Raw genomic sequence first — 138,353 nt, forward strand, 5'->3', positions numbered from 1 at the left:
GGGATTTTATAGTACCTTTAAGACTAACTGAGAAAAAGTTGGTAGCATAAGCTTTAGTAGACTTAAGTCTACTTCATCAGATACATCAGTTTCAAAGGCACTACAGTATTCTTTATAACCTCCCTTTGTAAATGGAGACGGCTATATTTTGGGCATATCATGAAAAGATTTGGCACACTAGAAAAGATAATGATGCTTGGTAAGGTAGATGACCTTGGTAAGGTAGAAAACCACATTATTGGTGGATAGATTCAATTAAAGAAGCCATAGTTTCCACGAATGTGCAATACTTGGAACAGAGCTGTTGACAACAGAGGGACTTGGAGACCTCTTATTAATAGCATGGCCATAAGTCAGCTTGACAGCCGTTGAAAACAATGTATAAATAATAAAAAATATCAGTGAAGTGCTTCACAACTTCAGGGATTTCTGGATGAAACGGATTATCTAGATCAATCTTTCTAATTCTGTGACCCCTAAATATAGTTCCTCATATTGTGGTGACCCCCAACCATAAAATTATTTTTGTTGCTACTTTATAACTGTAATTTTGCCACTGTTGTGAATTGTAATGTAAATATCTGATATGTAGGATGTGTTTTCATTGTTACAAATTGAACATAATTAAAGCCTAGTGATTAATCACAAAAATAATATGGGGGAGTATGGACAACGGATGATGGGATCTACAGTACCATCAACTGATTTAGCTCTGACTTTCACAGACTGCTGAGACCCCCAAAAATTATAAATTTGGACCAAACTTGACATACAGAACGCCCATGACCAACAGAAAACACTGGAGAGATTTGGGGAAAGTAGACCCAGACATTTGGGAGTTGCACTTGCATTTGCAATCAAAGAGCACTCTGAACTGAACCAACCATAAAATTGAACCACAGTTGGCATACAGAATTCCCATGACCGACAGAAAATATTGGAGAGGTTTAGGGAAAACTTGGCACCTACCTGGCCCAGTCCCGGATCCGGCAGGGAGCCCAGCTGGTGGCGAGTGCCGGGCGACCTAGGCCCTGCAGCAGCGTCCAAGCCTGGTATGGAGTCCCTCCCGGCCCACACCTCTGCCAGGCCTGGCAGGCGGTGTGAGCTGGAGCAACCTAGGCCCTGCGGAGAGCCTCTCTCCTGGCTAACACCTCCGCCGGGCCACGTGGGCAGCATGATCTGGGCGTGAGGTTTCACACTGGGGCAACTTAGTCCCCATAGCAAAGTCTAGGTCCAGTGTAAAATGTGGCACTTATTGTAGAATATGGGAGGTAAAACATATCTTCACGGGTTTTTGTTTGACCTGTAAGTTTTGATGACTACGGTGGCAAATTAAACTGGGCCAATTGGGTAGAAAGCAACCTTATAGGAAAGTGCTGATTTGGTTTAGTACCAAATGTTTGTTTTTTTTTCCTGAAAGGTGATAGCCACGGATAGGAACCTCTATTAGGGTCCGTCCAGACAGGACCTTTATTGCGGTAACTCCTGCAGTAAAGGAGGACTATCCAGAATTAATTCGTTACAAATCAGGAAAACCCTGGTTTGTAGCAAATTAACTTGATAGTTAATTTCTGAGGTGGGTGTAGACAGGCCAATGGAAAATCCATGTTTTTTAAACGCAGATTCTCCTGGGATAAAAGCCTGTCTGGATTCGGCATTGATTTATCTTCTCATCAATAATTTGATTAAAAAGAACTTACTATCTACCTGTCTAGTCACCTATCTATAGTGACTTCAAGCATTTCATAGTTTTTAAAGCAAGAAATACTGAAGGTTTGTTTGCCATTATTTTCCTCTAAAATGTTGCCTACAGTCCCGTGTATTCTGTTACAGTTTCCCTTCCAACTCCTCACCAAGCTCAATCTTGTATAGCTTCTAAGGTCAAGTGAGATCTGTTCCCTTCAGAGGGCCCTTCCACACAGCCCTATATCCCAGATTATCAAGGCTGAAAATATCACATTATCTGATTGTGGACTCAGATAACCCAATTCAAAACAGATATTGTGGGATTTTCTGCCTTGATATTCTGGGATATAGGGCTGTGTGGAAGGGCCCAGAACATTTTAAGTGAGCAATGCAGATTTATAAATATAGAGAAATGTGCCACTGTTTATCTCACTAAAATTAGCAATGAAATGAAATTGCATTTTATTTTGCAATGAGAGTAACTTGGAAAGAATTGCATCTTAGGCAATATATGGCAATGTAGACTCAGATAATCCAGTTCAAAGCAGATAATGTGGATTATCTGTTTTGATAAACTAGATTATATGGCAGTGTAGAAGGGGCCTTAGAGGTCTCTTATCACATCAACATAATTTACCCACTTTTAACCAGTAGGTGGCATCACTTTTTAAAACAAGTTAATGTATTTGCTAATATTAAGATTGTAACAAGCAAGATACAGAAAAGTTGTTTTTAAATGGTGTAAAAAACCACACCAATCTGTTCTGTAATATAAACATTATAAACATGCAGTACCTCCACTTACTTCCAAAGACCACGGTGACACTCACCAATGACTCATCAAGACCAAACTTAGCACACAGAGCCCCCATGGCCCACTCTCCACCCTGGTGGGGTTTGGAGGAAAATGGACCATGGACAATGAGACTTATGTATGGGAGTTGTAGTTCACCCGCACACACTGATGAAACTTGAAGTACAGACAAACAATACTCTTCTCAAATAACCCAGGCACCGATGGGTCCCTAAGCTAGTAAGTTTCTATTTGTCAAAAATGTTCTTCATTTTAATTATTGTATTGTTTTTAAGTTTGTTTTGCACTACAAATAAGACCTGTGTGTGCAGTGTGCACAGGAATTCATGCATGTTTTTTTCAAATTATAATCTGGCCCTCCAACAGTTTGAGGGACTGTGACCTGGCCCTCTGTTTAAAACGTTTGAGGACCCCTGGGCTACAACTATTGAAATCCTTTACAATTATTCATGGTGGCTAGAGGTAATATTCAAAACTGCATTATATGGTCAATGTAGAGTCATATAATGCAATTCAATGCCATCAAACTTCATTATTTGACAGTGTAGATGGGGCTTAAACTGGAGAATTAGTGCAGATGGACACCACTTTAATTGCTACAGCTCAATACTATAGAATTGTGGGAACTGTAGTTTCCTGAGTCTTTAGCCTTCTCTGGCAAAGATACTGGTGTCTGATCAAAATACAAATCCCAGGATTCTATAGCATTGAGCCATGGCAATCAGTGGTGTCAAACTGCATTAATTCCACGGTGTAGATCCAGCCTCCAACAGGCCACAATTTGGAAGACTATAGCCATCCAGTGCTGCATTGTGTCCTAGCCTCTGGAGCACACAAGACTCGGCGCTCCTTCTCTCCTTGTTTCTGGCATCAAAACCAATAGTTCCCCAGTGGACTCCTTTACTAAAGGGAATGAGTTGTTGTTCTCCCTCAACAGAAACTATAAACACAGCCAGTGATGCCAGACATTCATGCATTAAATGAAAAAAATAAAGGATTTTTTTAAAAGTTCCCGGTGAAGAAAATACCCTAGCACTGAGCAAAGGGTACTAGAAAGTGTACTCTTACCCACAAGAGTAAACACCTGCTGACACTTCTTTAGGGAAGTGGTTGTTTCGTGTAATTACAGTTTGGAAATTATCACACCAACAGGCGACCTTTCATCACCCAGTTGGTTTCATGCTAATTCCTGCAAGGGGAAAGAGGAACCATGTCAGTAGTGCCATAACCCTAATTTTCAATTCTTGGTTTTCTAATTGGTTTGGTGACTTTTGTTATGCTTTCTGCTAGGCAGGTTTTTATCATCATTTTAACAAGCACGCAATTCAATCCAATGTGTCTGGCCTTAACTCTTTTATTGATTGCACCCTGCTTCCTAGATGTGTTACATATAGAGTGGTTGTATATATATGTAAGCTTGATAAGCACATGGAATTACCTATATGTTCTGCAGATTGCAGCTATTGTTGGAATTCTGCTGGTGACACATACTGGCATATGTTAAACCTGCTTATGAGCTGTTTTGACCATTCAGTACATATTTGTGCAATGACTCACTGTAAATCCCAGCTAGTTAATAGTGGGGCAAACTCTGAGAAACAAACAGTACCTGGAGGATGGAGATGCTCCTAAACACCATCCAGCTGCAGTTTTGCAGCCAATAAAAAGAGCTTGAAGTCGAAATTTTTCCTTTCTCCAAGGAGCAAAACTGCCCACTCATAAAATCGTAGAGTTGGAAGAGACTACAAAGGCATTCAGGATCCTTCTACGCTGCCATATGATCCAGAATATCAAGGCAAATAATCCACATTATTGGCTTTGAACTGGATTATCTGAGTCTACACTGCCATATAATCCAGTTCAAAGCAGATAATATGGATTTCATACAGCTATGTAGAAGGGGCCTCAGTCCAACCCCCAAGAAATGCATCCCCATAACATCTAATGTATTCCTAAACTGGTATATCCATCACCATTATCAAACCATGAAAAAGTGGATTCTTTGGACAATTGCTTTTGGGGTTACTGGGAGGTGTTGTTCCCTAAATGAACTTCTCTAAGCTCTGCTTTTCATTCTTATTTTTTTTTTTTTTGCAACAATGGATGTCATGAGTTAATCATGCATTACATGAAGAAGGAAGTTGCAGGAAGGACCACATTGTATTGCACATTCTTATTGCAATCCTTCCCAGGTTGCAAAGAACTAGAAATGTGAACGGCTCCTGGCATAAGACTCAACCATGTTCTTAAGGACTATCTCCATTAACATGAGACAAATGGCTTCATTTTGCTTCTTTGCTGAAACAATGCTTTGCTTGTTGAAATTTTATTTTGCTTGTTATTAAAATGATGCTTTTTATAGGGAGAGGGCGAACTTGATTTTCTTTGAAAGTTGAGTGTGAATTTATTATTTTTAAATGCACAAAGAGCTTTTTTCTTGAGGATGTTAACTATAATACATATCTTGAGAGTCCTCCTGGGAGAGTCCTCCTGAGAGTCCTACCCCATCTCCCTCAGGGCCAGACTCTTTTCCTCTCTACCCTTTTCGCCCCCTGCTTACTTTTTTGACTTCCAAAACCCTATTTCTCTCCCACCACTCAGGGGATGCTTCGATTGTGCTTTTCCTGCATGGCAGAAGGGAGTTGAACTGGATGGTCCCTGGGATCTTCCACTGAAATACTGTTAAATTTATGTTGGTTAAAATTGTTTTTAATTTTAAATATTGTATTGTTCTTTCTTTCTACACTACAAATGAGATATTTTTTCACTTTTTTCAATTAGTTCACCCAAACTCTTCATTCATCTGTCACTGATCTTGCCTGTCTGTCATTTTAAAACACAATGCAACCTCTGTGACTGAAAATTTTCCCATGCCTGATATATACACATAATATATAATATAATATGTAAACATTTGTTGGGGATCCACAAGAAACTTTTGCTTCAAAAAGGGCTCTGCAGCTCAAAAAATTTGAGAACTCCTGTTCTAGAAAGAGCCCACTAGAGAAGGCTTTGCTCTGCTGAGGAGTCCCATCAGTCCTGCTAAGATGAATGGTATCATTAAAATGAGAAATAAAAAACGATAAAGGCCGTACAACAAGACAGTTATATAACCACAAGTGTAAACACACACTCAAAATATTAACATTCTAATTTAATGCACATACAATTAAAGCATCGCATATCAATCATTCATCCTGTCTTATGAACAAACAAAGAACTGGAAAATTAATTTGGAAGGTAAGCTGTGTCATCTCTGTTTAGCACTTGGATGGGAGATTGAAAACAAATAACAGGTGCTGTAGGCCGTTTCCGAGGAAGGAAATGATAAACCACTTCTGAGCATTCCTTGGCTAAGAAAACCTTATGTAATCCCATGGGACTGACATAAATCCACAGATGACTTGAAGGCACACATGTATGAAATTGAGATGTCAGGTGGAGAGGGTGAAATTGCCTGTGCACAAATGCAGTTTGACACTACGATACCTACCATGGCTCAGTCTTATGGAAATCTGGTGAGGCACCAATTTGCTAGAAGAGGCTACAGTTGTAAAATTACAACTCCCATGATGACATGGCAGCATCAAACATGCATTAATTCTAGTGTAAAGGCACCCTAAGTGTTGCTATTCTAGTGTTCATGTAAAATGATTTTTAAAAAGAAAAATATATCCTAGTTATTAATAGGTTTCCCTCTGCTCTTTGAGTTTTTCTATCTCCAGTGAAGTTCTTGCATAGCAAAGAATAAAGGTGACCTGGCAACCCTGTTTGGACCACTGTCTGTGGCAAGCTCAATGAACCAACAGTTTCTACTATTGCAGCTGGAAACTAAAGTGGCAGGGGAGATTCCAAGCTAATCATTAAAGCGTTTGAAAACGTGTATCAGATTTTTAGGGGAATTTTGTAATTACAGATAAGAGGTGTGTCAAATCAACCATACAACTTGTGTGACTGATCTGTAGTAAGTCCAATTGAGTTCGGGATGTATACAAATGCAATCCAAAACAGGTTAAATTGAAGAAAGCATATTTGGCAGAGCTGTACCAAATACAGAAGCAATGCAAGCAAATCTAGAACTTTTTAAAAAATTCTAGTAAGAAGGATGTTTACGATAACAATGTAAACTTTGTTGTCCTCAAACTCCACATATACACAAACATGTGAATAAAATGCAGCTATTCTTTCTTTTTCCTTTTTTGTGGAGCAAATATGATCAGAAATTTTCTTTGTTGAATATGAAGTGTACTCCTCGTGGGTCAGCATCTGAATTGCTAATGCACATTTTATTTAAGGTGTCAGCCAAGGCTTCGGGTCCGCACAGGAAAACGCCAATCCTGGAACTGATAACAAAAGAAATTGGATAATGGAAGATTTTAAATGCAGTAGAAAAAACACGTATTAATTTGCTTATCAAAGATTCTCTTGACATCAAAAAGTAGAATTGGCCATGGGTCAGCTGAGTCAATACCATGCCATGATGAAGTACCCAGTCTAAAAGAAACTAGCCATGATTACGTTGATCCTGGCCTCATCTTGTGCTAACCCTGTTCTTGACAAGATATAACTCATTCCTTCCCTCACTCTACCACTTCTCAACTCCCTGTTCGTTTTCCTGCCAGAAGATTTCTGATACAAACTGTAAGAAGGTTTGGCTGGTAACAATTGATTTCTCTTGGTAGAAGAGTCTTGTGCCAAATCTTTGTGTCAGTTTGCATTAAATATTGTCAACATAGAGGAAAAGATAAAAGGATCAGTAACATGTGGACTTCATTGAGAGAAGGATTTGATTGAGTAAAACAAGAAATCTAACAAGTTGCCTACAACACCACACACACCATTATTCAACAATTCTTTCATGAGTCACAGTAACTTTAATTGGTAAATCTGAGGCAATTTTGCAATAAGGAAACATACTGATTCACAGGTCATCCTATGTGATGAATGTGTATGTGTGAATTCACCCTAATGCCTAAAATGTTAGCATTTTTTAAATGCCAGACTTTAGAATTTAAATAATTAAGCTTAGAAACAAATTAAGATTTGTTTCTAGCATCATTTTTTCATCTATAGTTTTTGAAATTATTTGGAAGTAACTCCCACTAAAATTAATGGGGCATGTAAATATACTTAAGATTGGAGTTTGTCATATAAAATACCCCAGAGAATCACAATTCAATCCAGTGGCATGATTCTGCTTAAACGTGCATTTAGATCAGGTGAGGCCAAAGAGCTAAATCAGTTTTTGTATCATCCAGTCTGAGGTAAACACTTTGCTTTCCTATTAAAGTCACTGGGGAAATCAAGTGCATCTGTAACTGTTTCTCACAAAAATCAATGGTATTGAATTGCTTTCAAAACATATCTTTTGGCTTTACAAGAGAATGGATCATATTGTGAAGTTGAGAATTTAGAAGATTCAGTTTATCCATATTCATTCACAATTGACCATTCCCTCCCCTCCTATGTTTTCATAAGACAGCATGGATTTAGATGAGCTTATATATGCTATTGTGAAGAGGTAGTTTTTTTCTTCACATAATGATGAGCTTGAATTTTCAGCCTTCAAAGCAATATAATGCCCAAAGAATCAAATGTTCATTACCAGAAATAGTCAGAGACACAATGCAAACATCCACATATTGCATGCATGCCTACACACACAGCAAAGTAAAATATAAGTAACACAAGAGAGTGCATCTTCTGTAGAGTCAATTTACCTTGCATGCTGACTTCCAATTGTTTTGAACTCATTTTCCCAGTTTGGTCTTCCATACAAGGTTTTCTGCTTCAAGCCTGTAATCACATCTTTCTCTGCATCATGGTGTACTGTAAAATGAGTAGCCTGGGAGAAAGAAGGAACATAATGTCCTTATGAAAAAGGCATAAGGCCTCCTATAGCTGAACTATAGAAAGCAGTTAGGGGAGATGGTGATGTAATGAGGGTAAGTGGAAATGAGATTTGATGGAGGCCCTGAGAGGTACTCCCAAAGTACAAGACAAGTATCACAGTTGAACACCACAGCTCCAGCCAATGAATCATAGTGGAAGCACTGGTGAAGTGAACACAGTTAAAAAGGGATGGATTCATTGTCAGCAAGAGTAAATACGGTAGACTGTAAAGGATCCATGGGATGCTTTCTAGTATACCCTATTTACTCTGTAATTTGCCTGCAAACCAGGATGTCCCAGGTATGGTCTAAAGAGATCTCTTAATAAAGGAAATTGTTCACCAACTATTTGTGAACTGTACATCTTTTTCATTGTTATCTCAAAGCAAGGATATATGGCTCTGTACTCCGTAATTTTTCTTATGGAAAGAAAAGAAGCTGTACAACAGTGATCAGAACAGAAAGACCCATGTCACATATTGACTACCAGAAAACTGAATATTACTAATCTTAAATGTGCAAAATTGAAACACTGAAGTGTCAAGGAATATAACATTAATAATCACCCCCTTTAAAATATACTATTTATGTTTTTTCTTCCAAAGGAGAAAGGTATCACAGACAATACATCAAGAGTAGATTACGTTTCTTCGGAGATCTATTTATTTATTGAGTCAGGAGTGAATCAAAACAGTTGTATTGCATTAAAAAACAAACAAACAAAACACAAAGTTTGCAGACTTGGTATTCTATTAAATGTCCTTTGACCAGTAGCTGGTCACTTGAAGTGCCTCTGGTGTTGCTGCAAGAAGGTCCTCCATTGTGCATGTGGCAAGGCTCAGGTTGCATTGCAGTAGGTGGTCTGTGGTTTGCACTTCCAAGACTCACATGTCATGGATTCTACTTCGTAGCCCCGTTTCTTAAGGTTGGCTCTGCACTTCGTGGTGCCAGAGCGCAGTCTGTTCAGCGCCTTCCAAGTCGCCCAGTTTTCTGTGTGCCCAGGAGGGAGTCTCTCATTTGGTATCAGCCATTAATTGAGGTTCTGGGTTTGATCCTGCCACTTTTGGACTCTTGCTTGCTGAGGTGTTCCAGCGAGTGTCTCTGTAGATCTTAGAAAACTATTTCTAAGTTTTGTCATTGGCGTGCTGGCTGATACCAAAACAGAGGATGGCCGGAGATGTCACTGCCTTGGTCCTTTCACTATTGGTTGCTACTTCCCGGCAGATGTCAGGTGGTGCAATACCAGCTAAACAGTGTAATTTCTCCAGTGGTGTAGGGTGCAGACACCCCTTGATAATGCAGCTTGCCTCATTAAGAGCCACATCCACTGTTTCAGCGTGGTGAGATGTGTTCCACACTGGGCATGCATACTCAGCAGCAGAGTAGCATAGCACAAGGTCAGATGTCTTCACTGTATCTGGTTGTGATCCCCAGGTTGTGCCAGTCAGCTTTCATATGATATTATTTCTAGTGCCCACTTTTTGCTTGATATTCAGGCAGTACTTCTTGTAGGTCAGAGCACAGTCCAGGGTAACTCCCAAGTATTTGGGTGCGCTGCAATGCTGCAGTGGGATTCCTTCCCAGGTAATCCTCAGAGCTCGGGATGCTTGTCTGTTCTTAAGATGAAAAGCACAGGTCTGTGTTTTAGATGGCTATTAGGGATCAGCTGGTTTTCCCTGTAATAGGCAGCAAGAGCACTTGAAGATCTGAAAACACCTCTTTCATTTCCTTTTCTGACAATGTAAACAAGCAAAATGGATTGTTCCTTCTAAAGCTAACCACTGGTATGCCAGTCTACTTTCACTGATAGCAGTAATGTCTATTGATACCACCTGCCTTTTACAGTCAGTCTTCCACATTTATTGGAGTTCATGGTGCAAGATCTCAGTGAAAATACAGACCTTTTAAAACTTGAAAGAACACTTCTCTAGGAATCTCTAAATCCTCCAGCATGACTCTATGGTTCAGCTTCTGCTGGAAGTTGACCACAGACTCACATAGGAGTCCTAGAGATCCTAGAAAGAACATTTCAAATCAAATATGCAAAAATCAAATCTGCAAATATGGAGGGCCAATTGGATTCTCAACCATAAGGCTTGAGTGATATACAAATGCAAATGGCTGTGGGACAAAACCAGTCTACTGAGATTCTAGCTTTCCTATAAGCTGGTCTTATAACATGCTTCCATATTCATTCTTTTAGATACTTTGTAAAACATCTGTGTCAGCATTTCAAAACTAGAACTATATGGTACCCAATGAGACTATCCTGTTCACCATAAACCAGAGGAAAGTAGGAATAAATATTGTCTCAGAATAAACAACATGTTCACACAAGTAGAAAAAATACAATGATGACTTTTTTAAACGAAAGACTCAGCTGTTTTGAGAGGGCTCCGGTAATTTGGTTACCTGAGATTCATCCCAGCCAGTTAGATAGATGTTGTAGCTGAGAAAGTTTGCATTATCCTTTTCCTGCATTTGAATCTCCAGTGATTGCAGAAGATCAGCAAACCATTCAAAAGCATGGGTGTCTCTGCAGAGCCAATAAAAATAGATCTAGAAGGCAAAAGATGAAATATGATCACATATTATATTTAGGTGGGTGATTTCATTTGCCTCTTATTTCTTCCTAATACTTCAAAGCATTTATACAAAATTCTGGATTATTTGTGATTTTCACTAGGTTGTAGTTAATGGCCTAGAAAATTTCAGTTTCTTAGGAGTGACAGATATGGAAATGCACATTGGATATGCACATTGGAAGTGTGGTGAGGAAGCATACTGTCTTCTGTAGCATGAAAAATTACAGGATAAGAGGAGGACAAAGCTAGTTTCAACGTATTAAAAAAATCCCCAGATATTTTACACTACTCTTACTTATTCTTCCGGTCTTCAATTAGGGTATACCAAGGCCCTCTATCGGATGAAATAAAATTTTACTTTACTTTGGTGATCTTCACTCACCTAAATGATCTCCCTCCCCCCTCACCCCTTTCCCGGAAGTCATCTCTAGCAAAGTACAAGCTATGCAATTTGATTTATGGAATCAGACTTTAGTTAATGCAATTACACATTACAGGAAGAAGTTTAACTTTTGGATGTTATTCTCTGAACTGAAATATCATTCTTGACAAATACATTGACAAAGATGAAAATATACTGGCTTTCATCTCAATCTAACACTCTGATGCATACACTGATAGATCTTGTTGTTTCAGAGAACATCCATCTGTGCATCCAAGGATACAAGACGATATGGTATGTGAACAATTGGGACAAATACACTTTACAAGGTTGCTAAATCTCAGTTCCTGGAAGCAGTTACATCCACATGAAACAAGAACATAAAATATTAATTATCCAAGGGCTTTTTTTGCATTGAGAAATCTAAATCCAGTCCAGAGTTTATCTTATAGTTCCTCTTTTGACATACTGTTAAGTGCTAAGGAACAATAGCTGTAACTGGTAAGATGCTGCGGACTTACTTTTTTGAGTTTGAGGTTAATGGCATCATTGCAGTATTTGTACCACACCGACTTGAGGACTGATGCAAAAGGAGTAACTCCAATGCCAGCTCCAACCAACATCACAGTTTCATAACTAAATACATCTTCACTGGCGGTACCAAAGGGACCATCAACAGCTATTCTGGAACAGTAAAGGTAAAGTGATAACAATGACTGTGACTGGTCCAGACATACTATGATGGTCCAACAGCCAAAAAGATATGCATTCAGAGACATTACTGGGATATAATGTCTCTGAATAACTGGGACATCTTTGATCATGCTGATCTTCAAAATATAACTATATTTAATCTGCTACTAAGAGTAATTGGACTGGTTTTTGAATGGTTACAAGCTTAACTTTATGTGGGACATAACACAACAGCTTTCAGACAGCAAATTCTAGACTGCCAGACTGAACCAACTTTGAACAGTGTCCTTTCATTAATAAAGAGGGACCAAAATTGACTGCAAGGCTCAGTTCAAAGGTGAATTAATGTACTATTAAGATTAGACAACCTTCTAGTTATCTCAGAAGACCTTCCCCCTCTTTTTGGTAGTACTGTGAATAAAATGTGCACTGTGATTGTAATGTTGTTGTTTTTTTATTTTGTTTCATTTTATTTTATTGTGTGTGCTTTAATCTGTATTTTTGGGCTTGTCCCCTTATAAGCCGTCTCGAGTCCCTTCGGGGAGATTGTGGTGGGGTATAAAAATAAAGTTATTATTATTATTATAACATAATACACTACAAATATTTTAGCACACCTTTTTTGGTCAATGCTAGAACTCCATCTATGAGGACAAGCTAAGCATTGTAGCATGATTTCACCTGAATCACGCTACAACTGTACCATTCTGGTAGTGATAGGTAAGAATTATGCAAGGCTCACATCTTCTCCATTGCATGGAACCCTGTTCAAAGACGTTGCTAGACTGGACCAAGAATGGCATTTTCTCTAGGGTGCCATGAACTGGGGGCTAACTGCTGTCACCTACCTCATCCCCAGTCTCTGAAACCAGCTTATGAGAGATGGCAAAGAGGGAGAAAGTACATCTCATCTGCTGTGTGATCTCTATCTTCTCCTCCTAACTCCAATTCATCTATGCTGGCTTTACAATGTTCCGAGAAAGACACAGCATGCTTAGGTTAGGGCAGCCTCTCAATTCTTGCTGTTGTACCTGCTGCTTCTTGCCCCTCCCTCCCTCTCTCTGTACTGGGCTCCCACCACAAAGTCCCCCTTCCTTTGTGCTGCAGCCCCCAGTACATTCTTGTACACTTTGGATTGCTTTCCTGTTGTGCTGCCACAGATTTAGTTTTGACCTTCATGATGAAATGGGCTCCATGAAGAGTTGGAGAATCTGCAGCAGATATTGCTAACCTCAATTTACCTTTAGTTCAGAAAACCTCTTGTGTTTGATCCTGCTCTTGTTTACCCTTTTCACACCTAGTAACTCATGCCTGTAGGCACAGCAAGTCATCATATGCTTGTTTGCAAGGTTAAGAGAAAAATATTTGATTCTTCCCCTTCTAGTATAGACATAGGTTTTCCATTCTGTACATACTTGGGCAATTTCCAGGCATCTTGGAATTCTTCCTTGTCACATCCACAAGCTTTAAACAAGCCATCTGTCCAGTCCCCTACAACACGTATGTGAATGCTGAAGTAATCCTCTTCAGGAGCAGAAGTCAATGTGAAAGGGTGCCATTCCAGCATGGATACTGCAGGGCATTTCACAAAAATGTATTGCCCCACTTCCATCTTAAAGCCCTTTTTCTTCATCTGGAGTTCATAGGTTTGGAAAGGATGAGTGACAACCTATGACACGAAGTAGAGAACTCTCAGAATACCACACATAAACATTTAGGATGGACAAAATTTGTACTGCTCCAACCTACATTAGATGAAAGTGAAACACTAAATTTGAAATCTATTCAACTGGATGTAGATTTTCTTTCTTAAAAAAATCATTCCAAGAAAATGTTTAGAGGAACATGTTTTAAGCAAAATGCTACACAGATGTCTATTTTCCCTGAGATACATTGGTATTTTATAATCTCTCCATAGCATTGGGCTCAATTCTTCTAGGATAGAGCTTGGGAAACAACAACTCAATAAATTCTACAGCCACTATGTTGGGAAAGCATTTATTTATTTGTTTATTTGTTTGCTTGGTGCAGTTACCTCCCCTAATTCTTCTAATATTTGGTAGCTTTAGTATTTTCAGGAATTGAAGTTTTGTCTCTTTTGAAGTAAGCCTATACTTTTTTGTGCATTCACTTACTTCTCCTGGCATGGGACCCAATGTAATGCACAAAAATGTTCAGCTAAAAAAAACCCTGACAGTAACATTTAAAATATAGTTTTAAAATAATTGTGATAAAACCATAGCTATAAACAGTGAAACATCAACCAAGGCATGCAAAAGTTATAATAATCACCAAACCATCATCTCATCCCATAAGGGGCCTCCCTGCAAGCAATTACACATTCAAAGCCTGCTTGAAAAGGTGTTCACTTGCAGATGAGAGGAAAGCAGTAACTGGAAATAATATTTGGAAGGTACTGTATATACTTGAGAATAAGCCTAGCATTTCAGCCCTCTTTTTAGGCTCAAAAAGTTCCCTTCGGCTTATACTCAAGTCAAGGTTATTTATAATTTTATGCTGTTATTATTATTATTATTATTATTATTATTACATTTATTATTTTACATTATTATGACATTTATTATTTTACTTAATTATTATTGTTATTATGACATTTATTATTTTACTCTATTATTACTGTTATTGTTACATTTCCATTATTTTACTTTATTTTTATTATTGCATTTATTATTTACTCTATTATTATTGGAATGATATGTAAGCACATTTACATTGAAGAAGTTTAGAATAATGGTTTAAGCAGAGTTGATCAGTCTTATCTTAAATTATAGTTTCATGTAAATATTCAAAAACATTTCACCTACTGATGCCTCAATTAATTACTGGTATCTATTTTATGTTGAAATTTACCAGTAGCTGCTGCATTACCCATTCTCGGCCTATACTCAGCTAAATACTTTTTCCCAGTTTATTGTGTTAAAATTAGGTGCTTCGGCTTATATTCGGGTCAGCTTATATTCGAGTATATATGGTAACTGGAAAATAATGTTGAAATAACTACCCACAATGACAGGCTACGGGATATTTGTATGATGAGAAACATCCTACAAACATTGCATGAGAGACATATATACTGCTTTTTTTTCTTACCTTTGTGATAACAACCTTTTGTTGTGATCGCCAGAAACGCACTAGCCTTTCAAAGACATACAGAATCATAGGGCCCACCACCCATTTCCATGTCTGTCAATAGAAGAAAGTTAAGCAGGAGAAGATTAAAAAGCCACATTAATGATAAAAAGCCCTGATGAAATGTCTGCCTGAATATGTTTGACAGTGGAATACGTTACCTTGGAGTGTGATGGACTCTTCTTTAGGGGGTTTTAAAACAGAGACTGGATAATTATTTGTCAAGAATGCTTTGACTATGTATTTCTACATGGTAGGACTTGATCTGGATTAGTCTTATCATCTTTTCCAACTCTATGATTCTATATGTAGGTATAAAACTGAAGACAAGGGTGTAAGTGACCACATAATGCCCCCCCCCCCCCCCCCCACAGCCCATGTTCCTTGAACAGTATGTTAACCTTATATGTTAAGTATGTTAAGCTTATATGTGTGCAAAGGTATAACAAAGACTGTACTGTTAATTGTTCCAAAGCTCCCTTGAGTAAAAACCTTGATAAGGTTGGGTTTAGGCTCACAGGCACCTCGGACATACAGTCAAATGAATGTGTGTATTCAGTTCTCTTAAGAACTTCATGCTCAATGCACAAAAGTCTATCTTAGACCCAGGTGTTTGGGGTTGGGGAGCTGGACTTATATGTCAGTCATGTCCCTAGCTTTACCCTGAAACATGTTCAGACAAATGATTCTGCTCAATGATTATACAATTGCATTATGTACCCTCAATATGATTACAACAGCACAGCAGGGTCATTACACCACACCAACTGTTCAAAGCAAAATTTCTTCTTTTGCAAGGATGGGTTTTTTCCCCAGTTGAAATAGGAAGTTACTACATTCACAATGAACAACTTTCTAAAGTCTATTCCTGAGAAGAGTGATCTTGCCTTTAGCCCTGAGTCCAACTTTAAAAACCTTTGAAAACACACGTATGGCATTAATTGATTTTATTTTGCCCAGTGGTCATTAATTTCTATATGCACAGGCTTAACTGAGACTTTGTTTGGTTCTGTAGAGTCTAGGCAAATGTCCTGTCATCTGAGTCCTGTTAATTAAACATCAAAATCTTATGTAGACTTAATTTATAAATATATATATTTAAAAAACCAAACCATAAATCTTACCATAGGAGGATTTCCAGCAAATTGTGGTATAGGACAAGAAGGCAAATTCCCCCAGTTGGTGTAATTTCTGGCACAGATTTCTGGTTTATGCACATCTAAACTACTCCGTGTCTGTCCACGCACAATTTTTCTGAGAATAACAACCAACATCATTCATAATGTACAGTTAAATTAATAGTAATTAAATTGACACCAGATTACAGTTGGCCCTCCATATTCACTATTTTGACTATTTGCAAATTGTCCAGGAGATTAGAGGTGGAAGGGCAAGGATCAACCCCTAGCACCAACGGGATTTAAAGTGGATTCATTCTCTAGTGTTTATGAGGTTATAAGTTTTGCAATGTTTGCAACAACAGCAAAGAGGCAAGGGAAAGTTGAGTTCCTGCACTTAAACATTTCTTTTTCAGAATGAAAATTTTTCTCTGATGGTTATATTGGGAGAGCGTGTGCACTGTCATTTAGCAGCACATGAACATTTCCTAATCTTTCTTCTTTTTCTTAATATGTAGTTTTCAGAATTTATAAAAAGGGCAGTGATTAATCTCACATACAGAAGTACTTTAGATCCTTTTTTTTAAAGGCCTCATGCTCAAACATCAAAACAACAGTTGTACAGCTGAGAAAGTTGTACAGCTGAGAAAGATCATGGAAAAAGCCCCACCTGAAATAATGTGTTACAGATGTAGGTATAAATCCAATTTTTAGTCCCAATTAGAACAAGACAGCTACATTTTAAGACTCTAATAAGGAAGATTTATGTAAATTCCATTGATTCAGTAAGCCCACTCTATTAAAGAGACAAATAATTGGATTTAGGCCATCTACGGCTAATTAGAGAACAGTGCAAAAGATCACGGATTAGAGACAAAAGCATAATGGTACAAAAGAGCAAAGGGAACACTTTTGTCCTAAATGCATTTGCATAATGAGTGAGGATTCTTATTGTTACCAATTTCTGCATATGTATACTCAGTAATTTCTAGTTTTTGTATCTGCAGAATTCCTGTTTTCTTTTCCACATATATTTTATTCCTGTGTTATATTAATCTGTAGCCTTCTTTTCTCTGTTCTCTTTCCCTCCTCCATTAGATACTATGCTTGATTATGCTAAAGTAATTAGGGAGTAAAGGCCCACCCAAGAAAGTGAAAAAACACAAATAAAGAAATTGCTATCTTTTTTACACAAGGTAAGGCCTGTCTAGGAATTTCTATGCTTTCTGGAATGATTCTCTGGTTAATGTCTGATGGGAGATGACTACAGATTTACGTTGGAGGACTGGAAATTCCCGGATGACTCGAGGAAATTGATTCTAGAGTCACAATGGAGGATCTGAAGATTTTGAAGAATAATATTTTAAATCAAATCTGTCAAACAGTAAATGTAGACAAATAACTGTAAGCTATTTCTTTTCTCTGCCAGACCTTTGAGCAGGGGATGGACATGAACGGCTGTGAGAGCCATTCAGCAGTGGAACTCTCTGCCCCGGAGTGTGGTGGAGGCTCCTTCTTTGGAAGCTTTTAAGCAGAGGCTGGATGGCCATTTGTCAGGGGTGATTTGAATGCAATATTCCTGCTTCTTGGCAGGGGGTTGGACTGGATGGCCCATGAGGTCTCTTCCAACTCTTTGATTCTATGATTCTATGATTCTATATGATTGATTTTACTTCGCCAATCTGATTACTCTACTTAAGAGACCCAGTACCTCCACATTTCCCAAAAAATAATTATTCTTGTTAAAATGCAATGAAAATAATATAATGATATTTGAAAATGAATTCATACTTCTAGATTTTTTTCTTGTTCTTGTTCTTGTTTCTTGTTCATAATAAAGGTATTATGATACTGTTTCCATGAAGTCACTTAATGGTAGTACTGAATAAACACATATACTTACCCTGCTCCGTGGATGACAAGACCAGCAAAAAAGATAACAAACAAATGATGGGTGAACCAAAATACTTCAAAATATGATCTTCGAATTGTTTTTGTAGATGATGTGATAATTAGTATGAGACACAATGTAATGATGACACCAGTGAGTCCTGCCAAGGTTGTAAATGCTACGTAGAGACCACCCTCAGGATTCTGTGACAGAAAAAGAAGGCCAACATAAGCAATGCTAACACAGCTGGATAATAGCTAAAGAAGGAGAAGGGGATCCGTGAATCTTCACATGTAGTTGACTATTACTTTAAAAATTCTTGATCACACTGACTATGGTTGTTGTGTTTACAGTCCAACAATATCTGGGAAGCCATCACATCTAAGTTGAGGCAATAACATCCCATAAAGGATGAGAAAGCATGTTAGTGGAACAGTAGATTGGAACAATCACTAACCAACAACTTGTCCAAGAAAAATGGTCCCTTACCATAAGTTTCTTTCTGGCAAAATTCAAGTAGGATTCATCTTTCCGATCACCCAAACCAGACAGCACAGCCTGAATAGTTTTCGTCTCTTCGTTTCGCGCATCAACCAACCTTTCAACATTAAATAAGTGGGCTATCGTATGGATTGCTAAAGAGAAAAAGTTTTTAAAATAATAGAAAATGCATTAATGCTGTGTAGGAAATCATACTTAAAATACCTTCAAAATGTGTGTGTGCGTATATATATTATTTGTTAGAGTTGGTGTTTTCATTTGATTAACATACTTTGCACAGCTGTGGCCAAATGTGTATTTTATCAACTGAAGCATCCAAACTAAAATTCTTCAGAAGTAATCTGAATTTTCTTATCACAGTCCAGGGTATAATAGACATCTGACACTTGAAACAACTATGCTGGGTGGCTCTTTGCAAACACAGAGTTGGTATTTGGCCTGTTTGTTGGGACTTGTATCTTCCATTAACCTTGTCACCATTTCACTTGTTCCATTGCCATCAGCTCCCTAGAAAACCAGGAGGCTGCTTTGGCTCCATTCTGTGAGAAAGTGTGTTTTACCAGTGACATTTACCCTGGTCATTTTCCCATGTAAGAAATCAACCAGAATTTTGACAGAATCACCAGTTGAGGCAACAAGAAACCATTCACATCCCTTGGCCTCCTTAATTGGCTCCCACTCCTGCAAATGCTCTGAGTCTCAGCAAATCTAAATCTCACCACGGATAAGTCCATGACAACAGAATTATCTAAGGTTCTTCACCTCCAGAATCACTATCTTCCCATTCAGCACAGAAAACAATGTTTTTTTAAAAAGGGCTTTGTGACACAGGTGTAGGCAGATATACTTTTGGGTCAGACACATGGTAGTTGTGGACATAATGTCCATAACTACTTTCAACATGGGCATCTTAGCACAACAAGCTAAGGGGACACCACCATCACCCCTAAGATAACTTCAACTTCAATAAGACAGCTAATTAGCAAGTTGAGCATATCACACACACAATTTTTAAAAAAATCCCAGCAACCCAATACTATCATAACTACTATGATACTTTGGAATTCACTACAAATACAGATGGTTTGCCACTTCTTTCACTGATAATTGTGCTCTGATGAAGCAATAAGACTGAATAATAATGTAAACATTCAAAACACATACTAGTATGGAGTGCAATCATCCAGGCAACCAGTTTGTGAAAAGTGAGGTTTCTGTCCAGTTGTCTTCTGACACGCACTGAGCAGCACTATTGATACAAAAGAGAAAGTCTGGATAAATACATTTGTCTGTGGTGATATAGGTGGGAAAGGAACAAAACTGATTATGTGCTGAAGAATGATTTTGGCATGAAGCATGGTTTTGAACTTCATACCCAGCCTATACCAGTTAAGTCCATAACATACTGCAGATTGTGCTAAGAAATTCCATCAAAAAGACTGCAAGCAAACTTTGCTAAAGCTATATAGTAAGGTGGAAAATCTATCACTGTTACACAGAGGGTCTTATTTGGGGGGAAGATGCACAGGCATAACAAATTTCACACACCCTGATGTTTGTTCATTTAACACTAATGAAAATTGTGTTTGATAGTTATGCCAACCTCTTCCTCATTTTCTCATCTCTTCTTGTCCATTCTTCTCACATCTATCTATAGTTGTGGTGTTGTGAAACTGTGGTTTGCTATTCTGATTGATAATGGTTTGCCATAAAATGAAATGAAAGGATTCACAGATAGAGAAGAGCATGCTTGAGTCGGAGCTTTTCATATTAACTGTAATGCAGCAAAGTTAGTTCAATCATTAGTCATAGCACCCAATATCTTGGGTGCTATGAGAGCCTTGAGGACGTAAGTTGAATTATCATTGAAAAGTAACTTTTCTCCATTTTGGCTGGAAAGATGTTCTTCAAAGGAACATATGAAGTTGAAATTTTGTAAGGATTCAGAAACTTTGTGTTATACATTTCTACTTGTCATTTCATAGAAATACAATTCCCATGTTTCCTTCAGAGTTCCAAGGTTAACCATGATATGTAAACCAATTCTATGATACTTTAAGAAACTTTGTTACACATGAGAAAATGGTTTCATAGCTGTTGTTCAAAAATCACAGGGAGCTAAAGAGCATATTATCATATGTAACTATCAGCACAGGTCAGACGTTTCCAAATCACAAACCAAATTCTAATTACACTCACTTCAAACCAGTCTGCAATTCATTTCAAAAAACAAACAACCATTTTTAGATAGATGAAAGTGCTTTGAATTAAGTTTTCAGGTGTGTGATAAATCCAAAAACTCTTCAGCAGTGAGTATGGAGACTGTGACGTGCCATTCTGGGCATGCTGTGGGCATCACTTTGTATTGTTTCACTTCTCCATGGCCATAGTCATTTTACTTTCAGAGACCAGAAGAAGAAGAGAGCTGGCTGCAAAGCTTTAACTGTCCTCTTTTCCCCAATTGCTTCCTTTCTTTAAAAAAAGAAATAAATTACAAAATTGCAATTCAGTCACTTATTGGAATTTCCACCATTGGTTAGGCATTTCTATACTATTTTCTTACTTTCCTTTGTTCATTTGTAAACATTCAAGCAATGTGATAGAAGTGAACTGCTGCAAACGACACCCTTGCTTCCTCTCTCTTTCAGAATACACAGAACATGAAAATGCATTTGTAAAATACTTATTTCCTTTTTAATTAATATCTAAGGTGTCTTGAGAGATAGTGCTTGTGAACTTGTGCAACTGCTTAACTGCAGTCTTTCAGGCTTGTCCCTATGTAAGCCGCCCCGAGTCCCTTTGGGGAGAAGGAGGCAGGGTATAAAAATAAAGAAGTTGTTGTTGTTGTTGTTGTTGTTGTTGTTGTTGTGAGATTCTGAACTTATTGAGGCATGCAAATCTTCTGGGGGGGGGGAGTGGCATGGACAAACAGGGGCAGCACATGGATTGGGAGGAGACAAGTCCTAGCAGTTGTTGCAAGTTAAAAGTGCCTGCTAGGTTCTTCAAGCATTTAGGGGATGTGTTGGTGCAAGAGTGGCTATCTGCTATCCTGAGGTGCTCCAGCTTAAACCCTAGATGAGTTTACAATGCCAGCCCTCTTTTTAGAGTCTTGTGTGATAATTTCAAACAGTCCTTAACAGCAAGTGTTCCTACTATTTTATTACCTTTGGCATGGAAGTGGAGTCTGAAATATAGGTATGTTCAGCTCTGAACATTTTCTGCATATGCAATGCCCTAATTACCTTGCCATATCCCATGGGTAAATGGTAAGACTGTATCATTGCTAAATAAGGAAAGGTCCAAAATATTTTGTCACCTGAGGTGAGCAAAACAATGTCAGCCTATCACCTGACAGCAGCATGCTAATTGGGGCAGGCATCATAACACAGAGAAGCAGGCATGTAGCCGGGGGGGGGGGGGCTTGAAGGGCTTCAGCCCCCCCCCCCCTGAAATTCTCAGGGTGGTCTATGAGATTGCCTTACTGGAACATTATTTACTGGAACATTATTTATTCATATCATGATCTGATCACCATGTTCAATATATCCCATAGGCATGGGGGTATTGGGATAACGATGCAAAAGGTTTGCTAGGGTAGATCTCAGCCCCCCCAATCAAACTCAGCCCCCCCCCAAATCAAAATCCTGGCTAAGGGCCTGCATAGGTCTTTTTCAACATTTTTCTGCTGCTGCTGCTTCTCATCTCAGATGGGAAGAAGAGGGATATCTTTGTGTTTCCTAAACTTCTTCATAATCAAGAAACCACACCAACTATAAACAACACTTAATAGTATCTGTAATCTGTAAACAAATGACAAAGAACTTGAGCTTTTTCACTTTTTGATATTAATTTAACAGTATATGTGGTCCATGTGGTGTCTGACATGGAATAAAGCTGCTAAACCAAATAAAAGAGAATGGGGCTACTGGGTGTAAACATCATGTGTCAGATTCCTCTAGAAGAGTGGTTTCAGACTTTGATGCTCCAGGTACTAAAATTCCCAATAGTTGGGCAAGCTGAAGAAGACATCTGGAGGACCAAAGTTTGGGAACTACTGCTTTAGGAGATGCTGTCAACTGGAGTTCTCTTCCATGTGAGGTGATCTGGACCTTCTCCTATAATCAAGTTGGATTGTTTTATTTATTTATTTTCAGTATCTCAATCATTCCTCATAAGATCTCTGAGTGGCTTAAAATAAAGTCAGCTGAACACTTTAAACTGTAGAACTATACATTTTTTCAAGTTATTTAATATGACAACACACTTTATCTAGGAATTGTACCTATGTTATATAGCATAAAAATACACTGAAATAGTAAAAGTATTTTCCAGTTTAGGTGTCTGACAGAAGTTTACTAAATTATCTTCTGCAATACATGCCCAGTGATATTTAAACTAAAGAGACTGACATCAAAGATTACTCTTCCACTTCTTGTGAGTTTTACAAGCTAATGGAGTAGAAATGCACTCAAAGATAAAGCACACCCTTCTGGCCTCTGTCTGTATAAATAAAATTTATAACATTCTCAAAGCTTCCTGTTTTGAAAGGTCAGGCAGATCAATGATCTGCTGCAAATATCACATTTCCTGTTTTAATGCTGGGATATCTCCACTGGTCAAAGAAAGTAAGGTGAAATAATGCAAAACGAGGCTTTGCACAAGCAAGAAGTGACAGCTGTACCAAACAGGATTTCAGTCAAGAAAGACAACTCATTCTGTTGTAGTTTTGCATTTGCATGCACACCCAAGGAAGGCAATGTTGGAGCTTAAAATCCTACAGTTGGCCACATGTATTTTGACACGAGAGAGGATAAATGAATAATTCTAACTACGTACTTAATTTTTGTAGTTGTAAACAGAAGTGCCATTTGCTAAACATCTCTCATGTTTCTACAAGTATGGAAAGGGCAGAACATGGAAAGCTCACTTTTTTGGATTGTAATCCCTCAAATCCTGCAGTATTACAAATACTGGCCATAATAGTTCTAGAAGTCATACTAAAAAGGTAGCATTGTGGCTGGAGGAGTTAGGGAACATTTTTTTTCAATATCTGAAAGAGGGTCAAAATTCTATCAAACATCAACAATAAATGTACTCCTATTCAAGTAGGACTGTGAAAAATAGTATGGAAGGAGGGAGAAGACAGGATCATTCTTTTATAGCACACTAATATGGCTGCGTGATTCCATATTAAGTGTTCCATCTGATGGAACTCTGGAGAATGTAGTTTGGTGAAGCACTAGAGGAGCTCCCTGGCTGAGAATTCTGAATTCCCTTCCCTAAACTCCAAACCCAAGGATTTGATGGTATAGAAACACAACAATTAAACGTAGTATCATCAAAGTGATAGAAATTATAGAATGAAATGGTCTCAGGGGGTTGGTTGCTGATGGGAAGGGACCTAGGAGACAGGAATGGAGAACTAACCAGGAGTCAAGAATGACAACAATAAGAATTGGGAAATAAAACAGGCCAGGAAGCTCATGATTAGAAACTGAAGATGTGACAGGCTTCAAATAGAATGTGTTGATCAATAGCGGCTGCTAATTTCAATATATATTCATGGTTTTAGTCTAAGCTTTAATAGAACTGCCCAAGGTACAAAACCTATTTTAGTTCAAACTGAACCTCACAACAGATTAGTGCTCCATTGCAAGTTCGACTGGTGGAAATGAAAGAGAAGGCCTTCTTTCTTGGCGGCTGCCCCTCAACTCTGGAACTTCCTGCCCAGGGAAGACAGAATGGCCCCCCTCCCTGCTATCCTTCTGGCGGTAGACTAAAACCTTTTTATTCAGGCAGGCTTTTAAAGAAGGGGGTTTTCAGATCAAGTCTGTGCGGTGGTTTTAGCTCTGAATACATTTTAATCAGTTTTAAGGATATTTTTAATACCATTAATATTTAATTCTATTTTAATGTTTGTATATTTTAAGTTTTCAATTGTATTGCATTGGTTTTATTGTAAGCCACTTTGAGTCTCTATTATAGGGAAAAAGTGGGCCATAAATAAACACAGCAACAATGATAAAAGCAATTGAGAGCACCACTGACATGGGTTCCAGTAGCAACCACTGAGTGAGATCCAGATTGAGTGGGAAGACTTTATTGTCCTGAAGCTTCCACTGTGAAGAGTAGAGGTAGTCCAGAAGATCTTTCACTCAAGCCCTGTAAACATATTTGCCTCAATTTAGAGCGAGCCTAATGATCCACAGAGTTGTGGGCATGTCACCGGTCTTGGAGACTTGGGTGTGAAGGTGTGCTGAAAACTTTGTGAACATAGACTCCAGAGTCCTTCAAGCCATGTAAGACCCTTTTAGAATACTTAATATTTGTGTCTGTGGGTCCCTTCATGTCACCTGTCAATTTATTATGACTCCATGAACTTCATAGGGTTTTCTTAGGATAGGAATAACAAAAGGTGGTTTTGCCAGTTCTTTCATCTGAAATATATTATACAGTACCTGGTACCTGTATTTATTGGTGGCCCTATCCAAGCACTAACCAGTAGCAGATATTATTATTTTTTTTCAAAAAGAAATCTGAATATAATTTTTTCATGTATATTGTATGGTAATGGTTGTAGTTTATTTATGAATGAAAATAAATATGTATTTTACAGTTGACTGAAGTGACTATCCCCGCTTTTTCTTTTTTCAGAAATGTATCAGAAGTAATATATGTTATTTGCAAAAGCAGAAATGAAATTACAGAGTTAACATAAAATAACAGAAGGATGGTTTATTTGCCACTATTCATTAAAGCTCTTCACAGTAGGAAAGTTTCATGTTCAGCTTGGATGAATCTGGTGTAAATTAGTTTACACATATTACAGTCAAGTATTAAAATATTATTTTCAGAAGGCAAAAAAGGTTGTCGTCCTGCAGCTCAACAAATGTAACAGCATAAGTTGTTCCTTTGAACTCAGAATTACTTGCAAATGTGGAAGCTTAGAAATGAAGAAACTCTGACATGGTATCACTTCCTCGCCATTTGCTATAATATCCTTCCAAAAATGCATACAAAGAGCTAAGGAACACTTGCTTCAGCCCAGTGGTTTCCAGACCCTTGTCTCACTTCACAAAATGCCCCAACGAAAAGATAGCAATATCTTGGGTAATTCCCAGCCACTTCCCCTCCAAGAGGAGTCCCACTCTGGCAACATGCCTAGTTAGAGGTGTCTAGAAAAGGGCCCTTCTCCTTTCATCAATTTGAAAGTAATTTAAAAACAGTATCAGTCTAGATTTAGCGAGGAAAATAAAACTGCTATCATTTATTAAACTGATCAGAAACTAAAACCATCCTTTTAGTTTACCATAGTGAAAGGCCCTTTGTGTTCTATTCTGATTGACAATGTTGAGAGGTCTTTCTTTCTGTTTAGTATGTTGAAGGGTCTTTCTATGTTCACTCAAGTTACACCATGTCGTACATTGCGGGTTGTTTTTTTTTTGAGTCACACCTTAAAAGACATGTTATTTAGGCCACTGAATGGTATGATATTCTCTGCTGTGGGTAGCTCCAATTTCACTATTAACTTTGAGCTAGATAGTTTTGGCTGGTGAAACTATATGCCAGATTTATCTCTTCAGATGTATGCAACTGAAGCAGCTACAGTATGTAACTGAAGCTACCATTACATATTTATTTATTTACTGTATTTCTCAGCCTTTAATGGGCGACTCAAGGTGATTTCCAACAAATCAGTACACATAAAATCGTAATACAAACTAAGACATTAAAACAGTATAAAACACAACAAGAGCAATAAAAACAACAACATTGGCGTCTCCTTATTATCAGCATTATCCTGTTCCATCATCAAGTCATTCGATTTCCTATATTAGCTACTCTGCATTTGTAAATGCTTGCTCAAACAACCATGTTTTAACTAGCCTCCAAAACGTTAAGAGGGAGGGAGCCAATCTGATCTCCCTAGGGAGGGTATTCCATAGCCAAGAGGCCACCACTGAAAAGGCCCTGTCTCTCATCCCCGCCAGATGTACTTGTGACGAAGGCACAAGGCGGGACCAAGAGCAGGGCCTCCCCAAATGATCTTAAAGTCCTTAACCAATATTCGACAGGAAGCTTATCAAATTACACAATTATTACAAGTGTAAAATGTTTTAAGTTTACATTTAGAAATGTGAATTGTAAAAACAACATACTAATTAATCAAAAGTAATGTGGGAGGCATGCTTGAGTGCAGCTCTATGACTATATTATGGAAGTGCACAGGAAAACATGGTGATGTGGACTGGATTCTGCTATCCATAATCACCATGGGTTAGATGATATTTGGGTGAGTCTTTCCCTTCTGTGTTCAATGCAGGCTTCACTCTCCTGCCATCCTGCCCCACAAGAGATTTTTTGGTGCTTATTTGTCTTCTCTCTTCCCTTCTTGGCAGAAAGCAAAACATTCAGGTTCAGAGCCCCCTGACAAGAGTCCTTCCTATATCTGATAAGTGATTGGAGGCAGTTTGAATTCATTTTCCTGGCTGGGAGAGGATAAAACTTTAGGAAAGGCAGGATTTATAGTTAAGCAAAAGTGATATTACTCTTCTTGATATTTTGAAAGCTTGTCTACATTTTTTTGGAAACAGTAAGGGCCAAGGGGAAAAAATATTGAATCTATCATGACTGTTGACATATATGTTTGACACAGAAAAGTTTTCACACAATATCTTCTGAGAAGCTTTGTTAGAATAGAACATGAACCAAACAAAAACAAGGTATATTAGGATAATTCAGACCAAACACTATCTGCACAGAATGGTGGTTACTTTTCACTAAACAGGAAGAGAGATGTAAATCTTACCGCACTTGAGCCTCTGAGGAAGGAGAGCAGATTTCGACACACAGGAAGCAGAACCAACATGCAGTTGAAATTCAGACATGCTGCAGGTGCCCGGGCCAGTGCCAGGTATGGCTAAATGTAAGCAAATGGCATCGTGATTCACCAAAAAGACATCATCTCAAGAATGCATTGGGACAAAATTGGAAGATTCATGGATTTGAATTTTATGAACCAAGTGAATCAACATTAGACTGCATATAGTAGTCTAACATAACATGGGCTCCATTCTAGATAGATTGGACAGAAACTTTCATGTTGGGTGGTGGATGATGGAAACCAAAGTCCAATGCACTTTGGGAGCCCTGGGTTGGTAAACATTAATATACAGCAGTGGTTCCCAATTTTTTTTTGACCAGGGACCACTTTGACCAGGGAGTACTTGAGCAGGGACCACTTGACCAGAACCACACTTTGACTAGGGACCAAATAATTTTGGTTAAAAAACACCTCACTTGATTGGTTTAATCAACTTTAAGTGAGCTCTTCCACAAAACATTCTCCTTCATTGGCCAGCCCCACATATGCCTCCCCTGTGATTACCATTAATAAATATGAGAAAGCGAAGGCTCCAAAAGAATTGCATTCTTGGGATGGATCTGATCAGGGAGCTCACATAGCATTTTTCTTTCTTTTTAATGTTTTTATTGTAATGGTATCCATCTAGTCCATTGAAATAAACTTACTTTATATACATTCATAAACCATTACATTTTTACTCCCGTTTTTCCCTCCCCATTCCCTCCAACTTTACAACAAAGCATTTTTAAGTGTAGCCATTCCAGGATTCTGTCCATTTTCTCCTTTATCTGAACATTAGGTTTCCCTTCTTCAATCCATTTCACATATCTTAACCAGTTCTCTTTGATTCTTTGTATTTTTTTATAGGCCATGGTATATCATGTTGTATTATTCCCATAATATCCTATTGTACTTTTTCATAAGTTTATTCGTTCCATCTGTCCATTGTCAATTTTTTAATTCTTCCATCCCAATGCTATTACAAGATGGGCAGCTTTAACCATCGCCATCAAAGATTGTTGGTCTTCTTTCTTCAGTGTTTGTAGGCCCAATGTTCCAATTTCCAACAGTCCTGACCCAATATACAAATTTACCTTGAATAACCCATTTATTTGTTCTAATACCTCTTCTAGAATCTCTGCACTTCCTCACATTCCCATCACATATGTGTAAACCATCCCTTCCATTTTTTACAATGCCAACAGTTTGAGCTGAACCCTTTTATCATATATTCTAGCTGAGCTGGGGTTCTATACCACTTTAGATAAATATTTTTTTACTAATTCTTAAAATGTTTCCATTTTAATGGTACTTACCCCCTTTATCTTTTCCACCCTTTCCTCTGAAAGTATGCTTTCCTTACTCCATTTTTGTATTATCATTCTAAGCATTGTTTCTTTTACTCCTGCTCCCCCCCCCCCTTTTTTTTACCTTCTTCCCTTTGTCTGATCAGGGAATCTAACTTATTTTCCTCTCTTTTTACTCCATTCTTAACCATTTCCCATAGTGCTCTCAATTTCAACCAATTTTCTCTTCCACGTTTTCCCACCAACTCTATGTTGTTGTTGTTCATTCGTTCAGTCGTCTCCGACTCTTCGTGACCTCATGGACCAGCCTACGCCAGAGCTCCCTGTCGGCCGTTACCACCCCCAGCTCCCTCAAGGTCAGTCCAGTCACTTCAAGGATGCCATCCATCCATCTTGCCCTTGGTCGGCCCCTCTTCCTTTTGCCTTCCACTTTCCCCAGCATAATTGTCTTCTCTAGGCTTTCCTGTCTCCTCATGATGTGGCCAAAGTACTTCAGCTTTGTCTCTAGTATCTTTCCCTCCAGTGAGCAGTCGGGCTTTATTTCCTGGAGGATGGACTGGTTGGATCTTCTCGCAGTCCAAGGCACTCTCAGAACTTTCCTCCAACACCACAGCTCAAAAGCATTGATCTTCCTTCGCTCAGCCTTCCCTAAGGTCCAGCTCTCACATCCGTAGGTGACTACAGGGAATACCATGGCTTTGACTAGGCGGATCTTTGTTGCAAGTCTGATGTCTCTACTCTTCACTATTTTATCGAGACTGGACATTGCTCTCCTCCCAAGAAGTAAGCGTCTTCTGATTTCCTGGCTACAGTCTGCATCTGCAGTAATCTTTGCACCTAGAAATACAAAGTCTGTCACGGCCTCCACGGTTTCTCCCTCTATTTTCCAGTTGTCAATCATTCTTGTTGCCATAATCTTGGTTTTTTTGACGTTTAGCTGCAACCCGGCTTTTGCGCTTTCTTCTTTCACCTTGATTAGAAGGCTCCTCAGCTCCTCCTCGCTTTCGGCCATCAGAGTGGTGTCATCTGCATATCTGAGGTTGTTAATGTTTCTTCCAGCAATTTTCACCCCAGCTTTGCATTCATCCAGCCCCGCACATCGCATGATGTGTTCTGCATACAAGTTAAAAAGGTTGGGTGAGAGTATGCAGCCTTGCCGTACGCCTTTCCCAATCTTGAACCAGTCTGTTGTTCCGTGGTCAGTTCTGACTGTTGCTACTTGGTCCTTGTACAGATTCCTCAGGAGAGAGACAAGGTGGCTTGGTATGCCCATCCCACCAAGAACTTGCCACAATTTATTATGATCCACACAGTCAAAGGCTTTAGAATAGTCAATGAAGCAGAAGTAGATGTTTTTCTGAAACTCCCTGCCTTTCTCCATTATCCAGCGGATATTGGCAATCTGGTCTCTCGTTCCTCTGCCTTTTTTAAACCCAGCTTGAACATCTGGCAACTCTCGCTCCATGTATTGCTGGAGTCTTCCTTGCAGGATCTTGAGCATTACCTTACTGGCATGAGAAATAAGGGCAACTGTACGGAAGTTTGAGCAGTCTTTCGCATTTCCCTTTTTTGGTATGGGGATATAAGTTGATTTTTTCCAGTCTGATGGCCATTCTTGTGTTTTCCATATTTGCTGGCAAATGGCATGCATCACCTTGACAGCATCATCTTTTAAGATTTTAAACCAACTCTATAAAATCCATCAATTCTCCTCCATTATTATATAAATCCTTCACTCTTAAAATCTTGCTCTATTCAACTTCTTCAGCCAGCACTCCTCTTCATCCTCAAACAAGCTATATAATGGTGACCATTTAGATAATGTGAGGATCCATTGCTTTTTGCCGTTCCCCCCATATTATAAAAGTTCACATAGCATTTATCTAACCACTGCTCATTCACCTTTTCTTTGATTTTAAGGCTGCTGCCCTGCCAGACTCCGCTGCAAGGAGTGCCAACTGGTGGTTTCCAGGTAAGTCAGGCAGCATTCTGTGGTTGAATCCAAATTTGAAAGCAACCAACCAGTGTACTGTACTCTAATCCCCAAATTCTCATTGGTAACTTGGACCCATAATGTGTAGGATTTAAAAGTAATATCCAACACTTTGTACTTTTCCAGAAACTAATTGGCAATTAGTAGAGTCATTATGTCATCACCATTTTCCAAATAACAACTCACTTTTGAAGTGGTAAAGTGAACATTGGAATCTAATACGAAGTGGGAGAAAAAAAGGGGAAATGTGAATGTGAGGAAGTCCACCCAACAGATATTTTAGGATTGCTTAAAAGTGAACAGAAAGAAACATAACAGGAAAGCTGAATTTAATAATAGTCTGACACAAAGTTGCAACATTTCAGAAAATCCGTTGTTTGCTAAAGGGGGGTCCTCCTCTTTTGACTAATGAAGTTAATCTTATTTTTCTACTGTATATGAAAAATAGGGATCTAGCACTTACCCCAAGAAGTTCTCTTGTGTAGAAGAACTGTTCCCCAAGATCATATACTTGGTAGAACCACCAGAAGAGGAAGACATTTAAACCCAGCCATAAAAACTGAAGGAAGAAACATATGATCTGAAATTATTTCCAGGTTTTTACAACATAGGGGAGGTTCTGGTTTGTGGTTTAAAACAGCATCATGGTCCACTAAACAGAAGGTGGTGCAAAATAGCAGACAAGAAAAATTATTCACTATACTTCATGAACCCCAGACTGTACAAATCAAGAGTTGACCAGCTATAAGAGAGCCCAATGCAGAACTTTCATTTTGGCTGGCAGAATTGTCCACTGGTGGTCTGAGGCCCACAGGTTAAGAACCACTGCTCTAATCTAATGCGCAACAAGGAACCCAGAGAATTCAGCAGTTTTTCTATGCTATGATGTTTGTATCCATCTCATTTCCTACCTATTCCAGAATGCAACCATTTTGTTAGTTATGCATTTGGGACCAAACTGACTAAACTCAAGGAATACACATTTCCTTACGGGAGTAACTCATTTTTAATGAGTAGTACTCTCAGCTTCAGAGAAAGACAAAGGTAAACTAGCTGTGAACAAATCTTGCCAAGAAAAAACCCATGATAGGTTCACCCTAAAATTCCCATATATCGGAAATGACTTGAAGGCACAAAACCATAACGACACCTTCTGATGCGTGACTTTCAAGAACATTTCTGTTGTTAATACAATGTTTTAAAAGCTAGGAAGATATCACAAAATTAGAAGTTAAGGGATAGAGTTTTTCATAAAACTAATCAAATACAAAATTTGAATTTCACTTAAAAATGCATGGTTGTTGTACTTACAATGACAAATATGGAGAGCCCCTCATTTTCCACCCAGTTGCCCATGATGGTGACTGCACAAATGAAACTGAACTAGCTTCGCTTATTGTGAGGGTTGTGACTTCAAAAAAAAATCCAGTGAAAGGAAGTGAAAGCTACTATAACATTGCAAGAGCTTATTTCCCCTTTTGATTGTGCATGCTAATTATCCATACACTTAACATGCTTTTAACTTCCACTCCACTTTCTCATTCTGTGTCTGCAAGCCACTACACTAATCAAACTTTAAACACAGGGATTATGGAAATGAACAGGTTTGCTTCTTCTATAGTCAGTGGTCTGGATCTTGTTGTTTGTGTTGAAAGCTAAGAGACATCTACACTTATATAAGGAAAAGGGTGCAGCTGGTTCACCAGCCAAAGCTGGGCAAAGGTGCTCCTAGCCACTGCCATGACCTGGACCTGCAAGGACAGCATTGGGTCCAAGAGTATCTACACGCTAAGATCTTTGAGAGGGGGTACCCTCATCCAGGTTGTGATCCCAATCCCAGGCTAATCTTCTTACTGGGGGCATAGAGAGAGAAAGAGAGACAGAGAGAGACAGAGAGATTGATTTATTTTTCTAGTATCCCAAAGTGTTTTAGCCTATAATAGTTAATAGCATTCTTCAAAAAGAAATTAATTCTTTAAAAAATGTTATCTGGGCTTTTGCCTGGTAACTAAAAGCGGAATTGTGGGTTAAGACATGAGGCAGGAGTTGCATAAATGTACCAGAAACCTAATGCAACCCAATCATGAGGTTTTCTCTGCAATATTTGTTCAGAGGGAAACTGCTTTTGTCATCTTCTGAGGCTGAGAAAATGTGACTAGCCAGCCCAAGGTTATCCAGTGACCAAAGAGGGGATCCAATCCAGGTTTCCAGAATCCTAATCTATCACTCAAACCACCACACCATGGTGGCTCTCATTTGTAACACAAAGAAATAACCTACAGTACAGATTATTTGTAAGGGTATTGTACGTGAACCATTTGCCACATAGTATCACTTACGAGTTGTGTTAGTAATTATTTGTAATACTAAAAGTCATATGTACTTATAGTATTGATAAAGAAAACAACAAATCTGTAGATTACAGGGTTGAATTGTACTTGCAAGCATATTATTAACACATGGTATTTTGAGACATCATTGCTGCATTAGTTGCAATCTTGACTCATCATGCATTTATCCACTTATTTACCCTATGCTGCCTCCTACTGGTCTGAACAGATGGCACACGCAGCATGATTTGGGTTACTCTCAACATGGGCAGAAGCTTCCTGTAGTATAAAAATGCTCTGCCTTTCCCCAGAATATAGCTTATAATTTTTTCCATTGTTGTCTTTCTTTGTACACTCATGTCTTTGTCTTTGTTTTCTTTCTGACCTGCACATCCCTTACAGAAATAGATTTAAACATCATAAGGATAGGAAATGAAACCCAGGTGGCCAAAACTAACTTACCTAAATAAATAACCCACTTTAAGACAAGGTTCTCTTGATTGAACCTGATGGTCACATGCTGTACTGCCTCCCCCTCCAGTTTCAATATGTCTGGAAACTGTTTTAAAAGAACACAAACCCTGCTATATATAGACTTCGAGTGTTACATCCAACAGTCAACCAGGCAAGTATATTTAAAGTGTTTCCTTATTTTTTTAAAAAAACAATTTACTACAACAGTTGTGAGTTCCATAGGAAATACATTTTGTTAATGGTCTCTGAAATAGTCATGCTAGTTTGGAGTAAAATGGGAATTTTAAAAATGTGATTCAGAAGTTTGTTTTGCTGAAATTAATGAGACGTACTGAAGAAATGTTCTCATAGTGGGAATGCCAAGGTCAAGTATAAAGTGTTAAAAGGAATTAAACTTGCATCCTGTTTATTTCCATATGTATCTGCATCTGCAAGCTTCTCTCCCCATCTCATATACTTTTGGCAACCACATGTTATGGTAATGCAATTGGCTCTCCTTATCCAGAGGTTCCACACCCACAGTTTCAACCAACCATGATTCAGAAATATTCAGGAAAAAATCCCCAAAAGCAAAACCTGATTTTGCAATGCACTTAAGGATTTGTCTGATGTGTAGGCATACCCTGATGCCATCGCCTCCCACAGTTGCCCACCTTGGTATAAAGCAGGGCTTTAAATATATCAGATGAAGCTGGTGAGTTGCATTATTAGAATCTAGTGATGCAAAATATTAGGTTTTTTAAAAGCCCAGCACGCATATGATTTTAGAGTGAACGATGGGCCATAAACTTTACCAGAGAGCTTAATTGGGACAGATGTATAAAGATATAATGCCCATGTACCAGGGACACTTTTTCACACATATGAACAAGACTGCTAATGCTTTTCAGAGTCATATTCATATTGCCAACATGGATAACTAGGGATTTGCTAGATTTTATAGTATTTATACAGTTCAGGCCCCTTCTATACTGCCATATAATCGAGTTTATTAAAGCAAAACACCACATTATTTGCTTTGATCTGGATTATATGAGTCTACACTGCAATATAATCCAATTCAAAGCAGATAATCTGGATTTCATATGGAAGTGTAGAATGGACCTCAGTGACATAATGTTTTACAACTCTCCAAATCATTTGAATTAGTTCATCTCAATTTCATTTGTTTTCCTTCCCATTGCTTTTAGAATTCCTTGCATGTCCTGTCATCTTCACTAACTGCAATAGAACTAAAAGGGTTGCATTCATCATCCTTAACCTGAGAAGAAAAGATGGATGCAATAGGGAGCTTCATGAATATATACAAAATTACATGAGAAAAAAGCAGCCAAGCAACGGCAGCAGTGGGAAAGAGTGCCCCTTTGTGGACAGCAATGGTTTTGTTTTATTAGTTTTTTTTTTTAACAGCCTCACATTTATTTCAAAGGCCAACATAGATTTGTACAACATTAAATACAGCAGCTGGCAGAACTATCTGTCCGAGACCAACGGTGACTGATGCAGTGAGGGGCACAAAGGGTCCGTGTGTCTTGATCGCCAGATTCCCCCCTTTCCTGCGCACACCATCCAGGCCCTCAGGGCAGAACAGAAATACTCAGCTCATTGGACACACGCTTTATTCTTACACATCTTTCTTATCTACAATGTACTCTACAATCTCGTGGGGACATATCAGCTTCTCTGCTTCCACGTCGGGAATTTCAAACCCGAATTCGTCTTCCATCGCATGATAATCTCCACTTGGTCCAGGCTGTCCATCCCAGATCTTTCACGAAGTGGGAATTTGCTGTGCGTTTTTCAGGGTCGATCTTGTTGTAGAGTTTTGAGACGTAAAGGACCCGCTTCTTGATGCCATCCAGCGTGGGGGGGAGGGGGGCAGGTCAGCATAGTGGTGGTTCAACTGCAGGAATGTTCCTGAAACCTGAGGTGGCCGGAGGAGGGTTAGGAGAGGAGCTGGCGAGAGGAGGCGGGCTCTGGCCGAGGAGGAGGCGAGGTGGGAAGTGGAGGAAGCCAAGGCGGCAAGGCTTCAGCGGAGGCAGGCCAAGGAGACCAGGAGGGCACGCGCCGCCATCTTGGACCCCCGTCTTATTATTTTTTATTAGCTTTGTATATTATTGTTTTATTAGTTTTGTATAGAATGACTTGTAAAACCTGGCTTCAAAGGCCTAAATCCCATCTTTAGCCCCAAGTAGACTTGAACTTTTAAAATCAAGGGGAACCCATACCTCTTAGCATTTCACATATGAAAACCAGAACATATGTGTCAAGATAGCAGAAATTTACAAAAAAGAACACTCAAGCTAAGAGAGGCTGTAGAAGTTTGCTTTTCTCTTGGGAAAGGTAAGATTCCACTCCCTTTTTCCTCCCCTCCTCATTCAGTTAATTGAGTGCAAACTGGTATTTTTGTAATTTGGACTCCATTTGCACCAGAGGAACTAAGCTGAGGATAAAACAGGAAAGTGTGGGGAGTGAAGCTGGAACATTTTAAAAGCATCTGAAAGTGTGGGGACAACAGAGAATTATTCAGATTTGTCCCTGCCAAATTGGGACACTTGTGGGATATGGGAACCTGGTAAATTAACAATTACAGAAGTTCAGTTCTTTCAACTGGGAATGTTCACTAGCTGAGGCTAAGACTTTTTGCTTATGTACAGGTGGCCCTCCATATCCAATAGGCTTTGCATTCACAGATTCAACCAGCCATGGTTCAAGCATATTAGGGGGGAAATTTCAAAAAAGCCATTTCCTAGATACTTTGGCTTTCTCTGGTAATTACTTGACTTCTTTGCCATTTTATAAATGGTTCAGAATGTGCCAGCCACAGATGCAGGAGAAACTTCAGGAGAAAATGCTGTAGAACATAGGCACACAGTCCGGAAACCACACAACACCCAATTGAACCATGTTCTCTATGGTGTTAATACAACACCCAAATTACTGTGAATCCTGCCTACTTTCAAACTTTTTCCTTCTATTCATCTACTATTTTTCAACCACTACCATAATGAGGGGGCTTAAGAACTGCTTTTAATTAATTGCCTTCAGATACTCTCAGAGAAATGGTAAAAAGGAGACCCCAAAGGGTCTCAAAATAATGCTGACATTAAAAGGTCCAAAAATTCTAACAAGCTCTGACTAAGCCTAATTATCAAACAGTTTGCTGTTCCTAAAAAACAGTCTCTCTGAAGGACAGAGCTTTCGCTGAGAAGATACCTGGAACGGAAAGGATTAAAACTTCATTATTTTTTGGTACAAATTGTTTGCCAGCGTCTTATCACTGGGTGGTTGTAGGTTTTTTGGGCTGTATGGCCATGTTCTAGAAGTATTCTCTCCTGATGTTTAACCTGCATCTATGAAAGGCATCCTCACAGGGTTGTGAGGTATCACAACCTCTGAGGATGCCTGCCATAGATGCAAGCAAAATGTCAGGAGAGAATACTTCTAGAACATGGCCATACAGCCCAAAAAACCTACAACCACCCAGTGATTCGAGCCATGAAAGCCTTCGACAACACAGTGTCTTATCACATTCACTCTGAAGTATTATGAACAATAGAGTGCACTGTTTGTTAGAATAACAACAAAATGTAACTCTGAAGTCATGAATATTTCTGCCTATTGGAAATAGTGTGTGATTTCAGGGAAATGAAAACGTAAGTTTTGTTTATTGTGTGCATGTCAGAATAAAGGTTATAAAAAGCCAGCACACCCAATTTGTGTGTGGCAGTTTGTTTTCCCAGTACGAGTTGGGCTGTCACCACTCTTGGCCAACATCATTCCATCTTCTCCCTTCAGCTCTCTTCACTTACCTTATGACCTTTCCATAGGTCAAACAAACTCCTCATAACAGGGCTGGACTATTTGAGACATTGCACTACCTGGGACAAAGGACAAGATTATATCACCCCCCCCCCCCCCATCTAAACAAAAGCAAAGTGAACTAGCAGCTAAAACCATTCTTCAACAATAGTCATGCCATTCTCTACATCTGAGGGTATTTGGCGGTACAGAACAAACTGTATGGAATACACATTTCTGCTTGAATGCACATTGTCAGTCCCTACCTTCTACCATCTATTGCCTCATAGGGAAGATCTTGCCCCAAATGTAGTTCATTACAGAAAACAACTTTTTAAGAGATTAGGGATTTTATTCTGGAAAGAAATCAATTCACCAAATATAAAATAGTAATACCAGCTCCACTGGGGGTGAGTTGGGGTGGGGAGAACAATATTCCAGGAGTGAAGGTGGTAGTTGGCTACATGTGAACAGATAAGTTAACAGTATTATATTTGATATAAAAAGATAACATGGCGTACATATTTGTCATCCTAATGTGCACTGATGCTTGACTGCTAGTCCCACAAGGGTGGTACTTTTCAAGCTCATACATAAGGCTTGTGGCACTGGCTTGAGAACTAGGATGAAGTTGCTGGATGTTTGTTTGTTTTTAAAATGGAGACCCAATGGAATGATGTGCCTCTGAACCAGTTTAAAATCACTTTGCATTTAGCAATTATGGTGTAAACAATTGTCAGCACTTCACTAATGAAAACAGATCTTTATTATTCCTAATTATTTGAAAATTATTGTTTTTCTGAATTTTTTGTTGCTTTACCATTCCTGTTGAATTTATGATGTTATTAGTCCTGTTAAAAAGACTCTGGGGGGTGGTGCTCATCTCCATTTCTAAGCTGAAGTGCTGACGTTGTACCTATTGATCCACTCACATTTGCATGTTTTTGAACTGCTATGTTGGCAGAAGCTGGGGCTAATAGCGGGGGCTTACGTCGCTCCCCAGATTTGAACCTGCAACCTTTCGGTCAGCAAGTTTAACAGCTCAATGCTTTAACCCATTGCACCACTAGGGGCTCCGGTTAGGGCAATGAAATTGGAAGTACAAAACTTCAAAGTCTGCCAAATTTACTTTTCAGGACTATAACTATCCAAATCCCTTAGTCAATGCTGCCACTGGCCATTTTGGCATGAGAAATTTGAAAAGTAAACTATTTCAAAGAAGATGTATCCAAACTATTTCACTTTGAATCTAGTTCAGATTCCTAGCCAGTTGTCTGCCCAAGTGACACAGGAGAATTTTCTCCAATTTATTATGGAGACTTGTATTGCTACGTAGGGAATACACCAAATACAATACAAGGAGGCACCTAAACACACACACATAGAATTGCAATGTAAACTAACAGTTCAAGGACCTTGGGAGAAAATGAAATACAAAATGTAGTGGATAGCCAAAAAAAAAAAAAAAAAGATTATTCAAAGTTAACTTGAATTTCCCATTGCTGAAATTCAGCATCCAAAACTGATTCTGGAAATGTGGCTTTTAACATCAATTAAAAGCATAATGCTAGAATTCTAGAAATAGCATTTTGTTTTCAGTAATATCAATAGGTTTGCCATAATGTAAATATTTAAATAAAACATCAGTCAGACATTACTAACACTGTTTTTCAATGATATTTACATTTCTTTAGCTACTGCTATCCACTGTGACAATCCAGAGGAGCTCTTTAAGCATTGTACAAAACAAAAACAGAACTAAGCAAAGCAATTTAATACATCACCAAAAAAAATCTTAAAACCAAATCTTCTAACTGCCTTTTGGAGTGCAGACAATATCTCTGGCATGTAGGAGGAAAATCTGGCTGGTGGGGTGATGAGGAGTGATAAAACTGAAGTTAAAGTAGCAACATTCTTCTTGCATCTTCCATCCTGCACTCAGTCCAGAATAAATTAGATTAAATAACACATTACATCACAGAAAGAAATCTAGCATGGAGAAGATGTGAAGAGGTTAGTCCATACCAGTCTTTGAAGAAAACTCTGAATTCCCTTTTTCATTGATGGCTTGAGCTTTTTGCATGAAAAAGAGTTCCTTTTATCAGCCACTTTGTAATTGCATGGTTCATTCCAAAGCAATAGGATGGCATTTACATCCAAGAATACTGTCCAGAAATTGTGACCAATAATGATTAGAACGTCATTATTTTACAAAAAGAACCAAACTTGTATTGCAGCATCTCACTAATACAACATGTCTCCTACCATGTTAAGGCAAGATATAATCAGAAGACATGCTATCATGCAAAACCACTGTGTAAGCTAAGTCTATGACCATCTGCTCAGACATATTCAATGGCAAAGAATTAGTTGAACATTCTTCCATCCTCAAAGTGAGACACACATGGCTTGGAGGCAGTGATCAATGGCTATGTAATGTTTACATGTTATCTCTTGAATATCAGATACCTGCTCTAGGCATTGGAAGAAACACTTTGGTGGGCATTTCCATTCTGGGTTTCATTTGTTTTGTAACTGGCAACTGTGTCATTTTCAAAATCCTCTTGTGATTTCAAATCTGCCTTTTCCACAGAGGCGCTAGATCCAAGGGGTTTACAGATGGAGCAAAAGAACTTGAAGCATAGCACCAATCCTTCTGAAATATTGGAGGAGAAAAGCTTTTTACATGGGTGGCAAAACTGGTAAAACACAAGCATAAAAAGGACAGCTATGCAATAGCCAATGAGCAGCTGCAGGAACAGCATTGGGGCACATACATAAGTGTAGACATCTGTCTTGTACATATACCACATCAACAAGAGAAAAGCATTCTCAAGGAACCTCAGCAGGTAATACAAAGCCAGCCTACACCAGTTCTGGGTTTTGTCAATTAAATCAGCATCACTTAGTTTCAGATGAACAGCTGACCAGCAAAACATATTGATACCAGCATACAGGAAAGTGAGAAGACATAAGACAATCGTGGTGCCCACTTTGCTCAAAGCCTTCTCTATATTTTCTGGCAAAGTACACTTACTTTGCCAGAAGAGAATCCATGGGTGAAAGAAAAAGACAAAGAAGTTCACAAGCACCACAGGGAGGGTCCAGATCTGAAGGACCGAACTGAAGAGGACAAGGACTATCACCCTAGTGGCAATCTCAAAGCTCCTCCAGAGGAAGATGCAAAGATAGGCCATCGGCTTGATGTTGACATCGTAGTCATCATACTTGATTTTAATGGCCAGAATGTTGCATCGCAGGGCTCCGTAGACAATTGATAGGAGAGAAAGGGTCATGAAGATGCCTGAGGAAAAAAAATACAAGCAGAACTTTCTGAAAGCAGTACGGTTAGGATAACAGTAAGTTCCAGGGAGGTATGTTACTAGGATATAAAGATCTCCTTCAGTAGCACTAAAATCACATGGTTTGTGCTACTTAAGTAACCTTCAGAAACATTTTTCAAGTCCCAATTTTACAAAATTTTTCATATGCAAATTTTGAGAAAGGATTTCCAGGACACAGATGCATACATAGTCACTACCTTATACTAAAGTGAGGGGGGGGAGGCTTTTGGAGGCAAGGGAAGTAGAGGGAAAGGAGTTGGGGGGTGAGAGAGGCTGGGGGAGCGGGGGAGCAGAAAAGAGGAGAGAAAGCTTGGCAGCGAGGAGGAGGGAAGCTCCTCAGTATACTTCGTGGAGCACCAAGAGCTCCACAGAGCACACTTTAGTAACTGCTACTTTAAAGAAACCAGACTATTATGTTGAACCACTATAAGGATGGTAATGGGTGCTTGAGGAGGCTCCTTTCACTCTGTTTACCCATTCTGCAAGCTGCTCACATAAGGTATAAACAGGCACATTTGATTCATAGGATGATCCTTCAATTAGAGTCACTATTAGACCAGGAAAAGGGATGAAGCATCTTTGCTAGCCCCAGACACTCAGTCTTCCCTGTTGGGATTTGGGCAAAAATGCAGGTACATTGATACTGGAAGCTGGTATACTTTATGATATTGCATATCATTAATTATGTGATAGGCTAAACTTTAGCAAGAACAAAATTTCAGATCTAGTTTGGAAACAGTGGTTAGGATTCACACACCATGGTTATGCCCTAAGAACCAATGAGTCTGGAAGAAAATGTTCACTGAAATAGAAAAGACCACCAACCAAACAGATGACCTGTGTTCAGTGCTGAATGCACCCATTTTAACAAGCCCGTATTGCATAAAAAACCTGTCCGAACGCCAGGTTGATGACTGCACTAAATGAATGCTCTAACCCAATAGATCAGTTAATAATAGAAACCTTGCTGCATATATTCATAACTTTAGAAATACTTAAGAATACAGTTTGTAACATATCTAAAGTTTGGCATTGCCTCATTTTTCATGCCAACAGGAGTAATATAGAATATCTAATTATGACATCCCACAGAAGTCTATTGTATGGTACATAGGGTTAAGGTGAGGCGGGCAAAGAATGGTTTGGGACCTGAACCTTCTAGACTATTTTGTGATCCCAAAACTCTCTCCTGCTTTCTAGCAAAAACAGATGGTGGACTTTTAAATAGGTTGCAGGGTTTTCCTCTGCATAGACATTGAAATGTACCCATTTTTTTAAACAAACAAACAAACAAACAAACAAACAAACAAACCAAAAAACCAGAAATGTGTAGGGATTTGCGAGAGCACTTTTCTCAATCAGGTGACTTTTAGGAAAACCCAGAAGGAGAAATTCCACAATTCCTTAATTTCCCCCCTCTTATTTATATATATCACTATATTCTCCGCTCTTATCAGTTTAATGTTTTCCCAATTAATTTTAATGTTAATGTCAGGCAGAGAGCCAAGGAGAAGGTAGGGGTACGTCATGGTTAGGGATAGCAGCAACACTACTTGAGCCCAGAGAATGTAGGATAGCAGTAAAGACAGTTGCTGCCAAATCTCTGGCTAGGAATCAGGCCCTAAATTGCTTTTCCTGACATGGTGGTCTTGCACTGAATTAAGTTGGTTCAGCCCCATGTGACATTTATATGCTGCAGGGCCAATCCAGATTTACACTGACATAAGTGATTAGTGTAGATGAGCCCTTAGTCTCCCCTTAATCATAAGTCTCTTCTGTATGTCTAGGGAGAAACATTTTTTACTGTGAATGGTATTATTTGTGGTGACAAAAATACAAGTATAATTAAATTAGATGCTTACAATTGAAAATGACTCTTTCTTGGCCATTAGAAAGAGTTAACCAGGTTCTTTCTACCTTTTTATCCCAGTTGCACTCTTTATCTGCAATGTGAAGCTACCTTGCATTAAAAAAAAGGATTGCTATGGGAAAAAATTAACAACTGCCTGTCTCAGCATATCCCAAGCCTCCGAGGCCTGCAGCCCGCCAAATTCTTGGCAGAGGCTTTGCAAATTCAAAAACTATCTGGAAGACAGCTGTGTGAAATAACATAAACACCTCTTCAGACATAAGAGTCGCCTGCACTTAAAAACACCAAAAGCAAGGAAGATTCATCAGTTCTCTGTCATTATTTATGGTACAAATTTTGCTTTCTTTACTGGGATTAGCTATGACAAGTATGCCCTTTTCCTGTACAAGGAATAAAACAAAATATAAGATCTTATTTTATGCCAAGGAATAAGAACTGATGTTGATACATTATTCAGGTTAATTATCTAACCATCTTTTGCAGGTACAGAGTTTAAATTATGACCTAAATACATGAAATCAGCCAGATATTGGAAGCTGAACACAAATTCATAAACACTTACTGTAAATTCTAAATGCTATGTTTCAGTTACCCTGTTGCAATCAGTGAAATTACACCTCTACATTGATTCTATCCAGCTCCACTGGCTGCCGGTTCAATTCCGAGCACAATTCAAGGTGCTGGTTTTAACCTACAAAACCCTATACGGTTCTGGTCCAGTGTATCTGTCCAAACGTATCTCCCTTTACGTCCCACCTCGGAGTTTGAGATCATCTGGGGAGGCCCTGCTCTCAACCCCACCACTCTCACAAGTGAGGCTGGTGGGGACGAGAAGAAGGCCTTCTCAGTGGTGGCCCCCCACCTGTGGAACTCACTCCCGGGGGAAATCAGAACATCACCAACCCTCCTCTCCTTCAGGAGGAGGGTGAAGACATGGTTGTGTAACCAGGCCTTTGGGCAACCAGGCAATTAAATAAGACAACTAAATAAGACAATCAGATGTGTAAGATCAGCAGGATTGTCGAAGTGGAATCAAAAACAGATCTTTGAGTTAGTGTACACTGATGGGTAGGAGGAAGAACTAGGTTTGTATTGTTTTATTGATTTTATCATTTTATTGATTTTATTGGGATAATGGCTGAATTGTGGGAACTTGTATTGTTGTACTTTTGTGATGATTGTTTTGTGTGGCAGGCGTCTAAGTGTGCCTTGCAGCTGTAAGCCGCCCTGGGTCCCCTCCGGGGTGAGAAGGGCGGGGTACAAGAACCCCAAATAAATAAATACATAAATAAATAAATAAATAAATAAATACTTGCTGCTTGTTTTCCTGTCATATGAATCCTTCACTTTCTACAGTGGAAAAAAGAAACTTGTGCAGAAAATTACAGAAAATAATGAACATTTTGAGATTTATGCAGCATATTAATGTCACCATTCAGCTCTTAGTTGGTGTTGTTGAGTTTGGTACCTGCCATGGCCATGACCTTAGTATTTCTGCTCTATAATATACTTTGTTTTGAAAGCAACAACATGGTAAATGCCCAGGTATGAAATGAAGACTGAAAATGCTGTGAAGATATACCTCCACTCATTAGACCAGGAATGAGCAAAGTATGTTAAAAAAGAACTTCACCCCAATGGGTCGATAATACTACAAAATGTTAGTAGTTTGGGTTGTTGTAGGTTTTTACGGGCTGTATGGCTATCTTCTAACAGCATTCTCTCCTGACATTTCATCTGTATCTATGGCATCTCACAACCTCTGAGGATGCCTGCCACAGATGCAGGCAAAATGTCAGGAGAGAATGCTTCTAGAACATGGCCATACAGCCCAAAAAACCTACAACAACCCAGTGATTCCGGCCATGAAAGCTTTCAAAAATACATGGTTAGTAGTTTTTCCCCCACAACCACAAACCTCCCCAATTACCTCCCCAATTAGCTGAAAAAGATGATTGTGTCAGATGGCCTTATGTGATTCATCAAGACACCGACAAATGTGAAAAGTGGACCTTCCCTTAGTTACCCATCCCTGGAATAGACAGTGTAGCTGTTCCCATATAGCTATGGAACTACGCAAACAACTAGTTGACTGTCAACCTGCTATCCACCCAATAAGACCTTACATTGGCCAAGAACTTTAATGTCTGACATTGGGATAAAGGATATAAACAAAATAGACAGACATAGGTAAATGGCTTCTCTTTCCTCGTCCAGAACCAGAGTCATTGAGTCCTGTTTACTCTATTTGTTTGAAACTTGTAGTTGCCTGGACTTGTGGATACTAATTTTCCTACTTTTGGCTTGTATGCCTGTGAGTCCCTAATTAGTTTCTGACATCACTCCTCAAGAAGACAAAAATACTTCTTCCATTCAGGTGCACAAACTATACTTTCAGTGATAAGAGTTTCTACTTTCCTTTTAGATCTCTTTGTTGTCTCATTTGTCCAGAGAGATCCATCCTAAGTACCAGCCATGACAGCAAAGCAGCTAGAGCAGTGAGACCATTCTAGTTCTTTCTCTATATGAGTTTTTCCCTCTTGATTTCAAGTAGTAATGCCAAGAGTGAAAAAAGCTGCTGTCAAAGCAAAAGCTGTGTAAAGTTCTTGTATTTGTACTTTTTAAAAAGGATCCCCATTCAAATTCAGTTTTTAGGTTTGGGGGTCAGGATCGCTAGTAAAGACAGTCGCCACACCATCCTCATCCCAAAATCTTTTCTTGCCCCTTTGAATGTGCATTATAGCACTGTGCATCCCACCTTCAAATTTGTGAAATTGTGAAAACACATTATGATCAGAGCATTTTAAAATTATTTGTAACCAATACAGCACTGAGGTATTTTGAGAGTCATTGATTCTTTGTTGTAGTTATTATTATTATTATTATTTATTATTATTTGCACTTGTTAACCGCCACTCTCAGCCCGGAGGCGACTCGTGGCGGTGTACAGAACATAGAAAAACAACAATTTACAGTAGCACAAGACCATAACACAACATATAAAAATCCGCTTCGTCTAGTTTGGGTCATAGTCAGTCTCATAGTCATAGTCCATTCCGGTGGTCATTCCAAAAAACATAGCACTAGCTGAAGGCCTTTTCAAAGAGCCAGGTCTTCAGGCCCTTGCGGAAGGCCATGAGGGAAGGCGCCTGTCTGATTTCAGCAGGGAGGGAGTTCCATAGCTGGGGGGCCACCACCGAGAAGGCCCGCTCTCTCGTCCCCGCCAGGCGTGCCTGTGAGGCAGGCGGGACCGAGAGAAGGGCCTCCCCAGACGATCTTAAGGTCCTCGTGGGCTCGTAGGCCGAGATGCGGTTCACAAGGTATTTTGGGCCGGAACCGTTTAGGGCTTTGTAGGATAATACCAGCACCTTGAATTGGGCCCGGTAGCAAATCGGCAGCCAGTGGAGCTGGGACAGCAAGGGCGTTGTGTGCTCCCTGCGTCCCGCTCCGGTTAACAACATGGCTGCCGCGCGCTGGACTAGCTGGAGCTTCCGGGCCGTCTTCAAGGGCAGCCCCACGTAGAGAGCGTTGCAGTAGTCAAGGCGGGATGTGACCAAAGCGTGTACCACCGTGGCCAAGTCAGACTTCCCAAGATACGGGCGCAGCTGGCGCACGAGCCGAAGCTGTGCAAATGCTCCCCTGGTCACCGCTGAAACCTGGGGATCCAGGCTCAACGATGAGTCCAGGGTCACACCCAAGCTGCGAACCTGCGCCTTCAAGGGGAGTGCGACCCCGTCCAGCACAGGCTGTAACCCTATACCCTGCTCGGCCTTACGACTGACCAGGAGTACCTCTGTCTTGTCTGGATTTAATTTCAGTTTGTTCGCCCTCATCCAGACCGTTACAGCGGCCAGGCACCGGTTCAGGACTTCGACAGCCTCCTTAGTAGCAGGTGGGAAGGAGTGACAGAGTTGGACGTCATCTGCGTACAGGTGACACCGCACCCCGAAACTCCGGATGATCTCACCCAGCGGCTTCATGTAGATGTTAAACAGCATGGGGGACAGTATGGAGCCCTGAGGAACACCACAGGTCAAAGGCTGTGGTGTTGAACAGGAGTCCCCCAATAACACCTTCTGGGTACGACCCTCCAGAAATGACTGGAGCCACCGCAAAGCGGTGCCCCCAAGGCCCATCTCTGCAAGGCGTCCCAGAAGAATACCGTGGTCGACGGTATCGAAGGCCGCTGAGAGGTCCAGGAGCACCAACAGGGACACACTCCCCCTGTCTAGCTCCCGGCGGAGATCATCCACTAAGGCGACCAAGACCGTCTCAGTACCATGTCCCGGTCTGAAACCAGACTGCGCCGGATCCAGATAATCCGTGTCTCTCAAGAATACCTGGAGTTGTGAGGCCACCACGCTTTCCATGACTTTGCCCAAAAAGGGAAGATTGGAAACAGGCCGAAAGTTGTCAAATTTAGTGGGGTCCAATGATGGTTTCTTCAACAGCGGCTTTATAATAGCCTGTTTTAGGCTCGCTGGAATCTTGCCTTCCCGAAGGGAGGCATTAACCACCACCGTTACCCACTCAGCCAATCCCCCTCTGGCCTCTTTCAGAAGCCAGGATGGGCAGGGGTCTAGGATGGACGTGGTAGGCCTCATTCCTCCAAGTATCTTGTCCACATCCTCGGGCTTCACAAGCTGAAAAGAATCCATCAAAATAGGACAAGCAGGTGCTTGTGTCACATCCACGGAGACTGCATTTAAAGTGGCGTCCAGCCCAGAACGGATCAAAGCGACTTTGTCTGCAAAGAACCGAGCAAATGCTTCACAGCGCGTGGCCGAGTTGTCAGGGCTCCCACCTGAGGTAGGGGGAGTTAAAAGACCTCTGACAACCCGAAACAACTCCGCTGGACGGTTTTTTGCAGACGCAATAGTGGCCGCAAAGAAAGTTTTCTTTGCGGCTTTTATTGCCGCGGCATATGCCCTTAGAAAGGACACAAACCGTGTTCGATTTGGCTCGCTTGGGTCCGAGCGCCACACGCTCTCTAGAACCCTCTTCCTTCGCTTCATCGCTGCCAGCTCCTCAGTGAACCAAGGAGCTGGTTTAGCTCGGTTACTTGAGAGGGGACGTTCCGGAGCGATCCTGTCAATTGCCCTGGTCATCTCCCCATTCCAGAGAGCGACCAAGGCCTCGACATGGTCACCTACCGAGGTAGCGGGGAAATCCCCAAGACCCGTCAGGAGTCCATTCGGATCCATAAGCCTCCTGGGGCGGACCATCTTAATGGGTCCTCCACCTTTGCGGAGGTTGGGGGGCGCAGTGAGCCTAAATCTGATCAGGAAGTGGTCGGTCCATGGCAACGGAGAGATGGACAGCTCCTCCACACCGCCACCCTGCTCCCATCCCTGGCAGAAAACCAAGTCCAATGTGTGTCCAGCACAGTGGGTGGGGCCAGTTATTTGTTGGGACAGCCCCATGGTTGCCATGGCAGACATGAAGTCCTGAGCCGCTCCTGTGAGGGTTGCCTCGGCATGGATGTTGAAGTCCCCCAGCACAAGAAGCCGTTGGGACTCCACCACCAGGTTCGAGACCACCCCCGCTAGCTCAGGCAGGGAGACTGTAGTGTAGCGAGGTGGACGGTACACTACAAGAATCCCTATTCTGTCCCGGTCACCCACCCTCAGGTGGACGCATTCGAAGTTTGTGGTCTGCGGGATGGGACTCCTGGTCAGATGGATGGAATCTCTATAGACCACTGCGACCCCGCCTCCCCGTCCTCCAGCTCTTGGTTGGTGTTGCACGGAGAAACCTGGAGGACAAAGCTGGGAGAGGTTTACGCCCCCCGCTTCATCCAGCCAGGTCTCCGTGATGCACGCCAGATCTGCCCGCTCCTCCAGGATTAAGTCCTGAATCCAGGTCGTTTTTCCGTTGACAGATCTGGCGTTCAACAACACCACCTTCAAACCAGAGGGCCCGCTCACCTGGTTACACCAATTTACCTTAGGAGACCGGTTGGGAATTGTTAATATGGATAAGCGGTCCGAATTAGGCCGAATTCGGGGTCTCCTTTTCCCGCATCTCCTCCTTCCCACCACGACCTCTATGGGGGCCCCTCGGCTAATGGAACACCTCCCCCCCTCCATGCCGCAGTCTAAAGACAAGATCTTACTTTCTGCTTTGTTCGTTATTTGATTTTTCACTTCTTGCCAGTAGCCTTTCTCCTCCTCTTCCCCCCTCCTCCCCTCATTTTTATTTACATGCTCCAGCCCACCTCCTCCCTCCTCCTCAGTTATGTACCCTGAAGTTGACTATACCTGGAACTACCCTACTATATCATGAAGTCTGGAACTAACTTTTCCAACCTTCATTTTTCTGTCTTCCTCTAGTATATTCATCCATGTATTGCGTGGTGGTATAATTAGTTACCAAACTATTTTCTCTTTTGTAATGTATGTGTTACAAAATGTATAAAACAAAGTCTGCAATTTTGGAATTTGAGCTGAAGCTAACTACTGCATTTCAGAAGAGGCTTTCTCCCTTTTTTCCTGGAAAACAGTGCTTCAATCCACATGATCAAGGTTGCCATAAGTCTTGTGTGTGTGATTTGGTCATGCAGTGACCAAATTTTATTGTTTTCTCTATTTTCTTTAGCATGAATTGCAGTGAGGGAATAATGCTTTTGTTTTGTTTTGTTGTATTTCTTTGTTTACATTACTCTGCAAATAATCGGTTGCTTTTGTAAAATAACTATGACTGAGGGACATCATACATGGCTGGAGTTACACTAAAATAAATATAACTGTTCTGAATTACATACAAATTCAATTTAAGAACAAACTTACAAAACCTATCTTGTTTGTAACTTGGGGACTGCCTGTATTGAGAATGTTTATACACTATCTGTCATCATATCTGGATAAAAGGATAATTTGCTAGAATTTACACTTTGGTATGAATAACAACACTAACAAAGGAAAAACATAAACAAATAAAGAAATACATAAATAGATAACTTGAAATAAATGGATGTCACTTGAAAGAGGATTGAAAGATGCTAACACTTGAAAGATGCTAACACTAGAGACACTTTTTTGCAGCAGCAGCAGAGTAGTATTCCTCTGATAAAGAATATGCCTAGAGCAGGCATGGGCAAACATTCTAACTTGGGGGCCATATGGTGAGCTGGAGTGGGTGGGCGGGCTGGGAGGGAGGGGTTTTCCCTAACTCCCCCCCCCCCACTGCCACCCTTTCCTCCCCTTCCTCTTCTCTTTTAGAGGTGGAAATTGAAGGAAAGACAGGAAATGTTTGGATCCCTTTGCTTGCCATTTGAAACCATTTGAAACCATTGCTCCCTTGTGCCCTGGTCTCTAGAGCAGCAGAAAGTCATCCCCCCCCCTCCACAATGAGACACTCCTTGAAATCTTGAAACATGTTTCTCATATTCGCTCTTTACCTTCTCTTCTCCTAGCTAAACATCCCCCAGGAGGAAAGAAAAAGAGGATAGGAGGAAAGAGAGAAAGAAGGAAGGAAGGAAGGAAGGAAGGAAGGAAGGAAGGAAGGAAGGAAGGAAGGAAGGAAGGAAGGAAGGAGGAAAGGGTGGAAGGAAGGAGGAAAGGGTGGAAGGAAGGATGGAAGGAGAAAGAGGGAAGGGAGGGAGGAAAGAGAGAAGGAAGAAAGAATAGGATGGTGAGAGAGAGGGCCTGAGAAATGACCCCAAGGGGCACCCGGGCCTGGGACTGGGCTTGCCCATACCTGGCCTAGAGAAACTGTCTTAATGGAAATTTTAATGTATAGGTAAATTGGGAGCAAATGATATTTTGTGTCTCCAGATGGCCAGAGTTTCAAAGGAAAGAACCAATTAAGCTCTTTTGGGACTGATATCATATACTTCATCTTTCTCAAACTTGGTGCCTGTCATATGTTTTGAATTTCAGTTCCCATCATTCTTCAACACTGGCCAAGTTAGCTGCAGCTGATGGGAGTTGCAGCACAAAATAGTTAGAGATCACCAGTTGGGAAAGCTTGATATACTTGTCAAAAGTGGAGTGGGTATATTCTATATTGAGTGAGGTTTCGAAGACATTTTTCAAGTTACTCCTCTATCTATCTATCTATCTATCTATCTATCTATCTATCTATCCATCCATCCATCCATCCATCCATCCATCCATAAGGTTATCAGAGCATAGCTCACAATGTGGCTGGACTACTCTTTCTGGAAGCAGCCATAGTTGATGGACCAGTCACAGATAATAAAACTACTTAGCCTTAGCTTGACTACAACATGTGCCTTCGGACCATGTCTTGAGACCAGAACAATTGCTCCAATAGCCACAGATGTTTAGATATGATGGAAGCTCTTTCCTTGGAGGGTTTTAAACAGAGGTTGGATGGCCATCTGTCAGGGATACTTTGTGCTTTTCCTGTATGGAAGGGTTGAACTTGATGGCCCATGTGGTCTCTTCCAACTCTATGATTCTATGATATAAAATAATCAGAAGAATTATTATAAGGACCTATTGTAGAAAAGGATAACCCCAACAATATTGTTTTCTGTGTGTGCTGGATAATGCTTAAAAATGTGGCCCAGTTAAAAAATGAAGTCAACATTAATCATGCATACAGTAATCCTTTCTGGTGGACTGAGTGATAACCATTTCCCAGTATTCGATTTCTTTATAATCTCATATGATAATTTACCAATGATGTAACCCAACTCTTAAAATTACTCACCCCAAACAGAAATAGTCAACAATGTAATCAATTATACATACATCTAGCTGGAGTGATTTCTTGCTGGAGGACACATATGTACAGCTGAAGCGTCAACTGAGGGGCAGAGCCAAGGAAAGCTTGGATCACCGATGCCCGACTAAATGCAGACCTGTGTGTAAACAGCTTGCCCTCGGCCTGGCCCACTTCCTTTTCAACTTCATCAGAGTGTCCATCTTTTGGCATCTGCCTCTTCTTGGTGATGCTGACATAAGGCTCTTCCACTCTTCCTGCTTGGAAGTAAATACAGAAGACTTCCACGCATCTGTTGGAAAACAAACAACAAAAGTCATATCACTGTTTTTAAAATGCAGTCACTCTGTTATCCCTCTTCAGACAGAAATCAATCTCTCCAAATACAAATAAGCATTGCTCTGGCTGTAGATATATGGGGTTTCTAAAGCACACCACTCAAGACATTTTCTTGATGAAGCAAACAACAAAGCGGTATTCTTCTCTCTGCATCCTCCACCATATCTGAGGACATCAGGCTAGTTTAGGGAACAAGGTACAAAAAGCTATGTGGCACACAGCACTCTCTTCTTCCACTTTATTGTTGCCTCTTGGCATCTGCCAGTTGTGGTTACTACCTTACCAAGAAGTAGAACTGGCCTTGCTTTTGTCCATGATGAAATAATCTCAGCCTTTCTAGAAAGGGAATTTAACAACAACACCAAGTATAATACAATTAATGGCAAATTTACATCTGGCTTTCCCCATTGTAGCTATATGTGCCATCTGAAATTGGATTTTTCCTTTGCCAGAAAGTCCTAGCAACTACCATCTGAGTGACCAGTTAATAAAGGATCAATAACATCCCAAATTAGGACTCTGGGGATTCATCAGGTCAGAATCATGGCAGGATAGTTATAATGCCAAAGCATAAAATCACTCTAAATATGGTCATTGTTGTGTGCCTTCAAGTAATTTCTGATCTATGGTAACTTCAAGGTGACCCTATCACAGGGTTTTCTTGACAAGATATATTCAGATTTGTCACTGCCTTCCTTTAAGGCTGAGAAAGTGTGACTTCCCCAAAGTCATCCAGTGGGTTTAATGGACAAGCAAGGATTCAAACCCTGGTCACCAGTCATAGTCTAATGCAGTGGTTCTCAACCTGTGGGTCCCCAGATGTTTTGGCCTTCAACTCCCAGAAATCCTAACAGCAGGTAAACTGGCTGGGATTTCTGAGAATTGTAGGCCAAAACACCTGGGGACTCACAGGTTGAGAACCACTGGTCTAATGCTCAATACACTACATATTGCTTCCCTAAATGTGATTACTCCCTGGCAATCTACATTACTACATCAATTCTATAGTATAGAAGTACCCCCGTTGCCTACTCCCACCAGTTCTGCCCGTAAATACGATAGTACTAAGATAAGAGCTTTGCCTGAGGATCCCAGAGTATGGGTAGACTCATGTAAGGAGATAACAATCCCCAATGCTAGACATATTTGCAGGATCTAAGTTGACCTTAGAAAAGTCATTATTTGGATGTCAAATCCCAGCCTCATTCTGGATGAGGGACTCTGTAACCTGTACTCAATGAAAGCAACTTTCCAAACAATGGTAGTCATTTAGGCTACATTGCAGAGTAGTCTGTGCACATTCAGAAGACCTACAAGCCACTCTAAACACCTACGCTGAAGCATACAAGAAGCTTGGCCTCTAATTGAACGTTGAGAGAACCAAAGTGCTCTTCCAGCAGGCACCAGCCAATCTCTCTCCAATGCCAGAAATACAGCTTAATGGTGCAACATTAGAAAATGTCGACCATTTCCACTACCTTGGCAGCCACCTCTCCACCAAAGTCAACATTGACACCGAAATACAACACTGTCTGAGCTCAGCAAGTGCAGCATTTTTCTGAATGAAGCAGAGAGTATTTGAGGATCGGGACATCCATAGGGAGACCAAGCTGCTTGTTTATAAAGTTATTGTCCTCCCAACGCTGCTATATGCCTGTGAGACGTCACACTCAACTCCTGGGACGATTCCATCAGCGTTGCCTCTGAAAAACCCTGTAAATCTATTGGGAAGACAAGCGGACAAATGTCAACATGCTGGAAGAAGCAAAGACCACCAACACTGAAGTGATGCTCCTATGCCATCAACTCTGTTGGACCAGTCACATTGTCCGAATGCCCGATCACCGTCTCCCAAAGCAGTTACTCTACTCCCAACCCAAGAACTGAAAACAGAATGTTGGGGGACAGGAAAGAGATTTAAAGATGGGCTCAAAGCCAACCTTAAAAACTGTGGCATAGACAAAGAGAACTGGGAAGCCCTGGTCCTTGAGTGCTCTAACTGGAGGTCAGCTGTGACCAACAGTGCTATGGAATTTGAAGAGGCACGAATGGAGGGCAAACGGGAGAAATGTGCCAAGAGAAAGGCACGTCAAGCCAGCCCCGACCGGGACCACCTTCCACCTGGAAACCAATCCACTCACGGCGGGAGAACATGCGGGTCAAGAACAGGGCTCCGCAGTCACCTTTGTGCTCTCTGCCAGGACACTGCACTTGGAGGACAACCTTACTCAGACAACAAGGGATCGCCTAAGTAAGTAAGTCATTTAGAAGTACAGGATTGGACTCTGGGCTCCAGTTCTAGAGTTAAAATACACTTGTGTGCATGAATATATATTTAAGAGTAACAATATTTTCAAAGTACTCAAAGAATTACTGCATTCTTAAAACTTCATGCATGATGTGCCACAGGAATCCCAGATGGTGCCCAGAAATCTTCAGCTATTTTGTCTAGCAGAGCCAGAAGTCTTTTCAAATTCCCCTTCTGCTCGACTTGCCACAAATACTAGATTTAGGCCACAGAGATCAGGGTCACTGTCCTAGTTACTGAGTGAGCACCTGATTTTGTTTTAGAAAGACAAATTAACCAAAAGAGTGGGGTAGGAGGAGAATTGCAGTCCTTGTAGAATACTGTTATAAGGTGTCATTATCATCATCAAAAGAACTTGTTACCTGATGTTCAGGTCATTAAATCTCCAAGAGTAACACAAACAAGTCTGGGTTGCTGTGAGTTTTTCGAGCTGTATGGCCATGCAGCCTGAAAAACTCACAGCAACCCAGTGATTTCGGCCATAAAAGCCTTCCACAATACAAACAAGTCTCTTATTGATGTAGAAGGGTATGTAAAAAAAGACGAGCATAGAAAATGCATTTTGTTTCTTTCTATTAAAAACAGATTTGGATCAAGAATGTAATAAATATGTTGAAAGTAAGGACTATAAGAGGGACTTACAACAAAATATTGCAGCATGGAGTACTCTTATCCAAGGTTTTGGTAGACCTGCCCTTCTCCAGGATATTCCTGCTAAATTTTCAGCCCCACATATTCTGTACCCATCAAGTGGGTTCAATTTCCCTCATTAGGCTCCTTAGTATTCTCACTCACACTTGTTTTTTTCTTTACAGATTTTTATACTGGTGCAATCCTTGGGCAGAATTCCAATTGCTATAATCCCTGCTAGAGAGCCTGAATATAATGGTTTGAGTGCTGAACTTTATTTTTATTTATCGTGTCATCCACAACCAGAACATTGTATTACATTTCTAACAGAACAAAACAAACAAACAGATTAAAAAAAACAAAAAAAAACCCACAAATTTTGCAAATTTGGTAGCTGATTAAATGTCCTTTGACCAGTATCTGGCTACTTGGAGTGCCTCTGGTGTTGCCGCAAGAAGGTCCTCCATTGTGCATGTGGCAGGGCTCAGGTTGCATTGCTGCAGGTGGTCTGTGGTTTGCTCTTCTCCACACTCGCATGTCATGGATTCAACTTTGTAGCCCCATTTCTTAAGATTGGCTCTGCATCTCATGGTGCCGGAGCGCAGTCTGTTCAGCGCCTTCCAAGTCGCCCAGTCTTCTATGTGCACAGGGGGGAGTCTCTCATCTGATATCACCCACGGATTGAGGTGCTGGGTTTGAGCCTGCCACTTTTGAACTCTCACTTGCTGAGGTGTTCCAGCGAGTGTCTCAGTAAATCTAAGAAAACTATTTCTTGATTTAAGTCGTTGACGTGCTGGCTGATACCCAAACAAGGGATGAGCTGGAGATGTCTCTGCCTTGGTCCTTTCACTATTAGCTGCAACTTCCCGGCAGATGTCAGGTGGTGCAATACCGGCTAAGCAGTGTAATTTCTCCAGTGGTGTAGGGCGCAGACACCCTGTGATAATGCGGCATGTCTCATTAAGAGCCACATCCACTATTTTAGTGTGGTGAGATGTGTTCCACACTGGGCATGCGTACTCAGCAGCAGAGTAGCATAGTGCAAGGGCAGATGTCTTCACTGTATCTGGTTGTGATCCCCAGGTTGTGCCAGTCAGCTTTCGTATGATATTGTTTCTAGCACCCACTTTTTGTTTGATGTTCAGGCAGTGCTTCTTATAGGTCAGAGAACGGTCCAGAGTGACTCCCAGGTATTTGGGTGCGCTGCAATGTTCCAGTGGGATTCCTTCCCAGGTAATCCTCAGAGCTCGGGATGCTTGTCTGTTCTTAAGGTGAAAGGCACATGTCTGTGTTTTAGATGGATTACGGATCAGTTGGTTTTCCCTGTAATAGGCAGTTAGAGCACCTAGAGCTTCGGAGAGCTTCTGTTCAACCATCTCAAAGCTCCCTGCTTGAGCGGTAAAGTGCTGAACTATGAATATGGAGATAAGCATTTGAATCCCTGCTCATTGGTTGTCCTTGGGAAAGTCATACTTTCTCAGCCTCAAAGCAGGAAAAGGCAAACCTCCTCTAAACAAATACTGCCAAAAAAAGAAAATAGCATGATAAATTCATTTTGTGGCCTAGGAAATTACTTCAAGATACACAGTAGTTCTAATCCCAAATAGAGATGAGCCATTAAACTAACTGCTGAATTGTAAACCAAAACATATGTAAATCTAATTGTTTTTACAGGTCTAACCATTTGATTTTGGCTTTGCAATCCTTCAGATCTGCAGATATAAATTCCTTTTCTACATAGATGTCGTTTTGATGGCACAAACATCCAGACCTCAAAAATCACTGTTAGGATATAAAATGGAACAGAAAGGGACTAAAGCATAGGAATAAATATTGTTGGGTACACATCATTTGCAATTTATGTTGATCCTAGGGCAGTGGTTCTCAACCTGTGGGTCCCCAGATGTTTTTGGCCTTCAACTCCCAGAAATCCTAACAGCTGGTAAACTGGCTGGGATTTCTGGGAGTTGCAGGCCAAAAACATCTGGGGACCCCAGGTTGAGAACCACTGCACTACATCGTGTTAGAGCTCAAGAGGAACTATAGGGAAATTTTACTGAGTCAAGTAACTGAGGCATCTTGATAAATACTGGAAATAGCTGGAGTTTTCAAAAGTGTTGGTCTTCCATGTGTTGCTGGATCTCAGAGAAATCTAGTATGTCTGTATGCAAAGCATGTGCTCTGTCACTCACCTAGGACTCTTTTGGGGCATTTGGGTAGTTATTGGATGTAGAAATCAGGTTCGACAGATGACCACGCTGATTGTATTCATGTCCGGTCAGAAGAAAATCCTACTGAGTTTAAAGGGATTTGTTCTAAGGGCATATAAGAGTCCAACCCTAAACATCAATAAACAGAGATGATTCTAGGAAGAAACACCACCTTTTCCAAAACATTTAAAGGCTTCAAAAGGACTGATGTTCGTTTGAATTCCTCCCTCTTCTTTCTTAGAGTCAAGAGCATTGAAATGTTACTTGGTTGTACTAAAATTCCCAAAACACTCCAGCAAAGCCACACTACACGTCTATAGCGGTTTGACAGTCTATGTGCCATGGCTCTATTCTATATGATCCTGGAATTTGTAATTTAGTGAAGCAGAGGCCCCATCTACACTGTTGTATAATGCAGTTTGAAGTTGTATTATGTGGCCAGTGTAGACTCGTATAACGCAATTCTAAACAGCTTTGTGTGGCAATGTAGATAGAGCCAGAGTTCACCAATGCTGCAGCACTAAAGATCTGAGGCAAATAATTCTAAGTACCTCTCAAAATTACAAATCCCAGGATATTGTGGGATGAAGACTTAGAGTTACAGGTGTTATTATTTTCTAAAGTGGCATTTTATGGCTTTTTTTTTTTTTTTGCAAAGCGGCATCCATTTTGCTAATGTTAGTCTGTTACTGCATTTAGTGGGAGAGAAAACCAATGTTTGGACTTTTTAAATGTTTTTATTGAACATTTCAATTTTTTTCCATATGAGAAGGGTGGAAACATTGTGTAAAGTTAAAATTGATACATCTATTTCTTCATATCAGTTACAATTGCCCACATTGCCCTAAGTATTAAAAATTCTGTATATCCTAGCAAAGAGAAGAGAAATATAGTCTTCCAACTTTAAGTCTGGCCAGCATATCTTCTTGTATTCTCCTATGTTCTTCCTGTCTTCTCTCCCAGCTCTTCACCATTAAAAGTTCATCATTGTCTTTATTAGATCATTTGTTATATTCTAAAGCCTTTGACTGTGTGGATCATAATAAATTCTGGCAAGTTCTTGGTGGGATGGGCATACCAAGCCACCTTGTCTCTCTCTTGAGGAATCTGTACAAGGACCAAGTCGCAACAGTCAGAACTGACCACGGAACAACAGACTGGTTCAAGATTGGGAAAGGCATACGGCAAGGCTGCATACTCTCACCCAACCTTTTTAACATGTATGCAGAACACATCATGCGATGTGCGGGGCTTGATGAATGCAAAGCTGGGGTGAAAATTGCTGGAAGAAACATTAACAACCTCAGATATGCAGATGACACCACTCTGATGGCCGAAAGCGAGGAGGAGCTGAGGAGCCTTCTAATCAAGGTGAAAGAAGAAAGCGCAAAAGCTGGGTTGCAGCTAAACATCAAAAAAACCAAGATCATGGCAACAAGAATGATTGACAACTGGAAAATAGAGGGAGAAAATGTGGAGGCCGTGACAGACTTTGTATTTCTAGGTGCAAAGATTACTGCAGATGCAGACTGTGGCCAGGAAATCAGAAGACGCTTACTTCTTGGGAGGAGAGCAATGTCCAGTCTCGATAAAATAGTAAAGAGTAGAGACATCACACTGGCAACCAAGATCCGCCTAGTCCAAGCCATGGTATTCCCTGTAGTAACCTACGGATGTGAGAGCTGGACCTTAGGGAAGGCTGAGCGAAGGAAGATAGATGCTTTTGAACTGTGGTGTTGGAGGAAAGTTCTGAGAGTGCCTTGGACTGCGAGAAGATCCAACCAGTCCATCCTCCAGGAAATAAAGCCCGACTGCTCATTGGAGGGAAGGATACTAGAGACAAAGTTGAAGTACTTTGGCCACATCATGAGGAGACAGGAAAGCCTAGAGAAGACAATTATGCTGGGGAAAGTGGAAGGCAAAAGGAAGAGGGGCCGACCAAGGGCAAGATGGATGGATGGCATCCTTGAAGTGACCGGACTGACCTTGAAGGAGCTGGGGATGGTGATGGCCGACAGGGAGCTCTGGTGTGGGCTGGTCCATGAGGTCACCAAGAGTCGGAGACGACTGAACGAATGAACAACAACAATAGATTTAACAATTTAATATAATCTGTTAGTAAATTAGTATTATGTAGGCAAACACTGGCTATCAGGAAGCCAGTGTTTTGATGCAGACCTAAGCAAACAAAAGAAACTTCCACATATTTGAAGTTCAGCAATTCGATGCTGTGATCACGAATTCCTTTGACGAATGGTGATTATATTCAGGTGAGCACTCTTCGTTGGGAAAATTATTTCATTCCTAGTATGTGATTTAGTGTTTTATTTATTTTATTCATTAAGAGAATTCTCCTTTCGCATATCAGACTTCGGTTCATAAATTCCTTTGCATAAAAGATGAGCTGTTTTCTCCTATCTAGGAAAATACAGACATATGTATATCAGTGTTTCTCAGCCTGAGGGTCGGGACCCCTTAAGGGGGTCACAAGGGGGTGTCAGAGGGGTTGCTAAAGACCATCAGGAAACTCAGTAGTTTCTGTTGGTAATGGGGGTTTTGTGTGGGAAGTTTGGCCGAAATCTTTTGTTGGTGGGGTTTGGAATGCTCTTTGATTATAGGTGAACTACAAATCCCAGCAACTACAACTCCCAAATGTCAAGGTCTATTTCCCCCAAAGTTCACCAGTGTTCACATTTGGGCATACTGAGTATTTGTGCCAAGTTTGGTCCAGGTCCATCATTGTTTGAGTCCACGGTACTCTCTGGATGGAGGTGAACTACAACTCCAAAACTTGCCCACCAAACCCTTCCAGTATTGTCTGTTTGCCATGGGAGTTATGTGTGGCAAATTTGGTTCAATTCCCTTGTTGGTGTAGTTCAGAATGCTCTTTGATTGTAGATTAACTATAAATCTCAGCAACTATAACTCCCAAATGACAAAATCAACCCCCCCCCCCCACACACACACACACACACACAACCTCACCAGTTATCAAATTTGGGCATACTGTGTGTTTCTGCCAAATTTGGTCAAGTGAATGAAAATACATCCTGCACATCACATATTTACATTATAATTCAAAAAAGTAGCAAAATTACAGTTATGAAGTAGCAATGAAAACAATATTATGGTTGGAGGTCACCACAACATGAGGAACTGCATTAAGGGGCCATGGCATTAGGAAGGTTGAGAACCACTGGTGTATATCATGGCATAAAGATCAGCAGGTGGATGAATGTGATATTATTAAATTTGGCAATAGCATTGCTTGAAAATCCGTCTTTTTTGGTCTTTCCCCTTGCCTTTCCTAGTCTAATGTTTGACTTGTATATGGCTGCAGACATATTAACAGATTAGAAAGCTCATTTAGTCAAACGTTTTGACCCAAAAAGAGAATGGCAGAACATCTTGAAACAGATTGACCTATAACCCACATTTGTAAATCCCAGACACTTAGATTTACAATGTCATAAAACAAGACCCAGCAAGATAAGATAGAAAAAAAGCAACAAAAAGTGAAAAACGAGAAAAGGAAGAGCAAAGTATTTCAGGGAAAATAATATTATTCTTCCTGCAATTTTGAATTTACTGCCATTTTGAATGCCTGCTTAAATGCAAATAGTAAATGTGCCAATTGTGTCACACTGGGTGCCACAGCAAAAAGAAAAAAAGGTTGTGTATTCTCAAGGAATCTGGCTAAGAGAGGGCACAATGACTTGGGCATTCTAATAACAAGTAATCAGTGGCTTTAATAGAAAATGCCAATGTTTCAAAAGGGTGCATCTCCACTGTAAAACTAATGTAGTTTGACACCATGTTAACTGCAATAGCTCAATGGTGTGGAATTCTGGGATTTAAAGTTTGGTGAGGCACCAGCACTCTTTGGCAGAGAAGGCTAACAACTCAGGGAAACTAGAACTCACATAATTCCATAACTCTGAGCTATGGCAGTTAAAGTGGAGTCAAACTACATTAATTACAGTGTAGATGTACCCGAAGCCCTCTTGAAAACAAATGGTCTGGCAATGAAGATGAAATGAACCTGGAACAGCCCTATCCACTCCAATTGTCTCTGGAACTAATACGGGAGAAACTTATTAGGACCCAATAAGAGTTCAAATCATAATGGGAGCCTTTTTAGATAGTGGCCAACTTCAGTAACAAATGAATTCAGAAAGCTCTTTTTAACCAGTGGATTCCGTGGACTAAAGGACATGTCTCAACATTTGTCCTCTTAAAACAATCTCAAAAAATTTTGAGCTTTGAACACCACATGTCTTCAACCTATTTATCATACATATATACATCACCAATACCTCTCTCTCTCTCTCTCTCTCTCTCTCGGTATAGGGATAGAGGGATAGATAGATAGATAGATAGATAGATAGATAGATAGATAGATAGTAGGGCTGGGCGGTTTCGTTCGTTAATTTCGTAATTCGTTAATAATTCGTATTTAAAGTAGCTTACGATCCGATATTGAACCATTCAGGAGCAACTAAAAATCGAAATGAATTTTTAAAATTTATTTCTTATTGTTTCGTAATTGTTTTGTAATTGTTTCGAAATTGTTTCGTTATTATTTCGTTATTATTTCCGTATGTCTGGTGCAAGTTTTATGGTTGTTGTTTGTTTTATCAGTGATAAAAAAAATTATCACACCAACAGTCAACAACAGAGGGAGAGGGAAACTTCAGAAGTTCCCCCTGTCCCATTTGGAGGGTTTTGTAGCGTATTGCGCAATTGCGTCCGCCATTAACGAATCGATTCGTTATTGTTTCAAAATTGTTTCGTAATTTCTGAAATTTTGTAAATATCGAACTTTTTAAAAGAAAAATTTCGGAATTCTTGTAAAAAACGAAACGCAAAAACCCCCTAAAAACGAATCGAGTTTAGAAACAAATTTTTCCGTGGTTGCCCAGCCCAGATAGATAGATAGATAGATAGATAGATAGATATTGGATGAGCCTTGAAAGAAACATGTGGCTACATAGGCCCTGTGTACCATTTTCCAGAAAACTGGTAATTTGAATAGGAAGGGAAAGCCAAACCTTCCTTCACTATTATCATTATTCTGACTGCTCTTGATCTCATCCTAACAAATGCGGAGGACCTGATCGATGCAGTTGAAGTGGTCGGATCCTTAGGGGCAAGTCACCATGTGCTCCTGCAATTTGAGGTACAAAGGAAGGCCGAAACGAAGACAAGTCAAACCCGCATTTTGGACGTTAGGAGAGCTGATTTCCAAAAAATGAAGGAAACACTGAGCAGCATTCCGTGGACACAGATACTAAAAGACAAGGGAGTTACGGATGGATGGGAGTTTCTCAAGAGTGAAATACTCAAGGCGCAGTTGCAAACCGTGCCAACAAAAAGAAAAAATAGGACAAGTGCAAAGAAGCCAGAATGGATGTCCAAAGAACTTGTAACTGTGCTGAGACACAAAAGAGACATGCAGAAGAACTGGAAAAAGGGAGAAATCACCAAAGAAGAATTCAAACAAATAGCCAACACCTGTAGGGAAAAGGTCCGCAAGGCTAAAGCACAAAATGAGCTCAGGCTTGCCAGGGACATTAAAAACAATAAAAAGGGATTCTTTTCTTATGTCAGTAGAAAAAGGAAAAACAAGGAGGCAATGGGGCCTCTTCGAGGAGAAGATGGGGCAATGCTGACAGGGATAGGGAAAAGGCAGAACTACCAAATACCTTCTTTGCCTCGGTCTTCTCACAAAAAGAAAGTCATCTTCAACCTCAGCAAGACGGAGTGGATGAGGGATTTGAGGACATCCAACTCCAAATTGGGAAAGAAGTCGTACAGGAATACCTGGCTGCTCTAAATGAGTTCAAGTCCCCAGGGCCAAATCAACTACACCCAAGAGTATTGAAGGAACTAGCGGAAGTCATTTCGGAACCATTGGCAACCATCTTTGAGAGTTCTTGGAGAACGGGAGAAGTTCCAGCAGATTGGAGGAGGGCCAATGTGGTCCCAATCTTCAAGAAGGGAAAAAAGGACGACCCAAACAACTACCGTCTGGTCAGCCTCACGTCGATACCAGGCAAGATTCTGGAAAAGATTGTTAAGGAAGTGGTCTGCAAACACTTAGAAACAAATGCGGTCATCGCTAATAGTTAACATGGATTTATCAAAAACAAGTCATGCCAGACTAATCTGATCTCTTTTTTTTTTATAGAGTTACAAGCTGTGTAGATGCAGGGAATGCCGTGGATGTAGCGTACCTGGATTTCAGTAAGGCCTTCGACAAGGTCCCCCATGACCTTCTGGCAAGGAAACTAGTCCAATGTGGGCTAGGCAAAACTACGGTGAGGTGGATCTGTAATTGGTTAAATGGATGAACCCAGAGGGTGCTCACCAATGCTTCCTCTTCATCCTAGAAAGAAGTGACAAGTGGAGTGCCGCAGGGTTCCGTCCTGGGCCCGGTCCTGTTCAACATCTTTATTAATGACTTAGATGAAGGGCTAGAAGGCAAGATCATCAAGTTTGCAGACGACACCAAATTGGGAGGGATAGCCAATACTCCAGAGGACAGGAGCAGGATTCAAAACTATCTTGACAGATTAGAGAGACGGGCCAAAATTAACAAAATGAAGTTCAGCAGTGACAAATGCAAGATACTCCACTTTGGCAGGAAAAACGAAATGCAAAGATACAGAATGGGGGACGCCTGGCTCGAGAGCAGTACGTGTGAAAAAGATCTTGGAGTCCTAGAATCATAGAATCATAGAATCATAGAATCAAAGAGTTGGAAGAGACCTCATGGGCCATCCAGTCCAACCCCCTGCCAAGAAGCAGGAATATTGCATTCAAATCACCCCTGACAGATGGCCATCCAGCCTCTGTTTAAAAGCTTCCAAAGAAGGAGCCTCCACCACACTCCGGGGCAGAGAGTTCCACTGCTGAACGGCTCTCACAGTCAGGAAGTTCTTCCTAATGTTCAGATGGAATCTCCTTTCTTGTAGTTTGAAGCCATTGTTCCGTGTCCTAGTCTCCAAGGAAGCAGAAAACAAGCTAGCTCCCTCCTCCCTGTGGCTTCCTCTCACATATTTATACATGGCTATCATATCTCCTCTCAGCCTTCTCTTCTTCAGGCTAAACATGCCCAGTTCCCTAAGCCGCTCCTCATAGGGCTTGTTCTCCAGACCCTTGATCATTTTAGTCGCCCTCCTCTGGACACTTTCCAGCTTGTCAATATCTCTCTTGAATTGTGGTGCCCAGAATTGGACACAATATTCCAGATGTGGTCTAACCAAAGCAGAATAGAGGGGTAGCATTACTTCCTTAGATCTAGACACTATGCTCCTATTGATGCAGGCCAAAATCCCATTGGCTTTTTTTGCCGCCACATCACATTGTTGGCTCATGTTTAACTTGTTGTCCACGAGGACTCCAAGATCTTTTTCACACGTACTGCTCTCGAGCCAGGCGTCCCCCATTCTGTATCTTTGCATCTCATTTTTTCTGCCAAAGTGGAGTATCTTGCATTTGTCACTGTTGAACTTCATTTTGTTAGTTTTGGCCCATCTCTCTAATCTGTCAAGATCGTTTTGAATTCTGCTCCTGTCCTCTGGACTATTGGCTATCCCTCCCAATTTGGTGTCGTCTGCAAACTTGATGATCATGCCTTCTAGCCCTTCATCTAAGTCATTAATAAAGATGTTGAACAGGACCGGGCCCAGGACGGAACCCTGCGGCACTCCGCTCGTCACTTCTTTCCAAGATGAAGAGGAAGCATTAGTGAGCACTCTCTGTGTTCGTCCACTTAACCAATTACAGATCCACCTCACCGTAGTTTTGCCTAGCCCACATTGGACTAGTTTCCTTGCCAGAAGGTCATGGGGGACCTTGTCGAAGGCCTTACTGAAATCCAGGTACGCTACATCCACGGCATTCCCCGCATCTACCCAGCTTGTAGCTCTATCGAAGAAAGAGATCAGATTAGTCTGGCATGACTTGTTTTTGATAAATCCATGTTGACTATTAGCGATGACTGCATTTGTTTCTAAGTGTTTGCAGACCACTTCCTTAACAATCTTTTCCAGAATCTTGCCCGGTATCGACGTGAGGCTGACCGGACGGTAGTTGTTTGGGTCGTCCTTTTTTCCCTTCTTGAAGATTGGGACCACATTGGCCCTCCTCCAATCTGCTGGAACTTCTCCCGTTCTCCAAGAACTCTCAAAGATGATTGCCAATGGTTCCGAAATGACTTCCGCTAGTTCCTTCAATACTCTTGGGTGTAGTTGATCTGGTCCTGGGGACTTGAACTCATTAAGAGCGGCCAGGTATTCCTGGACGACTTCTTTCCCAATTTGGGAAACTTGTTGTCCTCGTGGACAACAAGTTAAACATGAGCCAACAATGTGATGTGGCGGCAAAAAAAGCCAATGGGTTTTTGGCCTGTATCAATAGGAGCATAGTGTCTAGATCTAAGGAAATAATGCTACCCCTCTATTCCGCTTTGGTTAGACCACACCTGGAATATTGTGTCCAATTCTGGGCACCACAATTCAAGAGAGATATTGACAAGCTGGAATGTGTCCAGAGGAGAGCGACTAAAATGATAAAAGGTCTGGAGAACAAGCCCTATGAGGAACGGCTTAAGGAGCTGGGCATGTTTAGCCTGAAGAAGAGAAGGCTGAGAGGGGATATGATAGCCATGTATAAATATGTGAGAGGAAGCCACAGGGAGGAGGGAGCAAGCTTGTTTTCTGCTTCTCTGGAGACTAGGACGCGGAACAATAGCTTCAAACTACAAGAGAGGAGATTCCATCTGAACATGAGGAAGAACTTCCTGACTGTGAGAGCCGTTCAGCAGTGGAACTCTCTGCCCCGGAGTGTGGTGGAGGCTCCTTCTTTGGAAGCTTTTAAACAGAGGCTGGATGGCCATCTGTCAGGGGTGATTTGAACGCAATATTCCTGCTTCTTGGCAGGGGGTTGGACTGGATGGCCCATGAGGTCTCTTCCAACTCTTTGATTCTATGATTCTATGATTCTATGCTGAGATGCTGATGATGAGAACTTAAGAATTATGCATTATTATATGGGCAAAAAAATAACAACATGCTCTAGTTAGTTCTTAGGAGCATAAAACTCTAAATGAATGTGAAAATAATTATTGGAGCATAATCTTATATATGTTTACTTATAAACAAGACCCATGTAGAGTGGCAAACACCCAGGTTATGGCTAATTGCAGTCCCTGTCCACCCCCCCCCCCCTTTAAATTCATACTTTATTGCTTCAGTTAAGTGAAACAGCTCTCCCAGAAGCACACTCCAATGATGGGTGTGTCTTTTACACAAACACAACACACATACTTCCTTGCCACACAGAGTGCATCCACACTGACAAATTAATGTATTTTGACACACCTTGAACTGCCACTGAACTGGGAGGTCCAACTTTACATGATATTTAGCCTTCTCTGCCAAAGATAAATGTTGCCTTTCCGAGCTACAGTTAGCATTGAGCTATGGTTGTGAAGGTGCACCAAACTACATTCATTCTACAGTATAGATGAGGCCCGGGCAAACTTGGCCCCTCCTTCCAGGTGTTTTGGACTTCAACTCCCACAATTCCTAACAGCCTCAGCCCCCTTCCTTTTTCCCCTCAGTCGCTTAAGCAGAAAGGGCCTGAAGTTGTTAGGAATTGTGGGAGTTGACGTCCAAAACACCTGGAGGGCCCCAGTTTACCCATGCCTGGTATAGATACACCCAAATTCACTAAACAACTACCTGGGACAAGGAAGCCACATGACATGCATTTTCCAGTACAGTTCCAGCATCTAGTATGGTGAGTGAAAAGAAAAAGAAAGGAATAAGGATTGTGCTGTTGAAGGCTTTCATGGCTGGAATCACTGGGTTGCTGTGAGTTTTCCAGGTTGTATGGCCATCTTCCAGAAGCATTATCTCCTAATGTTTTGCCCACATCTATGACAGGCATCCTCAGAGGTTGTGAGGTCTCTTGGAAAGTAGACAAGGGAGGTTTATAAATCTGTGGAATGTCCAGGATGGGAGAAAGAACTCTTGTCTGTTTGAGGAAAGTGTGAATGTTGTAATTGGCCTGCTTAATTAGTATTTGATGGCCTTGCAGCTTCAAAGCCTGGCTGGATGCTGCCTGAGGGAACAAAGGGGGGACAAAATTCCCAACAAAAGATCCCTCCAGGCAGCAACCAGCCAGGTTTTGATGCTGCAAGGCCATTAATGCTAATTAATGTGACCATTTGCAACATTCACGCTTGCCTCAAGCAGTCAAGAGTTTCCCAGTTTCATCAGACTGGCCCCCTCCCTCCTGTCTTTTAGAAAGAAACTAAAAACCTGGTTGTGGGATCGAGCATTTGAACAGTAGCAGCAGAAATTGGGATAAGACTCAATGTGATATGTATGACAGTGGACTGTCCCTGACATGGATTTTTAAACTCATTTTTAAAATCAAATGTTTTTAATGTAATGTATTTTGATGATCTTTAAATGTATATATGACTGTGGCTCGGGAGCCCCCAGAAGTGGTCACAGGTTTGAATCTGGGAAGTGGCGTGAGCTTCCACTGTCAGCCCCAGCTTCTGCCAACCTAGCAGTTTGAAAACATGCAAATGTGAGTAGATCAATAGGTACTGGTCTGGTGGAAAGGTAACGGTGCTCCATGCAGCCATGCTGGCCACATGACCTTGGAGGTGTCTATGGACAATGCCAGCTCTTTGGCTTAGAAATGGAGATGAGACCCACCCCCAAGAGTGGGACACGACTGGACTTAATGTCAGGGGAAAACTTTTACCTTTATGACTGTGGCTAGCGCTCAAATGAGTGCTTGTCGTAAAGTTGACCTGAGCCCCTTCCCCCCATCCCAGGGATGAGAAGGACGGGGTACGAAATAAATAGATAAAATAAAATAAATATAAAATAAAATATAAAAATAAAAATAAAATAGATTGATAAATAAATAAAGTAAAATAAAATAAATTATCTCCTGACGTTTCGCCTGCATCTATGCCAGGCATCCTCAGAGCTTGAGATGACATTTTCTCTGGAGAGCTCCTCCTTTTCTTTCCCAATGCCTTCAAGACACAATGATTGGAAATGGGGTGGGGTCGTTTTGTGGGGCATAAAATGAGATTCTGGTAGGGTGATGGTCTTCATTGTGGCACAGGGCGCCTCCCCATTCAGGGTATTAATCCCGCCGGTGGCTCCCCCCCCCCCCAACTCACGCCACTACCTTCCTCCTCCTCCTCCTGCTGCTGCTGTGATGGGAGGCTAGCTATTAGGCTTTGCTTTTGGGGGGCCCCAAGGCTTCCCCACCTGACGACGGGTCCCAGCTGCAGGATGTGGAGCAGGAGGACCAGGGGCCGGTCCCGGCTGAGGTCGCGGTGGACGAAGACCAGGCTGAACTGGACCAGGACGCAGGGCAGGAGGGCGAAGAGCAGCGTCAGCGACTGCCAGATGCGGTCCCCGCCCGAGCGGTAGGTGCTGCTCAGGTACAGCGCGCACGCCGTCTCCGCCACGAAGAGGAAGAGCGAGACCAGGACCGAGCCCGGGAATTTCATCCTCGCGCCCTGGCTCCGGTCTGCTCCGCGGCTCAGGAAGGGGGCCCGGGAGGAGGAGGAGGAAGACCCCCGCCGGCGCCCATGGCTGGGCCCCGGAACCAGGCCAGGTAGGGCCGGCAGGGGGCGGGCTTGCGGCAGATGCGGCGCCGGCCGCCCAATGGGGCGAGGCGCTCCGCTTGCCTTGATCCCCGCCTCGGAGGGATGCGGCTGCCAGCCTTGCTTCCTTCCCTGGGGCCCCCGTCTCCTCGCCTCGCCCCTCCTGCTCAAGGCTTGCCTGGGAGGCGCTCTCCTGCATCTGCGCCCATACAATTCAGCTTCGTTTGAATTATTTGGGGAAACCGGGCCTGTTTCCTGCCAATTAAGCCTCTTCAGGCCTCCTCCTTTCATATCTCGCCCATTCTTGTAGTATAGGGTGGAGCCCTATGCTTGACCTCTCACTGAACATTGAGAAAACCAAAGTACTCTTCTAGCAGGCACCAGCCAATCCCTCGGCAATGCCAAAAATACAGCTTAATGGTGCAACATTGGAAAATGTTGACCATTTAATAGTAATAATAATAATAATAATAATAATAATAATAACAACAACAATAGATCACATCCTCAGCTGCTGCAAGATCACGCAGATAGACCACAAGCAGGGGCACAACACCGTTGCTCAGATGATTCATTGGAACTTGTGCCACAAATACCATCTGCCTGCGACAAAGAACTGGTGGGATCACAAGCCGAAAAAAGTTACAGAGAATGAACAGGGCAAACTCCTTTGGGACTTCCGGATTCAGACAGACAGAGTTTTGGAACACAATACTCCTGACCTCACAATCATGTTAAAAAACAAAGTATGGATTGTCGATGTTGCAATCCCAGGCGACAGCAGGATTGAAGCAAAACAACTGGAAAAGCTGACATGATATGAGGATTTAAAGATTGAACTGAAAAGGCTCTGGCACAAGCCAATCAAGGTGGTCCCAGTGGTGATCGGCACACTGGGTGCAGTGCCTACAGACCTTGGCCTGCACTTAAACACAATCTATGCTGACAAAATTACCACCTGTCAGCTGCAAAAGGCCACTCTACTGGGATCTGCACACATTATTCACCTATACATCACTTCGGAAGTGTCTGATGTGTGGTCCAATAGAACAGCCAGCAGAGTGACCTTGTTTGCTGTGTACTAATCTTTTTGAATTTCAAATAATAATAACTTTATTTTTATACCCCAGTTCTATCTCCCTGAAGGGATGGCTTACAAAGAGACAAACCTAGAGACCACAGAGTTAAAAACATTAAAATGCAATAAAATAAAAACAAAACATCAAAAAAAAACCACCCCTGAATAGAAACATATCACAATAAAACATAACATCATAAAAACAGTACCTTGGAGAACAATAAAAGTGCTGAGTTCAGAAGGCTATGGGTTTCTGCAAAATTCCTAGAGCTAAGGGAAAGTACAAAATTCAGTGCCAAGGATTGGAGAGTAATGTCCTTGGTCATTAAATGACAGGATTTTGGAGCAGAAACCCATAGCTAAAGTGCCAGAACTTTGGTATTATTGGGCCAATAATACCTGTCTAGTCAAAGGCACAACGGAACAGTTGACCCACCCAGTTGACCATTTCCACTATCTTTGCAGCCACCTCTCCACCAAAGTCAATGTTGACACTGAAATACCACACCACCTGAGCTCTGCGAGTGCAGCATTTTTCCGAAGCCCAGAGTGTTTGAGGACCGGGATACCCTAGGGAGACCAGGGTGCTTGATTATAAAGCTATTGTCCTCCCAACCCTGCTATATGTCTGCAAAACATGGACTGTCTACAGACGTCACACTTAACTCCTGGAACAATTCCATCAGTGTTGCCTCTGAAAAATACTGCAAATCTCTAGGGAAGACAGGCGGACAAATGTCAGTGTGCTGGAAGAAGCAAAGACCACCAGCATTGAAGTGATGCTCCTACACCATCAACTCCGTTGGACTGGCCATACCTGATCACCGTCTCCCAAAGCAGTTATTCTACTCTGAACTCAAGAACAGGAAACTGAATGTTGGAGGACAGGAAAAGAGATTTAAAGATGGGCTCAAAGCCAACCTTAAAAACTGTGGCATAGACACTGAGAACTGGGAAGCCCTGGCTCCTGAGCACTCTATCTGGAGGTCAGCTGTGACCAGCAGTGCTGTGGAATTTGAAGAGGCACGAATGGAGGGTGAAAGGGAGAAACATGACAAGAGGAAGGCACATCAAGTCAACCCCGACCGGATTCACCTTCCACCTGGAAACCGATGCCCTCACTGTGGGAGAACATGCGGGTCAAGAATAGGGTTCCACAGTCACCTACCCACAGTCACCTACCCACCACTAGGACACCGCACTTGGAGGACAATCTTACTTGGACAATGAGGGATCGCCTAACAAATGAGTATAGGGTGGGCCAAAAGTCACACAGGCACCTGATGTTTTGAAATTGAATTATTATTATTATTGTTGTTGTTGTTCTTGTTGTTTATTGCTCACTTCACCTTGTGGTTTGAGGTGGGGCAAAACACAGACCACACCCATATAATGAAAGTTAAAATTCACTGGGTAAGCATGTAATGTACAGTAGAGTCTTGCTTATCCAACATAAATAGGCCGGCAGAACGTTGGATAAATGAAAATGTTGGACAATAAGGACAAATTAAGGAAGTGCCTATTAAACATCAAATTACATTATGATTTTACAAATTAAGCACCAAAACATCATGTTTTACAAGAAATCAAAAAAAAAGCAGTTCAATACACGGTAACGTTCTGCAGTAATTACTGTATTTATGAATTTAGCACCAAAACATTGCAATTTATAGAAACAGCTGTGTATCCAGGCAGGAGGCAGACTGTGTTGGATAATACAGACTGTTGGAAGAGAAAATGTTGGATAAACGAGACTATAGTGTAATTTTGTTCCCTATATATTGCATTTGATGAGTCTGGAGAACAAGCCCTATGAGGTTTGGCTTAAAAAGCTGGGCATGTTTAGCCTGCAAAAGAGAAGGCTGAGAGAAGACATGATGAGGGCCATGTATAAATATGTGAGGGGGAGTCATAGGGAGGAGGGAGCAAGCTAGTTTTCTGCTGCCCTGGAGACTAGGACATGGAATAACGGCTTCAAACTACAGGAAAGGAGATTCCACCTGCACATTAGGAAGAACTTCTTAACTATGAGAGCTGTTCAGCTGTGGAACTCTCTGCCCCAGAGTGTGGTGGAGGCTCCTTTGGAGGCTTTTAAACAGAGGCTGGATGACCATATGTCAGGGAACTTTGACAGCGATTTTCCTATTTCTTGGCAGAGGGTTGGACTGGGTGGCCCACAAGATGTCTCCCAACTCTATGATTCTATGACGCTACGGTATAGCAAATTTTAAAAAAGAAAGCATTATTAAGTATTGAAACCCAAGTGACAGTTGACCCACCCTTAAACATCTACTGGTATTGCTGAAATATTGATGAGTGGTGTGTTTAACTGTCCTATCTCTGAAAGAAATAATGGCAAATCTGGAGGGGTTTTTGTGTGTTGTTAACTTTTACATTGCTGTAATCAATGAGAGTGCCAACTGGATTCTCAACAATTAAGTTTGTTTCTGTCAAGTGCAAAATGTGCTGTCGATGTTTAATGCCAATATGTAGTATGTGCTATCTTTCAAAAAATCCAGCATGTGGATCAAAGAAGAGTAGAGCTTGGGAAGACAGCATTTATTTAGGTTCAATTTATTCGATGTACATATTTATTCTAGTTGGGAATTTAGTAGACCCTTGGTACTCATTGAGATTTGGGTTCAAGATCACCACTCCCTCCCAGTGGACACCAACATGCATGGATGTACATGATGTGGCTTGTGCAACAGTGTGTTGCAATGGTGTCCCTTATAGAAAATGGCAAAATCAAGCTTAGCTTTTTGGAATCATTTTTTCAACTTACAGATAATTGAATCCTTGTTTATGTAAAGCTGTACTAAATTTAGGATGTGGAGCTAAATCCCATATAACCCACTATGGCTGTTCTATGTTGGAGGGCATCTCAAACATAATATGTGAGGTTTATACTGGTTACTGGTTTGGAGATTGCATAGCATGGAATCATAACACAGGAGTAAAAAGATCATATTCATGTTGACAGTAACTGATTTTCCTCCCTATGGTTCAAGGTGGGATATGACATCATTAAAACAAGAGGTGACATACAACAAGATACAGAGAGTTACAATATAAGTTACTGATAAAATGCAGATTAAAAATCACAACTTAAAATTGACCAGAAGAGATGAGTCTTCAAGTGTGTCAAATTCTGACACTAATCTAGCTGTCGAATCTCTTTTGTCAGGTCGTTCCAGTCTTGAGGAAGATAACAGAAAGATCCTCTAGGTGATGGTTGCCAGTCAGGTCTGGCAGGCTGGAGTAGCTACCCCCCAGGGGACCTAAGTGTTTGGGGTGGATTGTACGGGAGAAGGTGATCCTGTAGGTAAACTAGACCCAAACCATGTATAGAACCGCTTTGAGTCCCCCCAGGGGTAAGAAAGGTGGTATATAAATACTGTAAATAATAATAGAACACTGAATCTTGCTACACTTCATCACAGTCATTAAAAACTACTAAGACACCCACTTAAGAAATGGCAACCTACAGTGTCCATCACATGATGTAGAAAACAAGTTAGGGCTGGGCAGTTTTGTTTCGTTAATTCGTAATTCGTTAAAAATTCATTATTTTTTTTATAACGAAGCGATAACGAACCATTCTGGAGCAACTTAAAAATGAAACGAATTTTTAAATTCGTTTCGTAATTGTTTCGGATTCGTTATGTATTCATTTTGTTATCGTTTTGAAGTCGTTTTGTTATTATTTCCGCATGTCTGGGGCAAGTTTTATAGTTGTTTTTTATTTAATTAGTGAAAAAAAATTATAATATCACACCAACAGTCAACAACAGAGGGAGAGGAAAGCTTCAGAAGTTCCCCCTGTCCCATTTGGAGGTTTTTTAGCGTATTTCGCGGTCGCGTCCGCCATTAACGAATCGATTCGTTATTGTTTCGTTATTGTTTCGTAATTTTTTTAACATTTACGAAATTTTGTAAATATCGAACTTTTTAAAAGAAAAATTTCAGAATTCTTTTTAAAATCGAAACGCAACCCCCCCCCCCCCCCCAAAAAGAATCGATTTTAGAAACAAATTTTTCCGTTGTTACCCAGGGATTTAAAAAAGCATTGCAAAGGGTTATCTTTTCAGCCACTTGCTAAGCGGGTTGGTAAGTGATTTTTTTTGCAAATTATCCAGATAGAGATGGGCAAAATGGTCAGTTCTGTCATGTGATAGTATTTGTCATTCTCAGCTTTAAAATGATACGGTTAGGCAGTTTGTGAGGAGCAGAAATGCTCCTTTGGGAAAAAGCTCCACTATTAGGGGGTTGGACTGGATGGCCCATGAAGTCTCTTCCAACTCTATGATTCTATGATTACCTTTTGCTTACAAAGGAGAGAAGATCAGCAGTGTTCCTGTTTGTCTCACTTTCTGGAGGCTTTTTCCTTCTCTTGTGTTCTGTGTGCCATGTGTTACCTCCTCCTCTTCTCATTCTTTCCCTCCTTCCATTTTACTTCTAACATGGGAAATGAAGGGAGAACCTCTAGACACCTCCTTCCCTCCTTCTTTCCCTCCTGCCTTCCTTCTTCTAACATGGGGAGCAAAGAGAGAGCCCCCAGATGCCTCCTTCCTTCCTCCTCCCCATCCTTCCTTCTTCTAATATGGGGAAGGAGAGAGAGAGAGGGAGAGAGGGGGGGGGAGGATCACTGGAATGACAGCAAAGAGAGAGCTCCCAGACACCTCCTTTCCTCCTCCTCTTCCGTTCAGTTGACCTCAAGGGCCATCTAGTCCCACCGCCTTCTTTCTGCCATGCAGCAAAAGCACAATCAAAGCACTCTGACAGATGGCCATCCTGCCTCTGAATAGTAATAATAATAACAACATGTTCATAGTTTGCAAGTGTTACTTCCTGTTCCTTATTTTGAAAGTGGCTGTTGTGCTCCAGAAACTTCATTTTTGTGCCCACAAACTGTGTTAAAACTGTGGAAACTCTACAAGATATTCAATCATTGGGAAATTAGAGCAAAATGTGCTATAGCAGGATGTCTCTCCTGAAAAACAAAGTTTTTGAAGTTTAATAAACTTTAAAAATGGAGCTGAGCTGTATGGTAATCTACTCTTCCAAACACTTGACATGTTTAGTGGGAGGAAGTGGATAGTGTTATGCAAATGAGCCTCAGGGTTGTTTGTTCTTTTCTCACCTCCTCTCTTCCAGCACATTTTGAAATGTCACAGCAATAATCATTTTTATTTAACCTTAAGATGCAAATTTGCAAAGAGTAAGTTCTTAACTGACTATAAAGAAATCATATCACTTTACCACAAAGAGCAAATATATTGAAACAAACATATTTCCTTACAGTATAATTAACCTTGGTAGATTACAATGTCTGAACAATTGTGGTAAGGGTAAAATCTGGTTTTATTAAAACAAGTCTCTTCGAACCATGGTTGGCTTGTTCCTAAACCATAGTTATGCTTGACCATAGTTTAAGAATAGGGAGCAATATTTGAATTCAATGGTGAAAGCACAAAACAGTATGACTGGTAAATTCTGGGCATTGTAATCTGACATATTGGAAGAGCATCTGGTTGGGAAAGCTTCTATCAAGCCATGGTGTCGCATTATGTCTAAATCAGACCATTGTTTAATATATACAAATAGCCACAAAGCATATAGTTTAGCTTTATTTGATTTAAGGCAAAATATAACACAAGTTTCATATAAAGAATATGGATAAATGGAAAGAGTTCTTCTGCCAGGGTTAAGTTAGCATTTTGATCACCATTACAATAACCTTTGAAAAATGTCCCTTTCTTATGTCTCTTTAGTCAACAGTACAAAACTAATACAATAACACGTTTTGAAATATCACAGCATTTAAAACAGTAGCAAGAGTTTTTGTTGAACCTTAAGGTGCAATTCTACAAGAGTAAATGCATCAATGATTCTAAAAAGATTATACAACTTTCTGGCAGTGAGCAGATATCAAAGCTGAGGATATAGATCTCTCTGTATGGTATGATTACCATAAACTGAAACAAATGAGCAGAGATTATAAACAATGGTTACAAAACAGCAATGAAAAACATTTATTCCTCTACTCTGCTGGTTATTCTATGACAAAAATTACTTTAGCCTATCCTTTAGCACAACTGGGACTTTTGCCAGGATTTAATCATACCACAAGCAGCCCCTGGTCTTCAGTGAGAGCTTGGACTTGAATCCTACATTTGCTTCAGGCAATGGCAAAATGTTAGTGATGCTGGTGGTGCAATATTATCTGAACTTCAAGGGCAATATGATCATTATTTTCCAGATTGCCGAACAATCAGAGTAAACACAGGTGTGCTTAACTTTTAACAAGTCTTCACCTGCATATCACCTTTTACTACAAGTCAGCCATTATGGCCCAGATCCCAGGGGAGCATAAAAGTCTGCCAATGCACTTTGCTGGAGATCTTCTACTTCTTATCCTCCAACTGCACAAAAGCAACCGAGTAATAGCAAGCCCCCATTGTTTAGCTCAGTGGTTCTCAACCTGTGGGTCCCCAGATGTTTTGGCCTTCAACTCCCAGAAGTCCTAAAAGCTAGTAAATTGGCTAGGATTTCTGGGAGTTGTGAGCCAAAACATCTGGGAACCCACAGGTTGTGAACCACTACTTTAGCTGAAGATAAGTGTTATGCAAGGAGGTACTGACTTTCTTCTTGTGCAATGCTTAAGAAGGCAATAACATTGGTGGAGACCCTGGTTCAACAAGAGGATTGTGGACAATGTGTTCAAGTTGGTAATTGGATTGCGATGAAATCAGTATTTCTGAAACTGGATATCACATGGAATAGCATCATGGAAGCATAGAATCAAACCCAGGTTTACTGTATCTTATTTCCTCTCAGCATAACAACAATTAAACATGGAACTAAATGTTCAAGATTGGTTTCCTTCCACATGAAACTGAAGGAATCAACACGATCTTTCCCACTATATATACTATATATCGATGTATAGAAAATATTTTTTGGTTTTATATAGCATTGTTTAAGAATATGTTTGCATTAGAAAACATTTATGACCAGCAAGTAGCAGTTTTGCTTTGCAAAATAAATATTAATTCGGTCTCATAATTGGCTATATTATATTGCTCTTGTTCAATTTAGCTAGTAATCAAGTTGTATCAGAGTTATCATGTGAAAAATAGGACTCCTATAATTTTTAAATTGACAACTACCAACTTTGTTCTAAAGAACTATTCTTTGATATATATCTAATATGACAAAATGGGAAAAACATGCTGTGAAAATGTTCCAAACGTATATACTTCTATTAGAAAATAAGATCTGCCTTCTGATACCTTAGCTACAGTCTACTGTTAGGTTGTAAAAATTCACAGTAATCCAATCTTTCAAGCACATCTTTCAAACTGCGAGCCTGTATAGTTGAGTAGAATGATAAACTGATAGCAGGACGTTTAGTATGGAGATGTATAAACAAACACACACAACTGAAGATGGAAGTCTATGACTGATATTGACATATTCAAGGCAATACACTCTTAAACAGTTTATGTGATTGAAGAGTCACACGGTGAAGCAAAATCTGTGCTGCTTTGTTGGAATATGCCTACTCACATCCCAAAAATGCTGTATTGTTTCAAGGGCCCTGAGTATTGCTGGTTTATGGCTTTGTACTATATGCTGTTATTGTCCTTTAGGTGGATTTTTTTTTGTAATTTTCAAAGGCTACAATGCTAAGCATATTGAAAGTGGGATTTACTCCTGAGTAAACAATGCTAAGAATTCAGCTGTTGCCTATAAATATGTCTCATTGAACCGAGTGGGGATAGCTTCAAGTAAAAATGCACAGGATTGCACTGCAAATCTCTTTCCTTAAATTGCCCTGACCTTCTAACTCTTAGCTAATCTTATATCTACAAAATCATATCAGTGTCCAGGACTGTGATTCTGGACGGAGACAAAAACCGATATTCTATATTTCCTCACAGTTATTTATTTGTTGGCTTAGTTTTCAGTAAAGATGGAAGATGTAGTACATTTAAATCAAAGTTATTACTTCTCCCACTATATCTTAAATGGCTACTTTACATTCAGCTATGCATCTGTGTGTATTACAAAAAATCTAATTTTTTTAAAGCCCAACAGATCTTGAATAGCTCTAGAAGTCTAATGGATTCCTTCTCTCTCTTCTTTTATGTTAGAAAACTGTGAAGTATGAACACTGCAATGCATCAGAGTATATCTACCTTCATTCAAAACTTATGAAGTATATTAGGCTAGGTCTCTAAGTACCTTCTGAAAAAGATTGGTTATATGTGCAAAATATTTGATACACATCACAGAATGTTGTCACATCCAATCAGTTAAAACATTGGGTTTCATGTACAGACCACTTGCATTCATTTAAAGTGGTTATTTACTGACCAGTTGTGATTGTCTCAGGAGATGTGAGATACATCTGAATGTGACATATTGCCTCTAGATGATTTCTCTCTCTTCTACTTTTTTCAGTGCTTTCTGTATTATGCAATAACAATAACCCTTGTATGAAGCAGAGAAGTCAAAATTAACACAGAGACCAAAAGTCTTGAAATGGCATGGCGCAAATGGGTTAACAGTTCCCCTTCTTCCTGAAATACATCACATGGCACATTATCAAAATAGAAAGAGATTCAATGGGACCAGACAGTCATCAAGTTTCCACCAGAATATCTGCAAGACTGATAACAGGCAGGGAAACAGAAACTTAAGCAAAAGTAAATTCACAGTTTGGCTAACATCTGCCAAGTTCAACCAAAAAGCAATTAGTATTTGCTAATATGTACAAATCAGATAAATAACCCATATCCCATAAATAATAATACAACAATAATACAAATAAGACTAATACCATTGTTGAATTTCAGTATTTTTCCGTACAGTTCTAGTTGAAATAACTTTACTATGATCTGAATATTGCTGCTCATGGGTCACAAGTAGTAAGACACTTAGGTTGAAATGTAATGACTAAGATACTAGCACAGAAGTCATATACATCAAAAGTTGACACACAATGTATAGCAAATTTATCTTCTTTAAGTCAGCATAATTATACTCACAATACGCTACTTAAATTTCTTTTTAAGTACACAGGGAAGCCACCTAGTATGCTTAAGAACATATTCGGTGTTACAATCCTAAACACACTTTTTAAATGAGGCCTAAAAATGTATAAATAAGATTTTCTACAAAACAAAAACCCAAACTTCCCTTTTGTCATTCTGCCTTGCAGATCAGTTATGTGACATGTTACTGTAGTAACCAAACATAATGTAAGTATATGCTAGCTTGTTTCTAATGGTAATATTTGCAATAAGAAAAGACAAGTTCCACATCCGAAGTCTTGGAGCACAGGTGACGGTATCACATCTATATAACAACTGATGTGCAACAGTTTTGATGAGAGATCCTGTAAAGAAAGTGGTAGAAAGAAAGGGAGAATTTCTTCCTTTGGCCTGGTGGGTTTTCTAAAGGGCATTAGAATACCAGATCAATTGCAAATCAGTAGTTAAGAGGCACCAAAATAGGAGTTCCTTTTAAGGAAGTGTGTTTTACAACTGGAATAAGTACTGCACAGCATGATAGAATAGACTGTAATGTCAAATCATTTAATACCAGAACCATTTACTAACTTTATCAATAATGAGAAAGCCTTTAATGTAAAATTATGGAACTGTCTTCTAATATATTATGTAAAAGTCTGGAGAGCAACACTGAATTTCTCCTTTCGGATTGTCAGTTTTGTTTGTAAGATGCTCTAGAAATCATGTAACATCGAAACAAACACATTTGTAAAGCATGTGCCAGAAGTACTGTGGACTGTGGGTGCATGTACATTGTAGAATTAATACCCTTTGACACAGCTTCAACTGGCATTTAATCTTCTCTGCCAAAGCATGCTGATGGCTCATCAAACTACAAAGCTCAGGATTTCAAAGCACTAACAGTTAAAGTAATATAAAAGTGCATTAATTATATAATGTAGATGCACCCTGTACCAGAAAAATCAGTTTCAAGCAGGAATAAATCAAGAGACTTCCAGAGCCAATGCTTGTACTTGATTTAAGGGAAGCTGAATTACTGAGCTCGCTAATACAAGGAACTCATAACAAGTTTAGTAATTTCCAAAATGGGATTAGATAATAATATTAAATTGGCTCAGCAATCATCATAAAGTAATCCCAACTCCACCTCCAACTGTTATCATTTTGTAAGTATCTCTGCCTCTACATTGCCTTTTTGTGAAATCTCAAGGTACTATGCATGGAACTTTTGGTTTGAAAGTATAGGATGCACTTGATTTCAAATGTAGCATTTTTTTTGGGGGGGGGGGACTGAATGAGAGAGGGAGATAGAAGAACCAGGTCTTATCATGCTAGAGTCAGTTCACAACTGATCACAAATGTCAGTTGTAAAGAACAGTCAAATAGTTCCTAACTTATTACAACAAAGAGTATTATCTTGTCTCCCACAAAGGAACTTTTATTTTAATATTAGATATCAACTTGGTTTTCAAAGAAGTAGTCATGTTAGTCTCTTGAGACATAAAAGAGAGGAAAGAAGATGAAAAAAAAGTAATACTGTATCATCTTAAAGACTTAAGGCGCTTCTAGACAGCACCAAAATCCATGCCAAAGTGGGTTTTAAAAGCCCACTTTGTCTCAGATTTTTGTTCCCACTCTCACCAAAAAAAACTGGGCTGGAATGGTAAATGGAGACTCACCCCTGGGCAGTCCCAGGACTACCCAGAAGTGAGTCCTCACAGGCCCAGTACCCCATTAGACTTGGACCTTTCAGGAAGGCCCGGATCTATTGGGGTATGTAAATAATTTGGAATAAAACAGGGAAACCCTGGTTTGTTCCTAATTAATTCAGTTTTACTGAATTCATTTGGATTTTTATTTACTTCTATCATAAGAAAGATGTGGCCCCACAAAATGGTGAAGAAATACCCATGCCTCATGTACTGTGATTTGTGATGCTATTTGCTGATGCAGTGACAGGAAGTGTCTGTGTTTAAGATGGGAAAGCAGTGGCTCATGGCATTAGAACTCAATCTCAATAAACTGGAAACTGTATTTTCCTACATTTGAAAAATGGGAAAGTAACGATTTACTTTTATAAGATGGCTACTATGATTGTAAAAAGCTGCTTTTGATGGGATTTGCATCTTTGACTGTAACAGATTATTATTTTAAAAGTAACATTCCAAGTTCTATTTTATGCAAGTGCAACATGAGCTTGTAAACACAGTACAACCTCTATATTCATGGGATCAGTATCTGCAGTTTCATTATCCATGTCTGACAAACTATATCTTCTCTAGGCATTTTCTAGGTCCTTCAGCATGACTCTATCACACTCTTGGTCCAGAAGCCCTTGGTTTAAAATAGGGTTATTATCCTATAATACCCATGTGAAATTTGGGAGCATGGATACAGGGATTGTGCTGTGGTTTAGCAACTGTTAACTCTTTTTTCATGGACCTTTGAAGACATGCAGAGAAATGGGACAGGAAAGGACAGAACTTCAGTTTCTAGATATTGTTTGCATATTTTCTAGATGGACTCATTTCAAATGCTGAGAATAACGATGCTAAAGGCAGGTTTTGTCTTTCCAAGTGCATGGACAGTGCTGATATATTTACATATGTCAATTAAATCGTAAGGCTCAGGTACACAGTTTCCAAATCCATAGAAATATAATAAAGAAGTGGGAAGCTTTTGGACTTCCAAATGTTATGGTATACAGTTTCCAACAACCTCACAAGTGTTAAACAGGCCTATGGGAATGTAGCCCAAAACACCTGGAGAGTCAAAGATTCCCCAGTTACGGTGTAAATAGTGGTATTAAGCCAATCAAAAAATATGGAAGAAATTGTAAATTACATATGTTTGTTGTTGCATTGCCTGTGCTTTCAAAGGAATTTAGCAAAATGCTTATTTTTGTATGTTCTTGGTAACCATTAACATGTTGATCTCCATTTGTACATTCCTAAAATTCAAGTGTCTGTTTTGTCATTTTGTGAAATGCACCTTTTTAAAGGCTGTTGACCCTTATGAATAGGTTATAATAACGTCTTAGGGTTCAACTGAATTGCTTTTCAGTTTTGGAATAATATGAAGAGTTCTTGTTCCTTGAGTCTACTATTAGAAATCACACACTCTCTTTTCCTTACTCCTGTATGCATATGTGTATGTGTGAGAGAGCTTTTCTCTATCTTTGTCCCACCCTACCTGCTCTGGATCATTAAGGCTATCTCATTAGTGGTAATGCTGAAATGGATGAATTATTTTTAAATAACCTTCTATGATCATGAACTTCGTTTCTGCATCTGGAATGGTTGACCTGGCACAGCAGTGGAACGTGTTCCATCTTATACAAAGACACTGAAAAGTGGGAACTCAGCCTGGTTAGGCTGCAGCAAGTCAACAAGGAAACACACAGTCCCTGAGAAGCCCTCAAAAAGGCTGTAAACACTTTCCAATGATTGGGAACCAGCCTTGAATTCTTCAGTAAACAAGAATTCAGCAAACCTAAGAAACAAGAAAAAGAGACAAAGAATCAGTAATTGACTATCTCAATACCTATTATTGATTACCTATCTCAAGTTATTTTCTAAAGATAACATATGCTTCTATGGACAGGTTCACTATTCATCCTCGGCCTATTAGATTGGTTTCAGTTTGTGCTCTTCTTTGATTGGCTTCAACATAACACTGCCCCACTGTAGCTCATATTTCTTCATCAAAAGTGGCCTCATCAGTATTTCTTCATCAAAAATGGCCTCATCAGAAAGAAGCTTATGATTAAGAATTCTACAGGGATTTACCTCCTGATGTTGCTGTGAAATCGTATTTCATCTCTTACCATATTATTTTAACTTTTCTGGGTCTGGTGCCAGAGTTTCTCCATCTCACTTGACTGGCTTTAGTTCTGCCTGGTTTACATTTATAATTCAACTAGCTGTCCCCTGCCATGCGTTGCTGTGGCCCACATGGGGTTCTGTGTTGGAGGATTGGCCCAATTCTATCGTTGGTGGGGTTCAGAATTCTCTGTGATTGTAGGTGAACTATAAATCCCAGCAACTACAATTCCCAAATGTCAAGATTCTATCCCCCCCCCCCCCCAAACTCCAACAGTGTTCACATTTGGGCATATTGAGTCTTCGTGTAGAGTTTGGTCCAGATCCATCTTTGTTTGAGTCCACAGTGCTCTCTGGATGTAAGTGAACTACAACTCCAAAACCAAAGGACACTGCGCACCAAACCCTCCCAGTATTTTCTGTTGGCCATGGGAGAACTGTGTGCCAAGTTTGGCTCAATTCCATCATTGGTGAGGTTGAGAATGCTCTTTGATTGCAGGTGAACTATAAATCCCAGAAGCTACAACTCCGAAATGACAAAATAATTTTTTTGGAGTGAAGGACATACATTGGGTTGTTAGGTGTATCATGTCCAGATTTGGTGTCAATTCCCCCAGTGGTTTTTAAGTTCTGTTAATCCCACAAACGAACATTACGTTTTTATTTATATAGATTTCTTGTTGCATCTTTGTTGTTGTTTTTGTGTCTTCAAGTCATTTCTGACTTACAGCAATCCTATGACTACCATGATGCTTTGGAAACTTAGGCATGTAAAACCTTCCCAAGGCTACACATTGCATAGGGTTATAGTTCAATGCTTAAATCACTACATTGTGCTGGGAATTATCTTGGTTCTATCAAAACCAGTCCATTTTTGGTTTCTCTTCAAATGCAATCTGACACAATTTGTTGGGTGAGAATCCACAATTCCACAAATGACTCTAGGCCTTTTTTTAAAAAAAAATATGTAAGCTTTCTCAGATATATAACAAGTTTGGTGTCACATAAGGAGTGTGAATAAAATATTCACAAGTGGGTTGCAGCTGTTAGTAACTGAATAATTCTTGCTGCAGAAGGGGATACATAGACAAGTTAATTTATTTTTATTTTATGAATAGAGTAGATGGATTTCTTATCTTCTACCTATCTTTTCTACTTAAGAAAATAAAGAAGGAAAAGAAAAGCTAGATCAGTGGTTCTCAACCTGGGGTCCCCAGATGTTTTGCCCTTCAACTCCCAGAAATCCTAACATCTGGTAAACTGACTGGGATTTCTAGGAGTTGTAGGCCAAAACATCTGGTGACCTACAGGCTGAGAACCACTGGCTAAATACAATAGCCTACCAAATTTCAACAATTATTTCCATAGACTGGTAAGAAAAACCCAGCCTAGATCCAAAGATTCAGAAGGATTTCTGAAGGTTTTCTTAAAGTGGTTTAAACAAATACTTGTTCATTAGGTTGTAATTATATGATTATTGTTTTACACGGGTTAAATCACACGCATATATTAAATACATGCTAACAAATCTGGCAATAAAGCAAGTTGGGAGGAAATAGAGGAGGCATAACTCCTCCAAACGCCATAGTTTCAGTCCTAAAATGATACCTTTGATTCCATATATGTGGGGTAGATCTCATGGTCTTTAATTGGATGCAGGAATAAACAAAGGCCTGTGCTGTTGGCTGAACTTAGCAAATAGCAAGGAGACATAAGGAAAAGACATAACGAAAAAACCCTACCTCTGATAGAATTATTAATATCTGTACCTTCTTGCTGAAGCTAAAGTTATCTTAGGTTGCAAAATTCTAGTTCAGAAGGAGAAAGATAAGCAACCAACATGCAGATACCCTTTGCTCTGTTTCTTTGGGCTTACCCAGTCTTTCCTAGCATGCTATTTGATAATTGGGGTCAGAGGGTTCCAACAATCTCATAGCAACTGTTGCACTATAATAACTGCAAATGGTACTCTCAGCAAATCTAGGGTGGCTGAGTAAGTGACATCTTTGCTTTCTGATAGTTCAGTCTACACAAATTATGTTGCATGCATAAAATTAAAATGTTGCATAAAATTCCCTCAGGTTATGTGTAAAAGGTATACATGAAACATAAATGAATTTCATGTTACGTCTGACATCTTATTATGTACCATACATCAAATCTCCAGAAAGAAAATTAAAACTCACAGCCCTGCTCCTGGTACTTTCCACAGTATACTAGATTTTTAAAAAGGTAAATATCTGTGATGGTTAGTGGATAATAGGATTAAAATTCACAGCTGCTGGTGAAAACATCTGGTCTTTCCTTTCCTGTTTTATCCCAACAAAACTCACCTACTCTATTAGAACTGAGGGGAAAGTAATGAAATCATCACCATTAGGACACTATCATTAAATAAGAATATAAAGATGTCCTATATTTCATCAAAACCTTTAGAAAACAAGAGTAAATTCAGATTGCTTTGCACAGTCTGAAATGACCTGCAATATACTCATCACTACCATAATGTTGCCCATATCAACTGTTAGTACCAACCTTTGTGCTCTGTATATGTACTTAGAATTTCCTGTAAGTCTATAGAGAAGCAGGAACACATAAGCACTGCCAGCCACTCCATGACATATTCCAGGTCCTTTTTTCAGGAGTCCTTTCTGCCAAGTTAGCTCTCCACAGCGAATACAGCTATCTAGATACTGGGGCTTCTTTGAAACTAAGTATGCTTTTGCAAACATGTAGGCAATGCCTGAGGGAAAGAGCAAAGAAATGGTCTAAGGTTCTTCACAGTAATAAAATACAGAACAATTGCTACACATAAAAATATTTCCTATGTGGTGTGATGTGCCAGCTATCAGGCTGCTAAAACTGAAAATAATCATTAATCATTCTACAAACCCACCACATTACAGAAATTAGATAATCCAAGAACTCCAATGACCCACTGTTCTCACTAAATTCTTCTTAGTCCAATCCTCTGTTGTCGATTGCCTTAAAAACATATATGATTACTCTTGCAAATTATGAATGGGAAGGTGGGGGGGGGGGATAAAATTAATTGAGATAGCAGAGAATGAACACTTGTGGAAACTTTCTGGAAAGTGAGATTTAAAGAATTCTCAAAATCAATGATTGCTTTTACACTGTGTAGCAGTGTAAAGTTAATCTATGTGAAAGCCATTACAAAGTTGCCTGAGACAAATGATTTTGGGCAATAAATTGTTCATTGCTGTTTATTAATATCTTTTTAATTGTTTATACATATGCACTGTTGTTGGAAAATATTTGTATACATGTCTGCAGCTGTCACCAAATGCATTAGGCCATGGGATAACTTTACCTTTTTACACAAGAATTTTGTGGGAAACTAAAGAGGGTTGGTATTAAAAGCTAATGGATTCACTTTCTCTCCACAAATAGATTTGAGCATAGGCAGGACCATTATGATCATAGTGACAGAGAAGTCTTCTGAGGCCACCTTCGATTTTTTCCCCCTTATGCAAGTAAGCTATTTTATGGTTATATGAATAGGCACAGCATGATGCATTGGATTTTTAACAATTGGAGGAGTAGTGGTACTTCAAACTGCCTAATCTTTCACTCACTTTAAGTATAATGGAAATACTGAAGGAAAAAGCATGACAAGACAAATATGGGAGCCTGGCATCAAATGTAGATCAGATAAAATCTGACCCCTTTCATCAGCAAAGTGTGTTACAAGCTGTTTTAATGACTAATTCCTGGCTTAATGTCACAGCATCTATATGAGAAAAACCTGGAGCTCCATGACACCAGTGTACAAGTTCATTCTCCCGCTCAATCATTCCTCCTAGTTCTGGAGGCCAGTTGCAATTCTGCTCTTGATCCATGAGAAAGTCAACACTCTGCCATACTAGTTCCTGATCAGCTGATGGGAGGTATTCGTAATAGGAGAGTAGCATCTGTAGGATGGAGGAAAGTCCATGAGCAGCCCCTGTGAAGAACAGACATGACTGCAGTTAAGAAGTGCTGCACTGCATTTTCTTTTTTAAAGGGAAGTTATTATTCAGTGAATTATAATACTAGAAAATAGGCTTGGAAAACAGATAAATATCCATGACAAGAAAGAAAAAAATGTAGCTGAATTGCATAGTTTGCTAGATGGTTATGAACTTTTAAAGGAGAGTGAACAAATGAAAGAATAAATTTGAAAACATATCCATATTTGTCTGGAATATCAGTATGAAAAGGGATCTTGGAGTACAATTGAGACTTAGAGAAAGAAACTGACAGCTTAAGTGTTAGGATACATAAGTCTATTTTCTGCAATGCATGGAATAAAGCATCAAAAACAGACCTTTATGAGTACTGTGAACAGCAACAAAAATGCAAATCTCTAAGGTGACAAGTTCAATTTTAATTATGGTATTTGGGAAATAAAGACAGGAGGAAAGATGTCACTTAAAGCCAGGATGAGCAAATCAACATATGAATGCTGGAGAGAGTTATTAGAATGTAAGAACCAGAAATGCAATATGAAAAACTGGCTAAGAATGTCCTTGTGAGGTTGGAATGTTAACTAGTGTTATAATATGTGTAGTGTGCAATGAAACTATGTTTCTGTTGAATCCACTCTGCTGAATGGCCTGGATTTTGTTGATACATATCTTCCTTTGTAGTTTGTTGTTCTTCAAGGACAGTTAATCTGAGGTCAGAGCAGAAATGCCCAGGAAGATTGACATCTTCTACAGAAGTAGATGGGCTAGAATTGTTTGATGTGGGTGTTAAGAAGCTGTGCATTTAGACTTGACTAAGTGAAAACAACTAGCCCTGAAAAGTTGGAAAGTTTCAAGGTGTTTGCACTTCCTTAAACACCCAGAGCTAATTGAAAAGACCATGTAGTGTTCAGGCTGATTTTATTTTGGTATGAAGTGGGTGTGTAAAGGCAAGAACAACCTAAATCACAGTTAGTAAAACTAATTTTAAAAAGTGACTTTTTATTTAGCAGTCATCCTTTTGTTTGTATCTACTCTCTATTACCAGTAGAATCTGGAATTTAAGGGCCTGGGAAAGAGTTGGTAAGGCATGCTACAACAGTATAGCCCTTTTGGTAGAACTGGCAATAGTCCTTTAATAATTCCTTACTAATTTATAACTTGGACATGTGAGAATCCTGTGGATATATTTTTATATATGGAAGGAGATGTGCCCATTTCCCCAGAACTTTTTTAAAAAATGGCCAGGTCAGTGGGTTTGTCAAGCAGTCCTACACAAAGGTCAAAATTTAAACTAGGCAAAATGACTAAATCAATAGTAGTTTCCAACTGAATGTATTTAATTAAAGGCCAAGCAGAGGGAAATTCAAGACTATTTAAATTGAGATTTTAAAATAAAATGAAATATATAATATTGTAAGTAAAACCTCCTTATTATCCCAAAGTAGTTTCCAGTTGGATAGGGATCACACAACTACCTCAGGATTACAATTAATGCAAATTAACAACAAAAATAAGCTCAATGTGGCCTTCACTATTGAACAGCATCTCAAAGGCAAAGGAACAAAGACACCAAAAGTAGCTTCTAAACACCAATATTCCTTTGTAAGGAATTTGGAAGCTCTTAAGAGAGAAATTCTAACTGACCACTCAAGATTGGGCTGATCCAATTATGTAATCCCGTGCAACCCTTTGTTATTATATGCTATTAAACTGGCCTTAGCTTATGATGACCGGTCACAGTATTAAGATAAAACCTCCAAGAGACTGTGTTATTAATAGTTCTGTTCAGGTCTTGCAAACCTAGGGCTGGGGTTTCCTTTTATCAGGCACCATCTACACTGCCTTATAATGCAGTCTCAAACCGCATTATATAATCAATGTATACTCATATGATGCAGTTTAGTGCACTTAAACTGCATTTGATGAGACTATACTGATTATATAATGCAGATTCAAATTGCATTTTATGGCAGTGTAAATGGGGCCTCAGTCAATCCACCTTGGTCTACTCCTACTGCCTCCAACTTTTGGAATATTTTTGTCTTTTCTGATTGGCCATGCTTTGTCATGACGTGGTATTATAGCTATTCCTTGATTGTGAAATATTTAATGGCAACAAAAACTCCATACTTTAAAAAGTACTTACCAAGATATTCTGTTCCATAGTAAGAGTACATGAGGGGAACTGGTTTTCTCTTCCTCAGTGCATACTGTTTCCCAGATTCTAATATTGCCTGGCAAATTGACTTGATTTGTGCCGGAGTCAATATCTAAAGTGGAGAGGAAAAAATCCATCAGATATGATAGGAACTTTTATCAGGCTCATTGCAGAAAGTGTGTGTGTGTGTGGGGGGGGGGGGATCATCTTCTTAGCAAAGTGTACCATTCCCTTCCATTTTAAGGCATCATTTTATTTTATAAACCCCATCAGACGCTTTATGTTCTTTGTCCTTCTCCCATTTGTTCTGCATTCTGAACCATCACACCAGCAAGTGCAGTTCCTGCCCACTCCACATATTTTTAATCAAGGAAAACTTGAATATCAAAAGACAAGATTACTATGGTCCTCTTTCCGTTTGGTGTGGAAAGTGTGGGGATTTTAAACACCTTTTCCATTATCTGTTTTTCCCAAGCCTTCCTGCCCTACATTAGACCAATGTTATTATAAACCACTTTGCTACAATCCCTTTCTCCCAGGCTTTCCTTACCTCCATTAGGCCAGTGTTATATTAAAAAGCTAGCAAGACAACAATTTCAAAAGCCTAGATTACTTGGACCACGAGAAGAACCAACCAGTCCATACATCAGGAAATAAAGCCCGACTGCTCATTGGAGGGAAGGATGGTAGAGGCAAAGATGAAGTACTTTGGTCACATCATGAGAAGACAGGAAAGCTTGGAGAAGACAATGATGCTGGGGAAAATGGAAGGAAAAAGGAAGAGGGGCCGACCAAGGGCAAGATGGATGGATGGTATCCTTGAAGTGACTGGCTTGACTCTGAAGGAGCTGGGGGTGGTGACGGCCAACAGGGAGCTTTGGCATGGGCTAGTCCATGAGGTCACGAAGAGTCAGAAGTGACTGAATGAATAAACAACAACAGATTAATATTAAGAAGAAAATGCAGTGAAAGCAAAATGGTGAGGAACACCCATTCCTCCATGTCACCGGCAAATCTGTCAGATCACATTCCATGTGTTGTCAATCACTTTCTCTTGTTTGCAGGCACATTGGTAGTTCAAAAGATGGTTTCTCCTGTCCCCACATACTTTCTCTACAAAAGTAGTTTTACATCATGTGAAGGGCTCCATGGTACTTCGACCCTTAAAACATCTTGGGAGTATGTGGGAACAGAGAACAATTCATATCTGATGAGGTTACATTTCCTTCTGATATATTCTTTGGAATGGAAATGAGTCTTAAAATCCATAGAGGCAAACCCACCCACATATTTCTGTGTGATGCAGACTTTTCTAAGGGCCCTTCCACACAGCCATATAACCATGAATATCAAGGCAGAAAATGCCACATCTGCTTTGAAATGAGTTTTCTTAGTCCACACTGCCATATATTCCTGTTCAAACCAAAAAAAATGTAGGATTTTATTCAGCTGTGTGGAACGGGGCTAAGACTTTAGGAAAGTTGATTTCAGTAAATGTAGGAAAATACTGGATGTAATCGCAAGGTAAAAGGGCAAAGAATTGGAAGCCATGGCATATGTGGGTGGCTTAGAGAGGTGGTTCTGTATAGTCTGAAATAATAGAATCACTGTATTCTGTTTTCATCAGACTTCACCTGGAATACCATGTCCATTTCTGGACACTACAATATTGATAAGCAGGAATATGTCCAGAGAATGGAGACCAAAATGCCCTATGAGAGCAGCTTCGGGACCTGGGTATATTTATCCTGGAGAAAAGATGGATGAGAGATAACATGATAGCTATTGTTTAAATAATTGAAAGGCTGTCATATTGAAGATAGAGAAGCTTGTTTTCTGCTCCTCTAGAGCAGGGGTCCTCAAACGTTTTAAACAGAGGGCGAGATCATAGTCCCTCAAACTCTTGGAGGGCTGGATTATAATTTGAAAAAAAAACATGAATGAATTCCTATGCACACTGCACATATCTTATTTGTAGTGCAAAAGACACTTAAAAACAACACAATAATTAAAATGAAGAACAATTCTAACAAACATAAACTTAGTAGTATTTCAATGGGATGTGTGGGCCTGCTTTTGGCTGATGAGATAGGATAGTTGTTATTGTTGTGTGCTTTCAAGTCATTTCAGACTTAGGTTGACCCTTAGCGAGGGCCGGGTAAATGACCTTGGAGGTCTGCATCCGGCCCCCGGGCCTTAGTTTGAGGACCCCTGCTCTAGAGTAATGGATTCAAACTACACACAGAGATTCCACCTAAACATTATGAAGACATTCCTGATGATAACAGTCATTCAACAATGGAATATGCTTCCTCAGAATGTGATGGAGTTTCCTTCTCTGGATGTTTAAAAACAGAGACTGGATGACCATCTGTCAGGAGTGCTTTACTTGTGTATTCTTGTATGGCAAGGAATTTGACTGGATGACCTTTGTGGTCTCTTCCAATTCTATGATCTAGTTTGGAAAGTCATTTCTAAGGAATACATGAATTTCAGCTCAGATTTCACAATAGTCAAACTGATTGGCAAAGAGCATTCTTTTTTGAATATTTTCACTCAGTTTTAGAATATTCATGAGAAACCTTCTCTCATTAAAACTGGCATCATCAAGCTATAACTCTGTGAATTGTAAGTTCTAAACAAAGTGAATTTCGCAACTCATTTCAGACACATGGTTTAACCAGTTTCACAATCCAGCAAGGAAATTTATTAGCTTGATTTTCCTTGATTTTCATGCCAAGCTATCATGGCATAATTGAATTTTTTAAACTGAATTAATAAAGAAGTACTTGAAGCATGAGGCTAGAGGCATTCAGCCTGAACCATGTACTTGGAAATAAGCATTGCTGTTTTTCAGTTTAATCTACTAATTAAATACCAAATTGAAAAGTGTGGTTGACGAAACACCCAGAAAGCAATTAATTAAAAATGAAAGCTGGCAGGTCCAAGGAAAGAACTTGCAATGCAAGGCAAGAAATTACTCTAAAATCAGAAATGCTAGGCAAGCAAGGAAGCAAGGGCACCAGCAACACATCATCAATTTCCTTCATGGACAAGTCTCCCCACTGTTCTTCAATTACATGGTACCTCATCTGCAAAAAGATTATGCTATTATTTTGTTCTTCCTCTCTGATATTTTTGTACAGTAATGGAAAAAGAAGAGAGTGCTGGAAAAATATGGTATCATCTGACACCCCACCCACAAACTGCTTTGATTGTATATTCCTGAATGGCAATGGGATTGGACTAGATAGACCATGCGGTCTCTTCCAGCTTTATATTTCAATGATTCTATGAAAAAAATCATACCTCCATTGTGAATTATAAACCTTATGGCCCTGTTTTTTTCTTAAGTTTTGCACATTGTAAATGCCTGCTTTACTGATAATTACCTTCCTAACTACTCAAAAGCACCATATAATTAATTGTACTGGGATTTTATGGGCTCAGCAAAAGCATGTGCAGCCTCTCAGCTCTACATAGCTTTCAAGGTTCAACAGCTGTGTGATTGAATGGAAACAAGCGAATCAGAGAAGGCTATCTGTGGGGGTATGTAAAAAAACACATGCTAATTTTGTCCACCCGAAGTAAAAATTGATTAAAGAGGTTTTATTTATTTATTGATTCATTCATTTCTGGGTACCACAGTTCAAGAAGGATATTGAAAAGTTAGAAGGTGTCTAAAGAAAGGTGGCAAAATTTGATCAAAGGTTTGGAAGCCAAGCACTATGAGGAAAGGCTTAGGGAGCTGGGTATGTTGAGTTTGGAGAAAAGAGAGTAAGAGGGGACATGATAGCTATGTTGAAATATTTGAAAGGATGTCACATTGAGGAGAGGGCTTTTTTCTGCTGCTCTGGAGATTAGGACACAGGGCAATGGATTCAAATTGCAGGAAAAAAGATGCCACCTAACGATTAGGAAGAACTTCCTGATGGCAAGAGCTGTTCAGCAGTGCAATAGACTTCCTCAGAGCATGATGAAGTTTCCTTCTCTGGACGTTTCTAAACAGAGACTCAATGATCATCTGTCAGGAGTGCTTTGATCATATTTTCCTGCATGACAGGGGACTGGACTACGTGGCTCTGTGCATAATGAGTACCTTAAAAACAAAACAAACCACTGGGCCAAATGACCCCGAATTTGGCAACAAAACTCCTCACAATCCAAAGAGTGACCATTATTGAAAAACTCCCACAAAAACACATTTAAATTCAAAAAATGAAGAAGACAACACACCTCTCCCCCCACTCACGCTGAGGACACAGAATGAGGGTTCCGAAGCAGCAGGGGCAGCAATGGTTGCTGCTCCCTGCGTGTCTCTCAGCCCCTAACTAACACTAAGGCAAGGGATCAAAGGACAGAGGCTGAGGAGAAGGAGGAGGGGGAGGAAAGAGAGGAGGGGGAGGAAAAAAGAGGGAGTCGGGCCACACTCTGTGCACACTCTCTGTCTCTCCCACTCTCTGTCTCCCACACACACACTCCCACAGCACAAAGGAGGGACGAAGGTGCTATGATGGGGGTTATAAGGACACACGAAACTGACATTGTTTGGAAAGAAGCTCCAAAGACCATCCAACCCAACCTCATTTGGCAGTAAAGGAAGACACCATCAAAGCCCTCACAACAGATGGCCAACCAGTTGGAAGGGAGCCCTAAAGGCCATCCGGTCCAATCCCCCCCTTCCCTCCCTTTCTCTGCTTCCCTTCCTTCTCCTTCCCTCCATTCCCTTCCCTTCCTCCCTTTCTTTCCTTCCTTTTTCTCCTCCCCTCACCAGCTACATCCTCCTTTATTAAATCTATAGTGTAGATGCACCCAAAGTCAAACCTTCCACACTGCCATGTAAAATCCAAATTATCTACTTAGGACTGGATTATATGGCAGTGTAGACACACGCATGCACACACACACAGATGGATGTTGGATCACTGGTTGGTGTGATTGATATATATATATATATATATATATATATATATAAACAATAATAATATATATATATCTTTATATATTATTATATATATTGCTATATAATATATATTATATATATTATTGTTATATATACTACAATATAATATAATGTTACTACTATATATTACTATATTAAATAGGCTCATAGAATAGACTTAGAAGGGACTCTACCATGGTATTGGGTGAGAACAGACAGGAAGGAAGGAGAGAAGAAAGGAGGGAGGGGAAACGGGAAGGAAAGGCAGGAAAGAGGTAAAGAAGGAAGGAAGGAGAAAAGGAAATAAAAAATGAAAGAAGGAAGGAAACAGGGAGGGAAGAAAGGAGACAAAGGAACAAATAGAGAAAGAGGGAGGGAAGGAAGGAAAGAGAGAAGGAAGGATGAAACCAAAGAGCGAAGGAAGGAATGAAAGAAAGAGGTAGAGAAGGAAGAAAGGAGAGAAAAGGGAAGAAAAAGGGGGGAAGGAATAGGTAGGTACCTCTCTTTCATAATAGTCCAGATCTCTACCTCTACTTCAAAAATTCTTACTATAGGCCACAGCAACACGCAGCAGGGTACAGCTAGTATTTTATAGAAAGAAAACTCTAAATTCCTTGAAAAAAAATAGCATTTGTGTTGCCCAGGAAGGCTCATCTATTGTCAAAATATTATATCCAACAGTAAGTATTTTGACATTTCTTATGTCTACATTCTTTGACAATCATGTAAGAAATACAAGAAATATTTGAGTGTGATAGAATAGTGCTCTCCCTAGTCTTGTGTGCTTCAGATGTGTTGGCCTGCAGCTTTTACTATTGCTAGCCAGTACAACAATTGTAGTACAGCACACCTAGAAGTTCAGGAAATATGCTTTTGAACAAGAGCAGCACACATTTATGTTGCATGCTGTAGCTTTACAGAAAGAACAGCAGAGGGCAGTTTAGCAGCAACTGCAATGTGCGGAAAGAGCATCATAAAGAGAACAACATACTTTGTATTCAACAAGCTAACTTGCTCTGGCATACAAAATGGTGCATATAAACTCAATAAAATTCTTGGTTTGCTGCACTGCAGCACATCATAGAACGAGTTCCAAGTGCTATCAAGTCACTTCCCCCCATGAAGCCTTGGGGGAACTGTAGTGTCATCTGATGTAAAAAAAAAAAAAAGGATTGCAACAAAAACGTTTGCTGCTTGATTTCGGATTAATGTTCCAACAAATTCACTGCATCACAACATTCACCAATTGCACTCTCCTCCCTTTCATTCTATTTAAAATTTAATTGATAGCAGGAGAAACCAAACAGGAAAGACACGGGGGGGAAATAAGATGACTATATGCAACTAATTTAATGCATATAATTTCTGTCAAGATATTCTTACTACATGGGCAATATAGCTATTGTGTTATTGAATTACCAGATTACAAATATTGGGGCACTCAGCTCTTTCCCTAAAAAACTAGACATTATTTGATCTTGACACTAGTGTTTCCTCTGAATAGGTCTAACCGACTTCTAATGTAAGGTACATGATAAAGTTAATATGATAGATGTGTTCATTCTTACCCTGAACTGTGTCAGGAACTAAATATTCAGTATAGGGTGCACCAACTAATATTTTCTGTGCTATAGATATTGGACAGATATCAAAAGAAACACACTGAGAGAAAAACTGCCTCGCTTTGTGGCAGTTTAAAACATACACATCCTTTTAGTGGTGTATGCTCTGCTGTGATTTTAGCCAGAGGATTTATTTCAACAAATGTGTACTCCTAAATAATTATAATGACTATAACAGTATCAATGACTATTAAATCTCGGTAAATATTTCAATAGCAGGATGCTCACCACTACAGCCTCTTCAGAAGGTACCATGCTAGGTTTGATGTTTCTTATTACAATGGATCAACTATCAGAAATCTCTGGATGCAATTTTTAGAAACTCATATTCCACAATATATTAATGTCATTTTAAATGACTAAGAAGCAGCATGAGACTGCCTGCTGGCATTTTTCCAGATTATGCTACATGGCATTCTGCAAACAATACACGTTCAAATATGAGCCAGGCTTCTTTTATTCTGACATGGTGGATGACAGCTGAACTCATTTATCACAGAAGCCCAATAAATCTCATTCTGGCTGGAAAATCTGGGGTTATGAAAGTATCTCACAGTTGTGAGATTTGATTTCAGACAGGTCCTCTTAGCACCATAAATGGAGTCTCCAGCCCTGTGAAAGTTTTTACATATCTATAGCATGAGAGTGGAGCACAAGTACTAGCAGAAGATTGTTATTTTCCTCAAATTATTAACTCTTGCTCTTAATTACCCAGTGTTCCTTACGAATGTTTAAAAGACCACGCAACTAGTCAACACGAATGAGTTTTAAATGTTGCATATTTACAAAATTGTGAAATATCTCTCTGGAACCAACCCCAAACCCTTGCTGTACTGTAGGAGTTTTTCTTTCTTTGCCATTTTTTTTGTTTACACTTTACAATATGAGGGCAAACCAAATCCCATCCCAGTGAAATCACCAACTTTTACTTAGCCAACAGCGTTCAATCTTTGAAACAAATACATTCTAGGAAAGTAATACTGGAGCATAGCTTTGAATTAGTAGACTATTGTTAGAATGTGCAGTCTGTGGAGAAACTATGATGCTAATGTGGAACAAACAAACAGGAAAGTAAAGCATATACTTTGAAGTCCCCAATGCTTTGAGATGAAACAGCAAAATTTATTAGCAAATTCAATTTCATTTAATATGGACTTAAATCACAATCACTGATATTCTTCCCAATGCAAATGTCGTTAGCATAACATATTTTAAGTTACCATAAAATAGTATTATCATCTATGAATGGCATTGTGGATGGATCACTGCACTTTTGCAGATGATGTCTTCGGTTTTCATTAAAACAGCCTAGAACCTCATGGCCTCTGTTCTGTCATGCGCTGGGCCTGTAATAGCTGTACTTTTCTATAGGACGTATACTTTAAGCCCAGCGGGAAGCCAGAGGTGCCTCAAAGAGAGGTTCTCATGGATCTTTCTGAAGTGATGGTCTTTAAAGTTTTTAGTGATACAACAAAGTCTTTATTATGGAACAAACAACAAATCTTCAATGGTTCAAACAACACTTCAAGGCTTTCTTAGTCTAGTCCTCAATGGGCTGGTACCTGACTTTAATTAACTGAACTTTCTCTGTGGGAAAAACCCTTTTTAACCTCTCCCAGGCTGTTTACTATCTATTCCTCATCGGTGTGGGTCCTACTACCGATTCCAAATGCGTCTGCGTATTGAGTAGACCTACCAGCCGAGGCTTGAAGATATTTCAGCTGCAGTTCGGTGGATCTCTAGTGCTGTCCTCCCTCAGAGAGTTCTTTGGGAACTTCAGGGCTGTTTTACCTCTGTTTGTTGTGAGGCTGAGAGGCTGTGAGCTCTCAGCCAGAGCCTTGGGATCTTTTCCCTGGATGCTCCTTTCCCTGGATGCTCTTGGGAAAAGAAGCTTTTCCACAGGACGAGCTGGTCTACGTCCTATAGTCTAGCTTCCTTGTGTGCAACTGCCCAAAAAATTGCTCCTTTCCCTCCCAGAGCCCTGAACAAGAGGTGGAACCAAAGCTTAATTATGATGGACAGGAGGCCTGCCCTATGACTGCAAACAGATAACAGAAAGAAAATAAAGTTGGAGGTCCTGGTACAGCCGTACCAGCACACTCCTTGCCTAGATTTCTCAGTGATGAGAAATCTACACTATAACATTGGCAAATTTAATTTGGTAGTGTTCCTCAAATAACCTAACACTATCATACTGTCAGTATGAAAGAAAGTGTCTGAAAGGAAATGTCCAGTTTCCCTTTTGATTATTTGAGCTATTTGAATGGCTAGCACAACTGCACACAGTACTAACCTAGGGATAGTAGTGTTAGATTATAAGGAGTCTACCGTATACCATGCAGTTGTGGACAAGTCTACATAGGGACCACCAAACGCAGCGCACAAACACGAATCAAGGAACATGAAAGGCATTGCAGACTACTTCAACCAGAGAAGTTAGCCATAGTAGAGCACCTGATGAACCAACCTGGACGCAACATATTATTTGAGAACACAGAAATGCTGGATCACTCCAACAAGCACCATGTCAGACTCTACAGAGAAGCCATTGAAATCCACAAGCATGTGGACAATTTCAACAGAAAGGAGGAAACCATGAAAATGAACAAAATCTGGCTATCAGTATTAAAAAAACTCTAAAATTAGAACAGCACAACAACAGAGAGGAAACAAACAAGGACATCTAATCACCTCTCAACAAAAGATTGCTCCAGGCATTGCCAGGCAATCAAATGCTAATCAAGGTGGTCAGTTGAAACATTCACAGCTAGCTCCAGCAGACAAAAGTCCTTTGTCCCACCCTGGTCATTCCACAGATATATAAACCCCTTTTCCTAATTCCAACAGACCTCACTACCTCTGAGGATGCTTGCCATAGATGCAGGCAAAATGTCAGGAGAAATGCCTCTAGAACATGGCCATATAGCCCAAAAAAACCTACAACAACCCAAATTGAAGATATGCAGTAGAAAAATTAAAATTATCTCAAGTTCTTGAATGACACATGATTTTGTCTCTCAAAAAGTACTGTGTGGTGATCTAAACTCCTTTGTGCATTGTAAAAGAGAGAGGAGAGCTGAGACTTTAAAAAAAGATGCAGGAAATTGAGACTAAAAAGAAGCTATATAATCAAAATTTAAAACTGGAATCTGATTATTAAATTACACATATCACAAGTGTGTCAACAAGGGATCTACCTTGCAAAGAAATCCACTGATGACAAAATATGCAATTTGTGTATGATTTTGAACTCTAACTAAAATTCTTTTTAGCTTCCATTTTGCTGACTTTTTACCTTCGGCTTCTTGTTTCTTCTTATAATGTAAGGCAAGGCTGGAGAAACAATGACCTGTGGTTCTCATGCACCTGTTTCCTCATCTCCTTAAAGTCCTCCCAAATCTTATATTTTCAAAATAAATGTGGGCAAAATAATCATTCAAAAGTCAATTTTTATCTAAACCACCAAATACAAGTCCTCACTCCCAGACCACATATAACTAATCATTTCCAGATTGGGAAATCAGCTGATTTTCTAGTCAATATCAGTTTTCAGCCCAACCTACACAGTACTATATTTCCAACCTACACAGTGCTATATTTCCAATCATGACTCATTACCCCGTGCTTATTTTTCAGTAAGGAAAGTAAAGCATGGCTACACAGAAGGAAAGCCCTGTTCTGTGATCATATTTCACACTGCCATAGGAGGTTCAGGAATCTTCACAAGAGTTTTGAAGACAGATACCTAAAAAGATATGGAAATAGGTAATCTTCAGATCCAAATCATTTAGGGCTTTGGACTTAAAACCTGCATGATGTACTTGGCTTAAAAATAGGACAATAGTCAGAATGTGACATCCAAAAGTAGGTCTGACTATTGAGAAGTTTGCAAATTAAAGCACATGGGGAAGAAAATCTATAATTTAATGAAGCAAGCCACACAAAATATGCACTTAGAAAATGCTGTTTAATAAACCCTACATGGATCACTTTCCATATACTGTCAGCATTCTTCAGCTTTCACTGGCGCTAATAAGGAAGCACAAGGTCTCCAGTATGGCAAACTGCCACTTTTATTTTACCTGCTGATTTGCAATTTGTGCTGCATATATGGTCCACCGCATGGAAGCACTAGCTCAGGATATAGAAGAATGCTGATAGGTGAAAGAGAGAAAGATCAAATGAAGGTGATTAAATTTGTTAAGACAGCTGGGGATTATTCTACGTCATCACTCCTTTTAAAAAGGAGTAATAATTTTGACCTAATAGCCCCAATGTCAGAATCCTGACAATATCTTGTATAAGATGTTCTCTTTCACTTACAACCCCCACTCCTTCCACCCATAAAAGAAGAAAGGAGGCATAAGGAGACAGTTGCCATTGCCTCGAACTAAGCCCAAAAATCTATGTACAATTCAAGTCATATTTTTAATGCAGAGATCGCATATAGCTTGATATTGCTATGTTCCAAGGACAAACAAGAGAGGGAGAGAAAGAAAGAACAGTGGGAGTAAGCAACATATTCCTCTGATTTAAAATTCAGTAAAAGAGGAGGCAATTTCTCCTCATTAAACATTTAGCATTTGAGTCTTAGATACTGGCAAGGTTAAAGCTATGTTAGTCTTGTCTTCCTGCGCCTCCTTCTCAACCATCACTGCATATAAAACAAGTATTCCTTTGGGGGAAGAGATGCCAGTTTGTCAGAAAATATGATTCAGTGCACTATGTGTGTGTGTGTATGCAGTGTGTGTGTGTGTGTGTGTGTGTGTATATATATATCTCAGTGGAGAGAAAGGGGAGGGGGGGAATCCAGATAAAAGACAACTCAGAACAACACTAGAAGCCAAAATAGGAAAGAAACCATTGGTTTTGCCCTATTAATAATTACCATGTCAAACACCAAGTTTTTTTTCTAGTAATGACAGCTCAGATTCTCTTAAGACATTTCATCATATCAGTATCAGTTGCCAGTGAACCAACTATCAATATCAATTTTAAGGAGCTATCTGGCCCTATTTTGAGGATAGGATTCAGCATTCTGGACAACTTCTTTCAATTTCAGAGTAAGTTCATGACTTCAGTCACATGAAAGTCATATGCCCCTGCTAGGAGCTCCCAGTGGAACAATGGGTTAAACCCTTGTGCCAGCTGGACTGCTAACTGAAAGTTCAGTGGTTCAAAGCCAGGGATTGGGGTGAGCTCTCATCTGTCATCTCCAGCTTCTGATGTGGGGACATAAGAGAAGTCTTCCACAGGATGGTAAAATATCTGGGAATCCCCTGGCCAATTCTCTCACACTAGAAGTGACTTGCAGTTTCACAAGTTGCTCCTGGCATGGAAAAAAATCTGCCACTGCTGTTTCATAAAACAAAAATAGAGTCCCTTCCTTCCATTTTAGAATCTTAAAATTCTCATTTTAATATTCTCCTAATAATTAAAAAAAAAAAACATCTAACATTCATTTCCATGTGACTAGCATGCCTATGGAGTGTCAGCTAGTCAAAATTATCTGGAAATTGTCCAAGCTGTGTTTTACAAATATTACAGAAAGGACTAAATTATTCACTGATCATGTGGATACCTGTCTTTCATGTAACACATGTGTTTGTTCTCAGGTGTCTGAAAACAAGGAGATGCAGAAGTGGAGGCTTAAGAAAGATTTGTGTAAGAGAGCTTTGAAGATAAAAATGAAAGAGAGAGATGGAGTAAAGTTAACTGGGGAGTTTTTCCCAGGACAGGAAACTGGAGGGGAATTAAAGGCTAAAGAACTGGTCATAGAAACTGATCATTTAATTCAGGCAGGCCCAGAATTGGCTTGATGGCAGCCAAATGGAATGGAACCAGCCACAATCAATCTCACTGCCTTCCTGTATTCCCCAGGTTTGGGTAGCACAGGGACTCAGGATAGCACTTACTATCTCCTCCTCTCCTCTATATTGTAGCAATCTCTGGATGTGACATGAGTTCCATCTATCAACCGTTGTCTGCAGTAAGTTTTGGCTGGAATGACCAGGGAAGGGAAAGAAGCAGGTGGGACTGAATACTCCTTTCCTCTTGCCCTCTTCTTTTCCTCTTGCACTGGCCATCCTTACTACAGGTGACAATTACAGATAGGACTCATGTAGTGGCCAAACACTGACATGACATAGAGGATAAGAAGGGCATTAAGGAGGGCATCCAGCAGAGCCAAAGCACATTTGGTGCTGCTGGGCAGTTGGGACTCACTTCTGACTATTCAGTGTCTGGGGTAGTACTTGGAGGTCCCATAATGGTCCAGTGTGGAATATGCCACAATGGATTGGCCCAATGTAGATTTTCCCAGAGGTCAGAGAAAATAGCATTAATTTTTCATTGCACCAGGATGTAGGAGGAGAGATTTCCTTTGATTCCTGAAATAACTGTGAGGAGGAAGGGGGAGCCACTTTGGAGGCCTGATGAAACCCCTCAATGACTCTGGACCTTAGAATCGAAGGTAGAGTCTATGGGGACAATGGTCCAAAGTATTTCCCTAACACTGGGAGTAAAGCCTCCAAGGAATGCCAGGGTCCAATGCCTCCTCCAAAGGGGCATCCCCAAAATTAGGGCAACCTAGCAGGTCCTTTTAATTGGCAAGGGAGAGAAGAAGAGGGCCCTGGCCATCAGTTTCTTGGGCCTTGGTAAAAGGGGCTATGGACAGTGTGCTGAGCTAGGTGGTACAGCAGGGAGAAATGAAAGTGAAATTCAAGGGAGAGTCACAGCAATTGTCCTACATTCTCACCAACGTGCGTAATTACATGAAGGACTATGAGGACACTATCCTGTTAGAAGAGGCGAAAGTGCAGAAAAATCTGCAGCAGCAGACTGGCTCAATTAGTTCTATAAGAGAGAGGTGCCCAAGCTGAACAGCCTGGCTGATTTCTTAGAGGCCCCGAAAGTAAGGTTTCAAGACCCATTGTTCAAGTTCAGAGCAAAGATGCAAACCAAGCAGCTGAGTCAGGAACCTCGCACAGTGTCAGAGTAAGACCTAGAGTTCAAAGTGGTCACAGGAAAATTTATGGATTGGTCAAAGGCCACCAAGTTGAAGTATTTCAAGAGTGGCCTGAGATTCAAGTTGCTGGACTTGGCCTTACATAGAGACAACCATGCAAGATTGGATGAGTGAAAAGGTGGAGAATATAAATTAGCAGGTGAGATAACACAAGAGAGATTATGCTGCCTGGGTAGACAGCAGTGGGCAACGGTGAGGGTTTCAGAAACCTGGATGATCTGCTTTCTTTCATCAGCAAATATATTATCATATGTATCAGCAATGGCAAAGATGCATTTATTTTAAAACTCTGTACAATTTCACTTTAAAGGCCTGCTGTCATGCCAGTATAACAATTGGGCAGTATAGAAAAACAGAATGTGAAAAAAGCTCGCAAATGGAAAAGAGGTACACTGTGGAGACACCAGATGGGTAGAGATCAGAGCATGGGGCCTCAGAGCATGGGAGCCATGTGGCAAAAGAAAAAAAAAGAAAAAAAAAGAAAAAAAAGAAACACATACAAGAGCTGTGACAACAATTTGACACAGAAGAATAAAACCAGAAAGAGCTGAAAAGCAAATGCTGCTCCAAAGGATGTAGAAAATCAGAAGAATTTAGTCCTGTACATTATAGGAAAAAACACACACACCAAAACAGATAAGTCTTTAAGATGCCATTACCTCTACTGTATTAATGAATCAAACTGCAGTGATTGTGTTGCAGTAACCTAATCCCAGAAGTAAAGTATATTAATTTCTATCACAATTCTCTTATTTTTAGAAGGCAAAAAATAAAGGGTGGAATATTATAACATTTAAGTATAATTGACAAATCATTAATTTTATTTCATCATTTACAATGGGCAGTTTATAAATGACAAAAACAATTCTGTAACTCCAAATATAGCTCCAATTCTGACACTTCCAACTGAGGATTATCACTAAAGAACAGTATGCCAATGTTATTTGTATTATTTGCTGGTGAAACATGTACTAAGTTGAAAATTCCCCAAAGAAGCCATTTGCTTCTTTGGAGAAGTGTTTATTTTTGTTAGTGCCCATTTATCCTTTCCCCTGATCATTTCCAAGGAAATGCACATAATACTGAAAAATGAAGAAATGAATGCTATTCAGGATAATTAAACATTAAAATAAGACGACATGAAATTTATCTAATTTCCTTGTGTGAAATGGAAGTGACTAGTTATGTTATGCTTGAACCGACCTAGTTTGGTTTAGAGTATAAATTTGGAATACTCAGTGCATCAGCTTTGCAAATCAAGCCATGTCCCACCGCCATCATTTCCCCCCTGGTCTAAATGTTATTTGAGTTGGAAAATAATTGCCTCTTTCCAATCTACCCTCTTTCTAATGTACTCTCTTTTCCTGTCCGACACCTCCTACTTCCCCCTGCACAAAGGATACCTGCAAACATAATTTTCTCATTTGGCTGATGGAACAAAGGGGTGCATGTGATGGGTGAATTTGTATTTTGTATTTTGTATATTGTATATTTGTATTTTGTATATAATTCATTTGTATATTGAAATATCCTGCTTTTTTATCCATGGCCAAATGGTTCTACAGGTCAACTTATAAATGTAACCTTAAAAATACAAATTAAATAATTAATAAAATATAATAAAGCATACCAAATGAATAATAAAAGAACAACCAACACTCCTTCGAAGATGGTAATCTTAGATAATGATATAAAAAAAACAGAAAGAAAATAAATACACATTTTGTGTAAATGCAGTTTTGATGGCTGAAAGTGCTCTGCCACCATCCTTTGTAATATATCCACTACTAAATCTATTAGCACTAATATTTCTCATATATATCCAGTTCATTGTTATGCCTATTTAGCCACATTTAACATTGTTTCAATGAAGCTGAATTTCCTGAAGCAGTTATATTGCAACAATGAAAATTTTGTAGCGATGCCTGAATGCATAGTGTGTTGGGTTGAAAAAATGTTTCCTCCCTGTTTAAAATGTCTACTTGCCATCTAAATATAGTTGCTTGAAGACAAGGGCACAAAAATCTCTTGGAAATCCTGCTGTGTATTGCCCCCAAATACAAATCTGTCAAACTGCAAGGTTCTTTGAGATTGCCAAGCATTTCTTACATTTTAGAATGGCTAGAGCCTCCTCTGTGTTTGCTTGCTCTTCCCATGTATAATGTGGCTAGAATAGCAAATCAGACCCTTGGGCCAATTTTCTGACAATTTTCTGGTAACAATGTTAAGAGCAATATCAATGTTTTGGCCAAAGATGACTGGTCACATCTATGCCAAGAAACACGGTCAAGACTGAATAAGCATGATTACCACTGTTGTGTAATAACAGTTTTGATCAAGCTAATCACACCTTAATGAAAAATCAACCTTCAGGCAACTACAGGGAGGAAGAAAAATCAGCCGGCATATTTGAAAAGTTGCTTTGGGGGTTCAGCAGAAATTGTTGTCATTTTAATTTTATTGACTGGATTAGAACACTTCTGTTTACTATAAATCTTAGTGCTACTGAAAGTGGTGTTTCTTGGACCTGGACCAATTCCTGATTTATTGACTGTAGGAAGACAGGTTTTGCAATTCCATTGTAGAACTTGGAAACATATTTTTGTTGAACTACAGTTTCCATAATGCTGCAAATATTGGACAGCTGGCCTTGGGATTCTGGATGTTGTCCAATATTTTCAAGCTTTATACTATATGCAGAACATAAAACAAATGGATATGTTATGCACCGACTTCAAACTGTTCAATCACCACATTTTTTTCTATTTCAGGCCAACACTATTTAAAATAGCTTTCATTCTGCATGCATGGATGATAATGTCCAGCCTTGCTTGCTTTTTTTTCCTGACATGAATCCTAAGAGAACTAGAAAGGACTGGATAATTGCTACTAAAAGAATACAAGCTAAATTTATTGGAATCATAATGCAAATCTACTCTCCCTGTGAAATAAGTTTTCTTGAAGATAAAGCAGCCAAATGTCTCCAGTAGCTAGGAGGTACATTTAAAATTCAGGCATGCTAAAATTATTTTCATTGTTGTTGGTCATCTAAATGCTTGCTGACATTCACTTAATCTTATCCACAATGTATTATGCCTTAGCAAACAATATTAATGTATTTGTACTGGTGGTGCAGCACGTTAAACTGCTGAGCTGCTGAACTTGCTGACCAAAAGGTTGGCAGTTCAAATCCAAGGAGTGGGATGAGCTGTTAGCCCCAGGTTTTGCCAACCTAGCAGTTCAAAAACATGCAAATGTGAGTAGATCAATAGGTACCAACCTTGGAGGGAAGGTAATGCAGTCATGCTGGCGACATGACCTTGGAGGTATCTACGGAGAATGCTGGCTCTTTGGCTTAGAAATGGAGATGAGCACCACCACCCCACCCCACCCCACCCCAGAGTCAGACATGACTAGACTTAATGTCACGGGAAATCTTTACCTTTACTTACTGGGAATTGTTAAAAAGAACAAAATATTTAATTCTGGTCTTTTATATAGATATATTGTGACCTAGGAGTAAACAAAGAGTTCTAGAGATCACACTAAGTGAAGGCTACTTTGCTATCCTCCTATCTGTTCAGAGAACACTATAACTTTCCAAAGTAAAATGAGCTGTACTATCAAGGGCTGATTCAGTTATACAACCTAAGTGCAATAAAAGTCATTGTCATTATTTGTGAAGAATATTCTTCTGTTGTTTTCTTAAGTCTAACATGTCAATTTCTTCATAAATCAGCAAGTTGTCACCAATTAAACTTTAAAAATGGCAATGTTCAGAAAAGAGTATGGAAGCATTGAAGTCTGCTAATGGCCATAAAAATCACCATACTCTGCTCTGAATATTTTCAAAGGGCCTGTGTCTACAATGAGTAAATATTGTTGATTCAACGAGTCTTGAAACAGTGGTATTTATATAATGCATGGATTGAAAATGGGATAAATTGCTGCTTCAAGGCCCTTATACCAGGATAAGCAGTCACGGGATGCTTTAAGGCAGAAAATGAACAACAGTGCCTGTATGTGCAAACAATGTCACAGCGCAAAGATGAAAGATGACCCTCTTTGAAAATGTGCTTCAACGTTAGGACTCTGTGCTAGTGCAAACCTCCGAGGACACAGATATGCACCCAAGAGACAGGACATGGAAAAAAATGCAATGTGCCTACACTGTGTAGCTGCTGTTTCTATGGGCTCACAAACTAGTGTGAAGTCGATCTTGGTAGTTGAATAAACACAACCAAGGTCTCATCTGGTTTGAATGTTGTAGGTGTGAACATGTGCATGTTCACTTCACATTTGCTCATTTTGCAGTAGATCCGAAGCATGTAGATGAGCCCAATAAAATATTCCAGAATGAAGGGGGTTCATGCACTTAATACCTTCCTGCCTGCCATACACCCAGGAAAGGTACAAGAATCCAACTGTAACAGAAAGGTGCCAATCTCAAGTAACAGAAAGGTGCCAATCTCTTGTTTCCTACTGGTGGCATTCCTTCCATTGTTGCAGTGTTCAACTGAATATTGTCCAGCCCTCCATATATAACTGGACTACATTCAAGTAGATGTTACCAGCACAGGTGATGATGAATGAATCTGAGAGTTGTAAAAGGTTCTGCTGTAAGGTTTGCTTATGATCTACAGACATTGAGGGAAGATATTGGTTTTTCAATGCAGAGGCATTTCTAGGTCACTAAAAGCTGCTGAAAGCCATCATTCACATGACCCATTAGAAACAGGTGAGTTTGTCCTTAACAAAGAGCAGCACCACATCATGATTTTCCACTCTTCACACATATCAAAATACTTCCCCACCCTCAATAGTATCTCTTGATTTTTATCTTGGTAGATTCACTGATTTAGAGAGACAAGACCATCATCAAGAGAAAACAAACCATCAAATGGGGGAAGATGCACTTCAATTCTGTCTGCTGTTTCATTATCCTAATAAGACATATGGAAGGCAAGAGAAGAATAATCTGAGGCATTTCACTATCGTCAATAAAATATATATTAAGTTATGCCACCACTTTGACAGGACTGACTTTTGAACTACTTAAGATTCCAGTGCATTCACATCTCTCCCAAACACCATTAACTTTTTGCGTCTTGTAATAGCTATATATTCACCTGAGTCTTGGTGTAAATCTACTACTCTAGTCTATCTTTGTTTTTTTACAAGTTCAGGAGGACTGCTAAATTGCCTAGGAAGAATTTCAGAGAGAGATGTGCTTCAGCACTCGGGAATAGAGATAGGAAAAAAGGGAACATGACAAGAGTGGAGGTACAGGCAGTCCCCGAGTTACAAACACCTGATTTACAAATGACTCATAGTTAAGAACAGAGGTGAGACAACAGGAAATGTGAGAAATTCATGGGGAAAAGGTGTATCTACTGAAGCTTTCTAATCAAGAAGCTGAAGTTTTGAAACTCCAATGGGTGCAGGGACAGAAAGTGATGTGAAATCTTCTGAACAGAGGAACAAGCAGCAAAACAAGCACTACATGGGCATTAACTCTTCTCTATGCTATCAAAAGTGATAGATAGATAGATAGATAGATAGATAGATAGATAGATAGATAGATAGGCTGGAGTTACACTTAAAAAATGTCCCTGTTTTGACTTACATATAAATTCAACTTAAGAACAAACCTACAGAACCCATCTTGTTCATAAGCTGACAACTGCTTGTAATCAGTGACTCCTCCCAGAGGATCAATTCACCTCCTGTTAGACAGCCACATCCTTGTGGCATATTTTGGCAACCCTCTATCCTACTCATTCCACATCCCACAAAGTGCATCAGCAAGGGCAGATGACTACAATATGCTTGTGGAGCTGATTTTAAGCTGCTTTGAATTTCATTATAGAGAGAAAAAGCAGGGTATAAATAAACATTATAAGGTAATAATAATAACCTGGCACCTGGGGTATATTGGCACCTCCTGCAGAACATTAAAGAGCTTAACTTAGACTTTGCTACCTCAGCACTTTTGATAATAGTATTCCCCAGCCCCTGTTTACTTGATTTTGGCACTTTCCTTTGGCTCTTTTCAGGATTCATTGCACTCATTGAGCCTGAATCTCAGCTATGTTCCTTTATTTCAACCATATTGTTTTTGATGTTGTTTATTATTGTGTTCGCTTTATATTTTATCTGATGCTTTTAATTGTCTGTGTTTTATTTGTAATTTTTGGGCTTGTCCCTTGTAAGCCGCCCTGAGTCCCCTAGGGGAGATGGTTGGCGGGGTATACAAATAAAGTTGTTGTTGTTGTTGTTGTTGTTATTGTTATTTTACTTTGCTGCAACGTTCTTTAATGCACTTTATACCCTTAATCTGTTCTGCAGTACTCATTGGTAGCACGTGTTTTGTCACCACTGCAGTTTCGAGTCAGCTTGGAACAACATTAAGTGGTCAGTGTAAATGGGACCCGAATAGATGACTTGAGGCATTCAAATGAAAACCTTATATTCCAGAAGATGGCAATGAATAAGATAAAAACTTAAATTTTGGTCAGTAACCTCATAAGAACTACTGCAGTCAATTGAGGTTGAAATATTACCATTTCAGAGTTTCTTAATGATGTGCACAGCACCAGTTTCCACACCAGTCAATCATTTTTATAATATTGAAGCATATTTAATTCAGATTTGGACTGAAAGACCTGCCCCCAAAGGTAACCTTAGCAATCCTGATTTACATTACAAGAGAAAAGCATAAAGAAACTAGAGTAGAAACCTCAATTCTGTACTGAGAGCAGTTTCAATCCAACACTCTCACTGAGCCTTATGCCTGAAGCATAAAGGCATCAAGCATAAGTATCTCTTTGTCAGAGATGTGATGATGTAGCAGCGATGTCAGGAGATTTAAAAGAAAAGAACTGAGGAGATGTAAGTATCAGAACTCAAAACGTGTGGATAGTGCCAGCTATTTCTTAAACATTCATGTGTGGTATGAATTATAAAACATGTCATAATTCGCCCTTCAAATCAGGCTATTTTACAGCATTTTAATACTTTTATGGGTAAGGCTGCAGTGTGATATTCGTTAATAACCTACACTTTCTGCAAAGTAAAATATTTAAATTTCTCAAGTATCACTCAAACCTCATGAAGAACCTGACTTGGATGTTTGAATCACATGTGCTATAGCACTAGATTTTGTAAAACTCAGACTTTATGATGTTCTGTCATATCTTACAAAATAATGGATTGGAAATTTTGCCCATCAAAAAGCTACAATAATGAGAGAAGCTGCAACTAATGAAGTGAGTGTATCTTTATGATCCAAATCTTTTCCCCCGCTTTTGTATTTCTCTTGTGTGTCCCTCCCCCATACAGTTGCCATAACCAACAAAAGCAAAATAACTCAATTATACATCTTTTCCTATCATGGAGAAACATGAACAAAGTGGTTTAAGAAGCTCTTCTGCTACTACCCCAGTTTCTCATCTTACATAACAGCCCCAATGCCTACTCCCCCTCTCTCTGTATATGTTTATTTGTATGTCTCTCTGTGTGTTTGGAATGATTCAAGGGAAAGGAAGCACAAATCATGAAAACACTTGCATGCCTGCACTTTTTCTATAATTAGGGCCTCCTTCCCACTGTGCCCTACATGGTTGTATACCAGAGCTGTCAGGATTTTATATATGTGTAAGTATATGTAAGTATGTGTATGTGTATAAATGCAAACATAGATATGTGTGTAAAATATATAGAACTAGCTGTCCCCTGCCACGTGTTGCTGTGGCCCAGTCTGTTGATCTGGAAAATAAAGTAATGAGAAAGTGTTGGTTTCTAATATATGTAATTTCTTTGTGCTTGTGGGTAAACAGTATTTCTTGCTGTTTCTTTGTCAGTGTTGATGTGGAGAGTGTCTGGTTTGCCTACTCTGGAACATGCAACATATCATTATCCTTCTTTAAGGGTCCCTTTCAAATCTATGATACTATATCTGTGTCCGTGTGAATCATATCTATCTATCTATCTATATCTATGGCTGGATGGCTCTTTGTCAGGAGGGCTTTGATTACGTTTTCTTGCCCCGTTGATGGGAGTTGGACTGGATGGCCTTAAGTATTTTCTGTTGGTCATGGGAGAACTGTGTGCCAAGTTTGGTTCGATTCCATTGTTGGTAGGGTTCAGAATGCTCTTTGATTGTAGGTGAATGAGAAATCCCAGTAACTACAACTCCCAAATGTCAAGGTCTATTTCCCCCAAACTCCATCTGTGTTCATATGTGGGCATATGGAATATTCGTGCCAAGTTTAGTCCAGATCCATCATTGTTTGAGTCCACAGTGCTCTCTGGATGTAGGTGAACTACAACTCCCAAACTCAAGGTCAATGCCCACCAAACCCTTCCAGTATTTTCTGTTGGTCGTGGGAGTTCTGTGTGCCAAGTTTGGTTCAATTCCATCGTTGATGGAGTTCAGAATGCTCTTTGATTATAGGTGAACTATGAATCCCAGCAACTACAACTCCCAAATGACAAAATCATAATTTTTTGAGTGATGGTCACTCCTTGTGTTGTGAGACATGTTGTTGCCAAATTTGCTTCAGCCTCCCCCCCCCCCCCCCCCAAATTCTCATGGTGGTCTGCAAAAAGGCCTTACTGGTACATTATTTAAACTGTTATGTTTATTCATATCATGATCTGATCACCATGCTCAATATATCTCATATGCATGGGGGTATTGGGGTAATGATACAAAAGGTTTACTAGGGTAGATCCTCTTTCACTCAGACTCAGCCCCCCCCCCCCCCCCCCCCGAATCAAAATCCTGGCTACAGGCCTGGTTCATTGGCTCTTTTGTTTTTAAGGTACTCATTATGCACAGAGCATTTATATATATATATAGATGTAACATCTATAACATTTATAGATCTTTCTATGTATGCCTTTCAAACAGTATGAACCCTGTATGCCTCCTTGCTCATGTCCAGCATTTTTAAATTTTAATTGTTACATTTGGCCCGGCCATAGGTTTTTAAATGCTGTATGTCATTATTGTTATTGTTTATTGCTTATTGTGTATTTTTGCTTTTGAATTTTATTTTATTTTAATTTTTAATTGATTATTTGTTATTGCCTTTGTTTATTGAGGTGCTGTGGGCTTGGCCTCATGTAAGCCGCACTGAGTCTCTTGGGGAGATGGTAGAGGGGTACAAATAAAGTATTATTATTATTATTATTATTATTATTATTATTATTATTTGCATAGAGAATACATTCCCAGACTTTACATGGATGCATGAAAATTCAGATAATAGCCTACTCTATTGAAATGAGGAACTTCTGGCCCAAGAATACTATACAGTCATGCTGGAGGACCTGTGAAATGCCTAGAGAGGACATAGTTTGTTGGATGCAGACAAATAAACAACTGGCACCAGTCCCACGAATACAGAATCATAACGTATTGTAAAATCAGATTGCATACCAATGTAAACTGCACCTTGGTGTGTTTGAGAAAAATTCTACTGTCTGGCTCTGTGTGAAGCACAAGGAGACTGTGTCCCTATAGTGTATACATATTGTCAAAAGTTACTTTTTGGGGCTATAATTCTGAGAATCCTCCAGCCTACAATTCCACCAATGCAAGATATACATTGGGAACTACAGCTGCACAGTCCATGTCCCTTATTAGCTAAATGACAATATGACTCTACATATGGCCCAAAAATATACACTGCCAGTAATTCACCATTATGCTCCTGTTTAATCGTGTGGCTTGAAGAAGTCATAAAAAAAAGCTGCAGTCATAAAATATAATATTCTGTAAGCCATGCAAGAACATAAGTTGTTACAGATGTTAAAATGTTATTTTAATGCTATTACATTGCAGAAGCAATTCTCAAGGTACAATTCCCTGGTGTGCATATAATTATATTGGGGGAGGATTACATTATGACATGTGCAATGTAATTCTTAAGAAACATATTCCCCGTGCTCATCCTTCTGACAAGGAGGAATGAAATACCATGCAGATAATATTTGCTATATGGTTGTGATTGGAACTTTTTTTTCACGAAAGCAACCACATTGACATGTGTTTAACTCACTTCCACAAAGGAGCATGAATCATAGAATCATAGTCCAACCCCTTGCCAAGGAGCAGGAAAATCACATTCATTCAGAGGAGAGTGACTAAAATGATCAAGGGCCTGGAAAACAAGCCCTGTGAGGAGCGGCTTAAAGAGCTGGACATGTTTAGCCTGAAGAAGTGAAGACTGAGAGGTGACATGAAACTGCATTAAATGGTCAGTATAGACTCTATGACACAGATTAACTGCATTGAATTGCATTATATGACTCTATAAAAAGGTAAAGGTTGTCCCCTGACATTAAGTCCAGTCATGTCTGACTCTGGGGTGTGGTGCTCATCTCCATTTCTAAGCTGAAGAGTTGGAGTTGTCCGTAGACACCAAGGTCATGTGGCCGGCATAACTGCATGGAGTGCCGTTACCTTCCCATTGGAACGGTACCTATTGATCTACTCACATTTCCATGTTGTCAAACTGCTAGGTTGGCAGAAGCTAGGGCTGACAGCGGAAGCTCACATACTTACCATATAATGCAATTTCAAACTGTCACATAAGGCTGTGTAGATGGGGGCCTTGTAGCCCTTTCCAGCATTTCTAGTGGTGGAGTTGCAACAAAACATGAGGAGGGACACAACATCAGATAACCTGTTCTACAATCTTAACAACAAGCACTGGTGGCAGAATTTTTTCAGTAAGGTCGCAGTATTGTCTCCATCCTCCCACCCCCAATTAATATGGGCTCAAATGCAACTGCTAGTCTCACCTAGAGTAGAGTAGAGCCATTCATCAGTTCATTTATTTATTTAAAACTTTTATATCCCAATCTTCTCTACCTCTGCAGAGGGACTCAGACCGGCTAACAGCAAAGATTCAATGCTAACACTGAAAATCTAAAACACAATAAACAACATTAAGTTACCAATTACATTACATAAATTACATAAAATTACATAAAAGCCGTTCGCCAGGATAAAATCGTGTCCAACTCAGTCCGTATGTCCAGTCCATATATTGTGATCAGTTACTAAACATGAAGTCAATAGTTATATACTCTCATTGATTCAATGGGTCTGTTTTAAGTGGAACTACCAATAAGATTTAAGACAAATTATGTAAACCTAAAAGGGACTCAAGAGAAAAGAATTTGCTAAACACTATAGTAGTCATGTTTATTAAACCATTTAAAGCAAAAATCAATGATATTACAAATCATTTTAAATAAATAATGGCCCAAATTCTCTATGATAGTTATGATTGCATAATATAGAGTTACGCATTGATGACTATTATATATTCATGATCATTTTAGTCCCTATTTGAAAGACTACATAGACCCCATGAAAATACTCCAATTGGCACTTACCAGATCAGACCCTATCAATCAAGAAGTAGCTGGCTAACATTTACACCTCCCCAAGTACAAGTGATCTCCAGCAATAGAAGCAATTGTGCCATGTATTCTGCTTCTGTCTGTTACCAGAGATTGTTCACAATCGCTTCCCAAACAATAGGGGAACAGATCTTCATTGACTGCAGTGGCTGCTACCCAGTAAATAGGGATTAGAGAAGTCAGTCTGGGTATCTCTGATTAGAAAGATAACTCAGATGCTAATTGATACACATCTCTCATAAAGGATTTCAAGCAATATATATATCCATACCCACAATCTCCAGATCTCAAACTAGGACCATTGCATACACTTATTAGGAATGGAAGAAGTTGCAGTGAAATTAATGGGATACATTTCCAAATATAAATATGTGAAGTCATAGAGAGGTGGGGAGCAAGTCTGTTTTCTGCTGCCCTGGAGACCAGGACGTGGAACAATGGCTTCAAACTACAGGAAAGGAGATTCCACCTGAACATGAAAAAGAACTTCCTGACTGTGAGAGCTGTCCAGCAGTGGAACTCTCTGCCCTGGAGTATGGTGGAGGCTCCTTCTTTGGAGGCAGAGGCTGGATGGCCACCTGTCAGGGGGTGCTTTGAATGTGATTTTCCTGGGGGCTGGACTGTATGGCCCACAAGGTTTCTTCCAACTATATGGTTCTATGATTCTATATATTTGGCAGTAAGATGTGGCAACACAATAACATTCTGCAGTTTTGACATGTCACAGGAAGAGGGTGATTTTCTTATCTTATATTTTATTATTATTGCAGGATAATAATATAGTACAATATAATAATATAATATATAATTATATAAAAATAATGTATATTATAGATTACATATAATATTACTAGTAATAATGCAGTATAATGTGTTATTATTTTTTTTTTATGTGGATTTGTTTTGGGATTTGGGGGGGAGGTTATTTTTGTCTTTGTTCAGCTTCTCACAGCATTGAATATTTGCCAATATCTGTTGTAAACCTTCCTAAGTTCCCTTGGGGAGATAGGGCAAGATATAAATAAAGTTTATTATTGTTATCATCATCATCATCATCATCAGCATCAGCAACAACAACAACATCATCTCTTATGCCACAACTACAGTAGTGTTGCTAGGCAGCTTGTATTTTTAAGGGTCATCCATTTACAGTAATGCCCCTTACTCCTTAAAAGACTTGTCCAAAAGCAAACACTTCCCACCAATGTTTATTTTACATCCTATAGTCTACATGACTTGTCAAGTTTATTTATGAAATGTCCACCTCAAAATACTTGATGTCTGGGTTTAAGAGAAACTGGCCAGTGACTCATCATCTCCACACTTCTGACATGTTGAACTTTCTCAATATAATCTCCATTCAAGGTGGAACGGACGAATCCTGGCTGCAACTACATGTTCAAAGCTAGCCCAAAGCAACAGAGATGAGCAGAAACAGGGGCAAAGTTCCAGAGTTAAGTTTTCAGGAACTTTCACAAGGAGACATAAACTCTTCCCTTCCCTGTCCCTAGACTGCTGAGATCACAGGGTGTGATCTACTGGAGCAACTATACCTTCTGGTTATCCCAATTCCAGCCTCATGTCTCTTGCTTCATCATCTGATGATATCACTGCGACAGAAATGAATCCAGTCTGGATTTTAATATATCCCAGGATCTATTCCTAAAAAAGAGTCAGTGTCTTAGAGGACCACAGGATCTTCTAAATTCTTCAGATCTGGAGGATTAGGTCCCTTGTCAACATCAGAGTCACTAGCTACCCCTCTACACAAACAATTTCTCCTTCTCTGTATGCAAAATATTGGAAGAGGAGCAAAACATAACTTAGGAAAGATAAATGGTTTTAAGCCTAAAAAAACAAAAGATATTGCACACTACTTGATCATATAACTACAGTCCCACTTTAACTGCTATAATTCAGTACAAGGGATTTGAAGTTTGATGTTTGCCCCTTCAAGTCATTTTTGACTTGTGGAGACAGTTTAAGGTGAACCTGTCATAGGGTTTTCTGGGCTGAGTGTATGACTCACCTAAGGTCACCAAGCCAATGCTGCAAGTCGGAATGGCATCACGAGATGCAGAGCTAACCTTAAGAAATGGGGCTACAAAGTGGAGTCCATGAGATGCGAGTGTGGAGAAGAGCAAACCACAGACCACCTATGACATTGCAACTTGAGCCCTACTACATATACAATAGAGGACCTTCTCACAGTGACACCAGAGGCACTCCAAGTGGCCATCTTCTGGTCAAAGGACATTTAGCATGATGCCAAGTTCTTAAACTTTGTTTGTGTTTTGAAATACATGTTTACAGTACTCCAGCAAACTGGAAGTAGAGGAGTAGGAGCAAGAAGAGGAGATGAAGAAGGAAAAGGAGATTGGACAGGAGGAAAGGAGGAGGGAACCTGGAGGAAGAGGAGCAGAAGGAAAAAGTAGAGGAGAAGAGGAGCAGCAGGAGGGGGCAGGACAAAGAGGAGCAGGTTGAGGAGGAAAGGAGGAAGAGGAGTGGGAGAAGAAAGAGGACAAAAGGAAGATGAGGAAGAAGACTAAGAGAAGCAGGAGGAGGAAAAGCAGGAAGGGGAAGAAATGCAGAAGGAGGAAGAAGGAGTCAAAGAGAAGCAGGAGTAGGAGCAGGAAGGGGAAAAAGAGGAGGAGGAGGAGGAGGAGGAGGAGGAAGAAGACTGAGAGAAGCAGGAAAAGAAGGAGAGGGAAGGAGAATAAGAGCAGGAGGAAGAGGAAGAAAACTAAGAGAAGCAGAAGGAGAATGAAGGAGAGGAAGAGCAGCAGGAAGAGGAAGACTAAGAGAAGCAGGAGAAGAAGGAGCAGGAAGGAGAAGAAGAGCAGGAGGAAGACGAAGAAGACTAAGAGAAGCAGGAGGAGAAGGAAGAGGAAGAGCAGGAAGAAGAAGAGGAGGAGAAAGAAGAAGACTAAGAGAAGCAGGAGAGAAGGAGAGGGAAAGAGAAGAAGAGCAGGAGGAGGAGGAGGAGGAGGAGGAGGAGGAGGAGGAGGAGGAGGAGGAGGAGGAGGAGGAAGACGAAGAGCAGGAAGAGGAAGAGGAGGAGAAAGAAGAAGACTAAGAGAAGCAGGAGAGAAGGAGAGGGAAAGAGAAGAAGAGGAGGAGGAGGAGGAGGAGGAGGAAGACGAAGAGCAGGAAGAGGAAGAGGAGGAGAAAGAAGAAGACTAAGAGAAGCAGGAGAGAAGGAGAGGGAAAGAGAAGAAGAGCAGCAGGAGGAGGAAGACTAAAAGAAGCAGGAGAAGAAGGAAGGCGACAAAGAGAAGGAAGAGGAAGAGAAAAAAGAAGACGAAGAGAAGCAGGAGGAGATGGAGAGGGAAAGAGAAGAAAAGCAGGAGGAAGCGGGCCCGGTGCGGCGGACGAGTGGTACCTCCAAGGCCAGCTTCTGCTTGAGGAGGAGGGCGGCGCAGAGGTACCCGGCGCGGCCCACGAAGAGCTCGTCGGAGCCGCCCTGGCGGAAGCGGAGCGGGACGCAGAGGGCGGCGAGGGCGCGGAACTTGCCCAGCGGCTCGGCCCAGTCGGGCGCCCCTTGGGCGTGGCGGACCAGGGTGGCCACGGCGTAGAGGCCGGCCCCGCCGAGGAGGAAGGCGGCGCGGGGGTCGTCCCCGGCCTCTCCCCAGGCGGGATCCCCGGCCGCGCCCTCCTGCGCCGCCGCCTCCTCCGCCTCCTGGTCGCGCAGGCAGGCCTCCACCAGCCCCTGGGCCGCCCGCAGGTACGAGCCGCGCGCCGCCGCGAAGGACGGGCTCTGCGCCACCTGGTACAGCATGAAGGCCACGCCGCCCGCCCCGCCGTACAGACCCCCGCCGCCGCCGACGCCGCCGCCGCCTCCTCCTGCCCCGGGCTCGGGCAGCGCCTTGAGGATGCGCTCGACGGTGGCCGTCACCAAGGGCACCACCTTCTCTTGCCACGGCCCGCCCAAGAGGCTGCCCTTGTAGTCGTCGAAGCGGTTGGGGAAGCAGCGCCTGTTCTCCATGGTCCAAAGCCGGCCTTCGCCTCCCCACGGGCCCCTTTTGCTCTGACTGGCGGGAGGGCTTGAGGGGGGGGGGAGGGGGAGGGAGAGAGGGGGCAACCTCCGCCTCCAGCCGCGGGTCGCTCTGCTTGGAAACCCACGGCGGAGCGCTATGCCTTCGGGGGCTTTTCCCCCGCCTCAAGCCAAGCTCTCTCTTCGCCTTGCATTGCCTCTCCTCACAGGTTGAAATGCCGGCAGAAGGTGGCAAGAGGCTCCCTGTCAGCGCCCCCGCCTCCTCCTCTTTCTGTGTGGAGAAGGAGAGAAGCAGCCGCTCTCCTTTCCGCGCCGGAGAGCTGTCAGGCGGGAGAAAGTGCTGCCGTGCTGCTGCCTGCCTCTGGCCAAGGAAGGCGCCTCCCACTCTTTCTTTCCCTTCTCGCTCCTTTCCCACTCGCGGGAGGGAGGCGTCGGCCAAGGAGAACGCTCTTCTGCCCGGCCTCCCTTGCCTCTCGCCGTGCATCCTCCTCCCCTCCTCGCCCCAACCTGAAGGGAGTTAGGCGGTTTTCGTGGGGCATCGGACGACAGAGCGCCCTTCCACGCAGCCCTGTATCCCAGAATATCAAGGCAGAGAACCCCACGTTATGTGCTCTGAACTGGAATATATGGCAGCGTGGACTCAGATGACCCAGTCCAAAGCAGAAATTGTGAGATTTTCTGTCTTGATATTCTGGGATATAGGGCTGTGTGGAAAGGCCCAGGCTGTTTTTTCAAAGGGCAGGATAGGAGATAACCAAGGGCCCTTCCACACAGCCGAATATCCCAGAATATTAAGGAAGAAAATCTCACAATATCTGTTTCGAACTGGCTTCTCTAATGGCCCTTCCACACAGCCCTATATCCAGGGGTGGCTCAACCCATTACGCAAAGTCAGCGTTTGCAGTATAGTTGATTTTGCCCAGGGGTGCTCTTGAGGCGCACTTGGGGGAAAATAGACCTTGACATATGCGAGTTGTATTTATTGGGATGTATAGTTCACCTACAATCAAAGAGCATTCTGAACTCCACCAATGATGGAATTGAACCAAATAGGGCACACAGAACTCCCACGACAAACAGAAAATATATATCAGTGATTGATTGGGGGGGGGGGGGAATACTGTTTGCTTACCATTGAAAATTACCTATGGTCGCCTCTGCCTATATCCCAGAACATCAAGGTAGTAAGTCTGATTTGGGAAGTCTGATTCGGCCACAGTGGTCCATGTTCTTGTTACATGGATCACCGCTTTTGAAGTGTAACCATAAAACCATACACAGTTGCTCCCTCTCAACATTTGCTCCTGTATGAAGGCCTTTTTATGACCTCGCTTTGATGAGCTTCTCCCCCATAAATAATCTACTCCATCCCTATCTCACCCTAAGTTTTTAGCATTTTAGTATTTTATCTTTTTCATGCGGCCTGCTCACTGTCACTGTGACTGCTTACTGTACTCTTATGTTTTAGGTACCGGTATTTTATTATACTGTTGTTTTGTGCTTTGGTTTTATTTTTTTATTTTATTGTAATGCTCTTTTGAGCCTGGCCTCATGTAAGCCACCCCAAGTCCCTGTTGGGGAGATGGTGGCTGGATATAAATAAAGATTATTATTATTATTATTACATCCCGAATAGACTATTGCAATGCACGCTACACAGGACTGTCTCTGAAGACTGGCTGGAAGCTTCAATTAGTCCAAAGGCTGGCAGCCAGGTTGCTCACTGGAGCTGCGTACAGGAAGCACACAACCCCTCTGTTATACCAGCTCCAATGGCTGCCGGTCTGCTTCTGAGCACAATTCAAAGTGCTGGTTTTAACCTTTAAAGTCCTAATCAGTTCTGACCCAGCTTAAGATCATGTGGAGAGGCCTTGCTCTCGATCCTACTGCCATCGCAAACACGATTGGTGGGGATGAGGGATAGGGCCTTCAAGGCAGCGCCCCCCTCCCCGTCTGTGGAATTCCCTCCCCAGGAGAAGGAAACTCAAGACTGGGCTATGAGACCAAGCATTCAACTACTGAATAGCAGCAATGTGAGAAGAAGATTTAAGCAACTCGCAATAATTAATTGACCCGGATCTAGATTTGGATCTTAATTGCCATGTTTTAATATATTGTTTTAGTTGACTGTTCTTAATTAACTGTTTTTAACTATCTGTTTTAATTAATTGTTCAGTGTTTTAATTGTATTGTTGAATGTTTATAATTGTGATAGCACCAGATGGATGGTCCTTGCTGTGAGGCCAACCTGAGTGAGAAGGGTGGATTACAAATGCAGGAAATAAATAATAAATAAATCAATCCCACAATATCTGCTTTGAACTGGGTTATCTGACTGGTTATATTCCACACTCGTCCTAGGATATAGGTCTGAGTGAAAGGGCCCTGAGTCCACCCTGCCATATATTCCAGTTCAAAGCCAATATTGTGGGATTTTCTGCCTTGATATTCTGGGTTATACGGCTGTGTGGTAGGGCCCTGAGTTCACACTGCCATATATTCCAGTTCAAAGCAGATCATTTGGGGTTTCATTTAGCTGTGCGGAAGGGGCCCAGGAATGGTGGGTTGGGTATTGTACTGTGACAACTGAGGATAGGGTTTGATTTCCCTCAGAGCCATGAACAACCTTTTCTGGGTGACCTGGGGAGTCAGTCTTTCAGCCTCAGAGGAAGGGAAGGGCTCACCCTCAACAAATTTTGCCAAGAAAACTCTATGATATAGTCAGCATAAACTGGAAATAGAAGAATAGTGTAGGAGAAAAGACAATGCAGAAAGGATTCTCTATCTATCTATCTATCTATCTATCTATCTATCTATCTATCTATCTAGAGCAGTGTTTCTTATCCTTCCTAATACTGCGACCCCTTAATGCATTTCCTCATGTTATGGCGACCCCCAACCAGAACATTATTTTCATTGTTACTTCATAACTGTAATTTTGCTACTGTTATTAATTATAATGCAAATATCTGATATTTAGGATGTATTTTCATTCACTGAACCAAATTTGGCACAAATACCCAATACGCCCAAATTTGAAGACTGGTGGGGTTGGGGGGCTTGATTTTGTCATTTGGGAATTGTAGTTGCTGGAATTTATAGCTCACCTACAATCAAAGAGCATTCTGAATTCCACCAATGATGGAACTGAACCAAACTTGGCACACAGAACTTCCATGACCAACAGAAAATACTGGAAAGATTTGGTGGGCATTGAACTTGGGTTTTGGAGTTGTAGTTCATCTACATCCAGAGAGCACCTGAGCAGGGAAAAGGAAGGGGCCTGAGGTTGTTATGAATTGTGGGAGTTGAAGTCCAAAGTTTGCCCATGCCTGCTCTAGAGAGAGAAAGAGTTTGTCCCAAAAATAATTAGAATGATTTACATTATGATTGTTACATGAAAATAAGCAATTGAATACAGCAATTCCAGTGTTGCTGCCACTCTTTATAGCAGTGAAGGAAGTCCTCACTTGAGATGTCGTTCAAAGGCCTCCTTGCAGCTGCCTGGACATTTTCAACTATCCCAGAATGATGTCCTTCAAGGTGCTCACAGGCTTCATGGTTACTTTATGAGCAGAGGAGCTCTTTATTTAATGCTGTGTTTTTTCAGCTAACACTGTGTTGTATTAAATGCATTTGTGGAACAGTACTTTTAAACACATGGTTAACATTAAGAACATGAATAATTCATTGTGAATGTTAATTTTTGTGTCCAAGTGCTTTATTGCTAATCCTCCTCACCTTAAGCTGAGCCAGACCCGGCAATTCATGACAAATAAATGTATCACCGCATTTTATGTGTTGCATTTTTGAATATATTAGTTGAAATGATGGAAGAAATTTACATAAATTAAAATGAAGAGGAAAGTCATGCATTTAATGTTCTGGTTGTTATTGCTGTTGTGAGACTCTAAATGTGTGAGAGGAAATTCTCTAAATTCACGGGGAAGTTCATCTTCCATTTTAAAACTATTATGAATTTAATTTTGAAATGTTTATGTACGTGAACTAATTTAGACTGTATTGAAGATCTACTTAACTTTGCTCCTGGAAAAAAATCATACATGACTTAGTACACCAAAGGTTACTATTCAAAACACCTTCAGAAACAATCTTGGGCATACTACCACAAGACAGACAAAAACCCAAATGGTTTTTGAAGAGCTTAGGATAGATTTGCATCAATTTGGATTATTACTCCATGGATTCAGAAATCTCTTTCATCAACAGTTTCAGTCCACATCACCCCTAATTTGATACTAGGCTCTGACTGGTCTGATTTTAGGTCCTTTGCTTGAAAATAGATAATGCTGTGTTTTCATGACTGGTTGTCCCACTCTTGATATTATATGCAATATTTTCTAGACCTTTACCTTAGAATCATAGAATCATGGAATCAAAGAGTTGGAAGAGACCTCATGGGCCATCCAGTCCAACCCCCTGCCAAGAAGCAGGAATATTGCATTCAAATCACCCCTGACAGATGGCCATCCAGCCTCTGTTTAAAAGCTTCCAAAGAAGGAGCCTCCACCACACTCCGGGGCAGAGAGTTCCACTGCTGAACGGCTCTCACAGTCAGGAAGTTCTTCCTCATGTTCAGATGGAATCTCCTCTCTTGTAATTTGAAGCCATTGTTCCGCGTCCTTCTCTTTCCACCCTGAAGACGTTGCTTTAAATATTAGCTAGCTGTTTCTTTGATTGTTCCAATTACAATTTGGGTGTTCTCTGATGACAGCCAAGGGATACCCTGCCTGTTCCTAACAGGCCAAATTAATGCATTTGAGTTACCATGATGATATAATATATTCTCCATAAAGTGATTTATCCTATGACTGGCAGCTTTCAACACATCCTGGCAAAGTATAAAAGCTGGGACAGATTGAGCTATACTTTTACAAAATATCAGTAGATGTGCAAAACATGTCTTTTTATATTGATTACATTTTAGTACAATATACTAAGCCATGGAGCCGCGATGGTGCAATGGGTTAAACCCTTGTGCCTGCTGAACTGTTGACCTGAAGGTTAGCGGTTTGCGAGACAGGGTGAGCTCCCATCTGTCAACTCCAGCTTCCCATTCGGGGACAGGAGAGAAGCCTCAAACAGGATGGTAAAACATCCAGGGCACCCCCTGGTCAATGTCCTTGCAGACGGCCAGTTCTTTCACATCAGAAACGACTTTCAGTTTCTCGAGTAGCTTCTGACATGATAAAAAAGTACATCTGTACTGTTTTGATTTTTGGTTGAGTAGAAGAAAAAGAACACATTCCACAGTGAAGATGTTAACTAGTGTTGACCTTACAGTATAATTGCCACCACTTCAAGCCAATGTAGGGCTCTTTAGAGTACTGAAAACAACAGAATTAAACATGCCTTATTCTGAGCATTGGATGCAAACCTTTGTCAAAGTGGTTATGTGAATTCACATCAGTCACTGATTTGAAGAGATTCTCTATGTGTGCTGTTTTGACTAACACTGCTTCTGGCTACATAATAAGTCAATCATTAAATCATTATGATTTCTTTTCCAGCTTGACATTCGTACAAAGGCTGAAAAAGACGCACTCAACTTTCTGACTTTGATATCTACAGTCGGCCCTTCATAGCCATGATTCTGTATCCATGGATTCAGCCAACCATGGCTTGAAAATCTACCCCCATCCACCCAAAACATTCCCAAAAGCAAACCTTGATTTTGCTATTTTCCTACTCTATTGTATATAATGGGACTAGAGAATCCATGGCTTCTTGGTATCTGCTGCTGTTTGGTTCCAGGAAACCTCATGGATTTTAGTATGGAACCAAACCACAGCAGATACCAAGGACCCACTGCATTTTACTTTTTATACATGTTAACATATATATGGAGTTCTGCTGTTGAAATTGTTGCATTTGTTATTTTGTTTTTCTACAATATGATGATAAACCAGGCACGGACAAATTTTGGCTCTCCAGGTGTTTTGGACTTCAACTCCCATAATTCCTAACTGCTGGTAGGTTGTTAGGAATTATGGGAGTTGAAGTCCTAAACACCTGGAGGGCTGAAGTTTGCCTGTGATAAACCTTTCACTTATGAATGCAAGGGCTTCCTTCACTACAATATACTTAAATACAATTTCTTCTTTAAATAACACTGCTTTAAAAATATGCCCTTTTATTTCTTTTTCATCATTTCAGTATTTACCCCTGCTTTTTCCCCCACGGCACCATCTGTCTTTGTCTGCTGGCATCACATCCAGCAGTCCTTGGCACAGGAAATGTCAGACTTTAAAAATAATGTATGTACCCTGTATTTTACATAGTGTCCTTGGGTCTCATTTCCAAAAACAATGTTCCCATTTTTTAAAAAACAGAAAGTCCTATTTTACTTTGTCTTTCCAGTGAGTAAGATAGGACCTACTGTTTTGTAAACTGTTTTGTGAGAGTATGTATACATACAAATATCAAACGGCATCCTGCTTCTCACCAAATGTGCGGAGCACAACCTTGTCATCACCAACACGCTCTTCCGCCAGAAAAACAAGTTCAAGACATCATGGAAGCACCCCCGGTCAAAGCATTGGCACCTCTTAGACTATGTAATCACACGTGCCAGAGACCGCCGTGAGGTGCTCCTCACAAGAGCCATGACAGGTGCTGATGACTGCTGGACCGACCACAGGCTAATCCGATCCACGATGGCTATCAAGATCGCCCCCAAGCGCAGACTCCAAGGAAGAAAGACAAGGCGCAAAATGAACACTCAAGCCCTTCAGGAGCCCTCCAGGCGAGCCCATCTCCAAACAGCACTCAAGGACCATCTACCCACAGTACACCCCGAAAATGTTGAGGAACATTGGAACAAACTGAAGGCCTCCATCATCCTAGCCTGCGAAGAAACTATTGGATACCAAGCCAAGAAACATCAAGACTGGTTTGACGAAAATGACATCGAGATCCAACAGCTAATCGACAAGAAAAGGAAAGCCTTCCAAGCATGGCAGAGAGACATCAACTGTGCTGCTAAGAAAAAGATCTACGCCAGTGCAAAAGCTGAGGTCCAAAGAAGGACAAGAGAACTCAAGAACATCTGGTGGACAAAGAAGGCTGAAGAAATCCAACACCTGGCAGATACCCATAATGCTCAAGGATTTTTCAAAGCCACAAAGGTCATCTATGGGCCAAGAAACCATGGCATACAGCCTCTACGCTCATCAGACGGAACCAAACTCCTGAAGGACCAAAAGTCAATTGCACTACGTTGGAAAGAACACTACCAAAGCCTCCTAAACCGCAGCTCCAGTGTGGCCGAAGAGGTCCTCTCACAAATCCCGCAACAACAAACCAGGGATGAGCTTGCAGCACTGCCTAGTTTGGAAGAAGTCAGCAATGCCATCAGCCAACAAAAGAACAACAAAGCCAGCGGACCGGATGGGATCCCTGCTGAAATCTTTAAAGAGGGAGGACCTGAGCTGACACACCAACTCCACCAGCTCATAGAAAAAGTGTGGGTGACTGAGAAAATCCCAGCAGACTTCAAGGATGCCACCATCATCACCCTCTTCAAAAAAGGGGAAAGAACAGACTGCGGAAACTATCGAGGTATCTCCCTTCTAACCTCTGCCGGAAAAATCCTCGCAAGAATCCTTGCAAACCGCCTTCTGCCCCTCTCAGAAGACACCCTCCCAGAATCCCAGAACGGCTTCCGCCCCTCCAGAGGAACTGTGGACATGATCTTCACTGCACGACAGCTCCAAGAAAAATGCAGAGAACAAAATCAACCTCTGTACATGGCATTCATCGACCTTGCAAAGGCATTCGACACAGTGAATCGCAGCGCTCTCTGGACCATCCTCCAAAAAATCGGGTGCCCAAGCAAATTCGTGAACATCCTGCGGCTCCTCCATGATGACATGATGGCAACAGTCTTGGACAGCAATGGCTCCCAAAGTGACCCATTTAAGGTGGAATCGGGTGTCAAACAGGGATGTGTTATTGCCCCAACTATATTCTCCATCTTCATCGCCATGATACTTCACCTTGTTGATGGGAAGCTTCCCACCGGAGTGGAAATCATCTATCGGACAGACGGCAAGCTATTTAACCTCAGCAGACTGAAAGCCAAAACCAAGGTCACAACAACATCTGTTATAGAACTCCAGTATGCTGATGACAATGTCGTCTGTGCACATACAGAAGAAGATCTACAAGCCACTCTCAACACCTTTGCAGAAGCATACACAAAGCTTGGCCTGTCACTGAACATCGAGAAAACCAAAGTGCTGTTCCAGCAGTCACCAGCCGTCCCCTCTCCAATGCCAGAGATACAGCTTAATGGTGTAACATTAGAAAATGTCGACCATTTCCGCTACCTTGGCAGCCACCTCTCCACCAAAGTCAACATCGACGCCGAAATACAACATCGCCTGAGCTCTGCAAGTGCAGCATTTTCCCGAATGAAGCAGAGAGTGTTTGAGGACCGGGACATCCGTAGGGATACTAAGGTGCTTGTCTATAAAGCCATTGTCCTCCCAACCCTGCTATATGCCTGTGAGACGTGGACTGTCTACAGACGTCACATGCAGCTCCTGGAACGATTCCATCAGCGCTGCCTCCGGAAAATCCTGCAAATCTCCTGGGAAGACAAGCGGACAAACATCAGCGTGCTGGAGGAAGCAAAGACCACCAGCATTGAAGCGATGGTCCTCCAACATCAACTCCGCTGGACCGGCCATGTTGTCCGGATGCCTGACCATCGTCTCCCAAAGCAGTTGCTCTACTCTGAACTCAAGAACGGAAAACGGAATGTTGGTGGGCAGGAAAAGAGATTTAAAGATGGGCTCAAAGCCAACCTTAAAAACTCTGGCATAGACACTGAGAACTGGGAGGCCCTGGCCCTTGAGCGCTCCAGCTGGAGGTCAGCTGTGACCAGCAGTGCTGCAGAATTCGAGGAGGCACGAATGGAGGGTGAAAGAGAGAAACGTGCCAGGAGGAAGGCGCGTCAAGCCAACCCCGACCGGGACCGCCTTCCACCTGGAAACCAATGCCCTCACTGCGGAAGAAGATGCAGAGCAAGAATAGGGCTCCACAGCCACCTACGGACCCACAAGGAAACCCATGATGGAAGACCATCTTACTCGTCCAACGAGGGATCGCCTAAGAAGAAGAAGAAGATACAAATATCAACAAATAATATCATTGCTGAGAATTTGGATGGGATACACCCTCTCAACACACAGTTCTCAGTGCAATTATGTGTAATGCAAATAAAATAGCAATAGACAAAATAGACTTAGAGGGGATGAGACAGTCATCCTTTGATTAGTTTCAGCAATATTGTTTATATGGCTGACTAGCTGATTACTTCCGATCCATCTGCACCCAGTTATGTTTGCGTATTTCCCACTTAAACCATTGACATTTTGAAAATGATTGCAATTATACTTTAAAATAATTTCCTTTTCAGTTCTGTTTTTCAGATCCTTTAGGTAAATGTAGTAATTTAAAGCAAGGTGAAAAACCATGGGAACATAAACATATTTTCTGTAGAAGTTGTACCTGAATGAGGTACATCTGCCTTAATGAGGTACATATGTTATTCTAATAGAAAGTCAACTATTAAATTATATTTTTGTATAATCTTTTTTATGTATTCTCACCTGTGCTTTTGTTCTTATACTGCAGAGTCATTCTCTTGTACCTATCCTGTTTTTTAATGTCTCCCTTCTCCTAATGTATGCTTATCTGTGGCCTCTTCAGCACTGCCTTATATGCCAGGATCTAATCCCAGATTATCTGCTTTTCCCAGATTATATGGCAGTGGAGATTCATATAATCCAGTTCAAATCAGATCAGATCCTGGGATATAAGGACAATGTAGAATTGACCTATGTTGTCGTTTTTAATTAAAATTCTATTTAAACAATCTCTATAATCACATCAAACAGAGATGAGAATAATTAAACTGCATATGGACCCCAAAGCCTTTTTTTTTCAGCCTCAAGGCTTTTTCCTCTCTCTTCCCAAATTAGTTCTGACATTTCCAGGAATAGCAAATCATATCCAATTGGCAGGAATGGCAGATCACAGCAACCAAGTAATTGCAACAAGGAATAACTTTTAGGTTCATTTTGACTATTTTTCAGGTAAAAATGCCACAGTGGGGTCCAATGCAAAAACTGGCACTTGTGATTTGCATACTTGGCCACTCCGATATAAAATATGAGGAAGATGCATCCTATATTCTGACATGTATATCTATTCTTCTTTCAATTACATGATTAACTAAAACATCCATGCAGTTTTCTTATTTAAACAGATTTATTTTTACCGCAATATGATGATAAATCATTTATGCATGAATACAAGACTGCTTCATTTATATACTATTTCTTTTTAAAATAAAACTAAAAACACACTTATTTATTTATTATTGTTTTTGAAGAAATTTCAAATTAATCAGAATTTTTTAAAGAAGGATTTTTAAGTTTGAAATATTTATCTTGATCTTTCCCCCCAACTTTGGCTGCTGATACCACAGCCAGCAGTCCCTGGCACAGGAAATATTAGGCATTTAAAATCATGTATGTATTGTACAATGTGTTCTTGGGATTCATCTGATCTTGGTAATGAGTAGTCTTTTCAGTTCCATTTTACAAAATTAGTACTGGAATACTGAGCTAATCCCACAAGCAAACTGATCCATAATTGGTACTAAAAACAGAATGGACAGAAAATGTACAACTCCTACTCTAACATATTTTTCCTCTTATATGCAAAATCATGAAACAGAGATGATTAAATTATTCTTCTTGTTTTGGCAGTAAACTTCTGTTTAAAACAGTGATATATTGGGAGAGATGTATATTAATTTTTCTTTCCTACACCTTGTCTGCAATCAGGCAGCTTAATCTGACATTAGTGATTCATTTCAAATCATCTTCTCATTGAACATTCTTCTCAGCCTCAAGTCAGACAGCACTGAACCTCTGCAGGTGTTAAGACATGTTTGGCATTCAAAGTCTCCATGAAGCCTTTCTAAATGTCTATTTCTTATCAGAGAAAACCCCTGCACAAGTAGCCACCTATATAACAAGACTATGCCTGGTTTTAGATACAGGGATGGGCAGCGTAGGGACTGGTTATGAGTTTTTTGAGGAGTGGGGCAGGGTGGGGCGTATGAATTCACAAGAAACTGCATTGTTGTTATGTGCCTTCAAATCAACTGTGATTTATGGCAGCTCTGTCACAGAGCTTTCTTGGCAAGATTTGTTTGGAAAAGGGTTACTATTACCTTCACAGAGAGAATGTGACTTGCCCTAGGTCAGTCAGTGGGCATTAGAACCTTGGTCTTCCATCATCCTAATCTAGTTCAACATTTAAACTACTAAATTATGTGAAGAAATTCCACATATATGCTTAACTAAGAACTTCTAAGAAATAGTGCCATTTTTATTTTGGAAAAATGATGCCATAACCTTTTGGGGAATGGAAATCTCCATAACCTTTTTGAAAATGGCATTAATAACCATTTCAGGAAAATCAGGAATCTCTCTGAGAAGAGTTAAAAACTCACTTGAGTCAACTCTCTCTTAGTGGTAAACACCCAGTAGCATTCATGTAATGCAATTAGGTTTCTCAGCTGTTAAACTGATATACCTAGATATCTCTTTGAACTGTTAGAGACCAAGATATGCCAATGCATGCACACACACATACATGCACATACACATATTTCAGTTCCCCAAAAAACATATACTCTCACATAAAATATCTTACCTTTAAATCTTTAAAAGTAACATAGTTGGTTTACTCACAAATTTTGTGTATTCAGCATGTAGGTACTTTGCATATCTATCCAATTACAGATAAAACTAGCTGTCCCCTGCCATGAGTTGCTGTGGCCCAGTCTGTTGATCTGGAAAATAAAGTAATGCGGAAGTGTTGGTTTCTAATATATGTAATTTCTTTCTGCTTGTGGGTAAACAGTATTTCTTGCTGTTTCTTTTCAGTGTTGATGTGGGGAGTGTCTGGTTTGCTGGAACATGTAACATATCATTGTCCTTCTTTAAGGGCCCCTTTCAAATCTATATCTCTCTGTGTGTGTTAATCATATCTATATCTATATCTATATCTATGGCTGGATGGCACTTTGTCAGGAGGTCTCTGATTATGTTTTCTTGCCCTGGTGAAGGGTGTTGGATTGGATGGCCTTAAGTATTTTCTGTTGGTCATGGGGGTTCTGTGTGGGAAGAATGCTCTTTGAAGGTGAACTGTGAATCCCAGTGACTACAACTCTCAAATGTCAAGGTCTATTTTCCCCAAACTCCATCTGTGTTCATATTTGGGCGTATTGAGTGCTTGTGCCAAGTTTGGTCCAGATCCATCATTGTTTGAGTCCACAGTGCTCTCTGAATGTAGGTGAACTACAACTCCCAAACTCAAGGTCAATGCCCACCAAACCCTTTCAGTATTTTCTGTTGGTCATGGGAGTTCTGTGTGCCAAGTTTGGTTCAATTCCATCATTGATGGAGTTCAGAATGCTCTTTGATTGTAGGTTAACTATAAATCCCAGCAACTACAACTCCCAAATGACAAAATCATAATTTTTTGAGTGATGGTCACTCCTTGTGTTGTGAGACGTTTTGTTGCAAAATTTGGTGTGATTTCGTTCATTGGTTCTTTTGTTTTTAAAGTACTCATTATGCACAGAGCATTTTTATATATTTAGATTTGAAATAGTTTCTCTGTATAGATAACACAGGGCATCTTTCTTAGAATCAACATTCCATAGTCTAAAGCATCTCTCTTTTCCCAGAGTCTAACAGTCTCGATAGTCTTTCAACTAACTTCTAAACTGTACTGTTTCTACTGTAGTCTCTCCATTGAAAATCAAATATCTTCTGCCTTTCAAAATTGGAGTCAGAGTCCTGAATAGGCCCAGATCTGATCACATGGACTGCAGCCCCTCCCACAACATAGAGTTAAGGAAAACTGCATACCAATACACACATATACAATACAATAAGCAATCTGAATTATATACACAACAAAAACTAGTGTAAGAGACTTGTAGAAAGTTGCTATTTCCAACAATTTTAACTGTAGGGTGCTTCTGTTTTTTACTGTACAATCACCCTGGATTGTTCATGGAATTTTACATGGTGTTTATTTTTCTACCTTTTTGTAGTCAGGAAAAAAGGTCAAGAGAGAGACAGAATAACTCCATAACGTTTTGATGTTGCCCATCCTCTGAAATCACCCATTGGCCCTCCTTTTTAAAATAACCATACGAGAAGCAGCTATGGAACACCTGTATTGCTATTCTACAACCACACATTCTATCTGAGAACTCAAAGAAATGCCAGGAGTAATAGAAATACAACAGATCTTTGTGGGGAAATAATAAAAGGGCAAGGCGAAGACCCTAAAGACAGCCATATGTATGCCGAGAGGGCAGTTCTTAGCGTCGAGACAGAAGATGCTTTATCTGGTTAACAGAAGTACTTATCTGTATAAGTGTCAAGAACATTTTCAAGGCAGTTCTTAAAATTCATATTCAGTCTCAATTCATGTACTTAGCATTCTGTTGTACCTATTATGTTGTAGCAAATCAAATACAGCGTGCAAATTTTTTCAATGGCTGTCTTTAGGGTTTCAAGGACTAGAAGCTGACTAGCATGTAATGATGACAGTTCATGTTTATTTCACTTATTCAGTGTTCAAAGAAAATGTAATACAGCTGTTACTTTGCAACACACTTTGCAATAGTAATGGATATTTGTATTAGACTAACATTTTAAGCCTTCTCAAATATAAATGTATATAAATAAGTGATATAATCACAGTATCATATATGTCCAGTCTTGCTTTGTTTGCAAGAAATTGCATTCTTGGGTACATTGTTCCTGTGTGTATATATATTATTGAGCTCCGTCTCAGTAGCGCATACAAATATGGTAGAATTGGCAGACCTGAACCTTGGGATAAAAATAAGTATTGTACTTTTTCATTTACTAAGTGCATTGGTCTATTTCTTAATACCTTCAAAGTCAAAGGGTAAAATAAAAATAACTCATGGAAAATCATGAATTATGTAAGAAAACATCTTGTTTTTTTTGTTACTCTGCAAAGTGTTCACAAACTGTGTTTTAAAGCTTTGATTATGATAGAAAAAGGAAACTGTGAGGCCATCTGTCAGTTCATGTGATCCATGCTCTAACACACTTCCTCAAAATTGTGATGCCTACACTTGCGACATTATCAGAACACCTGGAAGTAAACAATCTACTTGGTAGTAAGGGTGAAGTACCTTGCTTCCAAATATGTTCAAATGGATCAATTTTCTTGTAGCTTGGAGCAGAGCTTCACATCCCGTGAAGCATCCATTTATTCATTCTTTCGGTTTACAGTTTGTTTGGTTGTCTTAAGATACAGTTTTAGACATACATAGCAATCATACCTTTCAATTGGGTGATGAGGCTTTTCGGTTTGTGAGCTTTGAGCTAAGTGGCTTTTTACAAACCCGATAAACTGGGATTCTAGGGCATCTTTATTAGGTTTTCCAGAGTCTTGGGCCAAATGTAGTACACAATTTAGCTCCCCCCTTCATACTTTCCTGTGTCTGGAGAATATTCAATCTATTCTGGTGGATGTCCAACAATGCTTAATAATAAATAATAATAAACTTTATTTATATCTCACCCCCTCTCCCCATAGAGACTTGGGACTGAACAGTCAAGAATGCTTCATAGAAGACAGTAGCAAAACAATAAGGCAAACTGGGTTTTTATGGCTTTAAATACGTGATCATTGTGCATTCCAACAGGGCTGGAACTGAGGTAAGGATGTGTTATTTAGCCTGTATAGATTGAGCCTCCATTGTCATCATAGGCAATATGACAGTTATGCTATAAGGATATGTCAGATTTCTTTTCTCCCCAGAGATGAATTATGATAGATTACAAGTATTATGTCAAGCAAACTGTCTTGTAAAAATAAATTTGAGAGTGTAATATTAAAGCTAGCAAGTTGCATTTTGAAATATGCAAAGACACTTTTCACTCTGTTGAATTCTATTTTAAGGCACATTGTAGTATTAAGATATCTGGGCTGCAGGGTGGTTATTTTAACTTGTTTTTCTGGTTTAGCACTCTAAATATTATGTCATACTGGATCATTAAATGTATGATTAGAAAGAAAAGGAGGAAACAGTGAAGAAAAGGAGGGAAATAGAGGATATGATAACAGGCAATGCATTTATATTAATGTAAGATAATGTTTCAAAACAACAAAAGCAGCATCATTATTCTTGAAGCTGACATCTATAATATGCACATATTACATTTTGTGGGGAAGTATTTTTCAAGCTTTAACCATGTAAAAAGATGCACTGGTAAACAGGCCGAGTATCCCTTATCTGGAATATTGAAATCTGGCATACTCAAAACTCATCTACATGGGAAGCTGAGAAAGTGACACCTTTGTTTTTTGATGGTAACATGTACAAAACGTTAGGTTTCAATTACATGTTCAAAATATTGTATAAAATTACCTTCAGGCTATGCGTGAAAGGTATCTGTAAAAACATCAATAAAGTTTGTGCTCTTCTCATATGTATCTCATAAGGTAAATATATGCAAATACAGGGATTCCAAAATCCTAAAAAAATAATCACAAATCCAAACACTTATGGCCCAATGCATTTTGGTTAGGGTATACTCAACCTGTATTGTATATGACTCATATGGAGATACCCCCGTGAGCACCTCAAATTCTGGAATATATTTCTCTATATGTTTATTGTACACAAGTGATATGTGCTACATCCAGCTCATTTGCCAACAATCAATATTGAATTGTCATTTTTGCCAAATAAGAAAACTGTGAGCTTCTATGCATCAGCAGAATCCTTTGATAAGGAGTCCATATGCAATTCAGATTGAGAAGAGATTAGTCAGGAATTGCCTGGTTAATGTAAAAGAATTAAAATCTGCAGGACCTGAAGGAACTTGCTGATGTACTGGAAGAGCCATTTGCCATCAGTTTTGAGAAATTTTTGAAAGCAGGTGAGGTGTCAGAGGAATAGAGATGGTAAAAAGGAAGATCCAAGAAACTGCAGGCCTGTTTGAATGCTGGAGGTGTGTGTATTGTAATTAGTTATATAGCAGTTTGTCGGCAGGTATCTTGATGACAATGCAGTGATCAGTAGGAGTCAGAATGAGTTTTCAAGAATAAATCCTGCCAAATGAATCCTATATTTTTTGGGTTGGATCCCTAGTTTAGGAGGGTTGGATCCCTAGTTTAGGAGGTGGTTCACAGCATGTGAATGCCATTTATCTGGATTTCAGCAAATCATTTGATGAGGACCCTCATCATATTTTGATCTACAAAATGATTAAATATGAGTAGAAACAATGTTAAATGTTCTCATAGTTGGCTGAAAAATCCTGCCCAAAGAGTAATCACTAATGGCTGATCTTCAGATTGGAAGGAGATCGCAAGTGTACCACTTCAGGGTTCTGTCCTAGAATATCAGTCTTCGACATTATTATCAATGATGTAAAATGATACAAACCAGGAAGGGGAGACTAACACATTGGGAGATAGGAACAGAATTCAAAAAGATCTTGATGAACTAAAATGGGCAGAAATTAATAATTTCAAGTTCAACATGATCTGGCAGTGTGATACTAAAGCAAAGAAGATGAATACTATTTTAGCCTCCCTCATATAGTTTCCAAGCTGGGGACGACATAGTCCCACTATATGCTAGTCAAGCCTCATTTGGAGTACTGCATTTAGTCCTGAGTACCTCATTTGTAGAAAGTTATAGGCAAAATGGAGCAGGTTCAGAGAAGAGCAACAAGGACAATATTAGGTAAGGAGTGCAAAACATATCAGGAAAGATGGAAGGAGCTGGGGATGTTCAGTTTGATGAGCAGAAGACTGAGGGTGACACGATCTGCATTCCCTACTTTACAGGTGTCTGCAGATGAAAAGTGTCCCCAGCTGAGATGTTACAGACTTCATATGTAAATTTTATACTGGCTTGTATTAAAATATGGTCAATTGGATTATTAAGTCCCCAAAAGCATCTGAGGCCGCTTCTACTCTGACACTATAATGCAGCTTGGAGCCAGTTTCAGAGGAACTAGTTTTTTTGTACAGGTAATGAGGCTGCCATGTACTCACCTTCCCAGCTTTAGGCCAGGAAGGTGAGTACATTTACTATGGAACCTGGCCTCAAAATTGTGCAAAGTTTTTCCCATTTCCTGGAGAGATGTCCATTAACACATTAAATGCATAAGGGGTGAAAAAAAGGGAAGGTGATAATTAAGCGGAGATAATCCATTCCCCTTTTCAGGGGGTCTATTAGCCCTCTGCTTCCCAGCCATACCCTTAGGTCCTGTTTAGGATTCTTGACTGCCCTTCACCAGGTCTAAGATGTGTTCTGCATTTTGCAGAGCTGATTTCACCCTGGATTGGGGTCCTGCTTCCCATTTAATCTGTGCTGCAGCACACATTGGCTGTGTGTGTTTTGTGGCCACTGTGATCTTGAGTCAGCTTGGAGATGCATTATACAGTCAGTGAAGATGGGCCTTAAGAGTCAAATCATACATGTTAAAACAGGAATATAATGGAAAAACAAACCTGCCAACAGCAGCTAATTAAATTTAGCACATTAAGCAAAACCACTGAATTCGAGAAATCAGGAGAACACTAACTTGGAAGGGCACCTTTAAAAACAAAAGATGGTATTCTTGAGTACCAAAGTGAAAATTGTCGATGCGATCACATTTCCAATATCTATGTATTATTGTGAAAGCTATGGCTCATTGTTCAGATCTGGGCTAATAAATTTTTACATGTAATAATTTAACTGCTGGCAGGTGATTTTTTAAAAATACCCTCCAAACATGCTGCAATAAATGTTCTCGTTAAAATAATTGGGCACATGGTTAGTGATCACTTAAAGTGAGACTAATCAAGTACTTTTGTTTAATCTATAAATTTGACTTCCAGCTGAAAAAATGCATTGTTCATTTATTGTTAGTTTGACCATGTGAGAAACCAAAAAATGGCAACAAGTACACTGTTATTTGATATACAGTCTATATTCAGCTAGGAAATTGGCAGATCTGGTTTTAAACTAGTGGTTGCAAGAAAGGAGAAGCCCCCAGTGCCTTGTGCTGGCAGGACTGCTGACCAATTGGTCAGAGGTTCAAATCCAGGGAGAGCAGGTTGAGTTCCCTCTGTCAGCTCCAGCTCCCCATGCGGGGACATGGGAGAAGCCTCCCACAAGTATGTCGTTATCATGACATCAAACATCCGGGCATCCCCTGGGCAATGTACTTGAAGACAGTCAATTCTCTCACACCAGAAGCGACTTGCAGTTTCTCAAGGAGCTCCTGACATGAAAGAACGAAAGAAAGAAAGAATTAGAAAATAAGGGGGTTATTCTGGAATGAGTGTTCCAGGGGCTCCAATTTTGTGTTTTTCACTGAGTGTTTGTTCATAGTTCTAAGTTGCAGGGACTTTGCAGATACGTGGCTTCCTTTGGCTGCATTCCTAGAGCAAGCCACCTGTCAATAATAGTTAGGTTCCCTGGTCCCGCCCCTTTTTGAGTTTTAGTGGGAACAGGAGCCATTTTGAGTTAGTTCTCACAGAGAAGCCTTTCACACAGGACATAAAACGAAGTGGCTCCTGTAGAAAAGCTTCGTCTTCTACAGCTTGGCCGGAGTCATACAGCCCTACAGCTTGGCCGGGGTTATACAGCCCTAAAGCTTGAGGGACTTCAGCCGGCCATCACAGCAACCTGAACTCCTTCCTTTTCCCTGGAGGTCTACAAAGCTCTGTTGGGGCAAGGGTCGCTCGCGGAAGCCAGACGCAGTTGGTACCGGGTGCAGGGGCTCCACGTCAGCAGAGGCAAGTACAGACTGCCCAGATTAGAAGTTAGGATTTCCCCATTAGTTAGTTACAGTTAAGAAGATAGTGCCTGTTCCCAGTGAACAAGATTGAAAGAGCCTATAGACTGTTAAGAAACCTTTAAAGTACCTGTTTGTTTTCATCAATAAAGAACTTTGTTGGACTTACTTTAAGCCTCTACAGAACTTTGTTTGGGGGAATCTAAGGGCCTTTAATCTGAGGCAGCCCTGGTGTCCCGTTGGGCACATGGAATTTATGTTCTGTCTACAGTCATGCGCACAGGCCCAGCGTGCGACAGCACAGGGGTTAAATACATATGTGTTTAAGGGCTGTCAAGGAAAGCTCAGATCTCAATCAAAACCATGGGATGGCTGGAGAGGGTTTCTTTGTTTTGTTTTCCATTTACAACAGTAAATCCCTGCCTTCTGCTATTGCCTTCAAAAATCCGAAACAGAATTAATAATACATTTTCCCTCCTGTATATACCGTGTTTAGCTCTGTATTTAACACAGCTAAAACTCAATTGATGTATTTTAGCACATTGTACAATATTCTGAAAATATTGGAAAGAATGTCATTGTGAGGAAAGCAATCAATATTTGGGATAATGTAGAGATTTGTTGCCATAATCTTGGTTTTTTTGATGTTTAAGCCGGGCTGCAGCTAAACATCAAAAAAACCAAGATTATGGCAACTTAACAACTGGAAAATAGAGGGAGAAAATGTGGAGGCCATGACAGACTTTGTATTTCTAGGTGCAAAGATTACTGCAGATGCAGACTGTGGCCAGGAAATCAGAAGACGCTTACTTCTTGGGAGGAGAGCAATGTCCAGTCTCGATAAAATCGTAAAGAGTAGAGACATCACGCTGGCAACAAAGATCCGCCTAGTCAAAGCCATGGTATTCCCTGTAGAAACCTATGGATGTGAGAGCTGGACCTTAGGGAAGGCTGAGCGAAGGAAGATCGATGCTTTTGAGCTCTGGTGCTGGAGGAAAGTGCTGAGAGTGCCTTGGACTGCGAGAAGATCCAACCAGTCCATCCTCCAGGAAATAAAGCCCGACTGCTCACTGGAGGGAAAGATATTAGAGACAAAGTTGAAGTACTTTGGCCACATCATGAGGAGACAGCAAAGCCCGGAGAAGACAATTATGCTGGGGAAGGTGGAAGATAAAAGGAAGAGGGGCTGACCAAGGGCAAGATGGATGGATGGCATCCTTGAAGTGACTGGACTGACCTTGAAGGAGCTGGGGGTGGCGACGGCCGACAGGGAGCTCTGGCGTGGGCTGGTCCATGAGGTCACGAAGAGTCGGAGACGACTGAACGAATGAACAACAATAGAGATTTGTTTTTAAACAAACCTAATAACATGTTGCTTGCAGTGACTATATTAGCATAAAATTTGGAAATTATTTTTCTCAGAACTGCCTGTGGTGCATCATTGGAAGAGTCACAAGCACATATTTTTAACTTGAAAGCAGAAACAAGAATTGTCTCAATTGGGGACAGTCAGAACTTGTTAAATGCCTAGGAAATGCAAGGGAGACATCTGGTGACACAACAGAGTAATGTCACCAATAACAGAAGTCTATGCAATCTTGGGGTTTTTGACTCAGCAATGAAATCCGAAGACCTATGTGCAGTTAAATTATTAATAAACAGCCACAGTAGGCCCATGTATTATATGAGGAAACTGTCTCAGACATTTTGCAAACTGTTCTGTCACAATGTCTCTTAGAATACATTTTAAAGTAATGTAAGTCATTAAAGGAAATATTTCTTACACTCATATAATAATTTTATCTTTCTTATTATATTATTTTTCAAATGT

At 40.3% G+C, this 138,353-nt stretch overlaps 3 protein-coding genes and 1 pseudogene across 5 annotated transcripts; all 4 read right to left on the minus strand.

Moving 5' to 3' along the window:
- Positions 1-5,633: 5,633 nt before the first annotated feature.
- Positions 5,634-32,279, minus strand: CYBB (cytochrome b-245 beta chain). The gene is made up of 13 exons (XM_060770153.2): positions 32,189-32,279; positions 31,341-31,436; positions 27,521-27,631; positions 19,876-19,960; positions 18,700-18,845; positions 18,223-18,413; positions 16,326-16,455; positions 15,163-15,255; positions 13,467-13,720; positions 11,880-12,042; positions 10,804-10,950; positions 8,221-8,345; positions 5,634-6,843 (listed from the first exon to the last, which is right to left on the minus strand). The coding sequence occupies exons 1-13, from the start codon at positions 32,231-32,233 to the stop codon at positions 6,717-6,719; spliced, it is 1,713 nt and encodes a 570-aa protein (XP_060626136.2). The 5' UTR covers positions 32,234-32,279; the 3' UTR covers positions 5,634-6,716.
- A 2,802-nt stretch (positions 32,280-35,081) lies between these two features.
- LOC132769999 (acyl carrier protein, mitochondrial pseudogene) lies at positions 35,082-35,755 on the minus strand (annotated as a pseudogene).
- Positions 35,756-37,813: 2,058 nt separating this feature from the next.
- Positions 37,814-68,643, minus strand: XK (X-linked Kx blood group antigen, Kell and VPS13A binding protein). Of its 2 annotated transcripts, none has more exons than XM_060770151.2 (3): positions 68,184-68,643; positions 51,417-51,679; positions 37,814-40,786 (listed from the first exon to the last, which is right to left on the minus strand). In XM_060770151.2, the coding sequence occupies exons 1-3, from the start codon at positions 68,426-68,428 to the stop codon at positions 39,957-39,959; spliced, it is 1,338 nt and encodes a 445-aa protein (XP_060626134.2). In that variant the 5' UTR covers positions 68,429-68,643; the 3' UTR covers positions 37,814-39,956. The 2 variants fall into 2 exon arrangements, with proteins under 2 accessions (XP_060626134.2, XP_060626135.2); XM_060770152.2 differs by lacking the exon at positions 68,184-68,643 and adding an exon at positions 56,857-56,981.
- A 6,573-nt stretch (positions 68,644-75,216) lies between these two features.
- Positions 75,217-118,202, minus strand: LANCL3 (LanC like family member 3). Of its 2 annotated transcripts, none has more exons than XM_060770149.2 (5): positions 117,006-118,199; positions 88,582-88,705; positions 86,234-86,431; positions 85,000-85,207; positions 75,217-82,135 (listed from the first exon to the last, which is right to left on the minus strand). In XM_060770149.2, exons 1-5 carry the CDS (start codon positions 117,606-117,608, stop codon positions 81,976-81,978), a joined length of 1,293 nt encoding a protein of 430 aa, XP_060626132.2. In that variant the 5' UTR covers positions 117,609-118,199; the 3' UTR covers positions 75,217-81,975. The 2 variants fall into 2 exon arrangements, with proteins under 2 accessions (XP_060626132.2, XP_060626133.2); XM_060770150.2 differs by lacking the exon at positions 75,217-82,135 and adding an exon at positions 83,739-84,149 and having other exon boundaries at positions 117,006-118,202.
- Between the last annotated feature and the right edge of the window lie 20,151 nt (positions 118,203-138,353).

This window comes from Anolis sagrei, chromosome 3 (genome assembly GCF_037176765.1).
Source record: "Anolis sagrei isolate rAnoSag1 chromosome 3, rAnoSag1.mat, whole genome shotgun sequence".
Classification (NCBI taxonomy): Eukaryota; Metazoa; Chordata; class Lepidosauria; order Squamata; family Dactyloidae; genus Anolis; species Anolis sagrei.

What these genes read in the sequence shown, in the direction of transcription:
- CYBB (XM_060770153.2), bottom strand. Translation starts at nt 32,233, where the DNA reads ATGGGCAACTGGGTGGAAAATGAGGGGCTCTCCATATTTGTCATT. An exon ending in ACACAAGAGAACTTCTTGGG is followed by an intron (nt 27,632 to 31,340) that starts GTAAGTGCTAGA and finishes GCTTACATTTAG; the next exon opens with CCATACCTGGCACTGGCCCG. An exon ending in CTTGTCATCCACGGAGCAGG is followed by an intron (nt 16,456 to 18,222) that starts GTAAGTATATGT and finishes TGTTATTCTCAG; the next exon opens with AAAAATTGTGCGTGGACAGA.
- LANCL3 (XM_060770149.2), bottom strand. Translation starts at nt 117,608, where the DNA reads ATGGAGAACAGGCGCTGCTTCCCCAACCGCTTCGACGACTACAAGGGC. An exon ending in AGCAGAAGCTGGCCTTGGAG is followed by an intron (nt 88,706 to 117,005) that starts GTACCACTCGTC and finishes TCTCCACTTTAG; the next exon opens with ATATTGACTCCGGCACAAAT. An exon ending in TACATATACAGAGCACAAAG is followed by an intron (nt 82,136 to 84,999) that starts GTTGGTACTAAC and finishes CTTGTTTCTTAG; the next exon opens with GTTTGCTGAATTCTTGTTTA.
- XK (XM_060770151.2), bottom strand. Translation starts at nt 68,428, where the DNA reads ATGAAATTCCCGGGCTCGGTCCTGGTCTCGCTCTTCCTCTTCGTGGCG. An exon ending in CAGCTGGGACCCGTCGTCAG is followed by an intron (nt 51,680 to 68,183) that starts GTGGGGAAGCCT and finishes GTTTTCCAACAG; the next exon opens with ATGCGTGGAAGTCTTCTGTA. An exon ending in AGAAATCACTCCAGCTAGAT is followed by an intron (nt 40,787 to 51,416) that starts GTATGTATAATT and finishes TTTTTTCCTCAG; the next exon opens with GCATCTTCATGACCCTTTCT.